This window comes from Heterocephalus glaber, unplaced genomic scaffold (genome assembly GCF_053883595.1).
Source record: "Heterocephalus glaber isolate CG9 unplaced genomic scaffold, H.glaber_assembly_v1.0 deba00001610, whole genome shotgun sequence".
Lineage (NCBI taxonomy): Eukaryota > Metazoa > Chordata > Mammalia > Rodentia > Bathyergidae > Heterocephalus > Heterocephalus glaber.
Genome location: NW_028258381.1, coordinates 21,257,174 through 21,361,116, shown reverse-complemented (window position 1 = coordinate 21,361,116; position 103,943 = coordinate 21,257,174). Strand labels below are relative to the sequence as shown.

The following is a 103,943-nucleotide window of genomic DNA, read 5'->3' as shown; positions in this document are numbered from 1 at the left end:
TGGAGACTAAGAAAACAATACAAAGACTCGATGAATCAAAGAGTTGGTTCTTTGAAAGATTAAATAAAATTGGCAAACCCTTAGCCAACCTTATCAAAAAAGGAAAGAAAAGACTCAAATCCATGCAATTAGGAATAAAAAGAGTGAAATCAGAACAAATCTTGCAGAAATCCAGAAGATTATAAATACCTACTTTGAGAACCTGTTTTTTTTTTGAGAACCTGTATTCTAATAAGGTGGAAAACACAGAAGAAATGAACAGATTCCTCGATACATAAGAATTACCAAAACTGAATCAAGAAGATATCAAAATTCTAAATAAACCAAAAAAAAAATCTAAATAAATCAAAATCAGCCAATGAAATTGAAGCTGTAATTTAAAACCTACCAACAAAGAAAAGCCCAGTTGCTGATGGGTTCACTGCTGAATTCTACAAGAAATTTAGAGGGCCAGGGATTTAGCTCAGTGGTGTCACCACCTGCCTCGGAAGTGCAAGGTCCTGAGTTTGATTCCCAGAACCAAAAAAAAAAAAAAAAAAGAAAAGAAATTTAGAGAAGACCTAATGTTGCAACTTCTCAAACTCTTTAATGAAACTGAAAGGGAAGCAATACTCCAAAATTCATTCCTGGAAGAAAGCATTACCCAAAACCAAAGAAGGATCCAACCAAAAAAGAGAACTACAGGCCAGTCTCCCTAAGGAACATAGATGCAAAAAATCCTCAATAAGATACTGGCAAACAGAATGCAGCAAATCAAGAAGGTTATACACCATGACTAAGTAGGATTCATGCCAGTGATCCAGGGATGGTTCAACATATGCAATTCAATAAATGTAATATACCATATTAACAGAGCCAAGGACAAAAACCATATGATCATCTCAATAGCTGCAGAAAAAGCATTTGTCAAAGTCTGACATCCATTCATGATCAAAAAAAAAACAACCCTAAAGAAAACTGGAATAGATGGTGTTTATCTCAATCTGATAAAAACTATCTATGACAAGTCAACACCCAACATCATAATAAATGAATAAAAACTGAAAGCTTTTACTCTAAAATCAGGAACAAGACAAGGATGTCCACTGTCACCACTTTTATTCAAGATAGCTCTGGAAACATTAGCTAGAGCAACTAGACAAGAAAAAGAAGTAAAAGTAATAAGGATAGGAAAGGGAGAAGTTAAATAATCATTATTTGCAGATGACATACTTTACATAGAAAAACCCCAAAACTCCACCAAAGACTTCTCGATTTAGTAACCAAATGCAGTAGCATAGCATAGCATAGGATACAAAGTCAACACTCAAAAAGCAATAGCATTCTTGTACACAAATAAACTCACTGAGAGAGAAATTAGAAACACTTTTCACAGTAGCATCCCAAAAAATGAAATACTGTGCTTGCTTCAGCAGCACATATACAAAAAAATGAAATACATAGGAATCAATCTAACAAAGGAAACAAAAGATCTTTTTTTTTTTTTTTTTTTTGGTACCGGGGATCAAACTCCGGTCAGCCTGTGCAGCAGGTGGCGAAACCACTGAGCTAAATCTCCAGCCGGAAACACAAGATCTTTACATTGAAAACTACAGTACTAAAACAAAACACAACAATAAAAAGAAAACTACAGGGCCAGGGATTTAGCTCAGTGGTTCTGCCTCCTGCCTTGCAAGCACAAGGACCTGAGTTCAATCCCCAGTACCAAAAAAAACACAAAAAACTACAGTACTTTGAAAAGGGAGATCAAAAAGTATATCAGAAAATGCAAAGATATCCCTTGTTTTTGGGTGGGAAGAACCAATGTGAAAACGACCATACTTCCAAAGTTGTTTTACAGATTTAATGCAATTCTGATCAAAATACCAATAGCATACCTCACAGAATAAGAGAAAAAAAAATCCTGAAATTAATTTGGAACTAGAAGAGACCTAGAATAGCAAAAGCAATTCTAAGCAACAAAGGCAAGGCAGGGGGCATCACAATCCCTTTTTGTACCACAAAGGCACAGTGATAAAAACAGCATGGTACTGGCAAAGAAACAGACCCGAGGATCAATGGAACAGATCAGAAGTTGCAGAAACAACTTCAAACATATTCAGCCACCTTATCTTTGACAAAGGAGCCAAACACCCTCACTGGAAGAAAGGCGGCCTCTTTAATAAATGGTGCTGGAAAAATTAGCTTTCCAGATGCTGAAAATTAAAACTAGACCCATATCTTTCACCTTGCACTAAACTAAAATCAAAATGGGTCAAAGATCTAAATATTAAAGCAGAAACACTAAATTAGGGCCGGGGATTTGGCTCAGTGGTTTCACCACCTGCTGCGCAAGCGCAAGGACCCGAGTTCAATCCCCGGTACCAAAAAAAAAAAAAAAAAAAAAGAAACACTAAATCTGCTGGAAGATAAAATAGGTAGAACTCTTGAAGACATTGGGGTAGGCAAAGACTTTATGAACAAAACCCCAATCACACAGGAAATATCACAAAGAATCAACAACCGGATCTCATCTTATTAAAAAGCTTTTGCGGGGCCAGGGATCTAGCTCAGTGGTTCCGCTGCCTGCCTCGAAAGTGCACGGTCCCGAGTCTGATCCCAGATACAAAAAAAAAAAAAAGCTTTTACACAGCAAAAGAAACTACCAACAGAATGAAAAGACAACTCACCAAATGGGAAAAAATTTTTTGCCAGCTGCTCCTCAGACAAAGGACCAATATCTAGAATACATAAAGAACTCAAAAAAATCAAAAAAATCTTGAATAACCTAATATCAGTCAATGAAATTGAAGAAGTAATAATAATTTTTTTTAAAACCCTACCAACTAAAAAAAGCCCAGCTTTAGAGAAGATCTAATACCAATACTCCTCAAACTCTAATGAAATTGAAAAGGAAGCTGGGGCTGGCGGCACACGCCTGTAATCCTAACACTTGGAAGCCTGAGGCAGGAGGATTGCCAGGAGTTCAAGACCAGCCTAAACTACATAACAAGACTGTTTCAAAAAACCAAATTTAAGGGCCAGGGATTTAGCTCAGTGGTTCCACCGCCTGCCTCACAAGCTCAAGGCCCCGAGTTCAATCCACGGTACAAAAAATAAAAGAAAGAAAAAGAAATTTAAAAGGAAGCAGTTTTCCCAAAGTCATTCCTGATTCCAAAACCAGAAAAGAACCCAACCAAAAAAGAGAACTATAGACCAATCTCTTTAAAGCACATAGATACAAAAATCCCCAGGAAGATACTGGCAAACAAAATGCACAAAATCATCAAAAAGACCGTTTCGATCCCCAGTACCCCCCCCAAAAAAAGACCATACACCATAACCAAGTAGGATTCATGACCAGGGATGCAGGGATGGTTCAACATATGAAAATCAATAAGTATAATCAAGCCAGGTGTGGTAATCCCAGTACTCAGGAGGCTGAGGCAGGAGAATCATCATGATTTGGAGGTCAAACTGAACTACAAAGCAAGATCTTGTCTCAAAATAAATAAATAAAGGATGTCTCACTCTCTTGAAACGTTAGCCAGAGCAGTTAGGCAAGAGAGAAATAAAAGGGATATGGATAAGTAAGGGAAAGTTAAATTATCATTTTTTGCAAATGGCATGGTCCTCCACAGAAAAGACCCCAAAATCTCCACCAAACACTCCTAGAATTAATTACCAAATGTAGTAGCACAGCAGGACACAAAGTCAGTGTGCAAAAATCCATGGCATTTCTGGTCACCACAATACACTCACTGAGATAGGAACTAGAGAAACAGTATCTCTCACGATAGCATCAAGAAGAATGAAATACTTAGGAATTTACCTAACCAAGGATGTGGAACTTGTGAAAGCAATCCTAAAATTCAGAGGGAACCAGAAGAGATCCAGAATAGCAAAAGCAATTCAGGGCAAGGGCAAGGAAGGGGGCATCACAATCTCAGACTTGGAGCTACATTACAAAGCTACAGCGATCAAAAAAGCATGGCACTGGCACAAAAACAGACATGTGGCTCAGTGGAATAGAGGAGAGGAAGCAGACACAACCCCAGGCACCTTTGGCCACCGGATCTTTGACCAAGGGGGCAAAAACACACTGGAGGAGAGAGAGCCTCTCTAACAAGTGGTGGTGGGGAAACTGGCTTCCCACATGCAGAAGACTGAGTCTAGAACCAAATCTCTCACCAGACACTAAACTAAAATTAAAATGAATAAAGGATCTAAGTGATAAAACAGAAATATTTAATCTGCTGGAAGATAAAATGGTAAAACTCTTGAAGGCACAGGCACAGCCAAGGGCTTTCTGTACAGAACCCAGTGCACAAGAAATAACACCAAGGCCCAGGGATTTAGCTTAGTGGTTCCACTGCCTGCCTTGCAAGTGCAAGGTCCCAAGTTCCATCCCCAGTACCTAAAAAAATAAAGAAAAAAAAAAAGAAATCACACCAAGAATCCACAAACAGGATTGCATCAGATTAAAATGCTTCTGCACAGCAAAGGAAATTAGCGACAGAGTGAAGAGACACCACTGAGATTCCACGCCACTCCAGAGAGAATGGCTATCTTTAAGAAGGTAAATAATAACAAATACTGGAGGGGCTGTGGGGAGAAAGGACCCTTCTTCACTGTCAGTGGGAGTGTAGACTGGTGCAGCCACTGTGGAAGTCAGCATGGGGATTCCTCACAAAACTAAAAACAGACATTTGACCCAGCAGTTCCCCTCCTTGGTATCTTCCTAAAAGAATTAAAGACATCATGTCACACTGACCCATGCACCCCCGTGTTTACAGCAGCGCAACTTGTAATAGCTCCATCTTGGAAGCAGCCTGTATGTCTTATCGACAGATGACTGAACAAAGAAAGTGTGGTATTTACACACCATAGAGCACTATTCTGCCATAAAGAAAGGTAAACTTGGGCTGGGGATTTAGCTCAGTGGTTTTGCTGCCTGCTGCGCAAGCGAAAGGACCTGAGTTTGATCCCCGGTACCAAAAAAAAAAGAAAGGTAAACTTGAGTCATTTGTAGGAAAATGGATGTAATTTGGGACCATAATATTACATGAAATAAATCAGACACACAGCTTTGTTTTGCTTTGGGTTTTTTTTGTTTTTGAGACAAGGCCTTGAACTCACTATGTAGCCTAGGTTGGCCTCCAGTTCGAGGCAATCCTCCTGCCTCAGCCTCCTGAGTGCTGGGATTACAGGTGTGCACCACCACACCCGGCTCAACAGTTTCTTAAATGTACAGCGAGTGGAAGCCAAAGACCACACAAAGGAGAGTGCACTTGGTGGGGAGGCGGGAGCTGGGGGGTGTTCCAGGTCCCCCCGGACTGGGTCAGTTCAGCTGTTTTGATGTGTGGGGAGGGGTATGCGGGTTGACCCCAGGGTCTTTACGCTACATCCTCAGCTCCTTTTTATTGTCTATTTTGAGACAGGGTCTCGCTAAGCCGCCGGCACCGATTTTGGGGTCAGGCGCTGCTGCTGTTGCGCTCCTAACACCAGCGAGCTCAGCGTCCCCGCCAGCCCCGAAGCCGCGCTCCCCGCCTGCCCCACCAGGTGGCAGCAGCGGGCTGCCCAGTCCGCCTCCAGACCGCTGTGTCTCGGGCCCTAGGGGCTAAAGGAGGATGCGGGCTCCACGCTGGTGTTACGCCCAGGGCCAGGACCCGGCTGAGACGCGAAACTCCCAGCGGGTCAGGGACTCTCGGGGCTCCGGCCCTGGTGTCCTACCTGGGAGTTGGGGCACCCTGGACGCCACCCAAGCCTCAATGGCCCGGGCAGGCTGGCTAATGCCCAGCGGGGGCACCAGGCCGCGCCCGCGACTCCCCGAGGTGCACTGCCGTCCGCCTGGACCCAAACCTGGCCTCCTCTGCCGCCTCGGGAGCCTCGCTGTGACACCGAGACAGCGACAGGCGGCCCTGGGCCCGGGGCAGGAGGGTCCGCGCCGCCTGGCTCGTGCCTGGCTGCCTGCTCGCTGCCCGTGGTCTCCTCTGCTGCGCCCTGGCACAGATCCGGTCCTGTCCCGGTCCTGTCCCGCGCCCTCTGCGTCTGTCCCGTCTGCGCGTGGCTCCCCGCGTCCCTGCTTTCTGCTCCCTCTTCTCCCTGTGTGCACTGCACTGTCCCTGGGCTCTGCCACCGTCTGTGTGCGATGTCCCGGCCTACGTCTTTCTCTTTCTGTGTGTCTCTGCCTGTTTCTTCCCCTCCCTGTGTGTGTGTGTGTGTGTGTGTGTGTGTGTGCGCGCGCGCGCGCGCGTGTGTGTGTGTGGTACTGCTAACTGACCCCAGAGCTATCCACTGAGCCCATCTCCAGCCCTTTTTTATTCTTTATTTTGAGACCTGCTCTCGCTGAGTCACTAAGTTGCCCAGCCAGGGCTTGAACTTGGGGCCCTCCTGCCTCAGCCTCCCAGAGCGCTGGGATGACAGGTGTGCGCCACCATGGCCGCCCGTGACGTTTCGGGTCTGCGTTCACCCTGTGTCTGTGGCCTTCTGCTCTCCCCGCCGCGGCGGGCCTGTCCGGCGGCGGATGTGAGGGATGATTCAGTGGTGACAGGAAGCTGCCGCCTCGCCTGCTGCCCTCCAGAGGCCACAGCGCCAGCTGCTGGAGCAGTGCGGGGATGGGGCGTCCTCAGTGAGGAGCCAGCTCAGGTAAGGATCCCCGGGCTCGGCCCGGCCCGCAGGACCCGGGCGACCCTGCCCGGACAGCGCCTGCCCCGGCACTCGGCCTGCCGCACTCAGGCCCGCCTGTCCCGGGCTCCATCCACTCTGCCCTTGCTGTCCCTGCCCGCCCGCTGCCCGGCCCTGAAGCCTCAGGGCGGCCCTGTCCCGGCCAGGCCTGGGGAGGGGCAGCCTCGTGTCTGCATCCACAGCACGGGTTGGTGCTGTCCCTGCCACTGGCCAGGGCCCACAGGAGAGCACGGTCCCACCCTGCTCCCTGCTGACTCTGAGGGGATCTTGTGCCCGACTCCCCCCGGCCCCTGACTGCCCTGTCCCCTCCACCCGGGCACCAGCCGCCTCCTCGGAGGGCCCTCACCAGCCTGCTGAAGCTCAACGTCACTGGGACCCGGCAGGCCCAGGGTCCCACCCTCTGCCCCCCTCCCGGCCTGCGTCTGAGCCCGCCTGCCCTGTCCCCGGCCCTGTCCCCAGCCCTGTCCCCAGCTGTGTCCCCAGCCAGGACGGTCTCCAAGGCTGCAGCAGAGCTCAGCGCCCAGGCTGGGCCCGTGGTTTCCCTGGTGGTTCCTGTGAGCTGTGCTCATAAGAAAACTGCCCACTTCCCCTTGAGCTATTTCGGCCACAGAGCAGGGGCTGTGCCGGCCTCACCCAGCCCCCTTCCCCCTAGGGCCTCCCAGGGCTCAGCCTCAGCACCCCCCAGCCACCTGTGAGAGCGAGAGCAAGCACAGAATCTATTCAGCTGCTGGGTAGACACTCAAGGTCTTGCTAGTCTCTCTTTAAAAATATTTCATGACTACCAAGGCATGGAGGTGCACACCCTTGATCCCAGCACTCAGGAGGCTGAGGCAGGAGGATTCCCAAATTCAAGGCTAACTTTGGGCCATTTCATGAGGCCCTATCTCAAAAAATGGAAATGATGCCAGGTGTGGTGGCATAGGCCTGTAATCACAGCACTCAGGAGGCTGAGGCAGGAGGATTGCTGAGGGTTCAAGGCCAGTTGAGGGTTAGGCTGGGCTACATACTGAGACCCTGGAGAGAGAGAGAGAGAGAGAGAGAGAGAGAGAGAGAGAGAGAGAGAGAGAGACGGAAGCATGGCATCTGGTGTCTGCCTGCCCTGGCTTTGAACCCTGCCCCTGTGCCTCTGCCACTGTGTGACCCTGTGACATGGGACGCACCTCTCTGAGCTTCCCGTTGCTGGGCTCAGAGGCGTCTTCCCTGAGGAACGGGCACCAAAGGCGTGGAGGAGGCTCATCACACCCGCTCTTCAGGCCACAGCCTCACAGGGTCCCAGCTCCTCGGTCCCCGGGGTCAGAGGCACAAGGCCTGGCCTTTCAAGTCGGGGCAGCAGGTGCCTGGCCTGCCTGCTCACCTTGGTGTCTGTCTCAGGCCACGCGGCCAGCACCTACTTCCCATGCCACACATGGGGCCTTAGGGACGTGCCGGTGACAGGAGCCACCCCAGCCCCCACAGCCCAGGCTGGCATGTGGATGACAAACCCAAGTGAGGGCTGAGTGTCCCTGTCCCCCGGACAGGTGGAGGACGTGGGGCAGGACGGACAGCCTCCTGCCCAGGGTCCTGTCCACCCAGGAAGCGGGGCTGGGGGCCCGAGGGCCTCGCTCCCCAGAAGCAGGCTGGAGTGGCTGTGAGCCGGCCTTGCTCCGGGGTCTCCTGGGCCACGTCCAAGCCCTGTGCAGCCCTCCTGTGTCAGCGTCTGCGTCTTTGCGGAGCAGGAAGAGTTGCCGTCCTAACTGAAGATAAAGATGCCAGGTGTTGGGCCGAGGAGGGCAGCGCCCAGCCCAGGCAGCCCGAGGAAGCCACACAGTGGGCCGGGCGCCCCAGCAGCCTGAGGACGCTCCAATCCAGGGGCTGAACCCAGGGCCTTCACACAGAGCTCCATCCCCAGCCCTTTCTTATTTCTTATTTTGAGACAGGGTCTTGCTAAGTCACTAAGTTACCTGGGCTGGGCTCAAAGTTTCAATCTTCCTGCCTCAGCCTCCCAGAGTGCTGGGAGTACAGGGGTTTGTCACCATGCCCAACTGGATCCCATTTTATTTTATTTCTAAACTTTTTATTTCTGTCAGACATATTTGCAGTGTGTACTGATCATAATCATCGTGGGGAGTCGGTACATGCACTTAACACATACTCATCTCGATTCTTTTGACTTCCTATGCCCCCTCATCGCTTGGTCCCTTTCCCTTTTTTTTGGTACTGGGGATCGAACTCAGGAACTTGTGCTTTCGAGGCTGCTTCCCATTTGTAAAAGATCTATCTCCCTGTTTCCAATTATCTATCTTTTATTTTGTTCTTTTTTTTTTTTTTTTAAAGAGGAGGAAAACTATTTTGTCTCATGTTTAGAGCCCACAATCAGTTGGAGCCGAGGATAGCATGTCAGGGAGTAGCAGAGGACAGCGGCTCATGTTGTGGCAATAGGAAGCAGAGAGCTACTTTGCTCTTTAATTTATTTATACTTTGGGTTTCTTGTTTCAGAGAAACCTTGCAGTATTTAAACTTGTGTGTCTGATTTATTTCACTTAGCATTGTGGTCTCAAGGTCCTTCCATTTTCAAGTTTATTCTTGACTCAAGTTTATTCTTCTTTATGGCAGAGTAGTACTCCACTGTATAAAAACCACATTTTCTTTATCCATTCATCTGTTGATGGATATGAAGGCTGCTTCCAAGGTGGAGCTATTATGAATTGCACTGCTATAAACATGGGGGTGCATGGATCAGTGTGACATGATGTCTAAATCTTTCGGGAAGATACCAAGAAGGGGAACTCCTGAGTCAAATGGAATTTCTGTCTTTAGGTTTTTTGGGATTTTTTTTACAGTAGGAAAGTTTAATTAAAGGTAGGAAAAAAAAGACTCTGCAGAGCAAGCTTGGGCCAAGTAAAAGTAGGAAGAGAAGTACACCCTACACCCTAGCCCACTGTGCAAGAGAGAAAACAGCAGCCTTAGCATTATGAGGAATCCCCATGCTGACTTCCACAGTGGCTGCACCAGTCTACACTCCCACCGACAGTGAAGAAGGGTCCTTTCTCCCCGAAGCCCCTCCAGCATGTGTTATTATTTACCTTCTTAAAGATAGCCATTCTCTCTGGAGTGGCGTGGAATCTCAGTGGTGTCTCTTCACTCTGTCACTAATTTCCTTTGCTGTGCAGAAGCGTTTTAATCTGATGCAATCCTGTTTGTGGATTCTTGGTGTTATTTCTTGTGCACTGGGTTCTGTACAGAAAGTCTTTGGCTGTGCTTGTGCCTTCAAGAGTTTTACCATTTTATCTTCCAGCAGATTAAATATTTCTGTTTTATCACTTAGATCCTTTATCCATTTTAATTTTAGTTTAGTGTCTGGTGAGAGATTTGGTTCTAGACTCAGTCTTCTGCATGTGGGAAGCCAGTTTCCCCACCACCACTTGTTAGAGAGGCCCTCTCTCCTCCAGTGTGTTTTTGGCCCCTTGGTCAAAGTTCCGGTGGCCAAAGGTGCCTGGGGTTGTGTCTGCTTCCTCTCCTCTATTCCACTGAGCCACATGTCTGTTTTTGTGCCAGTGCCATGCTTTTTTGATCACTGTAGCTTTGTAATGTAGCTCCAAGTCTGAGATTGTGATGCCCCCTCCCTTGCCCTTGCCCTGAATTGCTTTTGCTATTCTGGATCTCTTCTGGTTCCCTCTGAATTTTAGGGTTGTTTTTTCCAGTTTAGTGAGGAATCCTCTTGGTATTTCGATTGGGACTGCATTAAATCTAAATAGCAGCTTTGGAGGTGTGGGCATTCTGACTAGATTGGCTCTGCCTGTCCAGCAGCAGGGGATGTCTTTCCATTTTCTGCTGTCCCCTTCAGTGTCCTTTCTTCGGAGTTGGACCCCATGTTCTAGGTGAGACACGGAGTCCTCAGAGCTCTGGCATAGGCAGGAGCCAGCCCCGCACCCTCCTCTGGGGGGCCCCAATGCTCGCTGCTTCCCACAGCTCCACAGGGATGTGTCCAGGGACCTGGCCTGGGTGGTGGGACAGGAGCTCGGGCCCGGGAGGAGGCCTGGTGACCAAGGAGTGGGAGTCACATGGGGAGAAGTCACTGTTCCCCCTGACTCACTGGGCTCAGGGGAGCTGAGGGCCTGCAGTGAAACATGTGGGTTCTGTGTGATCCATGACTTGGAGACCCAGAGACCTGCCCGGGCCACACACTAAGGAGGGGCAGCCCAGGCCACACAGGGTCCCCTTCCAGCTGGGAGGGGGAGGAGGCTCCTCCAGAGGGGCAGAACTGGGGTGCAGTGTGGCTCCACAGGGCCATCCCCCACTCTGTCCCCTGCCAGTGCCAAGGACTCTCTCTTTCTCTCTTTTTCCCTCTTCCTCCTCTTCTCTTTCTCCTTCTTCTCTTTTTCCATACTGGGGATTGAACCCAGGCCCTTTGCACTGAGCTGCATCCCCAAGGTCTTGCCAAGTTGCCCAGGCTGGACTGGAATTTGCTCCCCTCCTGCTTCAGCCTCCCAGGACACTGGAATCACAGTCGTGCACAGCCATGCCCAGCTCGGGTGGGGCTGAGTCTCTTTAAGGTTGCTTGTGGAGGTGCTGCGGGGGGCTGTACGTCTATTTATTCCCCATGCTGTGCCGCCGGCCATGAAGTAGTCCCAGGGTGTCCTGAAGTGTCACCCAGGGCTGGCACCCTAGCTCCTGCCCCTACCAGCTGCCACCAGCAGCCCCTTGGCCAGGACACCATTTTCCATCTCAGCTCCTAGGGCCACTTCCTCCAGGAAGCCTTCCCTGACTGCTTCCTCCCCACTTGCACAACAGGCAGAAGCTGGGTTCGAAGGTGTAGAAAAGGGAAAGCCACTCCCAGGTGTCTGGAGGCAGGAGAGGGAGCAGCCAGGATTAGGGTCCCAGGGTGGGGCCATTTGTTTTGTTTTGTGTTTTGTTTTTTGGTTTTGGTACGGGGGATCAAACACAGGACCTTGCCCTTTCGAGGTAGGCGCCAGAACCACTGAGCTAAATCCTCGGCCCTTGTTTTGTTTTGTTTGAGACAGTCTCACCAAGTTGCCCAGGCAGGCCGTGAACTCAGGATCCTCCTGCCTCAGCCTCAGAGTGCTGGGGTCACAGGCAGTTAACGGGCTAGGGCTTGAATCCTGTCTGTCCACAGAGCAGCTGGAGGCCCCAGCCTCAGTTTCTCCATTTGTGCTTGGGGGGAGCCCTCCCTCACAGGCTGGGTGGATGGAGGGAGGTGCAGGGGACTGGGGTGCTGGCTGGTGTCCTAAGGGGAACTGGGCTGTCCCAGGGGTGCCTGGGCCTGGCTGTGGGGCCATGTGGGCCAGTGGGGTCAGAAACCCACGTGCGGGCTGGGCTCACAGGCAACAGTGTTGCAGGCAGGGACAGCGGAGGACATGGGCCCCGAGGTGGAGCTGCTGTGGCCGGGGTCGGCGCTGCTGCTGCTGCTGCTGCTGCTGCTGCTGCTGGGGGCCGTGGCCGTGGCCGGGCTGTGTGTGCACTGCTCCCGCCCAGGTAAGGGGACCCAGGGCCGAGGGAGGACCCCCTGGTCAGGGCGTGGTCCCAGGGACGCTCAGGCCCGACCACCGGGTGCTGGACCCTGAGCTGACCCAGAAGACACTGGGCCCTGTGCCTGGGGGAGGGGGGACTTTGGTTTCACCAGGTGAGGTAGGGTCTCTGAACCAGGCATGGTGATGCCCACCTATAATCCCAGTGCTCTGGGAGGCTGAGTCAGGAGGGCTGCAAATTTGAACCCAGACTGGGCAATTTAGCAACTTAGCGAGACCTTGTCTCAAAATACAAAAGAAAGTGGGCTGGGTATTTGGTTCAGTGCAAAGACCCGGTGTTCGGAGCCTAGCTCTGAAAAAACCAACAACACTGCAGTGTTTGGGGCCAGGGGGTCGCTCCAGGCAAGAGAGGGGGCTGGGGGCTGGGCCGCCTGTGGGAGCCCTCTCCATCTCTCTTCTCCGACCCAAAGCTGAGCGGTCCTGTCCCAGGCCTGCAGGGAGCAGGGGAGGGGAAAGCAGGGACCTCAGCCCCCACGCGGCTCAGGGATGCTGGCTAATCCCTGCCTGCTCTTCACAGGCCCGAAGAGGACAGAGAAAATCTACGAGCAGAGAAACCTGTGAGTAGCCCCGGCGGGGGCCCAGGCAGGAGAGCAGGGCAGGCGCCCTGGGGACAGACGGACTGGCCGCACCCCCGGGAGTGAGGGTGAAAGCCCAGATGCAGGCGGGTGAAGCCCAGGACAAATCCCCGAGCGCACAGGTGGAGGCTGTCACATGCCACAGGACAGTGCACACACGTATGCGCACACACACGCGCACACACACACACGCGCACACGCACACACGCACATCCTTCCTCATTTCCCTTTGCAACTGAAGAACCACAGTGAGATTTGAAAACAGAATCTCTGACACCCTGGGCTGGAGCTGGAGCCTCCTGGGATTCTCCCTCCCATTGTCCCCAGTGTCCCCTCCTCCTGATGGACTGCAGAGCGCACACGGTGAGGCCCAGAAGCCACGCGTCCTCGTGTTGGGGTGGTCAGGGTTCAGGCCCATCAACCTGCAGGAAGTGACCACCGTGTGCTCCTGGCCCCACTCCCAGATCATCCCCAACAGGAAGCCATGCCTGACTCTCTCTCATGGACTTAGGGCATCCCTCCTAAAGCAGGTCACCCTAACCACCAGGTCCCCAGGGACTCACTGTAGTCAAGGGGAGGGGCCCCAAACCTGCCTAAATGAGTGGCTAATTTACTCCCCCAAATATGCAAGGGGGGCTTGCATCCTCAAAGAACTTCAAGGTCCAAGATGACAGCTGGAGTGCCACCCCTTATCTCTGCATTCCAAGCAGGCAAGAAGAGATAAGGACAAAAAGGGTTTACTCAGGTGGCCTTGCCCCATAAGGAGACTTCTTGGAAATAGCAGCAAGCTTCGTTTGCAACTCACTGACGGGAGTTCATTCACATGGCTACACTTAAGTGTGAAGAAGCCTGGGACATAGTCTTTGAAAAGGGCACACGGCTGCTGAAACACTGTAAAAATCAGGTTTCTACCCAGGCGTGGGGCCTGTGATCCTGAAACTTGGGAGGCTGAGCCAGGAGGGTCATGAGCTCCAGAACCTTGGTTCTCAAAAGAAAACAGTAAGAACAAACCAGTCTTCTTCCAAGGAAGAAGAGCCGTCAGAGCAGCGCTGGGAACCTGCTTCTGCTGAGCCTTCAGGCGGCTTTAAGTGGCAGGCCAGGCCCTCTGGGGACAGTGACACATTCCAGGTGTAGGCGGCCAGGCAGGCTTATGGTTGCTTGTGACTGAATCATTTTCCCCAAGTCACCACCAGGTCCCTGAGCAGCCGTTTCCCCTGGGCCCGGGGCTCCCGGGGCCACCTCTCCAGCCCTGCCCCCTCCTGCCCCTCCCAGGGGACCTGAGAGCCACGCAGGATGTGATGGTGTTGGGGACAGCCTGGCTGGCTGGCTGGCAGCTGTGTGAAGGGTGTCGCCCCGTGTGGTGGGGGTGGGGGTGGGGGCCCTGCGTCTGAGGCAGCAGGGCGACACCCTGTCCCCACTACCACCCTCCCCATCCCTTCTCTTTCTGACCCTGGTCCCTCACTGTCCCTCGGCCCTGCCCCTGTGTCCCTGGGCTGTGGGCCCCAAGCTGCCCTCAGCACAGCCTCCTGTTTCCAGGCAAGAGAGGCAGCAGAGCTTCTCAGTGGCTTCTCGGACCTATTCCTGTGAGTCTCTGGGGTCTAGGGACTGGGCTGGGGCTGGGGTTCACGTCAGGAGCCTGGCGTGGTGGCCCATGACTGTCATCTCAGCACTCTGGGAGGCTGAGGCAGGAGGCTCCCAAGTGTGAGTCCAGCCTGGGCAACTTAGTGACTTAGGGAGACTCTGTCTCAAAATAAGAAATTAAACATGTCTAGGGATGGAGCTCAGTGTGATGGCCCTGAGTTCAATCCCCAGAAAAAAACACCCTCAAAAAACAAACAGAAAAGATCCTTTCTGTCTGCAGGGCCAGGCCTGATGCGGGGCTGGCCTGGGCCCACCCACACCTCGTTCCCTTTGCAGCGATCAGGCAGGCATGGCCGGGACCCCTGACGGACACAGCCCCTGCAGGGTAGGAACAGCTCCCATCACACCCTGTTGGGGCCACAGCCTGGGGTCCCCAGAGGCTTAGCCTGGGCCAGGGTCACCCCTCCCTGGGTGCCTTCGGGTCCATCCCAGCACCCCTGTCCCCCACAGGAAGGACAAGCTGCTGCACTTCTCCACCCTGCTTGAGGGTGAGTGACTGGGAGGCGAGGTGGGGACATGGCCGGGCGGTGGGGTGGCGGACCGTGCCTGGCCTTTCTTCCAGACCCTGCGTCCCCCCGGTACCAGAACTTCAGCAAAGGTAAGGGGGCTCTGGGGTGTGGGGCTGCCTTACCAGCTCGCGCCTAACTGTCCCTGCCTCCTCCAGGGAGCAGACGAGAGTCTGACGCCTACATGTGAGTGACCTCCCTGCCCCGGCCCTGCCCTGCCCGCCCTGCCCCAGCTTCCCCATCTGCGGTCTCTGAGCTCCCCTCCTCTACTCTGGTGGCTCTGCTGGGACAGGACGGAGATGCCAACATCCAGGAGAGGCTCCTCCTGCCCTGCCTTGTCGTAGGGACGGCCAGCCCCGAGGGGAGGAAGGGGCCCTGCTGCCTCTTCTCACAAACAGGCAAACATAGCAGGGCCCCTGGAGCCAGGCGAGGGGAGGGAAGGGGACCATGGCAGAGCCCCCCGCTAGCAAGCAGCTGTCAGAGCTGCCCTAGCCCTGAGTCCCCTCTGGCCCCCACTGGACGCTGCCAATCCACCAACTCATCCTGGGTCCATGTCCTTGGCCAGAGACCCCATTGCTGCAGACTATTACAACTGGAGCTGCTCCTGGAAGCCCCTCCAAGGTGAGGCAGAGGGGCCAAGGGCGTGCTTGGTTGCCAGGCAGGGAACCCTGGTCATCCCAAGCTGGGCTACATGCTGAGCCTTTGGCTCTTAGCACCTTTGCTTTCCAAAGAGAGGAACAGATAAGCCAGACATGGATGCACACCTATAATCCCAGCATTTGGGAGGCTGAGGCAGGAGGATCCCAGGTCCAAGCCCAGCCTGGGCAACTCAGCGCCTCATGAGACCCTGTTTTAAACAACAAAAAAAGGCTGGGGATGTAGCTCAGTGTGAAGGGCCTGGACGTCAGTCTCCAGTACCAGGAAGGAAAAGAGGGAGGGGGCCAGGAAAGCAAAGCTTGTCCAGGAGAAAGTTCCAGGCATTGGGCTTGGCGGCCCAGGTCCCCTGCCCAGGGCGAGAGGACAGAGGGCCAGGAGAGGCAGGCCCTGCAGGAGACCCCCAGCAGCCCGCGGTGCCTTCCCTCTGGCAGATGAGGACGACACCAACTCCTACGAGAACGTGCTCGTCTGTCAGCCTCGGAGCAGGAGCGCAGAGTCAGGTGAGTGGCTTTCGGGAGGGCTGGGCCGGAGGCCTTGAGTGCTATCCAGGCCACCTGGGCTCCTGAGCCCAAGGCCCCACGGCCCAAGCCTTCCCTGCCTTGGACTCTGGTGCCTCTGGGCCTCTGAGCAAAGTGTGGTCCAGCCAGTGTCCAGAGCTTGGCCTGGGAAGGGCATGGGCTGCCCTGGAGGCCTGGCCAAATTGTCCCTGTGCCAGCAGGCAGAGAGGAGTCTGGGGACTATCAGAACTCAGCATCCATCCAGCAGTTGCAGGAGTCCCCATGGGCCCCAGGTAGGTGGCTGAGGGGACATGGCTGCTCTGGGGAACAGGTCGGGGACTCCCCTCCCACCACCCGTCAGACTCCACAGCGGCCTCCAGTGCCCTTGAGGCTGCAGGCTTCCTGTGCTTGGCCAGGACTCCCCTCGATGACACCATCTCAGGTCCCGGAACAGGGCCACCTCTGGCAGACCCCAGAGATAGACAGACTGCTGGTCCCCCACGTGTGATATCCCCTGCGGGCTGCTGTGGAGTCAGGGGTCAGAGCTGGGGTGCAGCTGGGAACAGGAGCAACCACTCCCACACACCTGCACCCTGGCCCGCAGCACAAGTCCCCGGAGCGGCACATCTGTCCCCAGTGGGGAGTCCAGACGAGGACAGCGGGGAGTCGGACTACGTGAATGGGGATGTGGCCGGGGAAGCCTAGGGAGATGACTTGAGGTACGGCCCAACAGCCAGCTCGGGTGAGGGCCCTGGGGACCCTGGGAACAGGGGAGATGTCTCATGGGTGGAGCCCATGGGTGCTGGGGACCGAGCTCCTCAGGAGGGGGATGCGCCCCAGCACTGTCATCCTCCGCCTGCTGCACCTCTGTGGAGCTGGGGACCTCAGTGGCAGGCATGCAGGTGACAGACATCCAGGTGACAGGCCTGAGGCCACCCAGGCATCAGGCAGAGAAGTCTGACCTGAGGGACTGTGGGACTCAGACTGGGGCTCAGCTCCAAATCTGTTTGTTCACTGGCAGAATGGAGCTGGGGTCCCTGGCTCTGAGGAGGACACGGAGCCCGGGCTGGGCAGGACATGGGTACAGGACCGCACAGGGACAGAGGTGGCCAACACAGACGAGCCTCCAAACTGGGGTTGGGGGGACTCACAGCTCCACCCCGAGACCGCAGGCCACACCCGGAGTACACGGAGGAGAGGATGGAGGCCACGGTCGGTAGCGCAGCTGTGTCCCGGCCTGGAAAGCAGGGTCACCGCAGGGAGCCCCAAGCTGCTGAGGTCCCCATCCAGGACACTGGGCCGCTGGGCGCCGGGCCACAGGGCGGGGTGTGCCCCGACCCCGGGCCCAGCAGAGCCCCATCCAACACGAGCACGCAGCCCGCGGAGCTGAGGGGCAGCAGCAGAGGGTGATCTCGCTGGGGTCTCACAGTGGGGGGGGGGGGCGCTTGAGAACCAGGCCCGGGACACTGGCGGGGACAGACAGATGTGGAAGGTCATGGCCGCAGCACGGGGAAGTGGAGGTGACTGTCAGCGGCTGGGATCTGCAGGGCCCAGGAGCAGGCGGCCAAGGCTGAGTTTGGGACATAAGTTCCGGTCGCCCAATCATGCAGGCACTCAGGTCCGAACCTTGGTCAGGGCAGGCAGCGTGACCTTGCAGCCCCAGGGGCTGTCCCTGCCCAGGTGGTTGAAGAAGATGGGCTGGGGGCAGTCACCAAGGCCAGGAGGTGGGGGCTGAGGCAGCAGATAGTGTTGCCCCGGAGACAGCGACCAGGACGGCGTGGCCCACCACAGAGGTCAAGAGGACCGTGGGGTGTGGCAGGTCACCCGTGAGAAGAGCAGGTGTGGTGCATGGCGGGGGGCTGCAAGGACTGGGGAGTGCAGGTTGGGAAGTTTCACTTTAAGCCAGGCATGTGGCCCACACCTGTCATCCCGAGGATCACAAGTTTGAGCCCAGCCTGGCTGATTTAGCAAGACCCTGTCTCGAAAAACAGAAAGGGGGCCAGGGATTTAGCTCAGTGGTGCTGCTGCCTCCCAAGCACAAGGTCCCAAGTTCGATCCTGGGTACCAAAAAAAAAGGGGGGGGGGTCCCTGTAGCTCAGCACAAAGGTCCTATTTTCAACCCCTAGTACCAAAAGAAAAAAAAACCCAAGAAGAAAGTTTCGCTTTAGAGGGAAGTGGTGACAGAGCAAGTGCTGGGGATCGTGGATGGTGGGAGGATGGTGGCAGTGGCCATGTTGTGTGCTGACCGAGGCCACCCTCAGAAAGTGTGGGTCTGGGGCCAGGCTGTGGCTGGGGGACCCTGGCCAGCCCGGGCATCCCCAGTGTGGAGCAGCCCAGACCCGGTTCCCGGGTACCCTTGGCCTGGCAGGAGGCAGGGCTCCGCTGGGACCCCACTGGCGGCACAGGTCCTTTCTGTGTGGGGGAGCTCAGCCCAGGACAGGGCAGCAAAGGCCACCAGGTGCTCCGTGGTCACCCAGGCTGTGACCAAGGTCAGACCAAGAGCGAGGTTCCTACAATAGAAGGGACAAGGCTGGGGGGAGCATCCTGCCAGGAGGCAGCTGAATCCTGGGAATGCACAGTGGCTGAGGCTTCCCTTGTGACAAACCCTCTTCATCTGCATTGAAGGAGCCAACGCCAGCCCCGAGGGAACCACCGGCCTTGTGGATGGGTCACAGTACCCAGCAGCCTGCCCAGCATCCTCACCTCGGCCCTTCGAGGTTTCTCCTGAAAGGGGCTCAACAGCTGGGGACCACCTGGCTGGCCATGGGGACAGCCAGGAAAGACTCACATGTGGCATTGCCACAGCTGCACCTCTGCCCCGACCTGGCTTCCTTGGGGCAGCACAGGTGCCTGGTGTCACCTGGCCCCCACTGTGATAGGATGTCCAGGGTTTAGGGCAAGCTGCACCTCCGACCTATCCTCTAAAATGCTGTGCAATACCGGATTTCTTGTCTGTTTCTGCTTTGGATTGCAAACTGTTCACCATGCTGGGTTCAGGGCATCTTTCACATGATCGTGCACTGTGCCATTAACTCACATGGGCACAGCTGTGTTTCATATGCAGTCTCCGGGCACCGGCTGCAGCACACTGCTCAGGGGCCCGGTTCTCCCTGCCCCCTGTGGGGGCCTCTCCTGGCTTTGGCTGAAGAAATGAAGCCAGAGCCACGGTGATGTTCTCTCCATGTGAATGTCACTTGCGGGGACAAAAGTGCATCATGGCTTGGAGCCATGGTGCTTGGCCCAGTGGTTGAGGGCCTGCAGGGGTCAGAAACGATTCCCACCAAGCCTCCTGATAAACCATGTCCCCCAAAAAGCAGGGACTGTTGTGCCTGCCCGCTGTCCCCACTCAGACGCAAGCCTTCCAAGGGACTGTCAAGCCTCCTATTTAACAAAGGACCCTGAGACCTAGAGAAGGCTGTGGACCAGTTTTTGGTTTTTTTTCCCTAGTGCTGGGGATGGAACCCAGAGCCTTTGCACTGAGCTACAGCCCCAGCCCATTATGGTTTCCTGGGTTTTCAGAAAGGGTCTCACTATGTAGCCCAGGCTGGCCTTGAACTTATAGCAATCTTCCTGCCTCAGCCTCCTAAGTGCTGAGATTACAGGCATGCACCACCACACCTGGCCCACTGTATTTTATTTTGACTCAGGGTCTCACTAAGTCACTGAGTGGCCCAAGCTTGGTTTGAACTTTCAATCCTCCTGCCTCAGCCCCGAGAGTGCTGGGGTGACAGGTGTGCACCACACTTGACTGGAGATTTTCTTGGGTCTGAGTCCAACCTTCTTCCTCGGACACCATACTGATTCTTTCCCTGGGAGGAATTTACAAGTCAGGAAATAAAAACACCTAGAACCAAACTGTGGCCACCTGTCCCTTCGTCCCACAGCCTAGCCACTCCTGTGAGCCAGGGCCTGGGGGAGGCGGGCCGGGACTCACCAGCCTCTGCTGCCACGGGCCGTGGGAATGGAGGGCTCGTCTGCAAACAGGGTGACCGTGCTGTGCTTCCAGGCCGGCCCAGGTTTGCAATTGCAAGTCTGGTGGGAAATGACACCTGCGGCTGCAGGGCAGCCCCACCCCGGCCCTGAGAGCCAACCCAGAGGGCCGGTAACCTCAGGCCCTTCCTGTCTCTGCGGTGTCCCCATCCAGCGCTGTGGTCTGAGAGCAACACAGGCTGTGGAGAGGGCCGGCAGAGACGAGCCACCCACCCGGTGACCACAGCTGGGCCGAGGTCGCTGTCTACTGTCCCCTCCACAACAGGGCTCACACAGCCATGGCGGGGTGGCCCTTGTCCAGGAGCCTGCAGGGCACCCAGAGCGCTTTTATTTTTGCAGTACAGGGGACTGAAGTCAGGGTGCTCTGAGCTATATCCCCAGCCCTCACTCCCTATTTATTTTATTTATTTATATTTGCGGGGGGGGGGGGGTACCAGGGATCGAACTCAGGAATCTTGTGCTTGCCAGGCAGGCGAAGTGCCACTGAGCTACATCCTGGGCCCTATTATTTATTTTTCTAAAAGTAGGAAAATCCATTGGGGAATAGGAATGGGGAACAGAAAGACAAGACTTCACAAGTCACTCAGTTCCTGGGCTTGAATCTGCAATCTTCCTGCCTCGGCCTCCCAGTGTGCTGGGCTTACAGGTTTGCACTGCCACACCAGGCTCACAAGTATCTCAACCAAAGCCTCCCATGTGAGGGGCTGGGGTGCAGCTCAGAGGCTGAGCACTTGCCTAGCATGGGACGCACTGGTTCCATCCCTAGCACCTCAAAAAAAGCCCTCAAAAAACCCAAGCCCCACCTCCCCCAATGAAGCCACCAATCACAGAAGCAAAGCCACCACTGTAAGTAAACAAGGCCTGGCATTTGCTTCAGAATGCTTTCGGAGGGGCAGGGTAGTGGGTGGGGGACAGGAAACACACCTGGCCACATGTGGCTGACACTGTCCAGGTGTGTGATGAACTTGTGAAGGGTCACTGTGTGGCACTGCTACTTTACATACCACTGAAACTCAGCATAGTTTAAAAAAAGGGAGCAGGGCAGGCAGCATACCCTGTAATCCCAGCTACTCAGGAGGCTGAGGCAGGAGGATTCCAAGTTGGAAGCCAGCCTGGGCAACTTAGTGAGACCTTGTCTCAAAATAAAAAGGGGCTAGGGGTGTAGCTCAGTGGGAGCATTTGCCTGGCATGCATGAGGCCCCGGGTTTTATCCCTGGTGTCAAACAAACATAAGCCCTGGTGAACTCTAAAGCAACATGCCCATGCAAGTAGGGGAAGGTGACACAGCCGAGGCCCAGGCATCTGCGGCCCTGGCTAGAGCCCCAGCTGCCCCGGCCCCTGCAGGGCTCACCATCCTGGGCTGCTCCGAGGGGCCTTTCTGAACCCCAGGCAGCCATAGCCAGCCCTGAAGATCTGGAGCCAATGGAGAAGCCCAGGCCAGCTGCCCAGTCGCCCCGGGGAGGCAGGCACAGCAGCAGGGAGGACGCAGGTGTCCCTTGAAACCTCGGGATATCAAACACTACAGGACAAACATGGTCCAGCTTTATTGCTACATCCCCAACAGCACCTGGATCCTGTCACCGGGTCCACCAGACATGCAGGGAGCAGGACGTGCCACGAGCCACTGGAATCCAAAACGGAGCATATCTGCCCGTCACAGCTGCCGCGCTCCCACTTGGGGCAAGGACTCCTTTGACCGCTCTGGTGATGGATGTCCCTGCTCTAAGTGGCCACCGGCGCCATCGTCTTCTGACACAGCCTGGCCAGCAGCCCTGCCATCTGCAGGAGGGAGTTCACGCCTTCCGCCACGCGCATGTGCGTGTACCCGATCTCCTGCGGACAGGCAGTGCGGGTGTTGGCACGCGGGAGGGTCCACCTCCGGCCTGCAGCTCAAAAGACACAGCAGACTCCAACTCCACAGGGGGAAGGAGGCTAAGATATGATGCACTGTGCTGAACTAGAGTTAGATTTGTTTCCTAAAAGGATTCTGTTATTTCTTTGAAAGACTTTTTTGGGATTTTTTGGTACCAGGGATCGAACTCGGGTCCTTGCACTTGTGCAGCAGGCGGCAAAACCACTGAGCTAAATCCCCGGCCCTGAAAGATTGTTTAAAAAAAAAAAAAAGAACTTAAAAAGCCAGGCATGGTGGTGCACTCCTGTAATTCCAGCACTCTGGGGGGCTGAGGCAGGAGGTCCAAACCCCAAACCCAGCCTGGGCAACTTAGTGCCCCATGAGACCCTATCTCAAAATAAACAATAAACAAGGGCTGGGAATGTTGCTCAGTGCAAAGACCCTGGGCTTAATCCCCAGTACCATCAAAAATTTTTTTTTTTTTTTTGGTACCGGGGATCGAACTCGGGTCCTTGTGCTTGCGAGGCAGGTGCTGGAACCACTGAGCTAAACCCCCAGCCCCCATCAAAAAAATTTTAAAACAGGAATTTTTCTGGGACAATACCCAAAGGGCTGACCTCCCCTCATATACCTTAATTACAGCTCAATTCACCGGACCTTACAAAATCAAGGGCAGGGACAAGACTCAGCAGCAGAGCACTTGCCCGGTGCCTGGGTTCCCTGCCCTGCACCTCCATCCATCTGTCCATCCATCCGTCCATCAGCAAGAGCCTAAAGGGGCGAAGCCAGGACCTTGCCCATCAGCCCCCAGCACAGGGCTTTCCTAACTGCTCACCTTGATGAACTCCAGCTTCAGGTATTCAGCCATCTGGAAAGTTTTACACACGCGGAACACATTGCCAATGACGTCCTCTGGTGAGTAGCCCAGGTGCCACAGATGGGCGAGGATCTGGCCAGAGGGGACACGGGAGCCTAACGCGGTTCATCTGGACCACCCATGTGGTTGGGGGTCACCTTAGCCTCATGCTTCAGGGGACCCGAGGAGCCTACAGCCTGACACTCTCTGGTCCAGTGGGGTCAACTTGTCTCCCAGGGCAGACTCAGCACTGCGAGTGTTTCCGCCGGCCTTTGGGATGGCCCCTATGGCGTCAGGCTGTGTCTTCACCTGGGCTCTTTCTTCTTTGGAGTCAGGGTCTAGCTATGTAGTTCAACCTGGCCTTGAACTTGTGGCAATTCTCCTGCCTCAGCCTCCTCAGTGCTGGGATCACAGGCATGGGCCACTGGACCTGACTCACCTGGTGGTTTTTTGGGTTTTTTTGGTATCAGAGATTGAACTCGGGACCTTGCGCTTGCAAGGCAGGTGCCAGAACCACTGAGCTAAATCCCCGGCCATCACCTGGTGGTCTTAAAACACTGAATGCACCCGCCAAATGCTCGGAGCAGGGGCGGCAGAGTCCTCATCAATGGGCCTTGCAGGACTGCAGAGCCAAGTGGCCTGGGCAGCAAAGCCCAGGTCCTGGCCTCCGACCTCACTGCCCTGTCCACACTAGGGGTCTGGAGCCTTGGTCTGGGCATCTCAGGGTGAATTCAGGCTCCCCTCAAGGCCACACAGTGAGGGCCCTTGGACCGCGCTCCCTGCCTCAGTCTCCCTGCCTGGAACTCCAGTGCCATGTCAAGTCAGATCCCACCGTGGGACTAAGTTAGGCTGGAACCCTCCACCCCTCCTCCCCAGTTGACTTCCGGTGCAGCAAGTCCAGCCCAGAGCTCCCGACCGGAAGGCGAGGCTGGGAGGGAGCGGCTCACCTTGTAGGCCTCATCGATGTTGGCACTCACGCAGTGCTGGAGCATCTCCTTCACCAGCAGGGGGTGGGGCTCATCACAGACCTGGCCGCAAGGAGAAAGAGGTGCCTGAGGGGTGGAGGCTCCAAGCTCCCAGCCATCCATGGCCTCCTTCCCAGCTCGAGTCTCCACCCAGCTCTCCGGCAGGGCGAGATCTGAGGAAGCCAACCAGAAGTTTCCAGCGCCCTGATAACGAATTCCTCAAAGACACAACAAATGATCATAAAGCAACCAGGAGTCAGAAAGGAATCTTCACTAGGTCACTGAGCAGTCATGTGCCCAGAACCACGGGGAATCCATGTAAGAACCAGGTTGATCTGGAACCCTGGAGGCAGGAGGAGCGCAAGTTTGAGCCCAACCTGAGCAACTTAGCAAGATCTTATATTAAAAAATAAAAAAGGACTAGGAATACAGCTCAGTGTGATGGCCCAGCATTCAATCCCTAGTTCTGGGGGGAAAAATAGTAGTGCCATGCTGAGACAGCCCAAGGCCTCCTCACGGGTGTGATGGGAAACTCGAGCAGGTCAGGCTCCCCGCACCCTCCTGGGGGCAGCACAGCTGAGCACTGTGCCCTTCCTTCAGAAGCCACCCCACTTCTGCCCCAGCCACCGCTGAGGTGGCACAGCCAGGCCACGGCCTCGTACCTTGAACACGTTCTCGCTGTTGATGAAGCCAAAGCCCGAGAAGGTGGACTGCAGGTTGTTCAGCGCCTGTGGAGGGACAGATGCGCTGCACGGTGAGGATGACACCGCGGCTCCGCCCCGCCTCCCAGCAGGCTCAGGCCCACACCTGTCGCATGTCGCCCTGTGCGGTGAAGATGATGGCCTCCAGGCCATCATCCGTGTAGGGCACGGCTTCCTTCTCGATGACGCTCAGGAGCCGCGCCAGGACCTGCGCGTCGGTGAGCTTGGTGTAGCGCAGAACGGCGCAGCGGGACTGGATGGGCTCTGTGGGTGGGCGGGGCAGGGCGAGACTCCACCCACGGCCAAAGCCTTGAGCTCCCCTGCCCCACCCACTGGGCCCACGGTGCTCAGAGTTGGGAGTGGACCAACCCGGCAGCAACATGCGAGCCACACAGCCACTGACAAGCCAGGGCCAGCCCCGCCATGTCCAGTGCCACCGTGCAGGCTGGACAGGGCATCCCCTGGGCAGGTCACAGGTCAGCCAGGTGATGGCAATAACCCAGCTCCGGGACACCCATGACTGCCTTAGAGCTCTATAGATCCCAACCCCACCTCCCCAGTAATGGGGACTGAACCCAGGGCCTACGCACTGAGCTACAACTTGCAGTCCTCCTGCCTCAGCCTCCCAGAGTGCAAGGATTACAGGCGCATGTCACCAAGCCTGGCTCCCACAGGAGCTTCTGACACAGCAAGGGTCTGTCTGCCTCACCAGGCAAACACAAAATTCCTTTCTTTGGGTTTTTTTGTTTGTTTTTTTGAGACAGGGTCTCACTATGTAGCCCAGGCTGGCCTCAAACGCTCAGCAATCCTCCTGCCTCAGCCTCCCAAGTACTGGGATTACAGGCGTGTGCCACTACGCCCACCACCAGTGCAGAATTCGGGAAGCTCTCCTGTCCCTCAGCTTAGACTAACACAGCAGCTCCTCCCTGCTGTCACTCCCAGCGTGGTCACTGACCCTCTGCTCTGTGGTCTCCCTGGAAGTTTGTTTTTTTTTTTTTTTTTTTGGTACCGGGGATCGAACTCCGGACCTTGTGCTTGTGAGGCAGGTGGCGGAACCACTGAGACCAGAGTACAGATCCTACGCACATGCCTGCTACTTCCCTTCAGGAAACAACAGCAATGAGAGTGGTAAGTGTATCTGAAAATTTAACTGCTTAGGAGGGGAGGCTCGGCGCTTCCTCCAGCTGCCGCTGCACGTCACCAGGCAGAGCCACCAGCATGCAGAGCCTGCACTGCACTTTGGGGAGGGCCAGAAGCAGATGGTGCTGCTGCCCTGGAGGATGTGCCAGGCCACCAATGCGGGTGATGAGCCACACACTAACAGGGATAGGCCTGTGTCCAACTCTGCGTGGTCCTTGAGCTGAGCTCTGGGCTGATGCCCCAGGGACAGGACACACATGGGTGTGGACCAGCAGCCAATGAAGGGACACACAGGGACATGAAGGGACACCATGTGGGGACATCGGCCCAGGGCACCCAGGTACTGACGCGCTGAGCGCAGTGCAGATGGGAAGTGGACACATGAGCTGCTCAGCGGGCAGCAAGGTGGGGACCCGGACCCTGCGTGCAGCTGTGTAGGGGGAGAACGGGAAATGGGAGAGGCCACCGGAGTGACAGGAAAGAACAGGGACGATTATGTGAGGTAAACAGAGGCCTGATGTGGAACACACTGAGGCAGGGCCAGGGCATGGTCTATGACACACAAACCGGCGAGAACATAGGGGGAGCCAATGTTGACACCGGGCACGTGACAGCAGTGGCATCAGTGTGCCTGCGAGTGCAGTAGGCAGACAGACCTGGGCCTGCCGTCTCTGCTCTTCCACCTGCTGTGAGACTGGACAAACTCCTCGGCCTCCCTGCCTCCAGCTTCTCACCTCTAAACTGATGCCATGGTGCCTCAAACCTATAATCCAGTACTCAGAGGCTGAGGCAGGAGGATGGCAAATTTGAGGCTACCCTGGAAACTTAGCAAGACAATATCTTAAAATAAAAATTCCAGAGCCGAGGATTTAGTTCAGTGGTTCCGCCACCTGCCTTGCAAGTGCAAGGTCTCGAGTTCGATCTTCAGTACCAAAAAAAAAAAAAAAAAAAAATTCAAAAAGCCTAGGGCTGTAGTTCAGTGGCAGAGTGCTTACCTTGTATGCACAAGGCCCTGGGTTCAACCCCAATATTGCAAAAAAAAAAGTCCAGCTAATAACGCTTCATGTATAATTGCATAAAATTAAAGTTAGCCGAGTGCAATGGCACAAGCCTTCAATCCCAGCACTCTGGAAGGCTGAGGCAGGAGGATACCAAGTTAATTTAGTGTGACCCTGTCTCAAAATAAAACAAAAAGGATTGGAGATGTAGCTCAGGGCAAAGGCCCTGGTATTGAAAAAAAATTAAGTTAATTATATTTCAAAATGTTGGGCCAGGGATTTAGCTCAGTGGTTCCGCTGCCTGCTTCAACAGCGCAAGGACCCGAATTCGATCCTGACACCAAAAAGAAAAAAAAAAATGTCATGTTGTACATGATAAATACACATACATTTTGTCAACTAAAATGTAAAAAGTTGCCTATGCAGACTTGGCGTATGGTGGCAGTCAGACCCCGCCCTCTGCTGCCAAGGTGCCAGGTGGGCACCGGGAGGGCTCGCTCAGCTCTGCTCACCTATGATTTTGTCTGAGGCGTTGCATGCCAGCGCAAAGCGGGTGGTCTTGGAGTAGATCTCCATGGTCCTGCGCAGGGCCTGCTGGGCACCATCCGTCATACTGGGGAGAAAGCGCAGGAGAGGTGCTGAGTGGCCGGGACCCCAGCCCAGGGACAGCTCTCCCACAGTGACACAGGACGAGGTCCACACCAGGGCTGCGGAGACCCACAGCCACCCTCTGGGAGGCTGCTTGGGCAAACCGCCCCCAGGAGGATCCACAAAACACGATTCCAAGGGCCAGGGATTTAGTTCCGTGGTTCCGGCACCTGCCTCGAAAGCGCGTGGTCCCGAGTTCGATCCCAATACAAAAAAAAAAAAGGAAAACCCAAAATCCACAATATAAAAGTACGGAATCAAATATATTATGATTTTGTCTATGTGAAAATAAATAGTAAAGAAAAAGAGAAGTAAAGCAAGATATTAGTGTTTTCTAAATCATTTTCTTTTCTTTAGAGAACGTGAGTTGCTGCCGTAATCTGGCATTGGAATCATCTGTAATTGCTTTGTGGAGATGTGTTAAGCAGCACTGCCACAGGGCACTTATTCCGACTAAACCCAGCGAGAGACAGACACAGCAGTCGGGCACCATGGGAGGGCAGGTACCCACCTGTCAGCCTCGTCCAGGATGATGATCTTGTGCCGGCCCCGGGGCAGTGTCACTTTCTGCTGCGCAAACATTTTGATTTTATTCCGCACAACATCGATGCCTCTGAAACAAGCCGGAACCTGACTGTCACCTTCAGAGGGAAATTGAGTCTAGGGGAGACTGAACCCAGGCCCCCACCCTGCGCGACACCCCCAGGCTTTTTCACTTTGAGGCAGGGTTGCTCAAAGTCCCTAAGTTGCCCAGGTTGGGCTGGAACTTCTGTGCACCTTCAGCCCCTGCACTGTGGGAGGCTGAGGCAGGAGGATCCTAAGTTCAAGATGGAACTTTTTTTATATTACATGTATTGTACCACTTTTTTTTCCCGTCCTGAGGATTCAACTCAGAGTCTTCACACTGAGTTTCAGCCCTAGTCCTGTTATTATTCTTTATTTTGAGTCAGGGTCTCACTAAATTACCCAAGTTGGGCTAGAACGCATGATCTCCCTGCCTCAGCCTCCCAGACTTCTGGCACACACCACTAGGCCTGGCTTTCCACCACAATTCAAAATAATCCTTACATTCTTCCATCAAAAGGAAGGGAAACTGGCAAGCACTCCCCCTGCCGGCTCTGGGCCCTCCCCGGACGCACCTGTCATTGGACGCATTGAGCTCCAGAACCGCATCCTTCAGTGCAGGACCCAGCAGGGCTCTCGCCAGGCAGAGGATGCTGGTGGTCTTGCCGGTGCCCGGGGGGCCCTGGGAACAGGTTCCAGTGAGCACCTGCACCACCAGGAGGACCTGGGTGCAGCTGCCGCCCCCCACAGCCCCATCAGCACAGCAAGTGTGCCCGGCCTCCCCGCTGAGCGGATGGGAAGCACAGGACTGGAGGAAGAAACACCATGCCAGGTGGGGAAAGGAGATGCCGAGGCGCCCAGGGCCCCATACTCACAGCGATGATGATATTGGGCACATTCCCTTCCCTCGAAAAGACCTGAGGGAAAGACATCGTTAAAACTGATCAAGCTGGGGTGGTGGTGCACACCTGTAATCCCACGACTCAGGAGGCTGAGGCAGGAGGATCACCACAAGTTCTAGGCCAGTTTGGGCTACATAGTGAAATTTTGTCTCCAAAGAAAAAGAAAGAAAAGGATCACAAGTTTGAGACCAACCTGAGCAATTAAGCAGGTCCCTGTCTCAAAAAAATAAATAAGGGCCAGGGATTTAGCTCAGTGGTGCCGTCTGCCTTGCAAGTGCAAGGTCTGGAGTTCAACCCCAGTACCAAAAAATGAAATAAATAAATAAACAAACAAACAAGTAAAAACCTGGTTAGAGCGGGGCTTGGTAGTGCATGTCTATAATCCAAGATACTTGGGAGGATGAGGAAGGAGAATCACCAAGTTCAAACCCAGCCTAGGCAGCTTATCAAGACGCTATCTCAAAATAAAGCACAGGCTGGGGCTGTAGCTCAGTGCAAAAGCTCTGGGTTCAATCCCGGTGCCACAAAAAGAAAAATCCAAACCTGGCTAATCTGCAGGGCCCAGTAGCTCACTGTGGCGGCACACAAGCCTGAACAGGAGCCACACGGACCTACGGGTCCTCTTTTGAGGGCTGGCACGTGACTCACCACACGAAACACTGAACTCCACGCTCTCAGTGCAAACCTGAGCCGCCCATAGTTTTCATCCACATGTTACACACACCTGTGCCCCGACTGCCCACGCCAGGAACCACAGGGCTCTGCACCCTCTGGCCCGGCTCCACCCTCACCCCTTCAATCACACAGGCTGAGCTGCAATTCTGCTCGGCCTCCCGAGTCTTCTTTCTCCTAGCCCCACCCCACTTTCCTAGCCTAGCTGGATGGCCAGGAGCTGGTCTCCTGGCCTCCGATGTGGCCCCACTCAGTCTGTGTCTCTAAGGTATCCGCCTGGCTTCTGCTCTTACTGTGAAGCCCAAACTTTGCATTTGGAGGGGGAGGTGCTGGGGATGGAACCCAGCGCATGGGGCCTGCCACACAAGTGCTCCACCATGGGCTACATTCCCTGCCCTTTTTCCTTTTTTATTTCGAGAAGGTTTTGCTAAGCTGCCCAGGCTGGCCTCAAACTTATAATCTGGCCTCAGCATCCCAACTAGTTGGGATAACAGGTTCGTGCCACCACACCCAGCTGGATCCTGCCCATTTCTTATGATACCCAAATCCACGGACCCCACAGCCTGTTATTCAGAGGAACAGACCCCAAGGACCAGCAGCATCAGCTGCACTACGAAAGCCTGTAAGAAATGCAGCTTCTCTGGCCCCATAGCAAAACTACTGGATAGAATCTGTACTAAGATCCCCCAGTAGCCAAGCACACCTGCAATCCCAGCCTCCTGGGAAGCTGAGGCAGGAAGATTGTAAGTTTGAGCCCAACCTGGGCAAATTAGCAACTTGCCAAGACCCTGTCTCAAAATTTAAAAATTTATTTATTTATTTTTTGGTACCAGGGATCGAACTTAGGTCTTTGCGCTTGCGCAGCAGGCAGCAAAACCACTGAGCTAAATCCCCAGCCCAAAACAAAAAAATTTTAAAAACCTGAGAATGTGACTCAGTGCGAAAGCCTTGGGTTCAATCTCCAGTACTACAGCAAGTAAATAAAGTCACTCACCTCCAGCCTGCTCACAGTGTCTTCATTTCCGACAATTTCATTCAGTTTTATTGGCCTGTATTTTTCAACCCTGTTTTTAAGAAAATGCATAAGAATATTGATTTAAGGGAGGGAGTTGGGGGGGGGGATGGGATAAAGTAAAATTTAATTTAAAAAAAATATTGACTTGGTTAACTTCACACTACCCTAAAGGTCAGCCAGGCACAGTGGCACAAGCCTGTAATCCCAGTAACTCAGGAGGCTGAGGTAAGAGGATTATAAGTTCGAGGCCAGCCCAGACAACTCAGTGGGATCCTATCTCAAAATAAACTTTTTAAAAAGGTCTAAGGATCCAGTTCCACACTCCCCATGTTCCATCTTCAGTACTGCAGAAAAATACGTAAAGGCACTAGAGGGCAGGGCTAGGAGCTTTGCCAGATCACACACATCAGTGAATCTATGCCAGAGGTGCAAGTTTGTAATTTATTCCACCTTTTTTTTTTTTGGTAGCAGGGATCAAACTTGAGTCCTTATAGTTTCAGGGCAGGCAGTGGAACCACTGAGCTAAACCCCCGGCCCGCAAGTTTGTAATCTAATGAGGTGCCTGAGAGCCACTGGCAAAGTGAAGTCCATGAGGACTGTCCATCACAGGCTTCACACCCACACAGCAGAGACACCTGTGCTACTGCAGAGGGGCCAGAGCCACCAGGAGCGGGTGACCCTGTGCAGCAGCACGGTCTGCCCCACACAGTGCCCCATCATCGGGACACCCTCATTCCTCACCTGCCACCTGCAGATGTGTGTGCCGAGTACAGAGGGCTGGTAAGATGGGAACCCAGGCCTGCTCTGCATTCCCATCACACGACAGAAGCCTGGTTACACTATAATTCTCCCTTTTAAATTCACAATGGGAGCTGGGTGCAGTGGTGCACGCCTGTGATCCCAGCTCTTGGGAGGCTGAGGCAGGAGGATCACTATGAGCTTGAGACCAGTCTGGACTATATAGTGAGACCCTGTCTCTAAATCAATCAATCAATCAATCATGTTATCACAAAATCACTTTTACACTCAGCAAAGAAGTGGTAGTAGAAGGCCTGGGGATTTAGCTCAGTGCTGCTCTGCCTGCCTCGAAAGCACAAAGTCCTGAGTTCAATCCCTGGTACGGGGGCAGGCAGGGGCATGGTAGTAGATTTGCAATGATCTGACCATCATAAATTCCTTTCCCCTTTACGATAACTTTATTTTTAATGCTGTGCTAGGGATGGAAGCCAGGGCCTCTCACATGGGAGACACATCCCAACCTGCCCTCAGTTAGATTCCTGATTCAACCTCAGCCTGCACCTGCTCAGGTAACTGCTGGCTCTCCTGCACAAGGAGCTTCGTGCAGATACCTGTTTTATTGTTTGTTTTGGTTTTTTTTGGTACCAGGGATCGAACTCGGGTCCTTGCACTTGCGAAGCAGGCGGCAAAACCACTGAGCTAAATCCCTGGCCCAAGATACTTGTTTTTTTAAAGAACAAAAAAAACAGGATGCAGAGACTGCTGTCCTCTAGCACCAGGTAATGAAGCACGTTTGTTCCTCATCCTTTATTCTCTACCCCTCCAGGCACCAGGCAGCAGCAAAGGAGCTGAGAGCTCTTCCCAAAAGCACAAGGCACAGGTGGCAAGCTGCACTCCTGGTCCTCCATGACTTCCCAACTGCCAAGACAGCACAGCACATCCCACTACAGCGCCACCCTGGGTTTTTAAACCAAGGGTTGTGCAAGCCCAGAGGGACAGACTCAGCAGCTGACAACATCAGGAGCAGAAAGCAGACCTGGACTCTGAACAAGGAAGCCTGCTGCCCAGCCAGGGCTTCTTCTCTCAACTCTCAAAGACTCATCAGTCTTCTCCAACTATTGGGGCTCTTTATTTCTCTCCAGAACCCCACCTCCATCAGACAGAAGCACAAATATGCAGCCCGCCCAGCTTAGTTTTTATGCACTCTGCCCCTGAGCTACCCCCCAAGTTCTTGTCTATTTTCTGTTTGAGACAGGGTCTTGCTATGTGCTCCAGTCTGGCCTGAAACTCACAATCCTCCTGCCTCAGCCTCCTGGGTGATGGGAGAACAGGCAAGCGTCACCACACGCAGCTTTACTGTTTTTCACTTCGTCTTTATCAAATGTTAGCTCTGCAGCAGCAGAGAATTAGCTTTGTTTACTGATGGATCTGGCACCATTTTGAATAACGCTGCGCAGTTAAAATAAAAAGCAAACCCTACAGTAATTTTTAATTTCTGGCAGACACATTAAAAAGTAATAAGAAAATGGATGAAATTAATTGTAATATTTTATTGACCCTAATAGAGTCAAAATAGTACTGCAACACGTAATCAATAAAAGAAATGACAAGATTAGCGAAATATATAATGCGGGTAGGGGGTCCCACAGTCCTTAGCGCTGCGCCGCGCGAGACCCCGCTCGAAAATCTCACCCCGGCCACCCCAAGACCCCTGATGGGCTCGGAGACCCACGTCCCTCGCCTCCTGCCCCCCCAACCTCCCGATGCCACCGGAGCCAGGCAGAGTCCCCAGCCCCGGAGCGCGGCCCGCCCCCACCAGCCTCACGGCCAGGCGCGCCCATCCTCAGCAGTGGCCTGGGCTCTCACCACGGCAGCTCGTAGTGGCCGGCGCTGCTCGAGGCCTTGCTGGGGGCAGGCGTAGCGTCCTGCGGCCCCCGGTCCCCGGCGCTCTCGCCACTCTTCGGGGTCTCCATTCTCACGTCTCCTCTTCCCGCCGCCGGAGGCTCCGGCTCGTGACGCCATCACGCAAAGCCCCGCCCCTGGTCCCCGGAGGACGTCGGGAGGGAGCGGGAACCACGCCCCCTGGCCTTCTCCGCGCCTGCGTAGAAAGCTCCGGTCAGGCTGGGCGCGGCGGGCGGAAGCTGTGGTTGCCGTGGGAGACCTGGCATCAGACGGGGGAGGCAGAGGATGGCGTGGCCCGGCTGGTCGCTTCTGGAACTGACGTTTGTGTGGTTTGTCGGAGACCCTCTCTGAGGCTGTGCTGGGGCAGGGTGGGCACATCCTGCCCGGTGCGTGCGGAGATGAGCGGGGCCCAGGTCCCTGACCGCCCGAGTGGCCCCAGCGGCGCTGCCTTCGCGCGGGCTCCTGCACCCTGCCGTGCTTGGTACTCGATGCTGATTATCGAGTGATTTGCACCGTCCTGCAGGACGGCTGTGCCCTGCCTCCCCTTTTTGCAAAGGAAGAAACTGTCCCTCTGCCAGATGTGGCGGACGAAGTGCTCATTCCAGAAAAATAGGAACTTCATATTCTCAATGAACGCTGAGAAGGTTTTTCTGTTGAACTGATCCTGTTTTGTTTGTTTTTGTGTTGTTGCGTTTTTTTGTTTTGCAGCGCTGGGGATTGAACCCAGGGCCTTCACACTGAGTTACAACCCCAGCACTTTCTTTACTTTGAGACAGTGTCTAAGTTGCCCAGGCTAGGCTGGAACTTGGGATCCTCTGCCTCAGCCTCCCAGAGTGGTGGGATGACAGGCATGTGCCACCACATCTGGCCTTGATGTTTTCTCTTGTAGCTGAAATGTTGTAACAATAATGAATAATGACCATCATTGGCTATGCCTTTACTGTGTAGAACTGAGGTAGGCACTCATATTCTCCATGGGCAGATGAAGAAGCATACTTGAAAATGATTGGATGATTTGTCCAATGTCCTTTAGGTTGTAAATGGTGGAGCCAAGATTCATTCCCTAACATGCTGCCAAAGGTCTTTATATAAAATTATATTTTATTGCCTTTAGCATATTGCATTGTATAATTACTTTCAGGGTAAAAATTGGTGTTGGCAGGGCCCAGGGACATAGCTCAGTGGGAAAGCACTTGCCTAGCATGCTTGAGGCCCTGAGTTCAACTCCCCGCCAGGATGGAGTGGGAACAGATGATTAGTGTTCAAATCTGAATTGAAGGCAAGGATTGGGGCCTGTTTCTCTCTAGGGCTTAGCACAAGGCCTTGAGCACTAAAAATACTTCCATCTTATAGTCACTTTCTTGTTGCTGGGACAAAATACCTGATGCCTGCAACTTAAAGAAGGAGAGGTTTATTTTGGCTTGTGATTCAGAGGATTGAGTCCATGGTAGACAGCTCCAAGGCATAAACAGGATGGTGGAAGGGCCTGGCAGAGGAAAGCTGTTCATCTCAAGGCAGCTAGGAAACACAGGAGGGAGAAACCAGAGACAAGAACACACCCCTCCAGGCCACGCCCCCAGCGACCACCTCCAATCAGGCCCTGCCTCCTAACAGTTTAGCTCTGAATTCAATGGAGGAATCCACTGGCAGGTGTAGCCCCACCATGAACCAATCAGCTTCCACATATGAGTCAGCTGTGGGTTTTTTTTTTGTGGTTTTTTTTGTTTTGTTTTGTTTTTGAGAGAGCCTCCCTTTGTAGTCCAGGCTGGCCTTGAACTTGATGCAATCCTCCTGCCTCTGCCCCTGAGTGCTGGGATTACACATGAGACACTTTAGATCCAAGTTGTAACACTTGTCTTTAGTGATCAACAAGGATCCATGCTTCCCTAACAGTTGGATGGATCAGCTGCAAGGAACTGTGTAGCCTTCACCCAGATCATGGGTCGAAGCCCAGCATATCCTGTAATACCACGAGAATCTGTAGGTATTATAGGCAAAACCTTGAGGCTGCTGATTGGTCATCCAAATAAATATAGGCTCCAGAATCTACATTGCAAGAGATCTTTACCTTTTTTTTTTTTTTGGATACCGGGGATAGAACTTGGGTCCTTGCACTTCTGAATCAGATGGCGGAACCACTGAGCTAAATCCTTGGCCCCCTTTTTACCTATTTTTATCCTTTTAGTTTATCTCTGCCACCCCTAAGAAACACTGTCCATTATGGAAATGAATTAGTGAAGACAGTATTGGTGCTACAGTAATTTTTTTTTTTCAGAGGCTTGAACTCAAGCCCTTTATACTGAGTTACGTCCCTGGCCCTTTTTTATTTTTTATTTTGAGACAGGGTCTTGCTAAGTCACTTAAGTTCCCCGGGCTGGGCTCAAACTTGCCATCCTCCTGCCTTGGCCTCCCAGAATGCTGGGATTACAGGCCTGCACCACCACATGCACTTGCTATGGTATTTTTAGGTGTACAGTGTGTTCCACCTTTCCAGCCTATTTAGCTCCTTAAGGTCAAGGTACCAGCCCCTCTTCCTGCTTTGTTCCCTCCAACACAGTGGGTGCTTAGATAGGATGCAGCTGGCAAGGCCCATGCTGGGCACAGTTTACAGCTGTGTCCTCTGAGAAGGCACCAACAGGGCACTTCATTCTTTTCACCTTCCACCAGCTGAGCAGGAACCGCAAAAGACTTTCTGCCAGGTGTGGTTGGCGCATACCTGTAGTCCCAGCACTGGAGAGTCTGAGGCAGGAGGATTGCCTCAAGGATCTCTGTGAGTTCAAGGTCAGCCTGAACTACATAGCAAGACTCTGACTCAAAAAATCAAAACTAGGGCCAGGGATTTAGCTCAGTGGCACTGAGCCTGGCTCACAAGCACAAGGTCCTGAGTTCCATCCCCAGTACCCCAAAAAAACCCAAAAAAATAACGCTTTCAGTCTGCCCAGAAGATGACATTGGCTTCACCCCAGGCTCAGCTCCCAGACTCTTCTCACAGAAGACAGGAAGCACTTAGAAGAAAGCGGAAAACCAAACTCATAACCCAAACCAGGGGCTTCCAATAAAACTTTCAAATAGGACAGGCGACAAATCTTCGTTAAAATGACATCTGGCCTCACTCTTACCTCGGTGCAGCCCGCTTCTTGGGCGAGGCTGGAACGTGGGGTTGAAGAACTGGTGCCTTCCCAAGCCCAGCGCTCCCAGGGACGCAGCCTCCTCTGTGCACAAATGAGCGCTCTGCCCCCAAGCTACATCCTCAGCCCATTTTATTTTTTATCTTGTGACAGTCTTGCTGAGTATTTAGGTTTTCTGGGCTGGCTTCGAACTTGTGATCCTCCTGCCTCAGCCTCCCAAGTAGCTGGATGACAGGCCTGTACCACCACACCCGGCTCACACTGAATTTTTTTCTATTTCATTTTTTGTTTTTAAGTGGATTTTAAAAATGATTATTAGGGCCAGGGATTTAGCTCAGTGGTTTCACTGCCTGCTGTGCAAGCGCAAGGACCCAAGTTCCATCCCTGGTACCAAAAAAATTTTAAAAATTAAAAATAAATAAAAATGATTGTTAGCTATTTTTTGTTTTCAAATGGTGATGCTGTCTCAAAATACTTCTTTCTTCTGGACATGCAGTGTTCCATGCCATTTAGTTTTTCTACCATTCATATTCGTATTTTTCAATATTACAAGCTTATCAGGAAATGGAAGAACATATTTCCTACATTAGCAGCACAAGGGTTTCTCTCTGGGTGAAATTCATCCCCTAGCATTGCTCTGATTGGAATTATGGAACCGGAAGCTGGTTAGAAATCAGCCTAGGCCAGGGATTTAGCTCAGTGGTTCTGCTGCCTGCCTCGCAAGTGTAAGGACCAGAGTTCAATCCCTGGTACCAAAAAAAACCCAACCCAAATCTTGCTTCTGCTTTTAGCATATTGACCCCATGCCCAGTCTCTTTTGCCTTGAGGGAGGGAACAGCCAGGCCAAGCAGCAGTCAGAGGTATAATTGTAATTACGGTGCTGGGAATGGTGGGGCATGCCTGTAATCCCAGCACTCGGAGGCTGAGGCAGGATTGAAACTTGAAGCCTAGCCCAGGCAATTAATTTAGTGAGACCCTGTTTCAAAGTATAAAATGTTAAAAAGGGATGGCAAAGGGAGCCTGGGTCTTGAAGGGCTGTTAGTTTTGCCTGAAAGGAGGACTTAGCACCTTGGTCTGTCTCCCATGCTCTTTCCCACCACTTGTTTCTTTTCTTCTTGTACTGACCCACAATTCAGAATTATCTGAATTTATTACCTTCTTTTCTGTTGCCCCATCCCCGTGACAATTCTGTGAAAACAGCACTTTCTCTGTCCGTTCCCCATTGTATCTGGGTGGTAGACCCAGAGCCAGCGGCTCCATATTTCCTAAAGGGGCCAGGTGTGGTGGCACATGCCTGTAATCCCAGCAATCAGGAGGCTGAGGCAGGAGGATCTCTGTGAGTTCAAGGCCAGCCTGGGTTACATAGTGAGACCCCTGTCTCAAGCAAATGAACAAACAAAAACATAATTCTTGGGCCAGGGATTTAGCTCAGTGGTTCTGCTGCCTGCTTGAGTTTGATCCCCGGTACCAAAACAAACAACATAATTCCTGGTGGGCTGAATGAATGATCAATGACTCAATCAGGGACAGCCAAGCTGGAGCACTCAGTGGCTGAATCAACTGGGACTGGGGGAGGGGGTGGACAGCCGAGGCCCGTGGGACCTGGTCGTGCAGGACACGGTGGCCTATTAAGAGCAGCGGGGAGCCCGGGAGGGCGGAAGGCAGAGCAGTGACCCAGTTTGTGTGTTAGATCACTGTGCCTCCCTCGGAGCAAGTGACCCAGAGGGAAGTAAGGGGAGCACAGGAAATACATGGGAAGGGTTCATGTTTGCTTTGCCATATTTTCTTTTTTGAGACAGGGTCTGCCTTTGTGCCCAGGATGGTCTTGAACTCCTGGGTTTAAGCAATCCTCCTGCCTCAGCCTCTGGAGTAGCCAGGATTATAGGCACATGATTACGCTAAGAGATTTAAGCTGGATGTCTTCAACTTCCTAAGGATCTTACAATGACTTTCTTTCTTTCTTTCTTTCCTTCCTTCCTTCTTTCTTTCTTGAGACAGGGCTTGCTATGTAGGCAAGGATGGCCTTGAACTCATGGCAATCCTCCTGCCTCAGCCTCCCTGCTGCTGGGATTATAGGTGTGCACCATCATGTCTGGTTTACAATGACTTTCTAGAGAAGGACTTAGGACAAATCATAGAAGAAAACTCCAGGGTCAAGGTAGAATAAGTGCCCAAGCCCTACACAGCCCAGGGGTCTGTCCACAGGGCACCTCCAGGCCTCCTTCCCAGCACCCTCACCATCTGCACTCCATACCTGTAGCCAGATCATTGCCTGCCCCAGGGCCTTTGTGCATGCATGTGTGTGTGTGTGTGTGTGTCTGTGTGACATATTAGGATAGACAAGGGGTAGTCAAAAAGTATAGTGAGGGCCAGGGATTTAGCTCAGTGGTTTCGCCGCCTGCTGCGCAAGCACAAGGACCCGAGTTCGATCTCCGGTACCAAAAACAAAACAAAAAGTATAGTGAGTGCTTACATTTTAAAATTATGACAGTAAAAGACACATTGCCATGAAGCCCCATCAAATCCCTCCCTCACTTGGCGCACACTCACCCTATCATCCTTGTTATTTTTGTTTTTGTGCATGAGGCTGGCTTTTTTTTTCCCCCAGTACAGGGACTTGAACTCAGAACCTTGCAGTTACCAGACAGGTGTGGTGCCTCTGAGCTACATCCCCGGCCCATGCTTGTCATTTTTGGAAGCAGTTCTGGAAGTGCCCTCTTCTGGGTGTCTTTAGTTGTGTTTAGTTGTGTTGCCTAGTTGCAGGGCCTTTACAGTGCTTAGCTCTTGGCAGACTTTGACAAATGTTTGTTGGTAAATGAATAATCAGGCACTTTTAGAAGTTTAGATATGATGGGCCAGGCGTGGTGGCAATCCCAGCACTCAGGAGGCAAAGGAGGAGGATCATTGTGAGTTCGAGGCCAGCCTGGGCTACAGAATGAGACCTTGCCTCAAAACAAAAACAAAAAAACCACCAAACAGAATGAATTCAATCCAACTTTTGTGGTTAGTAGGTGTTTTTGGGGGGGTGCATTGCTGGGGATTGCACCCAGGGCCTCATGCACGCTAGGCTAATGCTCTAGCACACCATAGCCCCTGTATTATTTTTATGGCACACACATATATAATCTTTATATATTTGACAAATTAAGGTTTGAAACGCTGCTGATTGTAGCAACACAAACCTGATATCCCAGCTACTTGAGAGGCTGAGCCAGGAGGTTTGCAAGTTCAAGGCCAGCCTGAGCAGATTAAACTCTATCTCAAAATATAAAGAGACTTGGGCCGGGGATTTAGCTCAGTGGTTCCGGGCGCCTGCCTCTCAAGCGCAAGGTCCTGAGTTCAATCCCCGGTACCAAAAGAAAAAAAAAAAAAAATTTTAAAGAGACTTGTTCCAGTGCCCAGGTGGGACTAAAAATTGCAATCCTTCTGCCTCAGCCTCCTAAGTAGCTGAGATTATAGGGCTGAGCCACCACACCCAGCAGATATGTACTTATTTATTTATTTAGACTGAGTCTCGCTATGTAGATCAGGTGTACTTGAGCTGTGTAGCTCAGGCTGGCCCTGAACTCCTGGCGATCCTCCCGCCTCAGCCTCCCAATTGCTGAGCTCCCAGTCCTGAGCCAGCACTCCCAGCAAGCTAAGAAGTTCTTACTGAGGAACTCTCCTGTCCACGAAGATTGACTGTGCTGGGTGACTAAGGCCCAGCAGCAGCCTCAGCTCTCAGCGGGAGCCATGCCCACAGCTTCCCGATCCCTGCTACGGAGCAGGGTGGTCACAGTTCACGGGTCCCGGCCCGCAGCTCGGCTCTAGTGCTCCAATGTGTGTGTACTTTACATTCTCCTAAATCCCCGACCTCTCCTACTGCTGCTCAGGCTTGAGGGCCTCAATTCCTGGAAGGCTGCGTCCCGGGTGGGAATTTTTTCCTCCATCCAGACAGTGAGCGCTGGGCGCCACTTTGACTATCCTAGCTGGCTTCAAGAGCTCATCCAGACTGCAGTTAGCTACGCCCCAGGTGCTCTGTTAGGCGAGGAGTGGAGTTCTCGGGCCTGAGCTTGCAGAGTGAGACAGGATCAAGGCACAAACAAGCCTGACTCACTGACCTGTAGTCCCACCACTCTGGGAGGCTGAGTCAGGAGGATCGCAAATTCAAACCTGCCTGGGAGACTTCATGATTTAGTGAGACCCCATCTCAAGGTGTAAAAACAAAACAAAAAAAATTAGTCTGGGAATGGTCAGTGAGTGCCTATAATGTCAGCACCCTGAGAGGCTGAGGCAGGAGGATGGAACATTGTTAAAACTGGAAAGTCTAGGCTCTGGGTGGGGGAGGGGACAGCTTCTTGAATCCCAGGCCAGGCTCAGGCGGTGGAGCTGCCCTGGGTTCCGGAATGAGGGAAGTCCAGGAGGAAGACGTGGAGGGGAACGAGACCACTGTACACACAGGGCAAGGCCAGTCCAGGCTGAGCCAAGGAGGCAGAGAGGACCCGGGAAAGGTGATGCCCAGGGCCACAAAAGTAGGTGAGGGTCCAAAGAAGAATCAAAGACACTTTTCTCCCCGCTGCTACTGGGGATTGAACCCAGGGCTTTTGCACTGAGCTCCATCCCTAACCCTTTTCATATTTTATTTCAAGGCAGGGTCTCACCAAGTTGTCCATGCTTGCTTCAAACTCGAGACCCTCCTGCCTCAGCCTCTCAGAAAATCAGTCCCAGGTTTGAATCTGGGGAGATGGGAACGAAGGGACCTGGGGAATGAAATTCGTGGACAGTTAAGAGACATTTCCTGACTCAATTCAAGGACCCCGGAGTCCCAGCCGGGCTCTCCCCGGCCCCTGCCCACCAGGCCCCCAGCGTAGTGATGGAGGTGGGCGGGCCCCCAGTGAGCTTTGTCCTGGATGTCCCGCTCCGGACAGCCCCTTCTCAAACACCACCGCTCCCCACTGCCCGCAAATATTTACATCCTGTTTATGCCGAGGCCTCCCAGGGCCTAGATTTTCATGAATAAAATATGAGTTTCTAGGCCGGGCCTGGAAGAGAAGAAAACCCCCGCCCGCTAGCGGGACCAAGGACGGTTGAATGTTTGGGTTGCTGTCGCCGCCCGCATGGTATTTGGAAGTCTTGTTAATTAGCCGGTCAACTTGATCAAGGACGGGATTTTTTTTTTTTTTTTTTTTTTTTTTTTTACATTTTCTATACTACGGGGTTTCCAGTAATGAAACCACAAAATTTGATTCATTGATCGTTTTCCTTCATTGATCGTTTTCCTGAGAAACGCAGACTGTCTTTCATTTCTCCTTCTGAGACGGTGTTATAATCAAGCTGGAACAATTCGCAGAAGCCAGAGGAGGATGTTTAGAGATGATCTTGGGGATGTCCTGGTTTAAAGACAAAGAACGCCAGGCGAGGTGGGTGGGCGCAGAGGGCCTCCCCAGGGCCACCTCGAGAAGCCGAGACAGCCCACCAGGGGTCTCTGCTGCCTGCAGATTTGTCCCCACTCTATCACACTTCCTGTAAGTGCAAATATTTTCAATCATTTTTAAAATTGACTATTAGCTTCAGATCCACAAAATACTGACCAGACAGTGCAGACAGCTCCCATGTAGCCCCCCATAATAGTTGTCCCCTATTATGAAAGTTTTGCCTTACTGTGGTACATTTGTTTGATTGTTCTTTGGTACCGGGGATCGAACTTGGGTCCTTGTGCTTGCAAGGCAGGCAGCGGAACCACTGAGCTAAATCCCCGACCCACTGTGGTACATTTGTTAAAATGAATGAACCAGGCCAGACTGGGTGGCACACGCCTGTGATCCCAGCATTCCGGGAGGCTGAGACAGGAGGATCCCAAGTTCGAGCCCAGTTTGGGCAATTTAGCGATTTAGCAAGACTCTGTCTCAAAGTAAAAAATTTTTTAAAAGGACTGGGGATGTAGCTCCAGTGGGAAGATACTGAGTTAAATGCCCAGTACTGCAAAGATACATAAATAAATAAAAATTCATGAATACATACTGATACGTTATAAACTAAAGCTTACATTAGCGTTCACTCCCCACTCCAGCAGTGCTGTGCCTGAGTGGTGTCCCCAAAACTGGAGCCCAAACCTTGGGCCCAGCCCCTGACTGGACTCTGATCCAACTCAGAAGTGCTCCGGACGCCTCTCGTTCAGTGACCCGCAGGCATTGAGTTTATGGGGAGGAAGCCATGGTGTAGAATTGCTGACAGAAGACAGAAGAGGAAGTAAGGCAGTCCGGGAAAACAGGAAGTCAGGCGTTCCCGCTGAACCGGACCATCTGGGAATGCTGTGTGCGTGCGTGCGTGTGTGTGTGTGTGTGTGTGTGTGTGCATCTCTGTGTTTCTGTCTCTGTTTCTTAAGTATTTTTCTCTCGCTGCTGAGACAAATACCCGACAGCCAAAGTTAAAGGGGGAAAGGTTTATTCAGCTCACAGTTTGCAAGGCTTCCGTCCACAGTCGGCTGGGTCCGGGGCAGGTGGCATCGCAGAGGGGAACAGTTAAGGGGCGGGGCAGAAGACAGCAAAAGCAATCGAGAGCCCTCAGCAGCTTCTTCCTGCCCCGTTATATTCTATCTCGGCTTCCGGGGTGGGGCGGTGCCACGCCAATCAGCGGACTGATTTAGTAGCCACACCCTGGATCCCATCACCACACACTGGGCGTCTGGCCTCACCTGAAAAGCCCCACCTGTGACTGCGTGCGGCTCTGGGGGCCACCTCAGCACAGCTGTAACAGTTTCTGTGTCTGTGTCTGATAACGAGTCATTGGTAACCAGTTGGCATTAACCAATTACTTGAAGGAGATTCCTTAACTAGTTGTAGAGAACTAGTTATCATTAGCATGGTTTAACCATTGTTGATTAACTCGGTGTCTACTATTATTAACTAGTTGTGCAGAACTAGTTGCCTGGTTGGCCAACAAGTATTCGTTGACTAGCTGCAGTTAACTAGTTGTGGAGAACTAGCATTCACTAATTAAGTAGAACTAGTTGTCTTCAACCAGTTGTCACCAGCTGGTTGTAGTTATTAACATAGCTTAACCAGTTGTGAAGGACTAGGTACCATCAGCTGGTTTGTCACTAACTAGTACTTGTCAACTAGTTGTGGGTAACTAGTACTTGTTAGCTACTCTTGTGTTAGCTAGTTATGGGTGGCTAGTATTGGTTAACTAATTTTAGCCAACTAGTTGTGGGTAACTAGTTTTGTTAACTAGTCTGTTTCTCTGTGTATGTCTGTGTGTTTCTACAGCTGCGTGTCTGTGCGCATGTGTGTGGCCCAGTCCACAGCTGCAGGCCACATTTGCTCTCCCCCGGGTGCAGGCAGCTTTGTACCGCATCTGGCTGAGCCTGAGGCACGGCCAGGGGTGGAAAGGCGATACCGCATCTGGCTGAGCCTGAGGCACGGCCAGAGGTGGAAAGGCGATACCAGGCCGGGTGCTGATGGACGGAATCTGGGACCCTGGGGGCCTGGCATCTGGCTGAGGATGTTAGCCCTGTGGGTGTGACACCAGAGGAAGGCGGGTCCCACCGGGCCAGGCTGGTGGCTGCCGGACACCAGAGCCCTCTCCCAGCCCCGTCCAGCCGCTGGCCCCGGTGCAGCCCGGGCAGCCGACTTCGTCCCTTGGCCGGCGCTGACTGCGTCCCGCACCCGGGAGGTCGCAGTGTGACCCGGCACATGGGGAATCTCTGGGAGTCCCCTGTCAGAGGCGGATACAGGGCAGGAGCACACAGGGCCGGGCACCCTCAGGGCTGTAGGGCCCCGGCCTGGGACCTGGCAGGATGAGTGGAGCCTGGACAGAAGAGGGGAGCAGCTTGGCCTGATGGAGAAACTGAGGCAAAGAGCAGCCATGCGTTGTACACAGAGGAGGCTGTGCAGAGGAGAACAGGGCCAGACACAGTGACAGTCACAGACCCTTGCCTCCCGCCAAAGGTCCCCATAGTTCACTTCGCCCCACCCTACCTTGCTAAATCTTTTTGTCTTTTTCTTTTTTGTATGTAATATAAAAATTTCCATCTTGACTTTCTGCCCCCTTTGCACTGAGCCACATCCCTAGCCTTTTGAAATTTTTTATTCTGAGACAGGGTCTCACTGAGTTGTCCAGGATGGACTTGAACTTACCTTCCTCCTGCCTCAGCCTCCTGGCGTGCTGAGATTGCAGACCTGCACCACCATACCTGGCTCATTAGTCCCACTTTTTTTTTTTTGGTACTGGGGATTGAATTTAGGACCTTGCACTTGCGAGGCAGGCGGTGGCACCACTGAGCTAAATCCCTGGCCCTTGTTATTCCCATTTGACAGACAGGGAAACTGAGGTTGGACCGCACATCCCTCCTACAGGTCATGGGGCTCCAGGTCAGTGGCTCCCAAGACTGGCCTTCTCTCTCAGCACTGTTTCCCGGAAGTGCAGGGGCACTGGCAGGCAGGGGCATCATGGCGTCCCTGTCCCCGACACCCTACCTTTGGGCCCCTGGGATGCTGCCACAGTGTCCCTCTCACACAGGTCCCTTGAGAGCATGTAGACACCGTGGGTCCCCTGAAGGTGGCCACATGGGAAAGCAATGCATTCTTGTGCCCAGCCTTGCCAGGCTGGGCTAATTCCCACCTGCCCCCCTGCCCCTAGGGCCACCAGGAGCTTTCACAGGCAGGCAGCTGAGGTCCAACAGCAGGCAGCAGGCCAGGAGGAGAAGTGCACTCAAACCTAGGAGTCCCGGCCTGGGGGCTACCTCCTCAGCCCATAGCTGCCAGGCCCGGGGCTGCTGTCCCAGCACGGGCTGGACCCCGCTATGACCATGGTGTCACCACATGCTCCCTGCATGGCCAGGGCCTCAGGCTTCAGGTCTCAGTTCATGTCCCTCCCCTGCCTAGAACCCTCTGTAGCTCCCTACTGCCCTTACAGAGAAGTCCAGTTTACAGAACAGTGTGGAAGCCCTGCCAAAGCAGGACCTGCTGCCCCTACTCCAAGTCAGCATCTGCTCCCGGGGCCCTGGCCCCCAAGCTCTGCCAGGTCCTTCCTGCCAACCCACTCTGCCTGGCACTTGTCCTTCAAGGCACCCCACTGTTACTTCCTCCAGGAAGCTGCCTGGAACCCCAATCCAGAAACAGATGTGGCCCAAAGCCAACCTCCACCAGAGCTCTGACCCCCAGAGGCTGCTTCAGAGCAGTTTTGTGGTCGTGCACCAGGCAGAAAGAATTTCCAAGCCATAAAAGGTAGGCATGGCAGGCAGCACCTGTAATCCTAGCAATTCTGGAGGCTGGGGCAGGATTATCATTTGAGCCCAGGAGTTGGAGGCCAGCTTGGGCAATATACTGAGGCCCTCTCTCAAGAAATAAATGAATGGGAAGCACAAGGACCGGAGTTTGATCCCCGGTACAAAAATAAATAAATAAATGGGGATGTAGCTCAGTAGTGGAGCGCTTGCCTAGCAGGCTCATGGCCCTGGGTTTGATCTCCAGCACCACAACAAATAAAAAATAAAATCAAGTAATTAAAATAAAATAAAAATGTTGCAGCCAGGCATGATGGTGCACTCAGGGAGGCTGAGGCTGGAAGATCACAAGTCCAAGCTCCATCTCTGCAATTTAGCAAGACCCTGTCTCAAAATACAGACAGTCCTTGAACAACTGAGTTCTGTTCCCTTGACTTGGTCATTGAATAAATTGGTCACTACATGAGGAATTGTGTGTAGTACGTGCATTACAATACTCAGAACAAAGAAATGGTCAAAGGAAACTCCAACTTGATGACTGACTTTATTTGCCTAGCTCCTTCATGCAGTACTGTGACGTAAAACAGAACATACAGCTACTGACAGGGAAAAGTTTTTGATAACTTAATAGATTGAATATTAAGGTAGTTGTGGAAGCAAAATAAGTAATGTGTTCTTTTAAAATTTGCTTTTCCAAGGGCCGGGGATTTAGCTCAGTGGTTCCATCGCTTGCCTTGTAAGCTCAAGAACCTGAGTTCAATCTCTGGTACCAAAAAAAAAAAAAAAAAAAAAAAGATTTGCTTTTCCCATAACTCTCCTGGTTTAAGGTGAAGGTAATCTGACTCTTTAACCAGTAACTTCATTAACCTAACAAAGTTGCAATGCCAGGGTGAATTTACAATGTGTATGTGCCTATCTTGTGTCAGTGACTTGTAAATAGGAACTGGAATTGTATTTACACATCAAAGACTACTAGGGATGAGATAATGGCTAAAAAGGATATAAAAAGAGAACCGCTGAACAAAGGGGCTCGGATACTAACCAGACCAGTTTCTGGCAGTCCCACCCGCTCTCCAGTAGAAATTTTATTATTTTACCTGAATTGTGTTTCCGTGTATTTCTTTCCAAGATTTCTGGAACACTGCAGTACTGTACTGTATAGTACAATCAGCAAGAATTACAGCTCTGTATAAACAAAGTGACCATGCAAAAAAAGACATTGAGAGTCTATAAAGAAGATGTACAGAACTGTACAAAAAAAAAAGGGTCGTAAGTCCTGAACCGGTATTTAACGGATGGGCTGTTAACCGAGAAATATCCGTAAAAACTGAAGAGCCAGAGATGTAGCTCACTGTTAGAGTGACCCTTGGGTTAGATCCCCAGTGCTGAAAAAAAACCCGAAGTCAGATGTGGTGGTGCACACCTGTAATCCCAGCACTCAGGAGGCTGAGGCAGGAGGATCACCATGAATTTGAAGCCAGCTTGGGCTACATAATGAGACCCTGTCTCAATCATCCTCCCAAAAGAAATAAAAGCCATAAAAGGGGTTCTGTTGCTGGAACAATAGCAGTTGGCATATGAGCTCTAACTGTGGTACACTGTGTACACAAGGACCACATCTGTAGGATGAAGGAGTGGTTTCTAAATGGTGAAGCCGAAGGGGTTAAGCAGAGAAAGGAGGCTGCTGCTCTTGAGGCCCTATAGCTTCCAGGGGGCGTTGGCCCAGTGGTCCCTTGGCCCTCCTGTTGAGAAGCCATGGGCCTGGGACCAGTGACCTCCTCTCGGTTCCCCCAGCATTGGCCCCACAGATGCAGACACTGGGGCCGCAGTGATATGTGGGGACCTGGGACGTCACTCTCTGACTCCCAGCCCAGAGTGATGCCCTTAGGACACGGGTCCCCAAGTTCCAGGAACAAGGCCAGGCTGAGGCAGGAGGATTGCAAGTTCCAGCCCAGCCTGGGCAATTTAGTGACTTATCGAAATGCTGTCTCAAAATAAAATGGGCTGGGGATGTGGCTCAGTGTGAGGATCTGGGTTTGACCAGAAGGAGGAGGAGAAGGAGGAGAAGACAGTCACGTGCTTTATAGGATATTTCTTAACCCCCAAAGGGTGCTCTTACTTTGTCTGGAGTTCTCAGGGGTTTGTTCCTGGCATTTTTTCCTGGTCACATCACACACGGGTGACAAACACATCAGTCTCTAGTGTTTGTGTTTTTAGCAGGACTAGGTAGAGCTTTCTTGCTGGTGTGACTTCTCAGAAGGCCCTAAAAGACCCCAAAGAGGAGTCCCCGTGGACCTAGTGCAGCCGTAGGCAGGGTCCAGGGCAGTAGGGGAGCACCACACACAGACCCGCAGGGAGGGATGGCAGACAAGGTTCCCGGTGTGGCAGCTCGGCCAGGACACACAGATGTGGTGTGTGGGGCTGGTGAGAGGCTGGACAGCTGTGGCCAGGCCTTCTCAGGACAAGGGGAAGCAGAGAGACCCAGGTGGCCCCAGGATGGGCCCAGAGGGCGTGGAGGGCCGGGCACCTGGGTGGCCGGGAGCAGGCAGGCCCTAGCCTCACCCTCCAGATTGGGGCATGTGGCTGTCACCCGCCTCAGGCCTCAGCCTCCACCTTCCCCACTTCAAGGCCCAAGATTGAAGATGGTCACTCAGGAGCTGCCCACGGAGCGGCCGACGCCTTCTCAGGCCTAGGACCCTGGCTCCTGTGCTGGATTTCGGTCACCTGGCATGTCATAGACCCCCTCCATCTGCGGGGCAGAGTTCACTTGGCACCCCAAGTTTCAGCATCGGTCTCCTGGACACCCAGAGATGCCTGTAGTCAGAAACGCCTGGGAGGAGCCAGGTGTGGAGGTGCGAACCTGTAATTCCAGGACTCTGGGAGGATGAGGCAGGAGGATACCAAGTTTGAGCTCAGCTTGGGCAACTTAGCAACAGCCAAGACCCTGCCTAAAATAAAAAAGGGCTGGGGTATAGCTCAGTGTGAAGGCCTGGGCTCAATTCCAGTACTAGAAAAAAGAAAGAAAGAGAGAAAGAGAGAAAGAGAGGGAGAGGAGGAGAGGGAGGGGAGGGGGGGAGAGGGGAGGGGGGGAGGGGGGAGAGAGGGAGAGAACCAGGGAGGCCTTGCCTTCTCTCCCGCCCTAGGAAATCTGGGAGCGGCCCCAGGACCTCGGAAGCCCGACTGGGAGACGCCCAGGTCCCCAGCGGCAGAGCCCAGCGCTCCCGTGGCTGCCTAGCCCGCAGCCTGAACCCCGCAACTCAGCTGCGGCCCCCAGCGGGAAGCGCCGGCTTCCGAGGAGCCGAGAGCTGCGGTCAGGCCCCTTCCGAAGCGGGGGCGGGGCCGCCGCTGGGGAGGTCTGCATGGAAATGCCACGCCCAGGTCTCCATGGCAACGCCCAGCCCCTTGCTGCCCGCACCGGATGCTGCTGGGCAGAGCGGCCGGCAACCCCCACGCGACCGCGTCCTCCTCGGAGCCCGAGTGGCCTTAAGTTTCATTTATTTTTCTTCAAAGTAAAGGGCCAGGGATTTAGCTCAGTGGTTTCACTGCCTGCTGCGCAAGCGAAAGGATCCGAGTTTGATCCCTGGTACCAAAAAAAAAAAAAAAGTAAAGAGCAGCTATTGTAGGAAAAAGCAGAAGAGCGGAGAGACAAATGCCACAGGTTCTCTCCATGTAGAGCTCGCGCCCTGGCCAGTCTTTTCCTTCTACAGATGATACGGTGACATCGCACGGTAGCCACGGTATGATGTGGGACGAAAACACACGCGCGTTCCTCGTGCTGTGACGAATTCCTCTCAATCAGCAATTCAGAAGCTGCAAATGCTTCACCATGGGGCCAGGCTGTCTGGCTCAGTGGTGGAGCACTTGCCTAGAATAGAATAAAACATCTCATCATGTGGGTGTCCTGTTTGCTCTAACAAAAAAATAAAATAGGTGAACCGGACGGATGCTTGTAATCCCAGCACTTGGGAGGCTGAGGCAGGAAGATCGCTGAGGGTTCGAGGCCAGCCTGGGCTACATGGGCCATCCTGAAATGTATAGCGAGACCCTATCTAAAAAAAAAATTAAAATTAAAATTAAGAAAACAGTAAACCAGGGCCGAGGATTTAGCTCAGTGGTTTCGCCACCTGCTGGGCAAGGGCAAGGACCCAAGTTCGATCCCCAGTACCAAACAAAACAAAACAACAACAACAAAAAAACAGTAAGCCAGGCACGATGATGCCATGTATTTATAATTCCCATACTGCAGGAGGCAGAGTTAGGAGGATTGCAAGTTTGAGTCCCACCTGAGCAATATTTGGAGACTCTGTCTCAAAATAAAAAGGGCTGGAGATGAAGCCTAGTTAGAAGAGTCTGAGTTCAACCCCCAGTACAGCCCAAAGGAACACAAAAGTAAGTCAATCTATAAATAATGTAAGTCAGAGAGCAGCCCAGGCCCCTCCTGCAGCTAGGCCCTCCAAAGATCCCCAAGTGGTGTCCCGGGACACCTGCCCCTTCGGGGCTGCAGGTTGAGGCTGTGCAGCAAGAGAATGACCAGGTCAGCACCTCCTGCAGGGACGAAGGCCTGCAGAGAGGTCTGGTGGGGGACAGTCCCTGGCCAGCCCTCTGTGGCCCCGAGGCCCAGGGCAGAGGCCAGGCCCGGCTTCTCCTCCGAATCTGCAGGAGGAGGCAGGGAAGAGGAGCCCCTCTCCTCTGCGGCCTCCCAGGTAGCCGTGCCTGTGAGGCTGAGGCAGTGACCTGCCGACCACACTGCCACTGGGGTCCCCCTGAGGACTGTGGGGTGGGGTGGGATGGGGACAGCAGAGGGAGGCTGAACCTTGACAGGGCCCGGGGAGCTCAGGGACATCACGGCAGGGCCTGAGTGACTTGGGCAAGCCCTGTCCCTCTTGGGACTCAGTTTCCCCATCTCAGCAAGGAAGGGTGGGGAAGGTGACGCTTTTCTTTCTCACTGGCTGATGTCCGTGGATCCCTGGCCACTTGCCGGCTCCTGTGTGGTTCTAGGGCCTCAGGAGTGAAGAAGGGAGCGGAGCCCAGGGCAGAGACCGCTGGACCAGGGCAGAAACCTCCGCTGGGGCCAACCGTGCTGTCTGGGGGTGAGGGGACATCGCTCCTGCTTCCGGTCTCTGAGCTCTCTCCACTGCCCAGGGTCTGGGGCTGCAGACCTGGAGGGCCCGCCTGAGCCTGTTTGCAAAATTATGTGTGTACGTGTGGTGAGATTTTTGTGCATGAGCACACTGCATCTGTTTTTGTTTCGTTTTGGTTTTGGTCCTGGGGCTGGAACCCAGGCCCTTCGAACTGAGCTGCAGCCCCAGCCTTTTTATATTTTTTATTTGGAGACAGGGTCTCACCCAGTCACTAAGTTGCCCAGGCTGGGATAGAACTTTCAATCCTCCTGCCTCAGCCTTCCAGAGTGCTGGGATGACAGGCGTGCTCTGCCACGCCCAGCTAAAAGTCCACTCTAAACACCCACTTGAGGCCTTTTATCATCTTGTTCTATTTCCTGTGAAGACACAGATACATGTGGATTTTTGGACACTGTTGGCAATTGTTGGACTAAGAATGAACTTTAACTGTGTATCTGGGAAGTGGTCTTTGCAGTTTAAATCTACATTTTCCATATTTTATTTTCCCTAGGCTTAGGCACTTTAAACATTTTATTTTGATATAAGAGCAAGAGTTACGGTCTATCTAAAAATTTCATGCAATATGGTTTCAATCAGGAAAAATTAAAAACTATTATATGTTTACCAATAAAAGAGTGTCCAATAACAGCCTCTCTGCATTCTCTGGGACGTGTCACTTGGCCATTAATTAGTGCTCATAAGATTAATGTAACTAAGATAGATTTAAGATTATTCCAACCCTCCTATTCTCTCCATTCTGATTTAATCAGTTAATATCCTTTCTGACTCTGGATGGCTTCGTTTGAATTAGCTATTTTTATGAATCCATTGTTCCATATATAAACTTGTATGTTTTACAATCATATAAAAAATTGAGTGCAGTAACCTAATGATTAAATTACGCACCCTTGACTTATTAAATTCTACCATAAATATTTTTTTACCACCTCTGGGCAGATGATTTATAATCTCATCTCTCTCTGTCTTTTTCTGTCTCTCTCTCTCTCTCTCTCTCTCTCTCTCTCTCTCTCTCTCTCTCTCTCTCTCTGTCTCTCTCTCTTTCTCTCCCATTGCTGGGAATCAAACTCAGGGGCTCATCCATGCTAAGAGGTGCCCTACCACTGAGCTCCAATTCCCAGCCCTTTTTGTTCTGAGACAGGGTCTCACTAAATTGCCCAGATTGGTTTTGAACTTTCAATACTCCTGCCTCAGCCTCTCAGAGTGCTGGGATTACAGGTGTGCACCACCACACCCATCTTGGCTTTTTATTATTGCCATGGAAGTTTGCCCTTCCTGATTACTGTGTCCAGGGCACCACACCTAGTTCACCCTTGACAACAACCAGAAGGGGTGGTTGGGCTGGGGATTTAGCTCAGTGGTTCCGAAGCCTGCCTCGCAAGCACAAGAACCTGAGTTCAATCCTCGATACCAAAAAAAAAAAAAAGTTCATCAGAAGGGGTGGTCGGTCATCAGCTCCATCTTATGATGGGGAAACTGAGGCCCAGAGAGGACCAGTGACTTGTCCCTTCACTGTGGGCCAAGACTTGGTTCCTACTGCTGCACCCTGACATGGGTTCACCCTAGCCGAGTGCAGTGATGAACTCTGCTTCCTGTATGCCAACCCTCCCCATCAGGTTGAACCTCTGTCCCCGTGCACCCTCGGGGTTCCCCCACCTTGGCCCTCTCAGCTCTGCCCAGGGCCCTGAGGTCACCATTGGCACCATCACACTTTTGCTGAACTGAATTGAAACGCTCTCCCCAATTTACAGCTAGGAAAACTGAGGTAAGAGGCTCACACATTTCTCACAGATTACGGACACCAGGGCAGTGGAGGGTGGCAGCAAATTCATTCATTCATTCACTCATCATTCAACAAACACTCTGGGACATCCGCCCTCTGCCAGGCCCCTGGTGCTTCAGTGACCTCTGCCCTCCACACAAGTGCACAATGGGGTCCCCCTGCAGGCCACACCCACAGGCACAGCCACATCAGCACTCAGGGGACCCCGGAGTTAGGAGAGCGAGCTTTTCAGAGAGGGTGATCGAACATGGAGGAGGCGAGGGATGCCGCTGGGAGGCCAATTATCCAAGGCAGAAAGGGAAACCAAGTCACGCAGCCCCACTTAGCCAGGGCCCTTCAAGGCTTTGGAATCTGGTCCCTTCCTGGTCCCTGGGCAGGGACTTGGCTCCCCCACACACACCCAGAGTGCTGGGCAGCCTCTCCTCTCCTTGCACAGCTCAGGAGACAGATGGGACTGTGGAGGTGCTTGCAGAAGGCATCTCTAGGTGGGCACCACTTTTTCTACAGTGGCCCACACCTGCTCTGGCCTCGGGGGAGATTTGAAGTTCTCATCTAGGCTGTACTGCCCCTTCCTTTTTCTCCCTCTATTTCCCATTATGGGGATTTAACCACAGGGCATTTGCACTGACTATACCTTCAGCGCCGCCCAACTTGCTTTTTTTTTTTTTTTTTTTTGAGACAGGGTCTCACTATGTAGCTCAGGCTACCTTGAACTCACTCACTAGGCAGCCCAGGGTGGCCTTCAACGCTGGCGATTCTTCTGCCTCAACCTTCTGAGTGCTGGGATTACAGGTGTGCACCACCACACTGGGCCTCCTATTATTTATTTGGGAGACAGGGCCTCTCTAAACTGCCCAGGTTAAGCAGAAACTTGCGATCCTCCTGCCTCAGCCTCCCAGAGTTTGAGATTATGTCACCGGACTCTGCTTTTGAGCTTCTAACCCTCCCGGTGCTCTGGAACATCCCTGCAAGCAGACCACGGCCCAACGTGCTCTCTCACCCATCACAATCTGAGTGCCCATAGATGCTCACTGCCAAGGCACCCCGGAGGGCGCACGAACTCAGCGCGTTTTCCGCCCGCCCGCCTCCTTCCCCGAAGCGCCGCCGCCCGAGAACCCGGAGAACCCGGCTCCGCGCGCGCGTGCCCGCCCCCCTTCGGAGCGCAGGCCCCGCCCCCTTCCCCGCCCCCCGCGCCGTCCCCTTTTGTTCCCTCCCGGAGCCCGGGCGCTCGCTCCGCGGTAGGCTGCGCTCGGTGGCGCGGGGCGCTGGCGGCGCCGGGCCTCTCTCACGGGCGCCTCCCCTTCCCCCGGCCGCGGGGCGCGAGGCCGGGCGGGCAGCGCCGCGGGGGGGCGCATCGTCCTCGGCCCAGGCCGGGCAACACGAGGGGCCCCGCGAGCCTGCGCCGAGGACCAGGTAGGCGCCGCCCGAGGGTCGCGCGGGCAACAAAGGACGCGGAGGCGCCGGGGGCGGGCGCGGCGTGGCCGGGGCGTAGGCCGAGGCGGGACGGTCTCCGCCACGGGTGGGCGTAGGCAGGAGCCGGCCGCCCTGCACCCCAACTTCGCCTCCGGGGCGCCTCCCTGGCTGCGGGGCCCCTCGGTGAAGCCCCGGCCCCCGCCCCCTCCCAAGGGCACTGCCCCCGGCTCTGACCTGGGGTCGCGGGCGGGCCACGTCCTCTACGAAATTTGGTTGCAGCGCGGCTGCAGGGGCGAGGGCGCCAGGCTGTCGCGGGCCGTGAGGCAGCAGATTTGTCCCCAGCCCCGCCTCGGTCCCCAGGGAGGGGCCGCGGCGATGCTGCCCGCGTGGACCCCGAGGCCTCGCCTGTGCCCGCCGTGCCCGTGGCACTGCCACGCAGGCCCGGCCCCACCCTGGGAAGAGCAGGCCAGGGGACCGTGGAGCAGCTGCACGTCCAGCTCGCGACCCCCAGCGTCCAGGTCCCGGAGCCGGCGCCGGGGCGAGGGGCGCCCCGCCCCGAGGCGGTGGGGTGGGGCCGGCCTGGGGCGGTGGGCAGAGGAGAACGGGATGCGTGGAGCGCCCGCCGTGCCGAGGCCTCCTCCCCCTCACTCGCGGATGTAAATGATGACCCCTCCTTCATCGGCCGCGGGGTCACCAGGCCTGGCACTGCCAGGGGCCGCCAGGTCCACAGAACCGGATCGCGGGGTTCCCAGAAGGACCCAGCCCAGAGGCCCTGGCCAGCGCGAGGGTGGGGAGCAGGACGGCCCCCCACGAGCCTGGCCAGAAGCTTGAGGCCAGCGTGTACGTGGGGTCCTGGCTGAGGACACAGGTGTGCAAAGGCTTGGAGTCGGGAGGCAGCGGGCGCATGGGTGACTGGGTGCGGGGTTCAAGGCCAGGGGACCCCGTAGAGGGAGGGGCGGGCTGCCCGTCCGGTCCGTGTATGGGAGACGCTCACAAACACGGGATGCCAGCCCGGGAATGATGTTGAGGTGCAGCTTCAGCTGCAGGGATGGAGATGAGGAGCCCCAGAGGCAGGGAAACCAGGCAGGAGGGCCCCGAGAGCAGGACTCAGTGCCTGCCGGCAGGCAGGGATAATCTGCAGCCCGACCCCACACTCCTACTGGGGAGACCCCTCAGTGGGCGCTCTGCCTCCCCAGCTCTGAGGGGGTTCTGAGTTGCGATGCTTGTGCCTGACGTCCTGGCTTCAAATTCCTGCTCCACCACTCTTAGCTGTGTGGCTTTGGCCAAAATGCTGCACCTCTCTGCCTTGATTTCCCCTTCTGTAAGAGAAGCTGCACCCCGTGACAGCGCGCTTGTTAGTGCCGCTGCAGCTGCTGCCTGCCGAGGCCCCCACAGCTCCCCTTGTCCTGGCTCCTGCCTTTGGGTCCCCAGCCCCTCCGGCCACCTGTCCCCTTCTGCCTCTGTCGGAAGAACTTCCGCCCTGGCGCCTGTGAGGTGCTCCCCCTGCCATCCTCTGACACCTCCACCCTATGTGCGCACGTTCAAAGTCCAGTTGCTGCCTTCCCACGTGGCTCTGCGCGGGCACGCTCACACACACACACACACACGCACGCACGCACGCACGCGTGCGCGCGCCTCGCAAGGCCACTGGTGAGCCTGGTTTGCAGACCTGGCTCGGGACACGGGTGGAGGCGCCTGCGACGCCTGTCTTTGGGGCTACCTGGGGCCAGGAACCTCCTCCAGTCAGGCCGCCTGGTCCTGCGGAGCTGCCAGGCAGCCCCTCCTCCGCCGCTTCGTCTCTGGCCAGGGTTTCATTTTTCCCACCGCATCTGTACTGCCTCTGCCTGTCTTTGCCTGGCTTCTGAGCGTGGTCCCCAGTGATAAGTCCATGGGGCTCCAGCAATGCCCCCTTCAGTCTCGGGGTGCCAGCCTGGGCGGCAGCTCACCCCCTGTGCTCTGGGGAGCAGGTCCTGTGGGCTGGGCACAGCTGGTGGGGGGGGCAGTGCGCTGCATTTTGGAGAGTGGGGGCTTGGGTGAGGAGCCAGAATGGAGTGAGGATCGCTGTCCACAGTTAAGCTCGCTCAGGTGTGGGGCTCCACCCTGGGAGCCTGACTTTTGGGGTGCTGTCTGGCTGTTGAGGGGAGGTGGGTGGCCTGATCCGCCCTGAGGGGGCTCCCTCCAGTGCCTGGGGCCTGGGGTCAGGTTGCCACCTTGGAAACGCCAACCTGTCCTGTCCCCAGGAAGTGCCGAGATCCTAATGGCCGATTCCCTGCTTCTGTGAATGGGGTGCAATCCAGGGCCCAGCTGCCCTGTCTGGGGCCGGCTTTCTCAGGGATCTCTTGCCCCATGGCGGGACATACACCTTCCCTCCAGCTGAGGCCTGAGGGACACCCGACCTAGCCTGACTCCCCTCCTCCCAGCTCAGATTCCAGGGGGAGTGCAGCTCAAACTGAATGGGCAGATGCCAGTCTAGTCCCTCCCCTTTCCTCTTCTTTTCTTCTGTTCCGTCCTCTCCTTCTGTTTCCTGCTTCCTCATCTTTCTTTGTTTGTTTTGTTTGTTTTGTTTTGGGGGTTTTTTTGTTTTTTTGGTACCGGGGATCAAACTCGGGTCCTTGCACTTGCACAGCAGGTGGCGAAACCACTGAGCTGAATCCCCGTCATCATCTTTCTTTACTGGGGATTGAGCCCAGGGTCTTCGCACTGAGCTACAACCCAGCTCTTTTTACTTTGAGACAGGGTTTTCCCAAGTTGGTTGTGAGGATGCCAGGTGAAGTGGTTCAGGGCACACACTTTGTGGTGGCCAAAGGTCCTGGGTTCAAGTCCTGCCTGTGCTCTTGGTTCGTTGTGTAACCCCAGACAAGTGCCTTAGTGGCTGTTGTTAAAGTAGGGGCCACAATAACACCTCCTTTCTAGGGCGGCTGTGAAGATTAGATGAGTTAATGCTTATTACTGAGCCTGAACCCTCAATTCCATGTACACCCATGCAGACTCTGGGTCCCTGTGGTGAAGGAGCAAGCACTGGCCTGTGACCTCCCACTGGGCATCACTCAGAGCAGAGAATGGCATGGACGTTGGTCGCTGCTCCTGAGGTCACCCAGCTCTGGGTGGGACGTGGGTGCTCGGCAGGTTCCAGAGGAAGTTTGTGTTTTTGTTTTTGGTAGTACTGGGGATGGAACCCTGGGAGTGCTGAGCTACATCCCAGGCCTTTTTCTTTTTATCTCAAGACTGAGTCTTGCCCAGTTGTCCAGGCTGGCCTTGAACTTGTGATCCTCCTACCTCAGCCTCCCAGAGTGCTGGGATCGCAAGCATGTGCCACCATGCTGGGCTGTGGATCTCGGAGCCGTATTGTTCTGCCGTGCTCATTTAGACCCGCTGCCCCCCAGAAATGGTGTGTGTGTGACCGTGTTAGTTTCCCATCTCGGCCATAACAAATCGCCACACTCTCGCGGCTGAAAACACCTGTGTCTCACAGTTCTGCAGCTCAGAAGTCGGACACGGATCTCACCAGGCTGAAATCCAGGTTAGCAGGGCCGTGCTGCCCTTGGAAACTCTGGGGAAAACCTGTCCCCGCCTTTTCCCGACTGAGTGGCCACCACCTTCCTCCACTCCAGCCCATTCCGCCACCCCAGAGCCAGCAGTGTTGGATGAAGTCGCTCACTAACCTGGGTCCCTCAGCCTCCCTCTTCCCTTTAAGGACCCCAGTACTGCACTGGGCTCACCCAGGGACCCAGGATCATCATTCCTTCTCGGAGTCAACTGATTGGCAATTTGATCTCTCACCTCCCTTCACCATGTGGAAATGCAGACAATCCCAATAGGCTGACATGGCTCACCTGGGTTGAAGTTTTTCAACTTCACGATATTTGGTTGCTTGTCTAATTCTGACCAACCACATGTGTGGCTGGGTCAGGAGGAGAACTGTATTAGTCACTTTCCTGTCCCTGGGACACAATAAGGACACCCACACTTGGAAGTAGCAGAGGTTTTTTTGCTCATAGTTCGGGGGATTCAGTCCCTGGTCAGCTGGCTCCAAGGCAGGAAGGGCCTGGAGGGCAGACAGCTGCTCACTGCCTGGTGGCCAGGAAGCAGCGAGAGAAGGGAGGAGCCTGGAGGGAGAGGCACCTTCCAGGCCACGCCCCCAGGCCCACCTCCAGCCAGGCCCCGCCTCCTAACAGCCCCTGAACCAATCGATGGTCGATTCCATTGATGAGCACAGCGCCCCATGATCCAACCTCCTTCCAGAAGCCTCGCCCTGAACACAAGAGGCTTGGGGGCATCGAGGTGTAAAGCATAACAAGCAGCCAGCGGTGCCCACCTTCCTCCTGCCAGCCTGGCCTGGGCATGATGGGGCATCGCCCAGGAAGTCGGAGGTGAAGGGGGCTGTGGTGAAAGCCGGTGTCTTCCCGTGTCCTGCCCTGTCCCTGGGTGGCCTTAGGGACCCAAGCCAACAGAGCTGGGCCCAGCATCATGGGCCAGTGACCTGCAGGCCCAGTATCCAGTTGCTGAGGCTGTAGGTGGCCACTAGCTGGGGCCAGGCTCTGGGGCCTGTCTGGGCCTGGTTCTGCGAATGGCAGCCCCATGAGTTTGCGTGTGCGTGTGCGTGTGCGTGTGTGTGTGTGTGGCTGTGTCTGCCATCACCCTGCACTGTTGGCAGGGCCGAGAAGATGCTTCCTTTACAATGGGAAACTTCATCCCAGTATTAAGGGAGGCTGAGGCAGGAGGATTGCAAGTTTGAGCCAAACTTGAGCAATTTAGTGAGACCCTATCCTGTCTCCAAATAAAAAACAAAAAGGGCTGGGGACGTACGTTCGTGTGAAGGCCCTGGGTTCCATCCCCAGTACTGCAAAGAAAACAAACAGAAATAAACTTTGGGCAACTTCAGGCCCCCTTCAGGCACAGTGTGGGTGGTGAGCATAATGGGGCAGAGCCTCGGCTTCCGCACTGCCTTCCCTGCTCAGCCGTGTGCACCGCAGCTCCCCTGCGGGCCCAGCTGTCCCTGCTGTCTGTGTGGCCACCAGGCCCCTGGTGCTGTCAGGGTGACCGGGACCTCAACAGGGCCAAGCCCACCCCATTCATCTCGACTCCCTGTGCCCCTGCTGCTGGGCCTGCAGAGCCCCGGGCTCCAGCTTCCTGCTGAGCCCTGGTGACTGGGGGACCGGGTGACTGGGGGAGCAGAGGGCGGGGTGGGGGCCAGGCCCCAGGCAGGCGGGCACCATCTCCCGCTCTCGCTGGCCTGGGGGCAGCTTGTGGAGACACCCGAGGGGCTGGCCCAGCCCTGCCCTCTGCTTGGCCTGGTGCAGGGGACATGGGGACATTCGAGCCACTGCTGTGACCTAAGTCCAGCTGCTCAAGTTCCCAAGTCTCAGTCTGCAGAATGACCCTCCTTCCAGCTGGGGGGCTGGGGCAGGTCACCCTGTGGGGCGAGGGGTGGGTGGTGTTGGGGTGCCTGGTGAGGCAGGTCGGGGAGCCCACATCTGACCCTCAAAAGGGAGCCAGGGGCGCCTGGCCTGGGGGTCAGCATCTGTGAGGTCCGCTCTGGGGCTTGCCCCCCACTCCTGTGGGAGCAGAAGGCCATTTTCTCTCCTCTTTTTCTTTTTCTTTCTTTTTGAGACAGGGTCTCACTATGTAGTTCAGGTTGGTCTTGAACTCACTATGTAGTCCAGGCTGGCCTCCAACTTTCATTGGCAATTCTCCTGCCTCAGCCTCTCAAGTGTTAGGATTGTAGATGTGTGCCACCATGCCTGGCTAATTTACTTTTCATTTAAAAACAATGAAAGCATTTTAAGTACTCCAAAGAAGGCCCAGACGAGACATACTGAGTGCCCATGGAAATACCCCACGGGGCGGCCACAAACCTTCAAACACAAAGGCAACCCCAGTTACTCCACCCATCCCAGTCCACTGCAACCCCAAACCCAGGATGCTGCAGTGCTGTCCCTGCTGGGGACCAGTGGAGTCTCCTATCTACACTATGGCCCAGCTGCAGCCCCACCCTTCACTGTCAGGCTGCCCGGCTCCGGGTCTAGCCTCCTCTGTGTCCAAGGGACACTAGTCTGTCCTGTGCTCCACCCTACTGTGGGTTTCTGCCCACATCTCTGCCCCATCCAGCCCGCTACCCCTTGTCCCCATGGCCCCGCCCAGAGTCTGGCTGCACGTGTCCCATCTGGTCCCTTCTGGTCCCGGGCGCCCACCCCCATTCCAGCCTGTGCCTCCCCCGGCTCCCCGTCCCTGGGTGGCCCCCTCCGGGCCCCGTGTGGTGTTGCAAGGTCTGTGCTTCAGGGTGCGGCCATTGGGCCGGGCCTGCACCCCAATTGCTGGGACGTCCATGGCCAGCTCAGGAGCTGGGAGGCGGCTGGAGAGCCGGTCTTAGTGGACGGCAGCTGCATCCCTGCCAAGGCAACTGCCTCCTGGTGCGGCCCGATTCCCTGTGGCCGCCTCCCTCCCCTGGGTGAGCACTGGCCTGACATGGAGATGGGCTTCACTGCCCTGTTTGGCACCTGCCCCGGAGACAGGGCTGCCCACTGGTGGGGCATCTCGGGCCTCAAGTGCCCGCCGCCCCCGGCAGCTGAAATGGAACCTGAAAAGCAGCCGGGTCCACCTGCGGGAAATGGCAGCGGAGGAGACACAAAGGGGACCTGTTGGTGTAAAGGGTGCCCAGCCGCGCCCAGCTGGGTCCCCAGAGGGCGATGGTGCCCGGCCCTAGGGTGCCCCTGGGTGCCTTCTGTCCTCAGTCACCAGTGCCCCATGAGACAGCCGTACCTGCATCCCATCTCAGAGGGGTGAACCCGTGTTCCTGCTGACCCCAGCTGTCACCTCTGGTCCAGTGTCCCCCAGCCTCAAGTAATCTGGGTTTGGATCTTGGGTTGAATGAGACACAGCACTATTCCCTCTCTGTCCAGCATCAGATACAGTGTGGCCTGAAGCCAAGCTGTCCCCATGTCCCTGCTTTTCCCAAGCCCCCTCCTTCCTCTGTCCCACGGGTGCGGCTGAGTCACAGAGGGGCCGCTGTCTCCTCCCCTCCTGTCACCATTCTTCTTGCCCCTTGTCCCTTCTGGGGCTGCTGGGCCTGATGTCGCCCCCCCCCCGTTCCTTCCCATCCCCCAGCTGGAGTGGCCGGGCCTGGCTGAATGGCGCCTTGGTTCTCCTCCTGCCAGCTCTCTGCCGGCCTTTGTCAGTCACGGCAAGTGGGCAGCGTCCCCAGAGCCCAGGGTCTCACAAATGTTATTCCAGGCCCGGGCTCGGGGGCCACCCTGGGTGGTTCTGGTGCAGCCACTCTTTCTGCATTTCCAGCGTCTCCTTGTGAGACAGCCGCTACCTCTCAGGGGCCTGTGAGGACCAGGAGGCCATGTTACTGCAAAGCCCAGCATCCAGCCGTAGCCCCAGCATGCTGGGAGGCTGAGGCAGGAGGATCACAAGTTCCTGTCTTAAAAAATTAAAAGGGCTGGGGGTGTAGCTCAGTGCAAAGCCTCTAGGTTTAACCTCCAGTACCGAAAGAGAGAGTGAGATGTGAGAAAATGAAAGAAAGAAGGGAGGAAGGAAGAAAGGAAGGAAGCCTGGTAGACTGGGCACGGTGGTACACACCTGTAATCCCAGGACTCGGGAAGCTGAGGCAGGAGGATTGCCACAAGTTCAAGGCCAGCCTGGGCTACACAGCAAGACCCTGTCTCAAAAAAGCAAAAAGGAAAAAAAAGAAAAGTGGGCTGGGGATTTAGCTCAGTGGTACCATGTCTGCCTTGTAAGTGCAAGGTCCTGAGTTCAATTCTCAGTACCAAAAAAAAGAAAGAAAAGGTCTGGCATAATTGGGCTCATGGGGGTCCAGGAGGGCACCGGTGGAAGTGTCCCTGGGGGTTTGTGGCCCCCAGATCTTTGCCCCTTGTACTGCTGCAGGCCTTCCCTCCTGGGGATTTCCGAATCACAGGTGCCAGGCCAGGACGTGGCCCCATTTGAGGGTCCCTGAGCTCCCAGGAGGCAGGATGCAGAAAGGGCAGGACAGGAGCCCCATCTGTGGCTCAGCATGTGTCCCACAGTCCCTGCAGGTCCTGGGAGGCACAGTGGTCACCAGGTGGCCTGAAAGGAGGTGGCAGAGAGGCAGGAGCACCTGGAAGGTAGAAGTGTCTGGTTGGGGTGACGTCTAGGGTCAGCAGGGACACGGTTGCCAGGCCTGGGCCCTGCTTTGGGGCACCTGGCTAGAGGGCCCCACCACCACCACCAGGCCCATGTTTGTGGCTGCTCAGTGCCTCGGTTTCCCTACACCAGGGATGGGAAGACGATGGTCCCAGCCCCATAGGGCCCCACAGCTCAGACTGTCAGCGTGGGGTGTCCCGTCCCACTGGACGTGATGCACCTCACGAAGATGTCTGTCATTTGCCTGCAGGTGCGTGAGGATGGCCGAGAGAATGTGACCTTCGCCCGCCTGTCTGTGTTCCACCAACACCACCATGCAGAAGCCCAGCGGCCTGAAGCCCCCAGGCCGAGGGGGCAAACACTCTAGCCCCATGGGCAGGACATCCACTGGGTCGGCCTCAGGCTCCACCATAGCGGGGGCCACCGGCTCCAAGGAAGGTGCGTGGGGATGGAGTGGGGGAGGAGGGCACCATCCTGCTCAGAGATGAGGAAGGATGCTCCAGAGGGGTCAGCACCTTGCTCACGGTCACTCGGCCACCAAAGCCCAGCCAGCATGCAAGCGCCGCCTCCCGTCCTCTCCTGCCCACCAGGGTCCGGTGTTGTATGATCGGGGCCAGCCCTGTCTTCCCATCAGCCTCTGTGGCTGCCCAGCCTGGCCCTTTGCCTCTGTCTTCCGGGGGAGGGGGCAGCAGGTGCCTGCAGGCAGGAGCAGCAGTGGCAGGAGGTGAAGGCAACCACTCCACTGCCCTCCCTGATGGTAAACGTAAGCCACCGGTGAATCTTCGAGGTCCCACTCCTTAGGGACAGTGAGGTCATCCCTTAGTGTCTGTGGGAATGGGTTCAGTACCCCCCCCCAAGAACCGAGGCTTTGCAGATCCTCAAGTCCTTTACCCACAAGAACCCCAAGCTCTCTAAACCAGCTCTGCCTGACTTACAATGTAAGCGCTGTGCAAATACTTGTTAAATTGTATCTTCAGTGAATAATGACAAGAGGAAAGTCTGGATAGAGCAGTACAGATGCAGCTGTTTTTAGTCTTTATTTATTTGTTTGTTTATTGGTGATACTGGGGATTGAACCCAGGGTCTTTACACTGAGCTACATCCCCAGCATTTAAAAAAAAAATTTGTTCCATGTTTGTAGTACATATGATTACTTTCTGGGGAGTTGATACATGTACTTTTTTTGGATGGGCTCTCACTAAGATGCCCAGGCTGGGCTCGAACTTCTGATCCTCCTCCCTCAGCCTCCTAGAGTGTGCGTGGGAACTATAGTATGTGCCATACCTTGTCTGGCTCAGATGTATGTCCCCCCCGTCCCAGGATATTTTCCATCTGCCATTGGTTGATTAAATCGTCAGATACGGAACCCGCTGATACACAGGGCCAACTTCATTATGATCTTGGTATACTTCCCCCCACTTCTGCAGCATAAATAGTGTGAAAGCTTGTTTTGCCTTTTAATGAATATGATCAGATACATTTTTTTGTGTCATGAGAAACTTATTGTGCCTATCGAAACTTACTGTACTGTTTGGCTGTGAGATACTCTGTTCATTGAACAATTTTTTTTAACTTTTTGTTTGTTGGTTTTTTGGTTTTTTGAGGCAGGGTCTCCCCTTGTAGTTCATGATGGCCCTGAACTCACTGTGTAGTCACAGCGAGCCTCCTGTTTTAGCTTCCTGAGTGCTGGGATTATAGGTGTGCACCACCACACCCAGTTACCGTTTTCTAACTTTTGAAACTTGGCATTAGTCCATGTTTGCAGTTTGCAGTGACTGCATCCCTCGTGGGGAGGGGTACAGGTATGAACACATCTTCATTCTTTCCCTCCCCCCCCCCCCCCCGTCTCTCCATCCCCTTCCCACGGTCCAAGGTCCGTGTCCCCATCGTTGGTGGTCAGTTAGAACTCCAGGGTCTGCTTCGTGATGCGCTCTGGCCATGGGCCTCTGCTCAAACAGCTCCGGTCCCAGTCCTCCTGGGGTTCCCTGACGGGGGGAGAAGGCTAGGTGTCCCAAGAGCCTGTCGCTGGGGCCTGACCAGGGCTTGGAGGTCGCCAATGGCCTTCATCGGGAAGGGGATGGACACAGGAGCTGAGTCCAGGGTGGAGAGGGAGGTGTTCTGGGCAGCGGGCACAGCATGTGCCAAGGCCCAGTGGCACGGGCATGGTGAACAGGAGGGCAGGACAGTGAGTGAGGCTGGGAGGGCTGACAGCACTGCCGCAGGTGATGGCCATCACTGCAGGCCACCACGGGGCGTTGGAGGGGGCTGCAGAGGGGAGCTGGGAGCGCTGTGGTGGGGAGGCCCCCCAGAGGCAGAGTGGGCTGAGCTGTGGCCCTTTCCTCCTCTCCCCATCCTGAGAGGCCTGGACTCTGGCCTTGACCTCACACCCTGCCCTTCCTGTCCAGAGAGCTACTCTGCCAGCGATGTTGCTGGTGGGATCCAGGAGTTACGGATGGGCCCCTGGGGCACCAGGTGCAGTAAAGGCTCATTTCTGGGCTGGGAGCAGCTCAGCATAGAGCACAGGCTCAGTGTGGGAAAGGCCCCGGGGTCTATCCCCAGCACCAAAAAAACCCCAATGGATGAATTTCTTTGCTTTCACCCACCCATAATCTCCTTCCTTGTTCTTTTTCTTTACTTCTTTTTTTGTACCGGGGATGGAACTCAGGACCTTGCGCTTGCCAGGCAGGCATGGTGCCATGGAGTTACATCCCTGTGATATTTTTTTTTTTTTTTGTCTTTTTTTGTTTGTTTGGGACTGGGGATTGAACCCAGGGCTCCCACACCAAGCTATGTCTCCAGCCCTTTTTTTCTGGTACCAGAGATCGAACTCGGGACCTTGTGCTTGCGCAGCAGGCGGTGAAACCCCTGAGCTAAATCCCCAGCCCCTGTCTCCAGCCCTTTTTATGGTTTTTTTTTTTTTGCTACCGGGGATTGAACTCGGGTCTTTGCGCTTGCACAGCAGGTGGTGAAACCATTGAGCTAAATCCCCGGCCCTCCACCCCTTTTTAAAACGTTGTTATCCTGAGCCTGCCTGGCAAGCACAAGGTCCTGAGTTCGATTCCCTGTATCGGAGAAAAAATGTTATTATCACAGTCTCCATAAGTCATTCAGTTGTCCAGGCTGGGCATGAGCTTGTCCCCTGCCTCAGCCTCCCTGAGTGCTGGGATTCCTGGGTGCACCACTGCCCGGGCAAGTATTGATTTGAACCAGCTGTTAGGGTCGGTCTGGTCTCCCATCCTGTGTGTCCATGTGTTACTGTGTCCTGTGGGCAGTGCTGCTGTGTTGTGCCCGTGTGGTGTTGGATATCACTGAGTGGCTGATGCAACAGTCCCTGGAGGGGCCACATGGGGACTGTGCAGTAGTCACATGGCTGGGTGGTCTGAGGCCAGGGGGCCGGGAGCTGGGTGCTGACTGCCCAGCCCAGCACGCAGAGAGGCAGTGTCGAAGGAGTCACCCCTACATGCTGGCATGGGGACAGCGGTGGCAAAGGCTGCCCTGGGCTCGGTGCCCTGCCTCCCCCCTCCCTCCCATGGCCCCCTCCTCAGGTCAGTGCCAGACCCCAGGCTGGGGGCCAGACCCTGGCAGAGGGAGGGGTGATGAGGCTGCCTTTGTCCTGGTCCTGAGTGACCAGAGCCCTGGGGGAGGGGCAGGTGGCAGTGCCAGGATGCAGGCCCCTGCCATTGTCCCCAGACTCCCTCGCTCACCATGGACCTGGCCGTCTGCTCTCTGGAGCTCAGGGGCACCCACACTGCCCAAGGCTGGGCCCATGTAGGGCACTGGAGCAATGTGGGCTGGGTCCGGGGCCCCGGGGGCTGTTGGGGACACGGGGGCCCTGTGTGCACTGGCATCTGCCCTGGGAAGTAGCACGGTGGCTGCCTCCCAAAGCATGAGCTCAGCCCTGGCCACAGGGGCTGGCAGGGACCGGGCTGGCTGGATGCCCCCGCCTCCTGCCATGGAGGGGGTGCCAGGCCCAGAGCCTGGACTCCCAGGATTGTGCAGGCCTGGGAGGATTTTGTTGGTCATTTTTTCAAGGTACTGAGCGTGAAACTCAGGGGGCTTTGCACTGAGCTACAGCCTAGTCTTTTTAATTTTGTAAAAAAATTTTTTTTTAGTACCAGGGATCAAACTTGGGACCTTGCGCTTGTGAGGCAGGCACCGGAATCACTGAGCTAAATCCCCAGCCCCTAATTTTATAAAATTTTGAGACAGGGTCCTACCAAGTTGCCCAGGACTTGGGCTTGGTGATCCTCCTGCCTCAGCCTCATGGAGTGCTGGGATTACAGGCAAGCACCCCCCATCCCAGCTTGGAGCTTCATTGTGAGTGATTTGTCTGGGATTAGGTGTTTTCTTCCCCAGTGTTGGCTTCCAAGGTCACCTGCATCCCTTCAAGGCCAGCCCAGCCCTCGCCTCTCTGACCACATCCTAAACTTTTTCCGGATGGCAGGAGGCAGATGGCAGGAGGCGGCTGGAAGCTCCTGGGGCCGCATGGTAGGTGGGGGTAGGGCCGCCTCCTGATTCTCCTGACGTTGTGACGATATTGATCTGATGGGGGTGGCGGAGGCCAGCGCTGCCTGCCCAGTGGCCCAGCCGGGCTTCTCCATGGGTGGCCGGCTCTGCTCTCTCCAGGGTGAGATCCCCGCCCCATTGCTGTCCCTTGGTCCCCAGTGCAGGGAGGGTCTGGGTGCATTGGTAGCGTCACTGGGGGCGTGGCTGAGCAGGGTGGCCTGGGGGGGCACTTGGTCCCCCGGGTAAGGGGATTCCCTGGAGGGCTGCTCTGGAGACCCCGTGTCCTTTCCTCTGTGACCTCCAAATATTTCTGGGGAGAGGAGGGGCTCAGGCAGAAGGGTGCTTGGTGTTTGGGGGACATTTATGTCCCTTGGGCCACCAGACAGGGGAAGCCAATGTGGATGAAGAGGGGAGTGGGTGTGGGGGGCAGACTTGTACCCTGAAACCTGCATGAAGGCCTCTGGAGGTGGCTGCAGGATGCAGGAGGGAGGGCGGGGCCTCCTAATTGCCTGGGACAGCCCTGCTTCCTGCTGCGGGCTCTGTCCAGTGTGGAGAGACTTCTCACCGGGTGTGGTGGCCCATGACTGTCACTCTGGGAGGCTGAGGCAGGAGGGTTGCAAGTTCAACCCAAGCCTGGGCCACTTAGTGACTTAAGGACATCCTGTGTAAAATTTTTAAAAATGGCTGGAGATGCAGCTGAGCACAGAGCTTCTGATTCAGTCCCCTGTTCCAGAGTGTTCCTCGCTCTGCCGTAGGAGGAATCCCAAACTCACAGTGCTCATTAGCATATCAAAGGCTCTGAAAAGTCCTGCAGGGAAAAGGCTTTACCTTTGGTCCAGGTGCTGCTTCCTATTCTTCTTTGAACTGAGAGGCTGAATTATCTTTTTCATAATAACCAGTAATGCCCTGTGGGACCGTGTTCTATGGAGCATTTAGGACACCTCCCCTCGGCCCTGGGGCGAGGCACTGAGCTTGTCCTGGTTGCCCTGGATCCAGGAAAGACCCCTCCTGGTTTTTCCGAGCAGAGTCCCTCCCTGGTCCGCTGTCTCCAGTCCCCCAAGCTGGCATCCAGGCTGTCTTGGGGACTTGGGGACGCTCTTAAACCCTGCTTTCTTGCCAGTAGCACTGGCTTTCCCTGGTGACCTGAAAAAAATATTTTCACAGGCTGTCACGGAGTCTGAGTGACTCGTCCACCATGGTGTGTGCAACTACTTGGGATTTCAGGCCACTTAAGATTACTTTCTGAATCATCTCCTTGGGAAATTGGCCAAAGATTACATTCCCGTGGTTTTACTTTACTTGATTGGCTCATTGATCAATTGATTGGTTTTTTAAAAATTGATTGATTTCTTTGCGGGACTATAGATTGAACCTAGGGCCTTTGCACTGAGCTACATCCCCAGCTCTTTTTTTTTTTTTTTTTTTTGGTATGGGGGATCGAACTCGCATCCTTGCACTTGTGCAGCAGGCAGTGAAACCACTGAGCTAAATCCCCGGTCCAATCTGTTTCATTACTTTTTTTTTTTTTTGCTAACGGGGATCAAACTCAGGACCTTTCGTGGCAGGCTCTGGAACCACTGAGCTAAATCCCCAGCCCCTCTCAGTTCTTTTTTATTCCCAGGCTCTCACTGAGTTGCCAAGTGGATCCCTCCTGCCTCAGCCTTCTGAGTAGCTGGGATTCTAGCCAAGCGTCACCACACTTGGCCGAGAAAGGGATTCTTAGCCTTCTGTGGAGAGGGACCAGGGAGGCACCGAGGAGGGCAGGAGAAAGAGGAGGTGAGGGCTGAGGGGCAGGTGGGACCCACAGCCGGGACCCTTTGTGGCTCGCCCGGGGCGGGGCGGGGAGCAGAGTCCAAGCCCGCAGGCAGCACCACCCTCCGGTCTCGCTGGTGTGCTGGGTGCTGGAGGTGGAGCCTGCTGAGGAGGAGGCAGCTTAAGTGACCGCTCTCTGGAGGAGTGAAGCTGCCGGGAAGCCCGGCGTGGCGGTGCACACCTGTACCCCCAGCCTGGTCCCTGTGTGCTGCCCCCCCAGCCCTTGTGGGGCCCTTGCTGGCATCTCCTGTGTCCCCCTTGGTGACTGGGGCCCCTGCTGGCCGAGTTCTGGAGCGATGGCAAAGCCCTGTCCCCGTGGGCCCATGTCCTGCGGGTGGCGGTGGTGGGGAGACCCCCACCGCCCCCCGCTGTGGGATGAAGCCGCCAGCTGCTGCTGCTCCTCACAGCATCCTCTAGCCAGCCTTTCTGTCCAAGTTCCGCTTTGAACTGGGAGCTTCATTCTGTCTGCAGCCCTGCTGTCTGGGGAGGACCAGCTGCTCTCAGGGTTCGAGTCTGTCGCTGGGCCCAGCTGGGCCAGGTCTCCGCTCTGACACCAAGGTCCCCGGGAGGGGTGGGGATGCAGAGACTGAGCCCCAGCTGTTTCTGACTGGGCCCTTTGTGGTCCCATAGGGAGACCGAGGCCCCTCGCTATGATGTTGCAGGTGACCCCAGGAGGATGGGGACCCTCGGCAGCTGGGGGATTTGATGAGGGCATGGTCCTGGGAGGCTGGGACCCCAGTAAAGAGGCAAAATTAGCAAAACCAACTACAGCTGGTGCCACAGGCTTGTGACCTGGATTTTAGCAGCTGTTGAAACAGCTGGTCCATGGGCCCAGGACCCCAGCAAGGGCAGGCAGCGGGAGAGATTACCTGTGGGTCCCCCGGCCTGCCAGGACAGCTGGGCATGGGACAGCTGGGCAGCAGCTTCAGCTGAGAATAGCTGTGCTGGTCCCCGTGCCTGGAGCCCTGCTCCGTGCTGAGGGCAGAGGGGATGGCAGTTGCTGGTGCTCTGGAGCCCTGGGGACCGCCCCCAGCCTGAGGAACCTCGGGCCAGCTTCTGACCCTGACTCCGGATCTGCACACGAGAGGATAAAGTATGAGAAAGGCCCGGGCCGCGGGGGTACGTTCCCAGCACTGCACAGAGGCAGCTGCTATTGGAAGCACAGCAGCCCTCGGTTGTGTGATGGGGATTTGTAGCCGCTCCCTGTTGTCCTAAGGCAGGGCCAGCTGAGCTGGCAGGAGTGAGTGTGCGTACGTGTGTGTTGAGAGCATGTGTGTGACCCCCTGATTTCAGTGAGGGGATCAGCGATTTGTCCAGGGTCACCAGAACCAGAAGCCCGACGGCCTCCTTCAGACTTTGTCTATTTTACCATTCCTTCCAGATCCCTTAGTTTGAGGGCCAGTTTCTCATCAGAACCATGGTACTAGTTTATTGTCCACTGGGATGGGCCAGGCACTGTGCCCAGTGCACCTGTATCTGCCTTCCCAGGACAGCTGTGTGCCAGAGGCACTGTTAGGGAAACTGAGGCACTGGGCTGTTAAGTAACTGTCAAAATGTGCCTGCAGCGAGGAGAGGTGCAGCTGGGGGGACAGCAGGGTCTCTGCTTGCTCAGCTGCTGGGACCCCTGTCTTCTAGGGCCTCAGGGGTGGGAGAGAAGCCTCGAGGGCCACTCCAGGTCCCTCTCTGACCGATACAAGGTGTCCTTATGCAGGAAGGACCCCAGGTTAGACTGTCCCCTGCTGTGGGGAGCCATAGGCTTGCTTTTGGGAAGCAGGTTCTGTCAGGGAGTCCAAGACGTGGGGTGACTATAGCTTGGGCTTGAGGTGCAGGAGAGAAAGTGCCTCCCTGAAGCCTTGCCCTTGGCCACAGCCCGGCTCTGCTGCTCCCCGTGTGGAGCCAGGCAAAGCACCTGGTCTCTGAGAACCTTGGTTTCCTCGCCTGTGAAACAGGGCAGCAGAGGGTCCATGAGCTCCTCCAAGCAACACACAAACAGCACAGGCCCTGAGTCCGTGGCCTGGAGTCCTGAGGTTGTTCAGGTTTGTGGTCCTAAGTGGGAGGCAGCCCTGACCCCATGGGGGCCTCCGTCCTGGCTGCCCCCCCGGGTGCAGGGCCCCCCACAGCTCTGGCTTTGAGAGCTGGCCCTGGCCTTGCAGAGTGGCCTGGTGGAGTCCCTGAAAGAGCACCCTGCTGGGCCTGGGTCCCATGGTCCCTCCAGCAGCCCCTGGAAAGGACCAGAAACTGCACTGTGAGGGGACCTGGTGCACTCTGTCCCTGCCAGCATGTCACAGGCCTGATGCCCTCTGCAATGGAGGATTATCTGCCACATGTTATCCCTGCAGGAAGTGGGGATGGCAGGGTGGGGACAGAGAGGTGGTACCCGAGTAGCACCGAGTACAGTTGGGGACCAGACACCCAAGGGACACGGTGGGCCCAAGCTCTGCTGTGTTGGTCCAAGTGACCTTGAGTGAGCTGCTTCCAGTCCTGCAGCTGCAGCTCTCTGGAGCCCGGGCCTGGGCAGCAGCCCCCTTAGGAGACCCTTGCCTCTTGGAGCCTTGGGCTTATTCTTGCTATGGGGGGGCAGTCAGAGGACCTCCTCAGGCCAGTGCTGGCTCCCACTGCTCCTGGGGGGAGTCGAGGATTCCTCCTGACCCTTCCTCCCCAGACGTCCCTAGCTGTGTTCTCTCCCGGTAACAGGAACAGGCAGAGGGCCTCAGGGTCCTGGGGTCTCCGTGGGCGAGGACTGGGGCACTGAGACCCCTCCTCACATCTGGGTCCCGCCCAGGGGCCCTGGGTGGTCTTGGGTGAGCAGCTGAGGTCCTGAACCTCCCAGGAGGGAAAGGTGGTGGCTGGTTATCCTCAGGAACGGGTTTCCACCAGCCCTGGGGTTGTTCGTGTGCAACAGAGAGTTGAACCCAGGACCTTTGCACTAAGCTGCATCCCCAGCCTTTTTTTTTCATTTTGAGTCAGGATCTCCCTGAGCTGCCCAGGCTGGGCTTCCACTCCGTCTCAGCCTCTGAGATTGCTGGACGACAGGCGTGCGCTGCCTTGCCGGCCCTGCCCTGTGACCTTGAGACCCTGGCTCCGTGAGGAAGCCGTTCTGAGCTGGGACTTGCGAGGGGTTGGCCGAGTAAGGGGAGCCCGGGGCGCCCAGGGTCCAGGGGCAGGGAGGCCTCTCCCGGGGCCCCTGCCAGGCTCCCTGCCTCAGTTCCCCCACTGTCCGGCCCGGGCCCGGGCCCGGGCCGCCCCTGACCGCAGCCCCTCTTCATCCGCAGGTTCCCCCCTGCACAAGCAGGCGTCCGGCTCCCCGGCCCCCGCGGCCCCGGAGAAGCCGGGCCCGAAGGCGGCCGAGGTGGGCGACGACTTCCTGGGCGACTTCGTGGTGGGCGAGCGCGTGTGGGTGAACGGGGTGAAGCCGGGCGTGGTGCAGTACCTGGGTGAGACGCAGTTCGCGCCGGGCCAGTGGGCCGGGGTGGTGCTGGACGAGCCAGTGGGGAAGAACGACGGCGCGGTGGGCGGCGTGCGCTACTTCGAGTGCCCGGCGCTGCAGGGCATCTTCACGCGGCCGTCCAAGCTCACCCGGCAGCCGGCGGCCGAGGGCTCGGGCAGCGATGCCCACTCCGTGGAGTCGCTCACCGCCCAGAACCTGTCGCTGCACTCGGGCACGGCCACCCCGCCGCTGGCCAGCCGTGTCCTCCCCCTGCGGGACAGCGTCCTGGGCAGCGCGGTGAAGACCGGCAATGAGTCAGGCTCCAACCTCTCCGACAGCGGCTCCGTGAAGCGGGGCGACAAGGACCTGCGCCTGGGGGACCGCGTGCTGGTGAGTGGGGCCTGGAGGGACCCAACGGGCGTGGTTGGGGCACGCACTCCTCCTCCACACCACACAGTGATCAGGCCGGGGTTCCCTGTGTGACCCCAGGCAAATCTCTTAAACTTTCTGGTCCGAGGCCCAGATATAAAACAGTATTTTTCCCCCCGTTATTGGGGATTAGACACCGGGCCTTTGCACTGAGCTACATCCCCAGCTTTTCTTTTTTCTTAACTTTTTATTTTGAGGCAGGGTCTCGCTAAGTTGCTCAGACTAGGCTCAAACTTGCATACTCCTGCCTCAGCCTCCCACAGTGCTAGGATGACAGTCGTGCACCACCACAGCTCAGAGCTTCTGGCCTGGGCTTGTCTCCCCCATCTCTCCTCTAAGAGCCACCAGGGCCAGGCAGCTTGTGCAGGCGACACCTGGGCAGCACATACAGCCCACGCTGTCTCCAGCCCCGGCCTCTCTTGTCTTCCACTTAGCAGAGCTCCTGGCCTGGGACAAGTGCCCAGACCCAGAGGCTTGAAAGGCCAGGAATTACCCTCCCACAGCCTGGAGCTAGAAGTCCAAAGCTGGTCCCAGAAAGACCTGCTCTGTGCTCTCTGAGCTTGTGGTGGTGGCTGTCTTCAGCCTCCAACTGTGTTCCACATCTGTCTCCGTTGTCCATGTCCTCTCCTCTCTTCTTACCAGGACTCCAGACCTGTCAGATCAGGCACACCCTAAAGACCTCTTATATTCCTGTCATCCCAGAACTCAGGAGGCTGAGGCAGGAGGATCACAAGTTCCAGCCCAGCCTGGGAAACAGTGATTTAGCAAGACCCTGCCTCAAAATAAAAGTAAAAGTAAAAATAAAGGACTGGGGATGCAGCTCAGTATAAGGGCCCTGACTTCAGTTCCCAGTCCCACAAAACAAAATAAAATAAGACTGGAAGGGAAGGGACTCAGCCCTCTGTGGGTGGGGCCTGGCCCTGTGGGCAAAGCCCCCGGTGGCTTCCTGAGACCCAAAGGGAGGCTGAGGAAGGAGGGGAAAGGAGCCTGAACCCCTTCCTTCCAGGTGGAGACCAGAGAACCTTTTTGGGGGAACGGCCAGTCCCCTGAGCAGTAAGAGAAGGTGGTCGAGGCATTAAATATGAAGAAAATGTTGCCGAATATAGGAATATGAATATTCATACGGATATAAATATTCATGGGCCAAAAAGCTATGGAAAATGTGGTCACAGAAATAGGAAATTCTGTGGAAGCATACGAAGACACGGTTAAGGAAATCTAGAAGAAAGTGGAGCAGAAGCAGATGGCAGAGGAAGGTGGAGAGCACAGGAGCCTGGTACAACAGGTGTGACTCCCGCACGACTGTGTGCAAAGGAGCAAACAGGATAAGGAAGGCGGGAATCCGATAAAGAATTCCAGGAAATGTCTCAGAGTTGACGAGGGAGGGCCTGAGGACAGGTGGGGGAAAGTGCCCACACCAAAGCCCTCCATCATGAAACCGCAGGACCCAGTACAAAGACAGTGCTGGAAGACAGGAGGGCTGGTGCACACCTGTCACCCCAGCACTCTGGGAGGCTGAGGCAGGAAGATCCCAAGTTCAAGTCTAGCCTGGGTAACTTAGCAACTCTGCAAAACCTTGCCTCAAAATAAAATTTAAAAGGGTAGGGAATGTAGCTCAATATGTGAGGGACCTGGATTCAACTCCAATCCAGAAAAAAAAAAAGTAGCACTGTAGCATGCTATTTAAAGATGTGCGCATAAACACCGGACAATTCCACATAAAGAGTTAAAAGTGTTTGTTTATGGGCAGAGCAGCTTGGATTTAAATTTTTGAAGCTATTCTTACGGTTGTATTCACACATTTTATTGTCCTGCCCTGTGAAGTTTTTAAAAAAATTATGGCTAAAAAAATAACATAAAACCATTTTAACCATTTTTAGATCTCCAGAACTTTTTCATCTTGCAAAACTGAAATTCTAGACCCATTAAACAGTAGCTCCCCATTTCTTCTTCCCCACCAGCCCCTGGAAGCCACCATTAAAACCACTCGGAAGAACACTTAGCGATGCTCCGGTACAAGCCAGACTCTGTCCACACTGTACCTAATTCTCACGAAAGTTCTTTTCACAGGTGCAAGTGCCTAGGCTCAGAGAGGTTAGGTAACTTGTCCAAACTCACACAGCATCTCAGGGGCAGAGTTTGAACACAGAGCTCTGTGTCTGTCTGCAGAGCCTGTATGCTTCTTCAGGGTGGACAGGTGCTGGGACGCATGTCCTCTCAGCTGTCCCCTCCTCCCTGGTCCCCAGTTCTCTGCACACTGAGCACCCAGGTGCCCACCCCCACCCGCCTCCACTGCATACCTGAGTCCTTCCGTGTGCCAACAGGTGGGCGGCACAAAGACTGGTGTGGTGCGGTATGTGGGGGAGACAGACTTCGCCAAGGGCGAGTGGTGTGGCGTGGAGCTGGATGAGCCCCTGGGGAAGAACGACGGGGCCGTGGCAGGAACCAGGTAGGCAGCCCAGGGGCCATGGGAGGGCGGCACATTGGGCCAGACATCGTGACGTGGCTGCCCTGTCCCTTCTCCTGACTGCCCACTGCGGCGGGTGATGGGATTGTCATGCCACGTGACAGAGGAGAGACGGAGGCCATTGCTCAGGGTCACATCGTGGCAGGACTAGGAGCATCCCCTGTCCCCCTGTGCTATTCTCCGTCCACACATGGCTGAGTGAGGCAGGCACATTTCAAAAGGAGAGGCAGAGACAGGAGTGGTGGCACCCACCTGTGATCCCAGCCTGTCATCAAGAGGCTGAGGTGGGAGGATCTCGAGTTTAAGGCCAACCTGGGCCACTTAGGGAGACCCTGTCTCAAAAACTAAAAGCAAAAAGGGACCCTAGATGACACATGGAGTCATCAGTCCATGTCCACAGCTGCCCAGCCCAAGGCAGGCTTCACAGAGGACCTGGGTGCCCACTGTCTCCAGTGGGAGGGAACCTGGATCCAGGAGCAGCTGAGGTATCTGGGTCAGTAGGGGTGGGAAGTGAGGGGGTCCTTGAGCTGTGTGTCGCTGTGTGATCACAAGGAGGTGGCCCAACTGTGTGATGGTGAGCAACTGTCTCAACCTCTCTGTGATGGAGATAATGTTGGGGATTGAGATGAACATTCACATAAGGGGTGGGCTCAGAGCGAGTCCGGTGGTTGTCATTTCCCATCAGACTCTGCTCGCCTTCCTCCTCCCCTGCCCCTCCCCCTCCCCCTTGCCTGTCAGGCTGGCTGTGGGCCATGAAGAGGCGGGGAGGCCGAGGGCTTTGGGCCATGATGACACCGTGTACTCCCACTCAGGTACTTCCAGTGCCCGCCCAAGTTCGGGCTCTTCGCACCCATCCACAAGGTGATCCGCATCGGCTTCCCATCCACCAGCCCCGCCAAGGCCAAGAAGACCAAGCGCATGGCCATGGGTGTCTCAGCGCTGACCCACAGCCCCAGCAGCTCCTCCATCAGCTCCGTCAGCTCCGTGGCCTCCTCTGTGGGCGGCCGGCCCAGCCGCAGCGGCCTGGTAAGGGTGGTGCTGGGGCCGGGGAGGCAGTGGGGGCTGCAGTTTCCCCGTCAGCCCCCAGCCTGCTCAGGCTCTGGGCCATTTTCAGAGGAAGAATTGACCCTTTTCTGTTCATTGCTGCTTTTGGGTTATGGACTTGGCAGCAACCACATTCCTTGGGCATTGGGGAGGGCGGCGGCGCCACAGGGCTGGGGTTCAGAGGGGCGGCACAGCCCGGGTGGGTGGGCAGAGCTGCCACTGAGGGGACCATGCTGCGCTGAGTGCACCCTGACTGCAGGAGCGGCCTCTCCGGGAGGGTCCCGGCGTCTCAGCGTCACCGTTCCGCTGGGCCGGGTGGCGGGGCCAGTGTGACCAGGACACCAGTGGCACCACCAGGGATCAGGGCCCCTGATGGCCCCGCGGCTGCAGACCCTGAGCCCCGCCCGCTTGCTCCCTGGCAGCTCACGGAGACCTCCTCGCGCTACGCCCGCAAGATCTCGGGCACCACGGCCCTGCAGGAGGCGCTGAAGGAGAAGCAGCAGCACATCGAGCAGCTGCTGGCCGAGCGCGACCTGGAGCGGGCCGAGGTGGCCAAGGCCACCAGCCACATCTGCGAGGTGGAGAAGGAGATCGCACTGCTCAAGGCGCAGCACGAGCAGGTGGGCGGTGGCAGGGGCCCCTCCTGCTCGCCCAGAGGGGTCTGGGGGGTGCCGAGGAGCTCTGGGCAGTGCGTGGGCCTGCTGTGTGCAACCCTATGCACCTCCCCAGGCCCTGCTCTGTGTGTGGATGGGCACTGGGCTGTAGAACCCGTCCACAGCTGGACAGGGTGGCCATGCCCAGGACCCCAGCACTGGGGGAGGCTGAGGTAGGAGGATTGCGAGTTTGAGCCCAGCCTGTGACTTAGCAAGACTTTTTCTCACAGAAATAAAATTTTTTAAAAAGGGCTAGGATGTAGTTTGCTGCAGAAGCCCTAGGTTCAGTCCCTAGTACCAAAAAAAAAGACCTCTCACAAGCCAGATTCGCATGTGTGCTGCTGTCCCTCGACAACGGCTCTTTGACCCGTAGGTTAAGGGGGTGGTGGCTCCTGGGGCTCCCCTAGGTGAGGCCTGCCAGGCCCTCTCTCCTCACCCAGGCCAGCTCTCTGAGCCTGGCGGGCGTTGCCTGGCCCTGCCCTTGCCCTGACCCTGCCTCGGCCCCCGCGGCCCCAGTATGTTGCAGAGGCGGAGGAGAAGCTGCAGCGTGCACGGCTGCTGGTGGACAGTGTGCGCAAGGAGAAGGTGGACCTGTCCAACCAGCTGGAGGAGGAGCGGAGGTGGGTGCAGCGCTGTGGCCGGTGGGCACCTTGGGGTGGGGAAGATCCCAGCCCTGGGTCTGGTCCTGTCCCTGGCCCCTACTGGCTGTATCACTGAACTGTGACCGACCTGTGGGCCTCAGGCCTCTCTGCTGCGGGGGTGTGTGCGTGTGTGTCAGGTCCCATCCCTACTGGTGGGTGGGAGGACTCACAAGATAAAGAGTGAGGCACCATTGTGCACACCCAGAATCCCAGCATTCTGGGAGGCTGAGGCAGGAGGATGGCAATTTTGAGCCCAGCCTGCACCATTTAGTGGCTTCGTAAGACCCTGTCTAAAATAAAAAAGGGCTGGGGATGCAGCTCATTGTGAAGGCCTTGGGTTCAATACCCTGTACAGTGAAAGAAAAATAAGAGTGCAGCCCCCACCACAGTGCCAGTCCCGGCTCGGTGTCCCTGGGCTGGCCAGCGGCTTGTCACAAGCAGAGCCCCTGTGTGCCAGGTCCGGCCACTGGGTGGCCACTGAGCAGCCCCTGTGCAGGCCCCAGTATGCAGCTCCCAGCCCTGCCCTGGGGCTTCATTTCCCTTAATAGCGTGGAAACCAGAAACTGAGGCCCAGTGCGGGGAGGGACTCGCCGGGACGCTGGCTCCCTGCCTGCCCCAGGGCAGTGCAGCTCTGTCCACCTGTGTGTCTGAGCCACTGCTCCCTCCCTCCCATGTGCTCTTCTGGCCACGTCAGGGGCCCCGGGGACCCACGGGAAGATGTAGGCAGGGCGACTTCCACACAGCCACAGCGGACACTGTGGGGCTGGGGGGCGGGGTCACCTGTCCACGGGGGCTCCTGACCACCTGGCACACGCACAGCTTCCTGTCTCCATCCCCTCCCCACCCTGCGCAGCCCCAGCCTCGGCGGCCTTCTCGCTAGCGTCTGTGTTTTGGGTGCTCCGCCGAGCCATGTGCTCCACATGCTGCTGTTACTGTCTGACTCAGGGACATGGAGTTTTATTTATATCTGCCTGAGCCCACACATCTGGTTCCCATGGTGATGCAGCTGCTGCCAACAAACGGTTCCTTAAGACATCGTGGGAGTTGTGTTCAGGAAGGGTCTGGGTGCAAGTGGTAGCCACTGCCCTGGACTTGCTGTGTGACCTTGGGCAGGCTGCTTGCCCTCTCTGAGCCTGTTCCCTCATTGTTATGCTGCAAGGCTCCAGAGAGAGCAGCTGTGTAAATGTGTTGGCTCCACAGGCCAGTGCTTCTGTCCCCAAGCCATTGCCCTTTATTCCCTGAGGCCACCCTGAGGGTCCTGCTCAGAGTATGGGTGGGAAGGTGGGAGGTCTAGAAGCTTCCAGAAAGCCCTACCCCTTCAACCTCAGGACTGTGGGTGGGTCCCACTGTGATGGCTGGTCCTGTGTAGCTGCCTGGAGAGCACGTACTCAGCTCTGTGTCCCCACAGGAAGGTGGAAGACCTGCAGTTCCGCGTGGAGGAGGAGTCCATCACCAAGGGAGACCTGGAGGTAACCGTGGGCAGGGCTTGCGCACACCCCAGGACCCTCTTGCCAGCACATGGCTGCGAGGTCCAGGCAGCCACTCTGGGGTCAAAGGTCACACCCTGGGCGCTTGGGTGAGGCCATGGGACTGACAGTGGTCACAGGTGAGCAGCTTTGCTTGGATCCCAGAGGGCCCTGTGTGGGGGCCAGGTAAGGGACAGGATGGAGCTGGGGCAGTGAGGATGTGGGGCTGGCATAGAGGACACTGTTGCTGTCCCTTCTGCCCCTCGAGGTGTCCCTTGGGGCTTTGTCCACTGCTCTCCAAGTCTAAAGGGGCTGGAAGTAGCTGGGGGAGTCACGCAGTTTATAGATGGGACAGCTGAGGCTCAGGAAGATGGGACTCGGCCGAGTCCTGGACCAGGTCATGGCTGCAGGGACCAGGGACCAGGGCTCCTGGCTCCTGACCCAGCCCAAAGCTGCTGCATCCCAGAGCCCCGGGTTCTGTCACCACACACACGGGGCCAACTGCAGGGACCTTTCCTTCTCTGTCCCATGCACCTTTCCAAGCCGAGGGACTGGGGAGCCCTGAGCAACTCTTGAAGCTGTCCCCAACCAGGCAGAGACCACAGGACACCTTCCCACTGAGGTCCTCACTACTCCTGGGAGGTGCCACAGGCCAATGGGGCAGGGGACAGCGAGGTCTGTCTGTCCTTGCACTCTGGTTCTGGCCTCAGGTGGCCTTGGGCAGCCTCTTCGCTTCCCTCAACCTCAGTTTCCTCATCTGTAAAAGGAGGAAGTGGAAGCTCATGTTGGCCCTGCCCTTAGCAGGTCTGGCTCAGCAGTCCTGCGTGGGAGCCAGGAATCTGCATTTCTGCCAAGTACCCAGTGATGGACTCAGGGACCACACTTTGGGGGTCACCACAGTAGATCATTTCTGGGCTCAGATCAGAACCCACAGTTTCTGACACTGTGAGAGCCACAGAAAGAGCCTGCAACTTCCAGTTCCCCACCAGTGGGTGTCCTGTCCCTGGAGGCCCTGGCTTGGGGGAGGCCGTGCGGGGAGGGACAGAGCAGGTTCCACTGCCGGAGCATCACATGCAGGGCTGAGGGCAGGCACAGGCTCTTCTGATTTATGTGTCCCTCACAGCCAAAGGGAAGGTTGTGTGATTTTGTTTGCGGTGTTTTCCGGTGGGCAGGTGTCCTCCTGCAGGACCTGGGTGGGCTTTCAGGATGGCATCTGCGGTTGCCAGAATGGAGTCCCCTCCCACCAACACCTGTGGCCAGGGGCATTGCTGAGTGGATCTAGAGAAATCCCCCGCCCCCAAAGGCAGGGGCTTCAGCAACAGCTCCAGGAGCCCAGCATGCCTCTCTGCCCCTCCCTCAGGGACTCCCTCTTGTCTGTGATGCCAAGTCTCCCTGCCTGTCTCTCTCACACTGTCTCTCCTGACATCTTGGCACCTGGAACTCCTTTCTCCAGGCCGCCTAGGCTCAACTGCCCATCACCTACCAGTTATCCTCATGAGAGAATCTGATTGGTCCCAGCCTAGCCAATGGGCTGGCTGCTCTGGGTCAGGTGTCCACCCCTGATCCAATCAGGCCTGGCTGGGAGAGGCAGGGAGTGGAACAGAGTGACAGCTAGTTAGTTCATCCTTCAGGGCCACTTTATTGTACTAACCCAATTGAGACCTTATTCATGGTGACCAGGAAGCAAATTAACCCCAAGTCCCACTTATCCGCACCCATCTTAAAATTATAAAATTATAAAACAGAACCACTCCTTGATTTCCTGGGCCCCTTGGGCTGTATCATCCTATGTCTCACCGCAAAACTTCTTAACCCTGACTCTCCTGTCCTCCCTCCTGGCGACAGTGGCTGCCCCGTCCCACCTTCTCAGCCTCCATAGCTGGCACTGCTCACTTCCTGGCCTCTGGATGTTGGACCCTGTAGCCTCTGGTCCACACTAGCCTGGCAGGCAGCCCATCTGTGGCTTCTGGTGCCCTTGGTGGGCCTCCCCCAAGCCTACCCTGGCCGAGTGGCTGAAAACAACACGCATTTCTGTTGTCACCATTTTGGACATCAAAAGTCTGAAATCAAGGTGTCGCTGGACGAGGCTGGTTCCCTTTGGAATCTGAGGGAGAATCTGACCCTTGCCTCTGTCCTGGCTTCTGGAAAGATCGCCGGTGGCCTTCATTCCTGGGCTTCTAGCTGCTTCGTGGCAGCCACTGCCAGCCTGAGGCCATCTGACAACTTTCCCTGTGTCTGCTCCCATGGACACCAGTCCTGGGGTTTAGGCCCCACATTACTCCAGTGTGACGACCTCCTCACCCCTGAGCAAAGACCCTGTTGCAAACCTCGTTCTCTTCCAGTACTCTGGGTGTCATGAAATGTAGGGGTGCCATGGAGCACACTGTGGGGTCCCAGATGCAACATGTCCAAGCCACATCTGTTTCCTGTCCCTCATCCTTGGCTCCACCCCTTCCGGTCCCCATCTGAGGGATCAGACCCACCATCCTTACAGCTGCCCACAGCTAGAATCATTGTGAATCTGCTTTCCTTCATCCCCCCATCAGAAAGCCTCTCGACCTCGGCTCCAGAGCGATCTCCCCACAGCCACCTCCCTGGGCTGCTCTACCTGGCCCCACCCCACCTCTACTCCTCCAGTGTCTTCTTGCTGCCACTGAAGCCAGAATAGTCTTTTTAAAAATAGCTTCGTAAATTTATAATGTTGGAAAGATTGAAACTGAGATAGAAACAGAGAGGACAGTGTCATGAACTCCCGTTTACCACCCAGCCTCAGCGATGGTCAGCTCACAGCTGATCTTGGGTTGGCTACCTGTTCTTGAAGCCACCTCCCTCCAGTCCTAGACTCCATGTGACCAGAGCTTTTAAAAATATAAATGAGAGCCAGGTGTGGTGGTGTTCACCTGTCATCCTAACCCTCTGGGAGGCTGAAGCAGCAGGAGGATCAAAAGTTAGAACCCAGGGCTGGGGATTTAGCTCAGTGGTTCTACCGCCTGCTGTGCAAGTGCAAGGACCCGAGTTCGATCGCCGGTACCAAAAACAAAACAAAACAAAACAAAACAAAAAAGTTAGAACCCAGCCTAGGCAACTTACCGATTTGAAAAGACCTTGTCTCAAAATGAAAAATACAAAGGGCCGGTGGTATAGCTCACTGAGAAGGCCCTGGGTTCAATCCCCAGTATCACAGGAAGGGAGGGAGGGAGGAGAGAAAACATAAATCCAATCTGGCCCCTTCCCTTCCCAGCTCACATGGGCAGTACCATGGCTCTGAGTAACATCCAGGCACTGTATGGTGGCCCAGAAGACCCAGACCCCTCCCTGTCCAGCTCCGCTCACACCCATCCTTGCCCCATATTTGTGACACTGCTGGTGAGGTGAGGTCATCCCCACACTGTGTCCTGCTCTTCCATCCTTTGCACCTGCCAGTCCTCCTGCCCAAAACCCCTGCCTTGGAGGAGGTGGACGGCTCCTCCTCCCCCTGCAGGGCTCAGCTGAACTCCAGTTTCCCTCATCCTTTGTTCAAAGCTCAAATCACAGTCTGGAACCACTCTGCTCTGCGCTTATTGTGTGCACCCCTCCCCAGAACATCAGCCCCTTGAAGGGGGGACCCAGTCTGTCTTGATCACCTCTGGATCCCCAGTGCCAAAACAGGACAGGAATGAGATGTGCTTTTCCAAGAGGGCTTCCTGGGTCACAGGCTGGGGACGGATTTTTGTTTTTGTGTTTTTGTAGTACTGGAGATTGAGCCCAAGGCCATCACACTGAGCTCCATCCCTAGCCATTTTTTTTTTTTTTTTTTTTTTTTTTTTGGTACTGTTGAACTCGGGACCTTGCACTTGCGAGGCAGGTGGCAGAACCACTAAGCTAAATCCCCGGCCCCTCCCTTTTTATTTTTTATTTTGGGGCAGAATAGTCTCATTAAGTTGCCCAGGCTGGGCTCAAACTTGCAGTCTTCCTGCCTCAGCCCCCCGCCCACTAGGGAACATTTTGTGGCCCACTTGTGCCCACCTTGTCCCCCACTTGGGATATCAGTAGGCTCAGTCATCTGGACTTTGTGTTCTCTGTTACCTACACAGTGCCTCTGGCTACTTTCATTAATGTAGGAAAACCCATTTTACCAGGACAAACCTGTTTCATGAACTAGACTCAATTATTTTTGAGAACTGGCAGAAAGTGACCAAGGCCTCAGGGAGACCAAGGGGTATGTGATATGTCGCTGTTCTTTGGGAGCCTCCAGCATCTTGAGGACACACCTGTCACTGATTAAAAAAAAACAAGCCACACACACACACACAAAACAAGCCACAGCTGGAATTTTAGCACTCAGGAGGCTGAGGCAGGAGGATTGCCAAGAGTTTGAGGCCAGCCTGGACTACATAGCAAGACCCTGTCAAAAGTAATTTTTTTGTGTGTACCAGAGATGGAACTCAGCACTTTGGGTTTTCGAGGCAGGTGGCGGCACCACTGAGCTAAATCCTGGGCCCAAAAATAAATAAATTTTTTTAAAAATTAAAGAATAAAACAAGCCCTTGGACTAGGCATAGTGACACATGCCCATAATCCCAGCTACTGGGGAGGCTGAGGCAGGAGAATCACAGTTCATGGCCAGCCTGGACCACTTAGCAAGATCTGTCTCAAGAAACAAAACATAAACACTAGCCCTTGAGCCAGGCATGGTGCTGCATACCTGTAATCCCAGGTAACTGGAATGCTGAGATAGAAGGATCACATGTTCAAGGCCAGCCTAGGGAATTTAGTAAGACCCTGTCTCAAGACATATTTTTAAAAAGGAATGGGGATGTAGCTCAGTGGTAGAGCCCTTGTCTAGCACATTTGAGGCTCTGGGCCCAGGCCCCATTGCACACAAATACACACACTCCTAGCCCTTGGTTACCTGACAGGAGTGAGTCCCCAGGCAGTTAAGTGCTCTGTGCCACAGAAATGGGGTGGACACCATGCAAAAGAAAAGGGGAAGAGCCACCTGCCACGGGTGGAGGTAAGGCTTGATCCAGCCTCCAGTATCTGCACTGGGACTGGAAAACAGGGACCCCACATACACACACACACTTCCAGAGCCTTCTTGTGGGGAGGAAGTGGAAGTGTCTGTTCTGGGCCTCACTTCCCGGAACCCGTGGGCCTTTCCAAGCCCTTGGTTTCCCTGTTGGAGCAATTGTTCTTCTGGGTGGTGCTGGCCTTCCCTTGTCCTCTCGTGCAGAGTCTTAGGGGAAAAAACCCCAAGGAAAAAGATCGTAGACCCACGGACACGGATGTCACTTCCATGTATGAATCACAGTGTGTACATCTGTCCCTGTTCATTGGTGTCCTGAGGAGTTCGTTCTGTGATCCCTCGGGTTCCCGAATCCAGGAAAGCACAGACCCTGTCACCCTCTGTTCTTCAGGGATAATGACAAGGACAAATGTCCTGCTCTGCTCAGCAGAGATACAACTTTCTTTTAACTTTCAATCTGCTGTTGGTGGAACCCAGGGGTGTGGGTCCCAGGACTGTGGGGTTTTGTGCCTCAGTTTACCACACCCGCAAGGGAAAAGGGTTTGCTTTACTCTGTCCCACCTCTGCCCAAGATGAGCCTGTTTTCCAAGCTGGGGGTGCCGGGCAGGGTCCTCGCCCGCCAGAGCTCGTCCTGGGCGGGGGAGATGCCAGCGACGACACCCTGAGAATGGGGGGCTTTGTTAGCGGATGAAGCAGGCGTTGTGACGCCGGGACAGAAGCGCCCTTGTGCTCGCTGGAGACCGGGCGGCCTCTACAGTGCCCGGGTGGGTGGGCATCGATCCGGCAGGCTCTGACCAGGGTGGCGGGAGGCTCAAGGCCTGGGTTTCTTTTTCAAAACCCTTCATTCTCTGAGTTCTTCCTGTCCTGCGCACGCCTGGGGGGCCGAGAACTGGGGAATCGTTTATCCATCCATGCCCCTTAGGCCCGGCCCTGGGTCAAAAATGAGCTCGGAGGACCGGGGCTTTAGCTCAGTGGTGCCACCGCCTGCCTCGCAAGCGCAAGGTCCTGAATTCGATCCTCGGTACCGAAATAAAAAAATAAAATAAAATGAGCTCAGCCCACAGGCTCCCCGAGGGGGTGCAGAGAGGCTGGCCCTGGGGGTGTCGGGAAATCGGGGTGCCCGTTGCCGCCCCAGTTGGGGTGCTGTTAAGGTGGGGTCCTCAAAGCCCCCTCTGCTTTCCACGCACCCCAACCCAGGCTCCTCTCTTTCCGGAGCGACTCTGGCTCGTCGACCTGCTCTTCGTCCCGTGCACTGAAGATGACGCCTCCTCTTTCTCTCTCCCTCTCCCTCTTTCCGTCTCCGGCTTCCTCCTCCCGTACCCTCCCCACGCCCCTCCCGCCCGGCCCGGGCGGAGCAGACCCAGACGCAGCTGGAGCATGCGCGCATTGGGGAGCTGGAGCAGAGCCTGCTACTGGAGAAGGCGCAGGCGGAGCGGCTGCTCCGAGAATTGGCGGACAACAGGGTAACGCGCCCGCCGCCCGCGCGGCCCTCCCGCCCCTCGGCCAGTGTCACGAATGCTTCCGTCTTTGGCTGCTGTCATCGTTGCTTTTTTCTCTTGCGCCCCAACTAGGAGGGAAGTGGAGGTTTGGAAACGGACTCAGGGTCCATCGCCACGTGGTGCTTCTGGGGCTCGGCGCTCTGGGCTCGGCCCCAGTGCCTGGTCCCACTGCTGAGCTGGCAGAGGGGCTGTACCCTGCCTCCCTCTCATGCCTTCCGTGCCGTGGGTAGGCACAGGGGCCACCAGTCCCCGCCTCCTGAGTCCCCAGCTGGAGGAGGGTTAGGGCCTTTCATGGAGCCAGGAAGGGCCGGCCTGAGGACCTGGGCTCAGGAAGTAGTGAGGACAGCCAGGTGTGGTGGTGCACGCTTGTCGTCCCAGCACTCTGGGAGGCTGAGGCAGGAGGATGGCAGGTTTAGCCTAGCTTGGGCAACTTAGTGACTTGGTGAGATCCTGTCTCAAAATAAAAAGGACTGGGGATGCAGTTCAGTGTGAAGGCCCTGGGGTCAATCCCAGTACAAGGTGAGGCTTTTGGGAAGTTTTACGGGTGTCCTGAGTGGATGGGGCTGTCCAGCCCCATGGTTGGGGATCCCAGGAAAGCTCCGCCCGGAGGTGAGGTCCCCGAGTCCCCGGCGGAGACCGGGTCCACAATAGAACCTGCGGCCCTCGGTGTCCACTGCGCATGTGCCAGCCCAGGCCGCACCCCACGCAGGCGGCGCCGGGACAACTCCCAGTGAGGGACAGCCGGGCTGGCCCAGGGACAGGGAGGACACCGATAGACAGCAGGAGGCCCGGCGAGCAGCAGGGGTTTCAGCCTGGTGGCCACAGCGCATGAGTGGGCGTGTGGATGCCAGTGGGTGTTGAGATGTGCGGGTCCGTGTGTACTCACTGGCTGTGCCTAGGACCTGCGTGTGCTCATGCAGTGTACGCTCCTGTGCACCAGGGCTGCCATAGTGGCCGCATCGGAGCCCTCCCGACGGAGGTGCTTTGATCTAAACCCATCTAGATCACAAAAGAAGGTGATCCTGAGTTCGAGCCCAGCCTGGGCAGTTTATTGACAGCTTCCCTCAGAAAGTGCAAAGGCCCCGGGTTTAATCCCAGTACTGGAAAGAGAAAAGTTTATGATGCCAAAGAATAATCACAAAATCTTTCACGTTTGTAAGAGATTTTTTTTTTTGTAAGATTTGAAACGTTAAAATATACTGTTCCCAGATCTCGGACCATGGATGGGATCAGGGTGGGTTTAGAGACAGTGGTGCCTCCCGCTGAAGCCCTACCCTCTGGCCTCCTCCTTGACCTGGGCCCTCTGGGACAGCCCATTCCGGCCCGTGCCTCACTAGAGAGATCATGAGAAATTCACTCCGGCCTTTGTGCTTAAAAATAATACTAAGGGGGGCTGGGTATTCAGCTCAGTGGTTCCGCCGCCTGCCTCGAAAGCGCAAGGTCCCAAGTTCAATCCCCAGTACCAAAAAATATATATAAATAACACTAAGGATCGGGAGAGAGCTGAGCGGTAGAGCCTTTCCTAGCATGCATAGGTTCAATCCCTAGCACTGCCAAAAGTTTAAATAAAAATTAACTAGGGAGGTGTATGGGTGCACGCCTGTAATCCCACCTCTCAGGAGGCTGAGGCAGGAGGATCACAAGTTCTAGCCCAGCCTAGGCACCTTATTGAGACTGTCTCGAACTTTAAAGTTTTTTAAAAAGGGCAAGGTATTCGTATAATCCCAGCACTCGGGAGGCTGAGGCAGGAGGATCACTTTGAGTCCTAGTGGGCTACCTAGTGAGTTCAAGGGCAGCCTGAACTACGAAGTGAGACCCTGTCTCAAAAAACAAACGAAAGGGCTGGGAAGTAGCTCAGTGGTAGAGCACATGGCCAGTATGTGCAAGGCTCTGGGTTCCATGCCCAACACTGCAAAAATATTGACAATAACATCAGCTTCCAGAAAGCCATAACCTCAAGTAGGGAGGTTCTCTTACCCACCAATTTGTCCCAAGCCACCTAGGGTGGAGGGGACCTGTGGCTCCAGTCCCATTGGGGTCCACAAGGGCAGGGAGCACAGCTGTACCGGATGGGAGTGGGTGCTCTCTCCTCCTCCCACCCTCCGCCCTCAGGGCCGCTGACTCCGTGTCCCTCTCTCCCTGCAGCTGACCACGGTGGCCGAGAAGTCACGCGTGTTGCAGCTGGAGGAGGAGCTGAGCCTGCGGCGCGGCGAGATCGAGCAGCTGCAGCAGTGCCTGCTGCACGCGGGGCCCCCGTCCCCCGACGACCCCGAGGCCGCCGAGGCACTTCGGCTGCGCGAGCAGCTGCTGTCGGCCTCCCAGGAGCAGCGGCGGGAAAGCGGGGCGCTGCGGGACAAGTACGAGGCGGCGCTGAAGGCCTACCAGGCCGAGGTGGACAAGCTGCGTGCCGCCAACGACAAGTACGCGCAGGAGGTGGCCGACCTCAAGGCCAAGGTGCAGCAGGCCACCAGCGAGAACATGGGGCTCATGGACAACTGGAAGTCCAAGCTCGACTCGCTGGCCTCCGACCACCAGAAGTCCCTGGAGGACTTGAAGGCCACGCTGAACTCGGGCCCCGGCGCCCAGCAGAAGGAGATAGGGGAGCTCAAGGCCGTGCTGGAGGGCATCAAGATGGAGCACCAGCTGGAGCTGGGCAACCTGCAGGCCAAGCACGACCTGGAGATGGCCGTGCACGCCAAGGAGAAGGAGGGCCTGCGGGAGAAGCTGCAGGAGGCGCAGGAGGAACTGGCCGGGCTGCGGCAGCACTGGCGCGCCCAGCTGGAGGCGCAGGCCGCCCAGCACCGGCTGGAGCTGCAGGAGGCCCGCGACGGGCGCCGCAACGCCGAGCTGCGCGCGCAGGAGCTGGAGGGGCTGGACGTGGAGTACCGCGGGCAGGCGCAGGCCATCGAGTTCCTCAAGGGGCAGATTGCGCTGGCCGAGCGGAAGATGCTGGACTACGAACGGCTGCGGGAGAAGCTCCTGGTTGCCGAGAACAGACTCCAGGCTGCCGAAGCCCAGTGCTCCGCCCAGCACGGCCACGTAGGCGCGGAGGGCGGGAGGGCGGGGCCTACGCTGGGCTCTGCTAGCTGGCCCCGGAGCATCCTGGGGATCCGAGCACCTGGCTCAGAAGAGGAGCCCCCATTCCCTCTGTCAGCGGGGCGGCAGGCTGGGCGTGGTGGCTCACGCCTGTCATCCCAACACTCGGGGAGGGTGAGGCAGGAGGATCGCAAGTTCAAGCCCAGTTTGGGCAATTTAGCAGCTTAGAAAGACTGTCTCAAGATAAAAATAAAAGGGCTGAGGATGTAGCTCAGTGGGAAGGCCCTGGGTTCATTCCCCAGTACTGGAAAAGGGGTGGGGGGTATCAAGCCCTGTTGATGTTGGAGAGGGCCGAGGTGGTCTTAGCTGACCCCGCCTGAGCGGGCTGGAGAGATGGGCAGCCCTGGCCTCAGGCTTCCCGTAGCCCCCAAAGCCCTGGGTCACCCCGCATGACCTTTGGGCAGGATCCTCGGTCTTCCCAAGGCCTCTGCACCGGCACCGAGCTGGGGAGCAGGCTGGTCTTGCCCTGGCAGTGCTGCTGGGGCTTCATGACCCACCGTGTCCCCACAGTGGGGTCTTGAAGGGGCCCGATCTGTGCCAGCCCCCGTTTCGCACTAACTGCGGGAGGTCGCTGTTGCCTCCCACTCCTGGGCAGTGCCCAGCGGTGGCAGAGCTGCCCAACCCATGCCTGGGGGCCTGGGATGACAGAGGCAGCGGAAAGAGGGGCTGGCTGCAGTGTGGACAGGGCTCTGACACCAGTGTCCCCTGCTCCCTGGATATCCTGAGCTTCCTGAGCCCGGGGTTTAGCATCTGGGTCGAGTTTCGGCAGCGCTGAGGCTGAGCATCTTGTTTGTGTGTGTGGTACTGGGGACTGAACACACTCCTGGCCCGCTAAATTTACTTTTTTATTATGAGACAGGGTCTTGTTAGGTTGCCCAGGCTGGGCTGGAACTTGCAATCCTCCTGCCTCAGCCTCCCAGATTCCTGGAATGGCAGGCACGCGAGTGTGTACCATGCCTTGAGTCCCCTGCAGCCTTCTTCCTCCAAGGGAGGTGCCGGTTCTGTCCCACCTTGGTCCTGGTGGAGGAAGAGGAAGAGGCCCCTGAAGCTGCTTGGGGCAGCTCGATTCCCTCGGCTGGGAGGCCTGAGCACGCTCAGTCGGGTGCTCCTGGCAAGGAGTGTGGCCACCCCACCAAGGCCTGGGGCTTGATTCCCACACACGCTGGGGTCCCCTCTGGACCCACGCATCCCCCAGATTCACAAGTTTAGGTTCAGGGACAACTGGATTTTTAAAAATCTCATTGTAATATGAGAATTTAAATTTTTTTTCTTTTTTTATGTGTTTCATCTTCACTGCACTGTGTACAATAAGATTAAGGGGTGGGGGCTGGGGATTTAGCTCAGTGGTTCCACTGCCTGCCTCAAAAGCTAAGGACCCGAGTTCTATCCCCGATACCAAAAAAAAAAAAAAAAGATTAAGGGGTGGGCCGGGGATTTAGCTCAGTGGTGCCGCTGCCTGCCTCAAAAGTGCAAGGTCCTCAGTTCGATCCCCTGGTACCCCCCCAAAAAAAAGATTTAGGGGCCTTGTTAAAATATTGAGACTGGGGTCGGGGATTTAGCTCAGTGGTTCTGGTGCCTGCCTCGCAAGCACAAGGTCCCGAGTTCAATCCCCAGTACCAAAAAAAAAAAAAATATTGAGACTATAATGGGGCTTGGAATGTATGAACAGAGGTATGAGGGGCAGGATGGTGGAGGTGATTACTTGCTGAACTTGGTGGCACCCTAACGCACGAGGATGGCTCCTCTGGCCGGGCCGTCAGGCCAAGGACCCTGGGTCCCTGTCACTTCAGTCCCCACGGCCCCCATGGTGGGGGAGGTGTGTGGCTTGCAGCCGGGCAGAGGGGACTGGGCCTCTCACAGGGCTGTCCTTTCAGGTGATTGACTCGGATGACCTCTCGGAGGAGAAGATCAGGATGGAGGAGATGGTGGAGGGTGAGTGGCGGGGTCTGGGTAAGTTGAGGCTGAGGTGGAACCCAGGCCGGAGCTGAGTTTGGGGAGAAGACAGGTTGTGTGCCGAGGCCGGGGACCCGAGGAGGCGGGGGCTGTGGCTTCTCAGGGCCACCCCTGGGCTGGGGATGTTGGGGGCCTTTACGAGGACGGGGTCAGGGGCCACGGGCAGACGCGGTGGGGCAAGCAGAGCGGACACTGCAGGAGCACCTGCCTGTTCCTCTCCAGGTGGGACCCTGGGCAGCACCCAGCCATGGCCGGGGAGTAAGCGAGGGAACAGGAATAAAGCAAGATAAAGGGGGTGGCGCGCCTATTGTCCCAGCACTCGGAGTCTGAGGCAGGAGCGTCACAAGTTCCAGCCCAGCCTGGGCAACTTAGCAAGACCCTGTCTCACAATAAAAAATAATTTAAACAAGAGCTGGGGATGTAGCTCAGTGTGGCAGCCTTGGGTTCAATTCCCAGTACCTCAAAAAGGAGAAAAAGCAGGATACAGTGGCCAATGACCACAAACAGTCACAAGCAGGGCTTATTGAGTGCTGAGCACATGACAAGCACTTAGTCCTTGGTAGGTTTTAACTTTTATTTTATTTAATTGTTTTTTCTGGTACTGGAGATTGAACTCATGACCTTGCACTTTTGAGGCAGGCACAGTGCCACTGAGCTAAGTCCCCAGCCCCTTTTAACCTTTATTTTAAAAACTAGAAGCCCCTGAGTGATGGTGCACACCTATAATCCCAACTCTCAGGAGGCTGAGACAGGAGGATTGCTGTTAGTTCAAGGCCAGCCTGGGCTACACAGTGAGTTCAGGACCAGCCTAAACTACATAGTGAGACCCCATCTCAAAAAATAAGGGCCGGGGATTTAGCTCAGTGGCACCACACCTGTCTCGAAAGTGCAAGGTCCTGAGTTTGATCCCCATACCAAAAAAGAAAAGTCCAAATGGCTCAAAGAGCATACAGTAAAGTCTCCTTGTTTCCATAGTTCCTTTCTTTTCTCTTTTTTGAGACAGGGTTTCTGCTGTGTGGTTGAAGCTGGCCTTGAACTCACAGTGATCCTCCTGCCACAGCCCCCAAAGTACTGGAATTACAGGCATGCAGCACTACACCCAGCTTTCTCCCACCTTCCTTTTCAGGAGGTGTAACGCAACAGGGCTGAGTCCCCTCACATACAGGCAGCTAGGTAACACAGGTGGCTCCAAGTCACTCATTCTGAGCCCTTTATTTTTTGCCATTTAACACCAAATTTTGGAGCCAGGGCTGTAGCCCCCTGGCAAGCTCTTGCCCGGCATGCACAAGGCCCTGGGTTCCACACCCAGCACCCCAAAACAAAGCAAAACCCCCTCATAATCTGGAGACTGGTCGCCATCAGTTACTGTTCGTACTGTGCACCATATGAACAGTGCATTCACCCCATTGCCTCCCGTGATCAATGTTTTTTAGTCTCTGTTACCAACATGGGTGCAGTCAATTACCCTGCCTCTGTGTGGCCTGCCTGATTTTGATACCTCTGAGCTGAGGTCGACTGTGTCCCCCCAAGCCCAGCAGGAGCTGTCGAAGGACTCAGAGAGGTGGCCGTTAGAGAGGGCAGTGTGTCTGCCATGCCCCAGTTCCTCTCGCTGTGAACAAACCGAGCTCCTAGGTCCATTTATGCTCATACCCTTTGCCTACTGTTTCTTACTGGGTCATTGGTCTGTTTTTGATTTTTAGAAGCTCTTTATATATGTATAGTCCCAAAGCAGCCCCCCTTAGGTGCTTTGTCTTTTGACTGTTCTTGTGACGGTGTTTGCCATGAATTATTTTTTACTTTTGTTTTCGTTTGAGACAGGGTCTCACAACGTAGCCCAGGCTGGCCTCAAACTCTTGTCAATCCTTGTGGCCAGGTTCCCCAGGCTGGGCTCAGACTCAAAATTCCCCTGTCTCAGGCTCCCAGAGTGCTGGGATTACAGGTGTGCACCCCCACCCCCAGTGGGCACCATCATCAGTATCCCCATTTTGTCACTTGAGGACACTGGGGTGAGGAGAATCAGGTTCCCCAAGACCACGCAGGCTGCGTCCCGGCTCTCAGGGTGGCCGCTTGGAGCTGGTGGAGGAAGGACCTAGCGTGCATCCCTCCAGGGCTCCTGCAGCAGGGTCCTCCTCGCCACCAGGATGAGCCCTGATGGCCTCTCCTCTCCCCCAGGCTTGCAGGAAAAGCTGAACAAGAGGGACAAAGAGGTGACAGCCTTGACGTCCCAGGCCGAGGCGCTCAGGGCCCAAGTAAGTGGTAAGTCTCCCACAGGGCCACATGGTGGGATCCAGTCCCCAGAACCACTGCCGAGAACCAGGCTTCTGACAGAGCCCCGGGACCTGAGCTCCCAGCCCGGGCTCTGTGTTCAGAAGCCTGGTTCTTCCAGGCCACTGTGTTTTGGACAAGGTCTCCATAAGTCCCTAAGTTGCTTGGGGTGGGCCACACTTGCAATCCCAGCACTGGGGAGGCTGAGGCAGGAGGATCGTAGATTCAAGGTTGGACTGGACTATGTAGCAAGACCTTGTCTTAGAAAAAGGGGGGGGCAGGGATTTAGCTCAGTGGTTTTGCTGCCTGCTGTGCAAGCGCAAGGACCCGAGTTCAATCCCCAGTACCAAAAAAAAGAGAGAGGCAGGGAGGGAGGGACACGGCCTAACCCTAACCCTAACTCAGCCTGGGCGGGGTGGGGGAGTGGCCCTCTCAACAATGCGCTCTCCATCGGGCCAGTGCTAGAGAGCAAGTGCAAGTCTGGGGAGAAGAAGGCAGATGCCCTGCTGAGGGAGAAGCGGCGCCTGGAGGCTGAGCTGGAGGCCATGTCCCGAAAGACACATGACGCCTCTGGCCAGCTGCTGCTCATCAGCCAGGAACTGCTGCGCAAGGAGCGGTGAGCTAGTCTGGCCCCTGACCCGGGCGGCTGGGCACCCCTCCTACAGAGGCCTGAACCCCAACCCGACCCCACCCCCAGCTCTTTCCTAATTTTTATTTTGAGACAGGGTTTCACTAAGTGGATAAGTTGTCCCCAGGCTGGGCTGGAACTTGCGATCCTCCTGCCTCAGCCTCCTGAGAAGCTGAGGTGACAGGTGTGGGCCCAGCACCCAGCCTAGAGTCCTTCAGAACCTGGTTCTCTGGACAGGGTTTATAGGGAAGATGGACACTTTCGCATCCTCGTGGTCTCAGGGAGCCCTTTCAGCTTTATATAAGAATTATCATTCCCTGGGCCGGGGATTTAGCTCAGTGGTTTCACCGCCTGCTGCGCAAGTGCAAGGACCCAAGTTCGATCCCTGGTACCAAAAAAAAAAAAAGAATTATCATTCCCTGAAGGAGCTTTTGTCTGGTCTGCACGGATCAGATTGTGTTAGAAACGTATGCCGAGAGCAGGGCGTGGCAGTGCTCGTCTGTAAGCCCAGAACTGGGAGGCTGAGGCGGGAGGATCACAAGTTGGAGCCCAACCTGGGTAACTTAGCAAATAGGTGAGACCCTGTCTCAAAATGTAAAATAAAAAGGGTGGGGAATGTAGCTGGGCATGAAGGCCCTGGGTTCGATCCCCAGTATGGCAAAACAAAAACAAAAAAAGGTTTGAGAAACAGGCAAGAGCCCTGAGAGCCCTTGATGGTTGTGCCCGGTCCTGTCAGATCCTTTCCTGCTTCCTCCCCTCCCCTCCCCCTCCCCCTCCCCATCGTCCTCCTCCTCCTTCCCAGGCTCTCATGCCTGGTCGGCGTCCCCACAGCGTGGTCCTGGGGTCTCACGCCCTGTGCCCTGACCCCCAGGAGCCTGAACGAGCTGCGGGTGCTGCTGCTGGAGGCCAACCGCCACTCACCGGGGCCGGAGCGCGACCTGAGCCGCGAGGTGCACAAGGCCGAGTGGCGGCTCAAGGAGCAGAAGCTCAAGGACGACATCCGGAGCCTGCGTGAGAAGCTGACTGGGCTGGTGCGTGGAGGCCCCACAACAGCCGAGTCACAGTGGGGACAGAAATGCCCTGGCGTCACGGGGGGCGGGGGGCTGTGCGGTGCACAGGGGAGCTGTCCTGTGGCGTGACCTGCTCGGAGCCAGCCGGGCTGGCAGGTGGTGAGCTCCCCGTGCAGGGAGGTAAGCAACGGGAAACCAGGGTTCCTCCTCTGGAGCTCCCAGCGTCTCTGGGGAAGGCGCTGCGTGTGGATTCGTGGACTTGGCAAGTGGGGCTGGATCCCTGCACCTGGGAGAGGCAGGTGGGAGAGGGAGGCGCACACAGGACGCACAGGGACACATGACCCCGCCCCCCAGGACAAGGACAAGGACAAGGCCCTGGAGCAGCGGCGCTACTCGCTCATCGACCCGGCGGCGGCCCCCGAGCTGCTGCGGCTGCAGCGCCAGCTAGCGGGCACGGAAGACGCGCTGCGGGCCGCGCTGGAGCAGACGCAGCGCGTGGAGGCGCTGGTGGAGGCGCTGCGGGGCGCCGGGGCGCAGGTGAGCAGCGGGCCGCCGAGGGGGAGGCACCCTGTCCCCAGCGCCGTCCCAGGTCCGGGCGGGTGCTGCGATCCCCGGGTACCGCGCCCATCTAGTAGTTGCCTGCGGGACTGCGGCCTCGCGGACCTGCCTCAGCCTCCTTCCACTGCTCCCTGCAGACCATGGGCAGCTCCTCCTCTGCCAACGGGATCCACCAGCAGGACAAGGCCCACAAGCAAGAGGTGAGGGCGCCGGGCCCCCAGGAGAACCCCGAGACGTCGCTAGAATGCACCAGGGCAGGGACGTGCTGTGTGAGGAGCAGAGGAGGGTGCCAGTGCCCTCCTCGCCCTTCCAACCTCGTTTCACTTGCACATTGTAAAGCAATACCTGCCTGGGGAAGCGTCTAGAAACAATCCAAAATTGTATACAAAGAAAGTACCACCAGTAGCCCTTCCACTCAGAGGTGACCAAGACCAGTGGGGCTCCCGACAGACCCGGCTTTCCCTGCCCCCGGGCCTTTGCATGTGCTGCCCCTCCTCCAGCCTGCGCCCTGTTCCCCTGCCCACCACCCCTCTGCCCACCTGTCCCTCAAGGCTGATGTGACCCTTGCTCTCCCAGGACAAGCACTGACCCCAGGGCCTCGGTGGAGCTGCCATTCACACCAGAGCCCAGCCAGGCTGCACAGCGGCGCCCTCTTCAGGCAGGGGCCGGGACTGTCACTTGGGAGGCTTGGCTACAGTCATGAACTGACCGCCGCGGACAATCCCTGCAGGACGTGGGGCTTCCCCAGCACAGCCTTCCTCAGGGAGGGGTGCAGCGGCCTGGCCAGGGACCGCACCCTGCTCCCGGCGGCTTCTGCAATTTGGGGTGGCCGAGAGACCTGGCCAGGCCCCGCGCCCCGGAGCCAGCAGTGCTGTAGTCCCCGGGTGCCCCGGACCCCTCCCCTCCTCCCTTTCCCAGGTCCCCCGCAGGCCCTGGGGGCCAGAGCAGGGCCCAGGGTCCCCTGCAGGCCACAGGGGCCCCCAGGCTGCGGTCCCCGTGCTGCGGGCCCTCCATACAGCGGTACGAGCTCCCCGCGGCCCAGCGACGCCCCGGTTTTAGTGAGGGACCAGGTCCCGCGCCCCCTTCCACCGCCATTGCCAGCCTGAGGGCGACAGGCAGGGCTGGAGCCCCGGATAGGCGCAGCGGTCGGGGCTGCAGGTGGCTCAGGACCCCGTGTCTTCCCCTCCCGCCCCTGCGCAGCTCTCGCATTCGGATCCGTTAACCGCAGCTAGAAGTCGCTTTAGTGGCCTAACCTCATCGGTGCCGCCCCGAGAGGCTGACAGCTCGCAGCCAGGGCCCCACGGCGGGGACCAGTCGCAGGCGGCAGGGGCCCAGGAGGCCGCTTCCCCCAGCAGCAGTGCCTGCCGCCCGCGTGGCCGGCCGCGCCCCTCCCCCACCCCTCCCCCAGTGGAATTGTGGAAGTGTGGGAGACCTTGCGCGGGACAATAAAGCTTGTGACTGAGGTGCAGAACTTCTCTGGTGCTGTGGCTTCCAAAGAGCTGCTGTCCCACCTCTCCAGCACTCTGGTGCCAGGGGTTCATCAGATGTCTGCACTAAGTATCAGTGTGGGCTCATAATGTAAATAATGTAAACGGTTCCCGTTTACCTCGCCGGCGCCCCCTAGCGGCCCGATCGTGCCTTCTCGTGGGCGCCATTCGTTCCTCCGCTGTGTATTTTCCTCTCCGGGATCCCCTATTGCGCTCGTTCACCTAACATCTTCCCAGATACAGTTGACCTTGATACAGTTGGTGGCCACTGGGGGGCGGTGTGGGGGGCCCACGCCGTGTCTCGGGTTCCTGGGGAGGCTGCGCGGGAGTGGGAAGGACACGCGGGACGCAGAGCACCGACCCAGGGCGGGCCTGTGGTCAGGGTCCTGTTGCTGGTGATCAGGACTCGGTTAAATAGCATAGGCCCGGCCTGGAGGCACAGGCCTGCAATCCCAGCACTCCGGGAGGCTGAGGCAGGAAGATCGCAAGTTCAAACCCAGCCTGGGCGACTTAGTGACTTAGTGAGAACCCTGTCTCAAAATAAAATTTAAAATTAAACAAAATTAAATTTACAATTAAAAATTAAATTAAAAATTACAAAGGACTAAAGATGCTCAGTCCTAGGTTCAATCCCTAATACCACTTCCCCCCAAAATCCTCCACTCCAAGATTTCCGCTTTCTCCTTCCATATTTTGGAAGAGGTACCTTTTTTGTTTCTATGTTTTTGGTTTTTTGAGACAGGGTCTTGCTATGTAGCCCAGGCTGGCCTTGAACTCTCAGCAATCTTCCTACCTTAGCTCCCCAAGTGCTGGGATTACAGGTGTGTACAACACCTGGCTAGGAAGAGGTACTTTTAAATGATGCAAATACCCTGTTTCCCCCTAAATTTCCACCACTGGCTTTAGCATCCATCAATGGGTTGTGCCTGCAAAGAGTGTTACTGTTAAAAACGGTGATTTTCAAGGGGCCGGGGATTTAGCTCAGTGGTTTTGCTTCCTGCTGTGCAAGCGCAAAGACCCGAGTTCAATCCCCGGTACCAAAAAAAAAAACAAAACTCTGATTTTCTGCCCCCTCTCTCCTTCTACTTTTTTTTTTTTTTTTGGTACTGGGGATCGAACTCAGGTCCTTGCGCTTGCACAGCAGGTGGCGAAACCACTGAGCTAAATCCCCGGCCTCTAGTTTTATTTTTGGCATGCTGGGGATTGAACAGCACCTGGCACCTGCTAGCAAGTGCTCTACCACTGAGCCCTCTCTCCATGTTAACTAGAAGTCTTCTTCGAGGAGGATTTGTCTCTTCTCCCCCAGCTATTCATTTATCTGGTTATTTATATCAACATGGACTCATAGAGCCAGGCACAGTGGCAGCACGTGTAGTCCCAGCTACCTGGGAGACTGAGGCAGGAGTATCACATGGCCCAAGGATTGCAGGGCTGTAGTATGCTGTTCATCAGATGTCTGCACTAAGTATCAGTGTGGGCTCATAATGTAATTCGGTTCTTTCATTACTTGGTTGCTCAATTTGTTCTGGCTTTGCCATTGGTTACTCAGAACTGGTCCCTCTGCCTATTTGACAAAACCCCAGCCTTATTTGACAAAATCCTGGGCCCTGCACTAGACTCATCTTGTATGAGGTGTGATTAAACAATACAGTGAATGTTTAAGTTAAAATTAATTATAGTGGGCCAGGGATTTAGGGCAATGGTTCCACCACCTGCCTTGAAAGCACAAGGTCCTGAGTTCGATCCCTGCTATCAAAAAAAATTAATTACAGTAAAAAACACATTGCCGTAAGTCCCCGTTTAAAGCCTCCCCCTCGCTCTGAGCACACTGATCCCTTGGTTCTTACCACTTTCTGAAGCAGTTCTGGAGTCCTCTTTCAGGAGGGTCTTTACAAGGTGTGATCACAAACACAGGGACTGCTGCTTCGGAGCGCCATCCAGTGGAAAGACAGGGTTGCAAACAGGACCCTGTGTCCTCCGCCTTACTCACTGGATCTGGCACCGTGTCACTTCTGGCTCCTCCCCAAAGTCAAAATGACCATGAAAGGGAAATGTTTTGAATCGATTCAGGACATCGAGGCAGCCAAGACAGTATAACTACAGACCCTCATGAAAGAGGACTTCAGAGCTGCTTCAGAAAGCAGCAGAAACAATGGGATGAGTTCGTTAGAACTAAGGGGGAGTATTTTGAGGGACGTTCAGGGCAATGTGTCCTTTACTGTAATAAACTTCTAGTTTAAACATTCACGTAGGTTTTGATCACACCTTGTAGACTCCCTGCCCCAGCTCTGGGCTGAGACTGTAAGACAGAAAGCTAAATTATAAGCAACGAAAGGGGAATTAAAATTAGATTAATTGGACTCCGTCAAAATCTAACACGTCCTGCATGAGCGTGGTCCTGGGCTGCGTGTGCGATGGAGGTCAGACTCGGCCGTCCTGGAGCCTGCTGGTGGCCATCACACGCCTCGCAGATGTTGCCGGCCGGCTGAGAGTTGTTGCTCAGTTATACAGAAATCACGGGTCTCCAGCAGCTCCCGCGCCAGGGGACTCTCCCATGCCTGGATGGCGGTGCCCATCAACTTTCAGTGTCCCCAGCGCCACCTGCTGGCCGCTTCCGGCAAGGCGGCCTTTGCGTTACCAGCTGCAGGCTACAGCTCAGCCTGCTCTACCTGACAGAGACGGACCCCGCCAGGACCCCACTGCGGGACAAGGGACCGGAACCCCTGAGGGAAGAACTGCTTGTGTAGGGAAGGAAAGGCGCTGGCGCAAGCCCAAGTCAGACTTCCTTCTTGGCCCTGCCACCCTCCTGCCTCAGCCTACTGCCCAGCTGCAGTGCTGGGACCACAGGCCTGTGCCACCATGACCAGCTTTTTTCTGGCACGTCTGAAAGGAAAGGTTGTGTCATGAGGACTTTTCTTCGGTGTTAGGTGGACCCCAGGCTCAGGCCTGCTAGGCAAGTGCTCACCACTGAGCCTGGTCCCAGCCCAGGAGGGATTTTTTAAATGCAGTGTGCCTGGTTCCAGCAGGCCCCAGGCAGGCCCTGGCACAGCCTCCGTCTCAGCATGGATGGATGGGTCATGGGGCTCCTGCCCTGTAGACCTGGCTGCAGTGAACATTCGAGGTCTGAGCCAGAGGACAACCCCGGGCCCATCGCCCTGCTGCCAGCTTGGTGTCTTGGGGGTGCTGTGCAGTATCCCTCAACACCCGCAGACCAGCAGGGACAGGGACGGCTGCAATGGAGCTGGGGGGCAGAGCGCCAGCCCAGTGCAGGAGCCACACTGGGCTCCATTCCTGGCACCTCAAGAATAATCCAGGAGAGGGCAAATGGACAGTTGTTCAGAAGACACCACAAGGAAGTGAGCGCGGAGTAGTGCTACATGGAAGAAAGGGCCAAGCTAAAGCCACTAGACCTCAACAGCACATACTGTGACTTCATTCCTATCAAGGCCAAGAATAACCAAACCTCAGCCAGGTGTGGCAGCACACACCTGTGACCCCAGCACTCTGGGAGGCGGAGGCAGGAGGATCTCGAGTTCAAGCCCACCTTGGGTAACTTTGTAATGTAGTAAGACTCTGTCTCAAAATAAAAAATAAAAATAAAAAGGGTTGGGATGTGTCTCAGTGCAAAGGCCCTGGTTTCAATCCCCAGTACTGCAAAAAAAGCAAAGGTATGTCTGCAGCAAACATGCATAGAATTGTTAATCATCATTCCCTAAACAACAGAACATAAAGCTACTTACCTGGCCCTAGGTTGTGTCAGGTACGGAATCCGGGAGAACTGCATGGGCTACGTGCAAATCCTGCACCATGTTATGTAAGGGATTCCAGCAGCAGCTGACATTGTACCCCTGGGGGCCCTGGAGGCATCCCCTCCACAGAGAGAGGGGTCTGAACAGCTCTGCGAGCATAGCTGAGCTCCAAGAAAGTAGAGGACAACTTCCAAGGGTCAGAAGCAGGGTGGTAAACTGAGGCTCAAGCCATGCTCCCCCGGGGGCATTTGGTCAGACACCAAAAGGCTATGAATTGTATTTTTGTTTTTTGAGACAGAGTCTAACTGTGTAGCCCAGGCTGGCCTCGAAGTCATGCCGATCCTCCTGCCTCAGCCTCCTGAGTGCTGGGATGAGAGGCGTGTGCCACCACACTCGGCACAAAGCTATGGCCATAGGGTCTCAGAGAACATGGCTTTGGCAATTGGAAAAGGAGCCGAGACGATTCCTGTCAGGCTAGGGGACTGCAGCCCCTTGGAGGTGTGGACCGGACCAGCTGTCCCGGCAAAAGGGGGTCAGGAAGCTTAGGGTCAAGCAGAGGCTCACAGGAAAAAGTCCTGGGAGGGTTTCTAACAGCGACACTGTCCTGAGAGGTTCCCACTGGACCCGGTTTCACATCATCCTGATGCGGAGGACCTGCTGAGGTGGACATGGCCCTGCTCTGCGGGACAAAGCTCAGGCTGGCCTCCAGGAGCCCACTGAACAGAAGCCCTGCTGGAGACGGCACACGAAAGTCAAATCAATCAAATCGGCACATACCTGTAATCCCAGCTACTCTGGAGGCTGAGTCAGGAGGATCACTTGAGCCCAGAAGTTTAAAGCCAGGCTGGGCAACAGACTGAGACCCCCATCTTTTTTTTTTTTTTTTTAACCTTTAATTCTTTTTTTGTTTTGTTTTGTTTTTTGTTTTGGTACCAGGGATCCGCTCCTTGTGCTTGCGAGGCAGGCAGGCGGTGGAACCGCTGAGCTAAATCCCCAGCCCCCCATTTAAAAAAAAAAAAAGAAAGAAAGAAAAAAAAAGAAAGGAAGAAAAGACACTTTTTAAAGTAAAAAAGCAGAGTGGTGAGCCCCAGCACCACCCCAAACATCCAAACCAGAAAGTAAAAGCTCAGGTGTAGCAAACGCCTGGGACCGTGCTCGGGTGCTGGTAACAAACATCTGCGGAATAGACGAGAGACAGCCAATAGACGAGGTGAGTATAGGCCAAGATGGGGCTCAGAAGAAAGCAGGATTCTGGAGTTGGGGTTAGGGTTAGTTGGAGCCCAGTCTGGGCAGCTTAGTAGCGGAGTGAGACTGTCCTAGGCTCCGCCGTCCCGGGACAACTGGGAGACGATGGCCTTCGCCGTCGGGGTCCTCAGGACGAGCGCAATCGGAAGCCAAGGTGACACTCGGGGCAGTCGGCCTCGTCAGGCCTGTGATGCTCGCAACCGGCCACCAGGGGTCGCCCTCGGCCCTCTCACGGAGCACGGCAGCGGCCGCGGGGTGCGGGGTCCAGGGCTCTTCGAGGCGCAGAGGAGACGCAGGCGGGGCCTGGTCCTCGAGCCGAGCCGGAACCGGAACCAGGACGGGACCCGGACGCCGCTGCGGGCCCAGAGCTCCTCGCGTCCGGGCCGCCCACGGGAGGTCCGCCTGCCCCAGCCAGGCACGGGGACGCCCGGTCCTTCCCTGGCGGCCCGCGCCAGCCTGGCCACTCTTTCCGGGTTCCTGGCGGACGAGCAGGCCCGCTGCAATCGCCGACCCTCGGCCATGCCGCTTGGCGCCCTCCGCTGCGGCTCCTCCCGGCCTGGCCGAGGGGACGCACCCACTTCCGGGAGCCTCGAGGCTGAGATGTGCCGGGGCGTCGCTGGGCCACTTCAGGACATTGGCGCCCCTTGTCTTCTGTTCTGCCGCCTGTGCCCCTGGGCTTCACACTGAGCTACATCTCCAGTCCTTTTCAAAATTTTTAATTTTGAGACAAGGTCTTGACTAAGTTGCCCAGGCTGGGCTTGAACTTCGGATCCTCCTGCCTCAGCCTCCCAGAGTGCTGGGATTTATGGGTGTTCACCACCGCGCCTGGCTCAATTTTTGCCTTTTGGTAATTGAGTTTCTCTGACCATCTTTATCTGACATTTTAGGCTTTTGGCGATGGATGGCTTCCTTCAGAACAAGTTCTTTCTTAGCCCCTTCGCCTTTAAAGTTATGTCTTGTTTGGAAAACAAACACCACTGTCTGCATTCTTCTGCGGTTTGCTCGCCCGCCGCCTCCTGGGTGGCCGTCGGCACCCAGTTATGCTCCGCTATCCCTGCGCGCACGTTTTTAATCTTTTAATCCCAAGCTTGAGGCCTTGATCTCCTGTCTTCCTAAATCACATTCATCTTGTCACTTTCTTTTTATCACTATATTAAACTTCTTCCCTTTCCTCTCCTAGGAATAACTTCTAAGTCCGTCTTCTTGGATTTTACTTTTAATTTTGTATTTGTTGATTCTGACTTGGAACCACACTATTAGCCCCCTCTTTGATAGCTTAAAGTTTTTCACCTCATTGGCCCTGGCTCTTTATTTCTCATGATGTAAAGAAAATGGTTGATAGCGTGTGTGTGTGTGTGTGTGTGTGTGTGTGTGTGTGTGTGTGTCTGTACCTGTGTGTGATACTGGGCTCGATCCCAGGGCCTTAGCACTTAGCTCTATCCACACCCCATTCTTCATATTTTACAGAGACAGTCTCACTAAATCCATAGGCTCAAACTTTCAATCCTCCTGCCTCAGCCTCCCTCCCGGAGTGCTGGGGATTACAGGTGCACACCAATGCCACTGGTTCCCTGCAATTTCACGGAGACTACAGGCCTCGGCTCCCCTTTCTGGAAGCTAGGTGTCCCCAGCCCCTCTGCAAACGCCCTTGTGTCACCAAGGCTTGTGGCTGCCTGAACCTTCAGGCCACCAGGTTCGCCAGGACCTGCATCCCTGCCACCCACAGCCCCTGGAGCTGGGCAGTTTGTGCCCCTGTCCTTGGGCTCCAGGATCCTGGGTGGTCAGGGTGGGCTCAAGACCAGGGCTGGCCAGACCCCTCTCAGCTCCGTGCTGAGGGACCAAGGTTGGGGCCAGGGACCCGGGAAGGTACAGCTGCCCTCACCTCCTTCCAGCCTCATGCCCAGATACTTTCTTTTTATTTTATATATCTATTTTTTGGTACTGGGGATTGAACTTGGCAGGCAGCAGAACTGCTGAGCTAAATCCCCAGCCCCAGATATTTTCTTTTTAAAAAGGTAGCAGGGTTATTAAAGTGAGAATGCCGGGCATGGCGGCACACAGCTGTAATCCCAGCTACTCTGCAGGTTGAGGCAGGAAGAGCCCAGGTTCAAGCCCAGTCTGGGCAACTTAGAAATTTAGCAAGACATTGTCTCAAAATAAAAAGGCTGGGGATGCAGCTCAGTATGAAGTCTAGGGGATAATCCCTAGTACTAGGAAAAAGAGAATGGAAAGAGAAGATTGTATCTCATTCATTTTGGGTTTTTTGGGGGGATTTTTGTTGTTGTTTTGTTTTTTGTACCAGGGATTGAACTCTGGACCTTGTGCTTGTGCAGCAGGTGGCAAAACCACTGAGCTAAATCCCCGGCCCAGTATTTTCTTTTTTTCTGGTAGTGGGGATTGAACTCGGGACCTTGTGCTTTTGAAGCAGGCAGAACCAGTAAGCTAAATCCCTGGCCCAGTCTTTTGGGGTTTTTTTTTGGGGGGGGGTTACCAAGGATCAAACACAGGACCTTGTGCTTGCAAGGTAGGTGCCGGAACCACGGAGCTAAATCCCCAGCCCCTCATTTTTTGGTTTTTTTGAGACACTCTCACCCTGTAGTTCAGGCTGAGCTTAAACTCACTATGGGGCTGGGGATTTAGCTCCGTGGTTCTGGCACCTGCCTCAAAAGTGCAAGGTCCCAAGTTCAATCCCCGGTACCAAAAAAAAAAAAAAAATACCAGGAACTAACAAGAACCCAATCATTTTGGCCAGGGATTTAGCTCAGTGGTTCTGGCGCCTGTCTCAAAAGTGCAACGTCCCAAGTTCGATCCCCGGTACCAAAAAAACCCCCAAAACACCTCACTACATAGCCCAGGCTGGCCTAGAATGGGTACTGATCCTCCTGCCTCAGCCTCCCCAGTGCTGGGAATACAGGCATGCGCCACTGTCCCTGGCTGGATTCCATTCCCATAAGAAATAAAGCAGCCAAGACCAAGCCTTACCCCCATGGGACCACAAAGTCTTAGAACCTTCTCTGTAACATTGATGAGACTCTGCTCTTTCCCTCCAGCAAGTCTTTGGGTATTTGAGACCTTCAGGGCCCTGGCATGTCCTACCCCAATCCAGGTGGGGGACATGGCATTCTTTCACTGTCATGTCAGGCCCGACTGGCATGCCTGGCACCTGTGCACGCAGGATGTCTGTGTCTAGCCCTCCACACAC

General features: G+C 55.4%; 3 protein-coding genes and 1 long non-coding RNA gene across 24 annotated transcripts; 2 read left to right on the top strand and 2 right to left on the bottom strand.

Moving 5' to 3' along the window:
- Window positions 1–5,556: 5,556 nt before the first annotated feature.
- On the top strand, window positions 5,557–30,354 carry Lat2 (linker for activation of T cells family member 2). 16 transcript variants are annotated; one of them, XR_015445456.1, is made up of 15 exons: window positions 5,557–6,627; window positions 12,003–12,138; window positions 12,709–12,748; window positions 14,303–14,349; window positions 14,684–14,732; window positions 14,858–14,895; window positions 14,970–15,005; window positions 15,072–15,099; window positions 15,479–15,534; window positions 16,002–16,070; window positions 16,286–16,360; window positions 22,552–24,048; window positions 24,331–24,484; window positions 25,478–25,559; window positions 27,575–30,354. XR_015445456.1 is itself a non-coding variant. In XM_087196221.1 (13 exons), exons 1-12 carry the CDS (start codon window positions 6,418–6,420, stop codon window positions 16,770–16,772), a joined length of 885 nt encoding a protein of 294 aa, XP_087052347.1. In that variant the 5' UTR covers window positions 5,563–6,417; the 3' UTR covers window positions 16,773–16,786; window positions 22,552–22,739. The 16 variants fall into 16 exon arrangements, 12 of the variants coding, with proteins under 12 accessions (XP_087052344.1, XP_087052347.1, XP_087052346.1 ...); XR_015445454.1 differs by having other exon boundaries at window positions 24,331–25,559; XR_015445455.1 differs by having other exon boundaries at window positions 22,552–24,484.
- Rfc2 (replication factor C subunit 2) lies at window positions 19,599–33,166 on the bottom strand. 5 transcript variants are annotated; one of them, XM_087196213.1, is made up of 11 exons: window positions 32,975–33,166; window positions 30,350–30,419; window positions 28,657–28,698; window positions 28,357–28,463; window positions 27,729–27,830; window positions 27,082–27,182; window positions 24,538–24,695; window positions 24,393–24,458; window positions 23,713–23,793; window positions 22,745–22,895; window positions 19,599–19,876 (listed from the first exon to the last, which is right to left on the bottom strand). In XM_087196213.1, the coding sequence occupies exons 1-10, from the start codon at window positions 33,079–33,081 to the stop codon at window positions 22,788–22,790; spliced, it is 942 nt and encodes a 313-aa protein (XP_087052339.1). In that variant the 5' UTR covers window positions 33,082–33,166; the 3' UTR covers window positions 19,599–19,876; window positions 22,745–22,787. The 5 variants fall into 5 exon arrangements, with proteins under 5 accessions (XP_087052339.1, XP_087052337.1, XP_021110022.1 ...); XM_087196211.1 differs by having other exon boundaries at window positions 22,745–22,858; XM_021254363.2 differs by lacking the exon at window positions 19,599–19,876 and adding an exon at window positions 21,578–21,890.
- An 891-nt stretch (window positions 33,167–34,057) lies between these two features.
- LOC101725474 (uncharacterized) lies at window positions 34,058–43,070 on the bottom strand. Its single transcript, XR_001183151.3, has 3 exons — window positions 42,164–43,070; window positions 41,091–41,507; window positions 34,058–40,877 (listed from the first exon to the last, which is right to left on the bottom strand). It is a non-coding gene; the product is annotated as an uncharacterized LOC101725474 (long non-coding RNA).
- Window positions 43,071–53,488: 10,418 nt separating this feature from the next.
- On the top strand, window positions 53,489–95,731 carry Clip2 (CAP-Gly domain containing linker protein 2). 2 transcript variants are annotated; one of them, XM_013070488.3, is made up of 17 exons: window positions 53,489–53,677; window positions 62,052–62,239; window positions 71,392–71,936; window positions 74,300–74,424; window positions 75,255–75,468; window positions 75,909–76,106; window positions 76,656–76,759; window positions 78,189–78,249; window positions 84,610–84,714; window positions 86,896–87,789; window positions 89,721–89,778; window positions 91,972–92,055; window positions 92,524–92,680; window positions 93,564–93,723; window positions 94,057–94,239; window positions 94,398–94,460; window positions 94,837–95,731. In XM_013070488.3, exons 2-17 carry the CDS (start codon window positions 62,116–62,118, stop codon window positions 94,846–94,848), a joined length of 3,087 nt encoding a protein of 1,028 aa, XP_012925942.2. In that variant the 5' UTR covers window positions 53,489–53,677; window positions 62,052–62,115; the 3' UTR covers window positions 94,849–95,731. The 2 variants fall into 2 exon arrangements, with proteins under 2 accessions (XP_012925942.2, XP_012925943.2); XM_013070489.3 differs by lacking the exon at window positions 84,610–84,714.
- The last annotated feature ends 8,212 nt before the right edge of the window (window positions 95,732–103,943 follow it).

What these genes read in the sequence shown, in the direction of transcription:
- Clip2 (XM_013070488.3), top strand. Translation starts at nt 62,116, where the DNA reads ATGCAGAAGCCCAGCGGCCTGAAGCCCCCAGGCCGAGGGGGCAAACAC. An exon ending in GATGGAGGAGATGGTGGAGG is followed by an intron (nt 89,779 to 91,971) that starts GTGAGTGGCGGG and finishes CCTCTCCCCCAG; the next exon opens with GCTTGCAGGAAAAGCTGAAC. An exon ending in GCTCAGGGCCCAAGTAAGTG is followed by an intron (nt 92,056 to 92,523) that starts GTAAGTCTCCCA and finishes CCATCGGGCCAG; the next exon opens with TGCTAGAGAGCAAGTGCAAG.
- Rfc2 (XM_004840035.4), bottom strand. Translation starts at nt 33,081, where the DNA reads ATGGAGACCCCGAAGAGTGGCGAGAGCGCCGGGGACCGGGGGCCGCAG. An exon ending in CTCAATGCGTCCAATGACAG is followed by an intron (nt 27,831 to 28,356) that starts GTGCGTCCGGGG and finishes GGCTTGTTTCAG; the next exon opens with AGGCATCGATGTTGTGCGGA. An exon ending in CGCCTCAGACAAAATCATAG is followed by an intron (nt 24,696 to 27,081) that starts GTGAGCAGAGCT and finishes GCCCACCCACAG; the next exon opens with AGCCCATCCAGTCCCGCTGC.
- Lat2 (XM_087196214.1), top strand. Translation starts at nt 6,418, where the DNA reads ATGGCCGCCCGTGACGTTTCGGGTCTGCGTTCACCCTGTGTCTGTGGC. An exon ending in GTACCAGAACTTCAGCAAAG is followed by an intron (nt 15,006 to 15,071) that starts GTAAGGGGGCTC and finishes TGCCTCCTCCAG; the next exon opens with GGAGCAGACGAGAGTCTGAC. An exon ending in CGAGAGTCTGACGCCTACAT is followed by an intron (nt 15,100 to 15,478) that starts GTGAGTGACCTC and finishes GTCCTTGGCCAG; the next exon opens with AGACCCCATTGCTGCAGACT.